Source organism: Aedes albopictus, chromosome 3, assembly GCF_035046485.1.
Source record: "Aedes albopictus strain Foshan chromosome 3, AalbF5, whole genome shotgun sequence".
NCBI lineage: Eukaryota > Metazoa > Arthropoda > Insecta > Diptera > Culicidae > Aedes > Aedes albopictus.
The window spans coordinates 437,701,988-437,819,248 of NC_085138.1; the positions used below are offsets into that span (position 1 = coordinate 437,701,988).

The 117,261-nt window shown below is 40.8% G+C and overlaps 6 protein-coding genes and 2 long non-coding RNA genes across 9 annotated transcripts; 5 read left to right on the plus strand and 3 right to left on the minus strand.

Moving 5' to 3' along the window:
* The first annotated feature begins 7,582 nt into the window (after positions 1 to 7,582).
* Positions 7,583 to 39,313, plus strand: LOC109425999 (glutamate receptor ionotropic, kainate 2). The gene is made up of 6 exons (XM_029875945.2): positions 7,583 to 8,251; positions 18,005 to 18,527; positions 30,112 to 30,305; positions 37,854 to 38,155; positions 38,217 to 38,400; positions 38,462 to 39,313. The coding sequence occupies exons 1-6, from the start codon at positions 7,952 to 7,954 to the stop codon at positions 38,792 to 38,794; spliced, it is 1,836 nt and encodes a 611-aa protein (XP_029731805.1). The 5' UTR covers positions 7,583 to 7,951; the 3' UTR covers positions 38,795 to 39,313.
* A 7,781-nt stretch (positions 39,314 to 47,094) lies between these two features.
* Positions 47,095 to 69,774, minus strand: LOC109425998 (transcription termination factor 2). 2 transcript variants are annotated; one of them, XM_019701424.3, is made up of 6 exons: positions 69,554 to 69,774; positions 69,422 to 69,478; positions 68,336 to 69,353; positions 66,322 to 68,131; positions 47,591 to 47,748; positions 47,095 to 47,517 (listed from the first exon to the last, which is right to left on the minus strand). In XM_019701424.3, the coding sequence occupies exons 1-6, from the start codon at positions 69,600 to 69,602 to the stop codon at positions 47,373 to 47,375; spliced, it is 3,237 nt and encodes a 1,078-aa protein (XP_019556969.2). In that variant the 5' UTR covers positions 69,603 to 69,774; the 3' UTR covers positions 47,095 to 47,372. The 2 variants fall into 2 exon arrangements, with proteins under 2 accessions (XP_019556969.2, XP_029731806.1); XM_029875946.2 differs by lacking the exons at positions 66,322 to 68,131; positions 68,336 to 69,353; positions 69,422 to 69,478; positions 69,554 to 69,774 and adding exons at positions 48,583 to 48,709; positions 52,483 to 54,815.
* Positions 69,775 to 73,802: 4,028 nt separating this feature from the next.
* On the plus strand, positions 73,803 to 77,726 carry LOC115260556 (uncharacterized protein K02A2.6-like). The gene has a single exon (XM_029861473.2). It carries the CDS (start codon positions 73,803 to 73,805, stop codon positions 77,724 to 77,726), a length of 3,924 nt encoding a protein of 1,307 aa, XP_029717333.2.
* Positions 77,727 to 78,430: 704 nt separating this feature from the next.
* On the plus strand, positions 78,431 to 82,024 carry LOC109425997 (T-cell immunomodulatory protein). The gene is made up of 2 exons (XM_019701423.3): positions 78,431 to 79,993; positions 81,368 to 82,024. The coding sequence occupies exons 1-2, from the start codon at positions 78,607 to 78,609 to the stop codon at positions 81,802 to 81,804; spliced, it is 1,824 nt and encodes a 607-aa protein (XP_019556968.3). The 5' UTR covers positions 78,431 to 78,606; the 3' UTR covers positions 81,805 to 82,024.
* A 2,371-nt stretch (positions 82,025 to 84,395) lies between these two features.
* On the minus strand, positions 84,396 to 90,444 carry LOC115268038 (neuralized-like protein 4). Its single transcript, XM_029875947.2, has 5 exons — positions 89,946 to 90,444; positions 86,312 to 89,886; positions 85,816 to 85,920; positions 84,932 to 85,755; positions 84,396 to 84,877 (listed from the first exon to the last, which is right to left on the minus strand). The coding sequence occupies exons 1-5, from the start codon at positions 90,096 to 90,098 to the stop codon at positions 84,537 to 84,539; spliced, it is 4,998 nt and encodes a 1,665-aa protein (XP_029731807.1). The 5' UTR covers positions 90,099 to 90,444; the 3' UTR covers positions 84,396 to 84,536.
* Positions 90,445 to 90,854: 410 nt separating this feature from the next.
* On the plus strand, positions 90,855 to 92,215 carry LOC109425892 (uncharacterized). The gene is made up of 2 exons (XM_019701271.3): positions 90,855 to 91,705; positions 91,763 to 92,215. Exons 1-2 carry the CDS (start codon positions 91,158 to 91,160, stop codon positions 92,202 to 92,204), a joined length of 990 nt encoding a protein of 329 aa, XP_019556816.2. The 5' UTR covers positions 90,855 to 91,157; the 3' UTR covers positions 92,205 to 92,215.
* Positions 92,216 to 103,595: 11,380 nt separating this feature from the next.
* LOC115268039 (uncharacterized) lies at positions 103,596 to 104,534 on the minus strand. The gene is made up of 3 exons (XR_003898122.2): positions 104,086 to 104,534; positions 103,687 to 104,024; positions 103,596 to 103,619 (listed from the first exon to the last, which is right to left on the minus strand). It is a non-coding gene; the product is annotated as an uncharacterized LOC115268039 (long non-coding RNA).
* A 517-nt stretch (positions 104,535 to 105,051) lies between these two features.
* Positions 105,052 to 107,898, plus strand: LOC134289880 (uncharacterized). Its single transcript, XR_009998729.1, has 2 exons — positions 105,052 to 105,689; positions 105,765 to 107,898. It is a non-coding gene; the product is annotated as an uncharacterized LOC134289880 (long non-coding RNA).
* The last annotated feature ends 9,363 nt before the right edge of the window (positions 107,899 to 117,261 follow it).

Sequence of the window (117,261 nt, forward strand, 5' to 3'; positions counted from 1 at the left end):
GCATTTCAAGGGAGTTTCCCGGGTTCACAGAGGAGTTTCAGAGGTTCCCAGAAGGTGTCATGGGTGCCTCAGGGGGTCTCAGGAGCGTTTCAGGGAGTCTCAGGCAGTGATGATAAAAACTCAAATTCTCAAATCTCATGGTTGAGATGTTTCACGCGCGATTCTTGACTTGCCAAACTCATTGCATGTGGGGCGCTTCAGAGGGTATCAGAGGCTTCAGAGCGGTTTCAGGGGGTCTGGGGTGCTTCAGACCATTTAAATGCTCCTGAAATCCTCGTAATCCATTTAAAATAACCCTGAATGCCCTTTAAAGGCTCTTGAGACCCCCTGAAAGCCTATGAATTGCCTTGAAACTTCCCTAAAATCCCTTCAAACGACCCCCACAGCCCTTGCGATCCCTCTAGATAAAGACCGCCCCAGAAAGTATGGACGCAACAAGAAAATACTGTCATTTTAAAACTATTGATGTCTAGTTATTTTTGAAGGCCACATCCCGTTGGTCAACCTATTACCTAAGCAATTGTATATCGGTTTATGCAATTCCAGCAGTTTGTTTCAAAATACATGAACTTTCAGCGGAACATCATCGAAAAAATGTGCACAAATGATGTACATAGCTTGAAAGGTCACTTAGGAAATGAGCAAAATACGGAGGGAGTAAATGAGATAACCTTGCAAGCAGCCATCAGTAAACATGATAGGAATAACACGATTGAGCATATGCAAAAAATGGGTAAAGAATAAATATCCTTCTAATCTCGTTTGGATAAACGTATAATGGAGATATTTGAGCACAAGAAAAAACCTTCTAACTTACACAGAGCGGCATATGATCGAAAAAGTTACCATTTCGAATTCCAGTGATAATCGTGACAAAGAACGTTTGAATACTCGATCCTATAGTAAGCAGAAACAGTCAAAATAAAGCCCAAAATAAGAACCATCGATCAAGCCCAGACAACTGAAGACTAGGTGCATCCATACTTTCTGGGGCAGTCTTTAAACCTTAAACCGCTTGAAAACCCCGTAATCGATTAAAGACCGGTCCAGAAAGTATGGACGCAGTAAGAAAATACTGGCATTTCAAAACTATTGATGACTAGTTATTTTTGAAAGCTACATTCTGTTGGTCAACCTATTTTCTCAGCATTTGTATAGCGGTTTTTGCGATTCCATCAATTTGTTTCAAAAAACATGAGCTTTCAGCGAAACATCATCGAAAAAATGTGCACAAACGATGTACAGAGTTTGAAAGGTCACTTAGAAAATGAGCAAAATATGTTGAGAGTAAGTGAGAAAGTCGTGCAAGCAGCAATCAGCAACCATGGTGGGGATAACACGTTTGAGCATAGGCAAAAATTGGAAGAAAAATGAAGATCCTGCCAACCCTCGTTTGGATAAACAAATAATGAAGGTGTTTGAGCACAAGAAAAAACCTTCTAACTTACACAGAGCGGGGTATGACCAAAAAAGTTATCATTTCGAATTCCGATGTTCATCGTGGCAAAGAACGCTTGAATTATCGATCTTATAGTGAGCAGAAACAGTCAAAACGAAATCCGAAACAAGAACCATCAATCAGGCCCAGACAACTGAAGACTAGGTGCGTCCATACTTTTTGGGGCAGTCTTTAGTATGCCCCTGAAACCCCTTGGAACGCCTTTAAAAGTCACTAGAAACCCCAGAATCCCCATTAAAAGCGCCCCTGACGCTTTTAAACCATCCGGAACGCTCTTAAAACCTTAATGAAACCCTTGAAATTCTCAGAAATGCCTTGGAACGGCCCTGAAAGCCCTTGTAACGCTCTTTAAAGGCTCCTCAGATTCCCTTTGTCCCTCTGAATCCTTAAAATCACCAGTCCTCCTGACCTGACTTAGTCTTATTACAAAATCCCCTCCTTTAAGAGGAAACAAACCATCATTGCTTAGCAAAAACTCGTTTTCTCGCTGAAACCTCAACCAATGTTAATAAAAAAATTATCATTGCACTCCGGCCACCATCTGGATAACAGTGAAATAATTTTCAATTACGGTTTTGTGACTTAGAGGAAGAAAACTGCTTTTGAAAAATTGATGATTACTTATACTGAATGATGGTTATTTGAGCCTTAAGACTAACAATGGATCCAGTGCACTGATCGATTTCTCTACTTCGATTTTCTCTTCGGATTGTCTTGTAAATGTCTTCGGTTACTTTTCACAATTTGCTATGCATACATGTTTTTCCATTTCTATCGTGCACAATTTTATTTCAAAACGATTACGCTAATACACTCACATAATCTCATATGCACAATCTACAAATCATACCCGGGCAATATCTCTCCATCCCCCATCATATGTTGATATTTGCAGGACAAAATGGCTTTGTGTCATCATTTCATTATTCAATGGCGATTCACTCGTATGCCATCCACAGGGACACCTTGCGTTAGGTACCTACCCCGATGATCCTGTGTCACCACTGTTGGGCTGGTGGTATGCAACTTCATTATCTGCACGCAAAGTTACCGGTATGGGCGGCGGCACGATGAGCACCGGATGACCTGACCGTTGATCACACTACTGTCTGCTCTATTAGGTCAGGGGTAATATCGGATATTATTTTTCTCTATTTTAAAAGTCAATGATAGCAGTATGTGCATTACAAAAAGGCTCATATGTAGGGTGGTTGGATGTATTTTTTGTACATTGGCTTGCATTTTGAGCTTTCCGCATTATATGATTTGTTTTGTCTTATTAATTCGTAGAGAAGCAGAACAACAAAGCTTATATGACCTCTTTTCGAGAATGGAAATTTTTTCAACAAGGTTTTGAAACAGTTTTATTGCTACTCTTAATGTGGTTTGCAAAACCTCTCCGAGAGAGGTCCACTTAGCCGGAAGATGCTCTTAAAGAGGTTATCAAGAGGTTTTGAGTTTTATTAAATTGGTCATGAAGATCTCTTATAGAGCCGAACAAAACCTAAAATGTTACTTGGGATGCGACAAAAAAAATCAAATTATGCAGAAACCTCAAAATACAAGCCAATAGAAAACAAATAATAAAAGTTTCTAAATTTAAGTAGAATTAAGTAAAACAGTGGGTAAGTAAGTAAGAAAATCAAGTAAGTAAACAAGTAATTGAATAAATAAGTTACTGAACAAGCAAATGATTTTCTCAAAATTAAAAACAATCAATTTTAAGAATCCGTAATTTATGAGAAAATGTATAAAAACATCTATTATTAAAACAAAGTTTTTTATAACACATTTTCAATGGCTGGTAACACATTTTCAGTCAGACAAAACAATTCCACGCAAATTTGAAAAAAAAAGCTTTCGAAATTGATGACAACAATTGATTCGAACAATTACGAGTACATGTTACGACCATTTCATTCACATAGAACGATTGATTCTATACAGATAGATTGTATACCGAATACACGCAGATAAGATCAATCATTGTCATCAGTGCTGTCTCGAGCTTTGATACTTCGGTACGCCTAGCCAATGATTGCATTCCACGTATGAGTCAATGATTTATTGATTATTGTATAGTGAAACCATTAATTTTTCACTACTTTTATGACGCAGTCTAGATGCACTGAAAGTAATAGCTAAATTCTTGAAAACTACAATTGTTAGAAGATTTGAATAAATTTCTCCAGTAATTCAATGGAGAACCTATCAGCACTTCGTCAAAACCTCCTTCAAGGGCTTCACAAGAAGTTCTCCAGACCCCAAAACAGGAATTTCGTAGTAAGACGGACGTAGCAAGAAGGTGGAGGACGTTTCCCACAAATAACTAGACTACTGGGTTTCGTCGAAATGTAATGCAAAGCACAGAGTTTCTAGAATTCTAGCAGTTTTTATTTTAGATTCAGAGAATAAACTTTTTCAAGATTTCTTCATCATATTTCCCAAGTAACATTTTGATTACCAATTAGTCTTGTAGAGGTTTTGAGAACCGTATTTTTACGTATGGGATTTACACCATAAACTTATAAACTATTTTCAAACTTTTGAATCAGTAGGGTAAATTGCCAATTGTTGCACACCTTAAAAACTCGCCAAATGTTGCACACTCCATGCTTTTCTTATGAGGTGTGCAACATTTGTCGAGTTTTTGAAGTGTGCAACAAATGGTGATTTACCCAAGACCGATTTGCAATTTTTCTCAAGAATGAAAAGATTATTAATTATAGATTTTAGAAAAAATATTGTAAAAAAAGTAATGTATACTTATAATGTAATGTGCATATGCAAAAATGGTCAACATATTAGTTTTTTTATGATTTTCAAAATATTGGACCATAACTATATGTGTATTTTTTTTATTTTCTTTCACGAAAGTTCAACTAGTTTTACATAACATATCAAATGTTCTTCTTGCCGTTTTTTGAGCTGCATTTTTTTGAAAATTTCAAGTTTTGTTCTCATATACAGATAATATGACCTTGCGTCTCCATCACTTTAAAATATCCGTGAATCCACCATGAATTCTTTCAGACATTCCTTCGGAAGTTCCTTCCGAATTCCACCATAAATTCCTTCTGATTTTCTTTCGGAAGTTTCTTCTCAGATTCCTCCTAGAGTACGCCGAGAGCAAGCAATGGCGCTTGAGCCTAGGCTTTGAAGCCAGGACACGTGGAGAAATGCCTGTGCTCCATCCCAGAAGAAGAGACGCCAACTTCAAAACAGAGTGTGCATTAACCTTCTTAGCAGCACCACTCCCAACGGTTTTATGTCCAAACACCATTCCCCTAAAACGAAACGGTTGGTACGGTTGTCCCCGTTTCTTCCTTCATTTAATAATTATTCAAAAAGGTTTGTCAATCATGTTATTCATAAGTGGATAACCTGATTGCCTTAAATGTTTGAATCATCTCCCAACTCATTAGTCTGCACAGTGGGCCTGACCGTTTTCATATTTGTGTCACGTCTCTGCCATGCTGCAAATATCAATGCTGACAAGAAAATATCGAAATAAATTTTGATATTTCCAGGATGTTTTTCAATACTGGTTGTGCAAGCACTAGAATAGAATAGATTCCTCCTAGAGTTTTTTTTAGGTTCATTCAGGAGCTTTTTCTAGAGTTTCTGCAGGAGTGCCTTTAGAGATTGATCTAAGAGTTCTTTTTAAGATTTCTGCAGAGGTTCTTTCATGGCAGGGATGCCATATATACATATTTATCTGTATTATAAAGATTTTTGGCATCCGATTTTGATCTAAAGAACCATTTTATTTTGTATGGGATACAGATTTTTCTCCCAAATTTTGTATGGGATACAAATATTTGAAAACAGTACAGATTTTTCAAAAAAAAATCATCTGGCATCCCAGCTTTGAGGGACCTCCAGGAACTCCTACTGAAATTTCTCCTACAGTTTATTTTTCTGGTGTTTCTTCAGCAATTAAATCTGGGTTTTCTCAAGAAGTTCCTTGGATTCGTCCAGAAGGTCCTTTTAGGATTTTCTTTTTTGAAAATTCCTCTAGTTATTCCTTCTGAAAATTCTTCAAAAGTTTCTTTTGTGATTTTTCAAGAAGTTCTTGGAAAATTGCTTGGATTTCTCTAGAAGCTCCTTCGAGGATTCCCTCAGAATTTCTTTACGGATATCTTCTGGAGATACTTCTGGGATTTTTTCTAGATTTTCCTTCCGGAATTCATTTCTTCTTTTGAGGATTTTCAATTAATTTCTTCTGAGATTCCTCATTTTGAAAATTTCGAGATTTTTCCAGTAATTCCTTCCGGGAATCGTTAAGGAAAGTCTCTCATACTTTTTTCTAAGATTCCTTCAGAATTTTCTCCGAAGACTACACCAGAAGTATCTTGTGGGATCCCATCAGGAATTTCACCCTGGATTTTTTTCGGGGTTTCTCCAAAAGTTCTTACCATATTTGCTTCCAGGTATTCCTTCAGCAATTTCAAGAACTCTTTCTTGGTTTCATCCAGGAAAAAACTTCTAGGAGGAAAATAATCCCTCCTAGAACTTATTCCGGAATGCTTTCAGGATCCCCTCCCGGGACTACTTAGGGATCACTTTCCGGCGTTTCTACTTCATTCCTCAACATTTTATCACCATCCAGCAGTTTTGTATAAATTCCTCCAGATGTTCGTTCTGGGTTCACTTCAAAAGATCGTTCTGTGACTACATATCTCCAGGAATTCCTTCTGGGAATCCCGGAAAACGTAGTTCTGATGACATTCCAAATGAAACCTCATTCCCTTAAGGTGCCTTCATATAAATCTCAAAAAGAATTACTGAAGGAATCACAAAAAATAATTGATGGAGGATTCCTGGTACTCCTACGGAAGTCTTCAAGAAACTCCTGGGAGAATCTCAGAAAGAACTCCTTGAAAAAGCACAGAGGAAACTTTCGAAGTGTAGAATTAGCATTAGTTAAAATACTCGTAAATTTAAAAAAAAATAAAGAGCCTTTTGAAGAATTTCCACAAGCAACTGCTGGAAGAATTCTCAAAAAAAGAAATCCTAAAAGAAAATTCTTTACACATCCAAGAAGAAACTTCTTGAGGATTCCCAGAATTAATTCCTGGAGGACATCGAAAGAACCAGTTGGAGTGATTTCAGGTGGAACTCCTGGAGTTTCTCGAAGGAATAGACATATCTTAGACTTTCAGTGTCGCTGCAAAACTTGTGACTAACATCTTGTAGGTGCGTGTCTTGGATAAGGTACCCAAAGTGTCAAGTTTTCTTGATTTTCATCGCAGCCACACCTGCACTGCACGACTGGTAACCTAGCTGGCAACCAAAACATAACTATTCTTGTTAGTGACATTGTGCCTGCTGTGTCTGTTCTAATAATTCTGACTGTGACCCATCTGTTTTTAGTAATGTTGCAGGTATTTGAAGTAATCGCTTTACTATGGTAATTATTTGTGCTCTTTTACAGGATTTTTAAACGATTTTTTAGATACTTTTTTGGAATAATCGAAGGAATTATGAAACATTGAAAAATTCAATATAATCCAAGGTAAATAAAATCTTACGAGGACATCGTGATGTACCTGCCAGATTGGAGGCATCTCTGAAATAACTTAGATTTCAAAGGAACTGATTAGTCCATCAGTTATTACGTAACAGAAAGTTGGGGTCCCCTCCGGTTAGCCTACTGATGAAGGCTATAGATCGCCAATCTGGAGACGACGGGTTCGATTCTCGTCCCGCGCGCGAAAATCTTCTTGACTTCCCTTATCCTATTATTGTCCTTGCCTTACAATATACGAATTCATTTGATGAAGCCAAAGAAAGCCCTTCAATCAATAACTGTGCATATGCTATTAGATTTGCCTATAGGGCAAATTTGCCGTATAAGGGTAGTTCATCCTAGATTTCATTTCACATTATCCTGATCAGATTATGAAACTCAAAAAATAAATTCAAGAATCTATACGTTCAGACATGACGTGTAGTATCAATATATTAGTCTAATGATTCAAAGGTATGCACATGCAACAAATCAAAATCGTCCCACCTACAGTAAGCAAGCGGTAGCAAGGTCCATCGAAAGGCAAAAATATATTAATTCCGATATCTGCCATTATACACAATCACATACGACACCCATAAAAATGTGATGATTCATAATTCCTACCCATTCGACTTCCGTTCAATATGTGACCCCTTACGTCCATCAGTTCCTTGTGGACCTTTGATTGAATCGGACGCGAATCGGAAAGCAAAGAAGAGCACATCACGCAAACAGGACACGAACCCTGCTTTTTGTTGCGCGCGGTGCCTCGTATCAAATTTAGTTCCCGGAAGATTCATTTTTCTTTCTATTTCGTTTCCGCTGAACCGCCAAACTTGTTCCCCGTTTATTTGACAATATTGTTTCGAACGCGAATCTGGAGCTTTACATACCCGTTCATAGGAATTCTACTAGCAGTACAAATATTCAGAAGATCAAAAAAAAAATGTTCCACCCAAGTGCCATTGTTCTCAACCATGAGTGCCAGTGAATCGCAATTACAGGTGAATGTGAATAGTGCAAAGAAATCTGTCTGTTTTCTGTGGCCATCTCGGTTGCTTCTTGCCCTACTATGTTTCAATCTACTGCCAACCATTGTGGAAGCGGACGTCCCGGTCGTACAGCCGGAACGGTTCAGCCGACCAGCATCGAAAGATCCCATAGCTGCCGGATTCTATCAGAGCAAAGAAAAGAACAGCCAGGATGTCAAGGATGCCTACATGGAACAGCTGGCTAACGAGCTGAAAGGACGGATGCTCAAAGTGACCACGCTGGAGGTGAGGATTCGAATACATATTTGAATTCAACATTTCAAGAATACGATCCTAAGTGAAGGTTGATCAAATGATTCTAACTTTTTTTTCAAGCAAATCAAACAAATTTTGAGACTTTTTAAATTGATTCTTCGCACAGGTTCCAATGAAAAACTATGCATATATTTTTTTCCTGCATCTAACCATAAATCGCAGAAAATCGTAGTCACGGAAAGCCTCTTTAAAGCAATTAGTTAGTACTATTTTTTCATGTTCTCAAGCTGATTTTATACATTGAACATGTAAGACGTAGAAAGAGAATTTTAAAAATTATGTCTACATACTTTAACAAAAATTCAAACTCTTCAATTTCACGCACCTTTACATATATAACCCCTTAAGTTACAGCGTTTATTTAAGCGACACTACGTGTTGGATTTATCAAAACGTGTGAAGCGCCTATGCTATGTTATCTAACCATACTTAAGTTACAGCAGATTTAAAAAAATCAAAAATATTAAGAAACACGTATGGATTCGAGGGAAGCATCCATTGCGCTACAATTGATAATTTTCAAGACCCGTCGTAGGGGTATTTTCCTATACCTAATATATTGCTTGTCACACTTTGACATATCCATCTCCCCTTAGGACTTACGTATGTTTTACAGTTTTTATCAAAACAAGGATCAATTGAAACCACAAAGATCCGCTATGAATATTACTCTCAGTTTTTTTTAACCCTTCAAATATCCTCAAATATCTTCGAAAACATCATTTCAATTCAAAAAACCATTTTCGAATTATAAATTTTGAAAAAAAAAACATACACCCTTTTCAAACGATGGGTGAAGAATATTCCGAAACAAATAAAATGAAAAACATTTTCAGACAGAATCTCATAGGGTAAAAAATATAATTTGGACAGGCACGGTGATGTTTGGCTTGTTCCTGAGAGCTAATTAAAGTAGATACCGTAAAACGGGGTATCTTTGATAATGCGGGTAACTTTGATAGTGCGGCAGGCATTGTGTAATTTATCTTATAACTATGATTCCTTCAACCAGTTAAGAAAAAGGTAAACGTAAATCAATTCTATACATATGAAAGTTCATCTTAGACGTATTTTCATTAAAATCTAGTTTATATACAACTTTTTGGACAAAAATAAAAATTGTTGATATTTTTGTCATTTATCAACCCCTTCAAACAAACTGCTATACGACTTCGTTACAACTATTTTTTCAATGAATGGACGCTTATTCTCGATAGATTCATCATAGTAGATTCCAAATCTGGCCTCGAATCTCTTAACGAAGTGTGTTTTAACGAAATGGAAGCAATTTTGTAAATTGGGATATTAATCTCCATACATTGATAAACGCCTAAAAGTATGCAATGCCCTTGTAATTTCATGTAGATAAATATGTGTTGTTAAAAATTTGTTAATAAAACATTAAAAAACTACCGAAAAAAAGAAAACTTACCATGAATAACGTGTACTCATATGTTGATGTACCGTTAAGGATTTATTATTACAAAGATAATGATGTTTGATAGCTAAATGCATTGTGTTTTGCACTCAATACTCCACAAACTCATTTTTATATGTAGATTTTGGTAAAAAATCAATGTTTTGATATAAAAATTCTATCTAATGTATTCCACAAGCCTTCTCTCATCATGTTCATACTCCTAAGATTTCAATGTGTGAATATTTTTTTAGATTTGATGTGTTTTTAGGGAATTATCAAAGTTACCCCAAAATGAAAATCTGATTTTCGGTTATATGAAAAACTAAAAGTTATCCAAAATATTTCAGATTATCGAATCTTTTAATCGCAATTGATAACTGATACCCCAGTACTTGTTTTAAAAATATAAAACTTGGGGAAATAATATTACATGTAAAAATATTGAGAAATCTTGCTGAAAAACTATCAAAGTTACCCCATTTTACGGTACTTCTCAATATGGATTATTGAATCAAACAGATCCTATTCTGATGACTTACGTTGAGAATACGCTTAGCAATTACGAATTTACTTCAAAATTATCGAAAATGTAAATTATTTCCCTAAAACCCTTCAAATGCACAGGTATGCAAGACGACATACACTTCACAGTCACATACAATATTCACCCCAAAATCGTTGAAATAGTAATTGTAAGAAATTTAAATGCCTTATTAAAATAAAAAATGTTCAATAAAGAAGCATTAGGCAGCCAATCTCTTAACATTCACCTGGAACGCTTATAACAGGTGGTGTACAAAATATATTACAGGTTTTCTACTGTTGATATATTTTGGTCATGTGATAAAGTACATGGGGATGCCGTGTGATTGCATACTTGAGGCGTTTTCTGTGGGTCTGGCGGTGTTTTTATGAATTTAGCAAAAACTGCTCTAATTCCCAAAACAGATGCCTGTTAAGGGAAGAAATTAGATTATTTGCAAGAAAATCTTTGTTAATCAATACTACTTCCATGATTTAACAGTATTCGTGGCTAAATTTTAAGATAATGGCCCTGTCCAAATTATATATACCTGAGGGTGTCCAAAACATATTTTCGGTGTCCAAAATTCAATTCTACCAGGCGATTGGAAATTGTGATTTTCTCAGCTTAAAATGCTTTCGTTAAGATTTTAGTCACCAGGAATGCAAAGTACAGTCATATTATAAGCGTATAAGTATTTTTGCAAAATATTCAATTGGTTTCTAAGGCCTTTAAGCGACAATGTTTCCAACGTTGTCCTCAGCCTGTCCAAAATACATGAATTACCCTACATGAGCAAAATTTCGTTTGAATTGAAAAAGGTCCTGTCTACGCGATTTGTGCTGGAGATGCTCTGTACTTTTGCGGCATGGGCTGGATAAATAAATAGAATGCCGTGTAAAATATAAAATATTCAAATAGTCTTATTGTTGTGTGAGTATGTAATATGCAAAAGGTAGCAGTTAATCTATGTAACTAGGGAAACTAACGTATTTTCGGCCGTTGGTCTCTTCGTGTCGGCGTGTTTTTTTAAACCTATTGAACTCAAAATTGGCCTCAAATCTTTCCCTACCAAGTACTATCAAGTTTCAGGAAATTTGGCTGACAAAAACCCCCATAACGAAGAGAACAAACCTGCCGATAATACCCTTTGTCACGCTATTTCAACCCACTTTTTCGCAAATGCAGAAAATGCGTGAAAGTAAGCTATGAAAAGTGGTACAAAGTAGTTGCTCCAACAACACTCCAAAAAGTTGTTGTACAAGTTATGTACTACGTTCAAAGTACTTAAGGCTCAAATAACTATCATTCAGTCATCAGCAATTATCAAAAGCGGTTTTCTTCCTAAGAAATCCAAAAACCGTCAATGAAAATTATTTCACAGTTATCCTGATGCTGAGTAGAGTACAGTGATAAATTTTTATTGAAATTGGTAGTGATTTCAGCGAAAAAACTGCTTTTGATTTTCTGGTAAAGGATGATGGTTTGTTTCCTCTTAAGTTTTATATTTGGCATGAAAGAACAATAACGATAGGTAGATTCAGGTTGCCATTTTGAGAGTATGATCTCTTCAAAAAAATCCGAAATTGTAGTGGCCACCCGTTAAGGGGCCTTTAGACTGTTTGTCATAATGACAAATATTTGCCATTGTAGTCCGACATTCATCCGAGGTTGCCATGATTTACGTTGTGTTGGCCATTTGTTAGGCTTGTTTGGCCAAATATTTGTTATGTCTAATGGGACCTTTATGTGTACTTCTGATATTTTTTTGTGTTCTCTGTGAATAATATATTATTGAACTGTTTTGATATCAGAATAGATATTTAGTTGGAGTTTCAAAATACAGAGGATAGACAAAATGACCGGAACAGGCAAAATTCATACTTTTCTCAAAATGATCAAATAGCGGCAACTTTCTAAAAAGTGCATAAAAAAGTGTGTAAAATGTTCTCAAACTTTTACTGTAAGTTGATCCACTAGTTGTGTAGGGTCAGGTGTCCAAATTTGGAAAAGATCTTTACTTCTACACGAAGTAAAGAAGATTTAAGAAAAATGTGTAGGGTAAAGTGGGGCAAAAGTTCGAGTGTGGCAAGAGATTCTTTTGAAGTTTTTGAGCTCAATTCAAATTATGTCTGGTGTCAAGATTGGTCGAAGCCAAGAATGTTTTCGATAACCTGGCAATCGTTTGACTCATTTATTTATAACTCAGTCCGGAAGCCCAATATAAAAAAGTGATGTTCAACAAACGTGTAGATTATTATTTTTCCTACAATTATCACCAAGGACGCCATATTCTAAATCTAATATTTACGGCGTGATAGCGCTAATACTACATACCGTAAAATGGGGTGTTAAGGGACGGAAAAATTTTTCGTCCCCATTATTTCATGGGTTCTACTTCTTAAAACTTTTATGAAAAGCAGTCCGATCATTGTCTTGCTGCCTGCTGCGCATATAGATTACAAAATTTGACGACTTTTTGAAGAAATTGAAGATATTTAACAAAATGTGCCAATTTTCTAGAAAATATGAAAATGGGATGTTAAGGAACTTAAGGGGATAAGTGTAAAAGTTCTTAAATTTCAAAGAAAGATAAAAATTTATTAATTGTAAACAGCGACTGTGATATTTCTTGAACATCGCCGAAAAAGATTATCATAGTCCTGAGGGTGCAGGGACAGTTTCATTGTCATCTACCTTTGTATACCTATGAGTTTTTTTTTTGTTAAAGCCTCGAAATCTGAAAAAAATACCGTCAATTGGGATATGTATTGACTGTTTTTTGATCAATTAAAAACTAATTTATTTTGAAATGTTGTATGTGCAAGTATCATTAGATGGCCCAGGGTGTAAACTGTGTATTCAATGCTGTGGAGCGGACCTGGTGTGATGGTTAGAACACTTGATTATCACGCCGAGGACCTGGGATCGAATCCCACTCCCGATAAACTCGCAAAACGTGAGTTCTTCCTTCGGAAGGGAAGTAAAGCGTGGGTCCCGAGATGAACTAGCCTAGGGCTAAAAATAATACAGATAAAAAAAAAAGTATTCAATGCTGATATTTCTACTCTGGAGCATCGCTTATAGGACGTATTTTAGATGTTCAGATATTTTACTAGCCATGCGTCTTCTTCATAAATACTTGCTTTTGCAAAAGTTAGTGGCAGTCTGGTTTACTACAGTCAACTTTCGCTCGTTGCACTAAGCTCTTAGCCCAGTTAGTGAAAGACTTTCACTAGGTGGGCTGAGTTTTGAGCTGTCAAATAATCTTTAACAATAGAGATTCAGGGCTACCAACCTTGACAAATCGTGCTTCTCGTCAAAAAGTGACGTTTGACTTCGTTTTAACTGTGCTATAGCCCACCTAACGGGCGCCCAGTTAAAACGTAGCCCACCTAGACGTAGCCCAACGACCGAAAGTTGACTGTACTTATATCGAACAAGTGAGTATATTCCATATTTTCAAAAAGCTATCACGTTTTAGCGCCAATCATTGATAATATTTAAATAAGAAAACAGATGGGAAATCTATTTTGAAGAAAATATTACATTTTATAGCGTCGTATCAAGTATCAATATATTGTTGATAAACTTTCAGAAGTTTATTAAATTCGGTTCACTGGTTTTCGAGATATGACAGTTCAAAAATAAATTGCCTAAAAATATGTGTTTTCCGAGAACGATTCTAGCTTCGCGAAAGATCAACCAATCAAGCTCAAAATTGTACCAATAATGCACATATAGTAGGTTAAGAAACAGTCAAAATTTTAGAATTTTTGATGTACTCTATGAAAAGTTACAGCGTTTTGAACTTTTTTGTGAGAGGAAAAAAAATGCCTATCCCAAACATTTTGGCCACCTTCTGTAGTACTTTTGCAATTCTATTAAAAAAATCTTTCATTTCCTCGATACAATACCATTGGTTTTTGGATTTGAATTCTTTTGTGTACAGGGGATAGACAAAATGATCGGGATGTGTAAAATGTTCGTTTATGTGTTCAACTTGGTGTAAGTTTTCCCATTGTGCATAAAAAAATTAAAAAATTTCATTGTTGCTTGATAAACTAGTAGGTAATAAAATATAGCCATTTTGAAACTGTTATATTTCCAAGCTTAATGATAGAAATGGAAAGAAATTTCGTTTTTTTGGAAAACGCTAGACATCACTTAAAATCAGTGCTGAAAAATTCATTTCGTCATATCTGTATTCAATCACATATAGCTCATTTTAGAAGCTGAACCTGAGAATAAGGTATATGAAAAACTTGTGCAGCTAGACCAGTTCTGCAAGAAAGTCACGGAAAAAACGATATTTTCCGAATATTTAAGGTAAATGTCACGGACTACCTTCGAAAAATGCCAATGATATTCACGGTGAATATCATTTGGCATTTTGCAAAGGCAGTCCGTGACATTTACCTTAAATATTAGAAAAAAAGCAGGTTTTCCGTGACTTTCTTGCAGAACTGGTCTAGCCGCACAAGTTTTTCATATACCATATTCTCAGTTCAGCTTCTAAAATGTGCTGTAGGTGATTGAATTTAGATATGCCGAAATGAAATTTTCAGCACTGCTTAAAATTGATTACAAGAATAAATATTATAACGATTAGTCTATGTCTATTAGTCTATTGCTTGCCAGGACGCGAAAAAACATCGAATAAACCAAAATCAATATATATAACGTATCAGAACATTTGCTTTGCATGTATTGTTTCTACAGTTCATGAATTTCAAAGAGTTGCTCAATTCATTCAAGATGTATCAACGTAGCATATACAATCGAATATTTGTATCGTTATACATTATAAATAACCATTTCACCTAAATAAAGGATTGATGGTACCTTTTCTAGGGCTGTCTATATCACAATATCACGCTGCTCATAATACCAAAGATAGCACAGAGCCATCTAAAAACGCATATATTTATTGAAATAATGCTTGATATAGTATGCAACAGTATTGGTACAATGTAGTTTTCTTAATAATCCTAGAATTTTAAACGCAGTTTTGTTAAAATTAAAAATGTCCAAAGTAGCCCCATCCAGTTCTATATGAGATGTGTTAGATTGGTGTATGAACAACTTTTTTGTTTATTGATGGATTTAGCATCCTTACCAACATACATACTCACGATTATTGTGAGTAAAAATTCTGGAAATCCATTGACTACTCTGGGAGTTATAATGTCATAAAGTTGAAAAACCATGAAAAAGTGTATAAAGAAGTCCCGCACGACGACGGTAGTAAGTTAAACAAAAAGTGGACAAAAATCGTAAAACACGAAAAAATTTTATTTGTCGAATATTTTTATTTCCGATTCATCCAGATAGCCAAAGCTAGAAATCAAAAGTTAAATAGTAGTTCTTCTAAACAAGGGACACCAATTGTTGTTTTGTTGGGAAATCTAAGAGTTCTGGAGAGTCAAATTTGAGCAATTAGTATACAGATTTAACTTTTTTGCGCTCGGTCCCGAAAGGGTTAAAATTATTTAAATTTTTTTTTATTCTATTCTATTTTCTTATTGCCTCCAAAAAATAAAGTTTTTCTTATTCGATTTTAGAATTTTCGACTATACAGCCTGGATTCGCTGGTTGGGTCACGATTGCGCCCCGATTAGCGAACCGTGTTCATTCGTTGGGTCAACTGACAATTGATCAGAATGCTCAAGACATACGCAAGTGACAGGAAATACGTCACGAAACACTCACATTCTTGCACAAACGTTCTGTATATAGGAGCTGCGATGCGACGGCGGTCAGACGTCAAACTCGTTTTGACATCGATTTTGACATTGACAGTGCTTTTTAGTTGGGTTTTGCCCCAACCAGTGAACATTCAACCATCGAGACAGTCCATCTAGCGAGCCCCCAACGAACGAATCGGCACTGTATTGTTATCTTTGTCATGAGGAATTTCTGTCAACCAATTTTTTTTTCAATATCCTTAGCTGTGTAATTTAGTTTGGTAGTGTAAATCAGTGTAAGTACAGTTAATAGCATTATAAACTTTTCAATTAGTACGAAAATGAAGAAAAAAGAAAAAAATTAACGACCCTTTCGACAACGATACATATATTATTTGAAAGACGGTGTACTTCAACCAGGTCTCAGGTATCAGTTGGTCGACTCCAGAGGCATGTTCTCCTCCATTTGGGAAATTTGTGCCAGTGGTCTAGTGGAGAATTTTACGTTTGATGAAAAGTTTTCCCCGACTGAAGTGGAAATCGAACCTACACTACAAGGTTTACAAAACGCCCACACGACTGGCGCCGCTAATCGGAGACAAACCGGACATAAAAAGCTTTGCGCACAATTATGAGTATTAGATTTTATGGCCCATATAGCCACAGCTGTACAAGCGTTAGTATTCAAAATGGTCATGCTGAAGGTGAAGGGTTCGATTCCTGATCAGTTCAGAAACTTTGACTTTCTTGAGCATAGAATATCTTCGGGCCTGCCACACGATTTACGCATACACAATGGTCATTGGCAGAAGAAACTCTCAGTTAATAACTGTTGAAGTTCTCATAAAACATTAAACTGAGAAACGTGCTTTGTCCTAGAGGGGATGTTACGCCAAAAAGAAGACGAATGTTTTAGAAAACACCCCATCATGATGAAGAGAACGAAGCTGCTGACAATAACACTAAATAATTTAATAAAATAAAATTGTAAATTTTTAAACAAGGCCATAAACCTGGATAATTATTATCCATTAGACATGACAAATATTTGGCCAAACAATGACCAACACAACGTGAATCATAGCAACCTTGGATGAATGTCGAACTTCGATGACAAATATTTGGCATAATGACAAACAGTCTAATGGCAACTTAATGTATTTTTCTTTATGCTTCTCGCCGAAATGTTCGTCAAGGTACTGCTTCCACCGTTTACATTCATTAATCTTAGCAAAATAACATCCGAGCATTGCCACTCCAAAACACGGTAAAATAGGCCATGTTTGACTATAGATATTTTTCAATTTGAATGAGATTTTGTTCATCCGTTGATTTTGTGATTTTTTGTCGACTTGCTTTATCCCGTTGTTGAGGCTGCGGTGCCATGAGCCTCTGGACTTCTGCTGTGATTCCCTGCTGGGTTCCAATCTAAAGCTGTTGGTACACAGCGTCAAATATGTGTCCAAAAAGAAACCAATGCTCAAACATCTTGGTTGACTCGATCGAATTTTCATTAGTGTCAAACTGATGTTGTTTCTAGAGTTCTTTCCTTGTCAAATATTTGACCTTGTGTACTGTAGGCCTAACGCTTGTTTGCAGATTTTGTTTCCGCTCCTGCGTAGTGTGGCCGACCCACCTCCACTTTCGCTTCACAATTTTTGTCGCAATCGGCTTTTGATGACATCGACGATAGAGCTTCACGTTGGAGATCCAATTGTGAGGCGACCATATACGAATTATATATCGCAGGCATCTATTGATGGAGACCTATAGCCGTGGAGTGTTCTCCACTGATACACACCAAGTTTCACTGACGTACAGCAGCACAGTTTTCACGTTCTAGTTGAAAATTGGGATTCTGGTTGTCGACTATAGTTTCTTCAATTTCATCTGAATCAATTTCTCTAGGCTCTCACCTTTTACATTTACGATCGTCAGTTTGAACATTTTTAAATTATGATAATATTTTCGAGATTCGGCTCTACGCCAGCTGCCTATTGAAGATTAAAAAAAAAAAATAAAAAACGATATAAAATTTTTGTAATCTATCAAACATTTAGGTAACAGATTTACTTTTTATCCACATTCCGCAGGACTGGCCCCTGAGTTACACCGAGCGACAGAATGGAACCCTGGTCGGGCGCGGTGTGGCCTTCGAACTGCTCGAGTTCCTCATGGAAAAGTTCAAATTCAACTACACGCTGGTAATGCCCGAGCACAACATTGTGGGCTCGAGCAACGACATGCAGGGAAGTATCATCGAACTGTTGGCCACCGAGAAAGCGGACATTGCCGTAGCGTTTCTACCCATCCTGGCCGACGCCCGCCAGTACATTCTCTACTCGGCCGGGCTGGACGAGGGCGAATGGATGATGATTATGGTCCGTCCGATGGAGTCGGCCAGCGGATCTGGCTTGTTGGCTCCCTTCAATAGGGACGTTTGGATTTTGATTCTGGTATCGTTGCTGGCCGTCGGTCCGATCATCTACGGAATGCTAATTGTGCGGTACAAAATGACCAAAGACAAGGAGCAGGTTTTGTACACATTGCCCCACTGCGTTTGGTTTGTGTACGGTGCACTGATGAAACAGGGCAGCACCCTGTCACCAACGGGAGGTGAGTACACTAAAATCGATTATTTTATTCAAGTATCTCAAGGCTAAGTAGTCTCCCACAGGACCTAAACTTAAAAAAAATGTATGGGGACACAAAAACATTTTTTTTTAATAAAATATGCTATATAGTACGGACCCGATTTTGTCAGCCCCATCTGGCGACGAACTTTTTGCTGGAATTAAAAGGTACGAAACTGATTACACTCATTCGAAGTATAAAATTGTTGAAAGTGTATCGATTTTTTAAAGATTCCCGATGCAAAAATGTATACTGACTGGATTGTGTTCAAAATTTCAGCCATTTAGTTGCCAATATGCTTCTCAAAGCTTCTACAGAGATTCCTGTAATAGTTTCTCAATATACTTTCCTATTAATTTAGCGAATCCAGTAATGAATTCTTTCAGAGATTTCGTCAGGAATGGTTTCTGTTAGGAATTCCCTCAGATTCGCCAAAATACGATTCGGGGATATCTCAACTGATTCATCCAAGATTCTATCCACAGATTCCACAAAAATGTTCAATGATTTTTTTTTTCGGGGTTTATCCAAGTTTTTAAGGATGTTCAAACTTTTAAGAAACTCATTTTTTTAATTCTGCATTCGTTGTAGTCATTATTTGTGCAATAAAATGTTACGTTACCTAGTCTAACCCATCCATATCCGTGAACGTCTGTGAATCTCAGAGCCATTCCAAAATACCTTTGAGATATTTCAGTATTACTAAACTTCTACATCTCGAATTTTCAAGAGCACAAATCTGAAGAGCCAAATAACGGGTCGTGCTGAAAAGTTGATCGATTGATCACCAGAGATAACACTTTGGCAATAATTCTAGGAAAAACACTATCCTACAAATTTTCTGAACATAACATTGTAGTAATAAGCTTCTGAACTGAGTTATAGTCAAATGAGTCGAACAATTGTCAGGTAAGTGGAAACATTCTTGGTTGTGTGACTCAAAACAGTAAAAAAGATATTATTACAGCTGTAGACTCCATGTAATACATTGAGGACAGTGTGTCGATTCTGAATATCCCGAAACTATGTCATAATCTCTGATTGTATTCTGTTAGCTTCAGTAAGTGTAATAGATTATGCAACATAGCTGTATATTGCCAAAACAGAAACATCAATTGTTGTAGATGCTAGATTCTAAACATCATAATAGATTAGGAGACCCCAGCTGATCTGATGATGTCCATTGATTGATAGATTACATATCGTAGCTTTGTTTAGGGGAGACTAGGTAAACTTGATCCTTTTTTTCTTAATTTGCCTGTAACTTAAAAAAACACAAAACTTAACCCAATTTTCGCACAGAATGGTAGGTAAACATCTATTGTTAGATCATAATAGCAGAAGGACTTTAAATTATTGTTAAAGTTTTCAAAACAGGAACTTTATGGAGGCATGTCATATGATGTATTTCACAAAAATGGGTCATACTTAATCCCCTTTTCAGCACATGATTCATTTAACCCTTTGGAGCCGGAAGGGTCAATATGACCCCGGCGATGAAACCGAGCATAACAAACGTGTTCGACACCAGCGAGGTTGGAACAACAATTGAAAAAATCGGCTTCAAAGGGTTATAGAGAAAATAACTTCAGAGGCTTTCTATTCATTTTCTTTTCAAGTTTTATTTCAAATTGTAAGTTTTCTTTAAATTTTTAAGAATATGTCGTATTTTGGAAATGGGAGACTTGATCCCTCTTTTCATGATGTGTACTAAAATAAAAATTATCCGAAACATTTTATTATTGAATCTACTAGAATTTCAAGTAAATAGAGACTTTCGAATAGAATTTTATAGTTTGGATGACCTAGAATATCCAGAAAAATATTCTGCCTCATATTTTGCCCTTTTTATGCCGTTGATCATAAAAACTACAGAAATACGTAGAAAAAACTCTATAATGATACTTGGAAAAATTCCGGCTTCAAATGGTTAAATGGGATTCTTGAAAGAAAACAATTTCTCAAGAAACCTTGGATCAATATTTAGCAAAAACCATTCCAGTAATCCAGGGCCTCGTCGACAATTTACCAGGCACGAATATCATCAGAAATAAGGTTCAGACTTAGTTGAGAATTCGAATTCTCAAAGAGCATTGTCCAAAAATTTCCAAGAATTACAATTTAAAAGCGAATCAGCTTGCGAGAAATATCAAAACTTGCGTCAGTTGATGTATATGTATATTTGCTTTATATGTCATGGCAAACGTATTCGTTATTGGATTACAGATAATAAAGCTGCAAACGAACAGTTTGTGTTGAATATTTGGATATTTATAGTGGAAATGCAGGGTTCTAATTATGCCCCGCAAACCCCTATTACATGGCGACCGTGAGAAGACCAAATACCTCCATTAGACCTGTTCACTTTTTTTGACCTACCCGTGTCACATCAAATTATCAATCCACATGCAAAAACAAGGCTTCAGTCCAAAATTGAGCCAAATTGTTAAAGGTTTAGAGGTGTATCAAATCGATTTTGTGTTTTTAGCCGTTTTCACAGAAATTCATAAAATTGCTGCGAAAAGGTGCCGGAGATACCGTTAGGATATAGTTAGAACAATACTCTACAACTTTGCCGAAGACACTTACTTACCTTACCGGTCAGGCTAAGGCCGGGGTGGCCTCTGCTGTACATAGTAGCCGCCTCCATTCCACTCGGTCCATGGCTGTATGTCTCCAGTTCCGCACTCTGCGTAGGGTCCGCAGATCGTCCTCCACTTGGTCGACCCACCTAGCTCGCTGCGCTCCACGTCTTATTGTACCGGTCGGATGACTCTCGAGAACCATTTTAGTCGGGTTGCTATCCGACATCCTGATGACGTGACCCGCCCACCGTAGCCTCCCGATTTTCGCGGTATGGACGATGGTTGGTTCTCCCAGCAGCTGATGCAGCTCGTGGTTCATTCGCCTTCTCCAAGTCCCGAAGACACTACGGTGTTTAAATTGCGTATTTCAAAGTTATTCAAAAATTTTCGTTAAAAAACACGAAAAAATACAACATTTTTACGATGTTTCATGTAAAAGTCATGTAAGTTTACATTGTTTTACGTGACTAATTTAATGAGCTATTGCTCCTATGTGTTACGAACATTTCGTTTATACATCATTTTAGTGTAGGAAATCGTTTTCATTGACTAATTATCAAAAGTTTGCCACGTTGATACTAAAAATTGTACAGAGTTGCCAGCACAAAATTGTTGCGATATTAAAGAAATGGTGTGTGTACGCGCGCGATTCACAAACAGATTAAAATAAACTTTATTGACTAAAAGTACAATTAATAAAACGTGTGAATCACTTGCTATCGCAAACAAACTAAACTGATGACGTTGCTCCTTCTTCGACCTCCACTCACATTCAGGTGACGTCTCTTAAGCTGACAACTGTCAGCCTTGCAGAGCCCTTGTGGCGAAGTCGTGGAGGGGCTCCCAACACCTCCCCCCTTTTAGAAAAGTTGGTAAGGTTCATACCTCACGGGCGGTCTACGAACCCTCGTAGACTGGCGTGTGGGAATCGGTTGATGATTTCGGTTGCTTGTGGGACGGCGTTGGGTTTCACGTTGATTAGGTTGCTGAAGTTCTCCAGGCGGGGCAGGTCGTTGCCCGGTCTCCGGCGGTGAGGCCGAACTCAGGCCGCAATCGTCCAGCAAGATGCTCAGAGGGACTTCAGGTTCCGCTGACGACTGTTGATGCTGCAGGTTCTCGGACTGGTAGCGTGTTCTAAGCTGGTTGCAATGCGATCTTATCAGTGTTTGCCTGGACAACAGCCAAACGTTGTACATAACTTTGCCTATGCGTTCCATGACCTGTCCTGCTTCCCAACTCCATTTGTTGTTTCTGAACACCTTAGCCCAAACAAGATCTTTCGAGCTATATGTTCTTTCCTTCGCACCGTGCTTCAAATTGAATTGTTCTTCCTGCTTGGTGTTTTCGTTTTTGTGGTACTGTGTAGGTGGACGCAATAGGGCCAGAGAAGTTCGTACTGGTCTACCAACCAAGAGTTCTGCCGGCGATTTCCCACCAGGTGCGCTGCGACATGGTGTTGACCGATAGCATTGTAGGAAGGTGTCGATAGCTTCATCCAGCGTTTCCCCTCCGGCGGTGATTTTCTTTAGCGATCGTTTAAAGGTGTCTACGAACCTCTCAGCGAGGCCATTCGACTGCGGGTGGAAGGGTGCAGTCTTGAGGTGGAGAATGGCATTTTTCTCGCAATACGATTCGAAATTGTCGCTAGTAAATTGTGTGCCGTTATCCGTTACCAGCAATTCAGGAGTTCCGAATCTGGCGAAAATACCCCGAAGCATGCGGACGGTTGCTGTGGTTGTGATTTCCTTGGTTCTTGTCCGAAGGCGCCTGACGCTTCGGTTTCGCTCGCCTGGTATGAGCAATCGCATTCACCGACGATGTACAGCCTTCCACTAACACCGTGTCCTGTTTCAGGTTGACTAAGCTGTTGCATTGCTCAACAACCTGCTGCAGGGTCAAATCTGCCGATTCGTTGAATTTGTTGATAAGGCGCATCCGAATTTCCGCCTCCTGCTTGGATTTAAGGCCACAAACGTAGATGAGGCACTTAAATTGTTCTTCCGTCAACTCCGAAAGCTTGAAGTCGACGCAGGCTTTATTCACCTTACAGGAGTAGGCAAGGTAGTCATTTTAGTAGAGTAGTAGAGGTTTTGAAGATTTCGTGCGAAAACATTGCGCGTTCATCCCAAAATAAGGCGTTTTTGTGGATTGGAAGACCGTGGATAAAGTGCAATGGCGGAGAACAACGGAGGTTCAGCGTCAGGAGGACAGCCGCAGCCGACAAACATGTCCGAAGCTGTGGTGCAAATCCTGATTAACTAGCAAATCCTGATGAGACAGCTGGCCCAGCAGCTGACCGCCACGCAGATTGCCGTCAACAACTTGTCCCGCGACGAATCGGTGCTGGATTCCCTGTCAAGCAACATGGCGGAATTCGTCTACGATAAAGACAATGGGCACACATTCGACGCTTGGTTTTCCCGCTACATCGACCTATTCGACAAAGATGCCGGAAAGCTTGATGACGCTGCAAAAGTGCGACTTCTTCTACGAAAGCTGAGCCCACCCGATCATGAGCGATACAACAGCTTCATCCTACCGAAGCTCGCTCGGGAGTTCACCTTTGAGGAAACGGTAGCTAAGCTGAAATCGCTGTTCGGTGCGACAGTCTCCACCTTCCGACGCCGGTATAACTGCCTGCAGACTACGAAGGAGGACGGGGATGACTACCTTGCCTACTCCTGTAAGGTGAATAAAGCCTGCGTCGACTTCAAGCTTTCGGAGTTGACGGAAGAACAATTTAAGTGCCTCATCTACGTTTGTGGCCTTAAATCCAAGCAGGAGGCGGAAATTCGGATGCGCCTTATCAACAAATTCAACGAATCGGCAGATTTGACCCTGCAGCAGGTTGTTGAGCAATGCAACAGCTTAGTCAACCTGAAACAGGACACGGTGTTAGTGGAAGGCTGTACATCGTCGGTGAATGCGATATTAAAGAAATGGTGTGTGTACGCGCGCGATTCACAAACAGATTAAAATAAACTTTATTGACTAAAAGTACAATTAATAAAACGTGTGAATCACTTGCTATCGCAAACAAACTAAACTGATGACGTTGCTCCTTCTTCGACCTCCACTCACATTCAGGTGACGTCTCTTAAGCTGACAACTGTCAGCCTTGCAGAGCCCTTGTGGCGAAGTCGTGGAGGGGCTCCCAACATGTGTGTGTTGATCTGCGGTTCACAAGAGTTTCCTATAGTAAACAGAGTAACCAAAGGCGGTAAGTGCAAGAAAGTGTTTATTGTTTGAGATGAATGTGTAGTGTGATCACGTCATGGCCATGGCAGTTGAAGAGAATGCTCTAGACGTCTCCATTAAGCACATCCTTTGAAGATGGCTTAATTTTGAATTGATTCTTACTTCGCCCTTTTGCCGTTAGCCGAAAGATCGATGTTTGCTCTATCTGATAACGGTCTTAGTTTTTGTGAATAAGCTGATGGGGGCTCAGGAGCGACGTGTGAAATCATTGTTTACCAAAGCTTGTATGTCCTTTTCAAATGTTGCTCCAGAATTGAGGGTTTACTGGGATTTACCGAGAGGCCATTATGGCAACACCAACTCTCAACTACCTGACTAGCGCTTTGCATTAGGTCGAGAAGAATGCAGATAGATACACATATCAACTAACGGTGTTAGGTAGTCGTCGGCAAAACCAGTAGGAATTCCGCTATGTATTCTGCTAATGTACTGCTATGCGGTTCTACAAAAGTGGGAACACGTCCCCCCCTTGGGGGCATCCACTTCTTAATCGCTGCATGGCGCAATGTCAAGAAGAGATGTCAGTTTTTCTAATTCAGTAAATTTTAGTCGGTAAATCCAATTAGAAATCATCAAAGGTTGTTAAAAACACCCTCGATATCTAAGAAAACACCCAAGCAAGATTGTTTTTGAGTGAATAATTTTTCGATATCATTATCATCCTTGTTTAAAAGAGTCACAGTGGACTTTCAGTGGACATGAAGACATTGACCAAATAAACATGGGGTCGAATATAAATGACGCTGAATGACGAACTGACGAACTGACGAATATAAATGAAAAATGCTCAGCAATTCAAAAGGGGAGAAAGTTGACTGTCAACCAGAGATGCCAGATGATTTTCTGTATCACTCGTTCAAAAATCTGTATCCCATACAAATGTAAAATCTGTATTTCATATAAACGTTGTCTGTACAGATGCTCAAAAATCTGTATAATACAGATAAATCTGTATATATGGTATCTCTGCTGTCAACTGAGAACAAATTGCGTCTACACCCAAACGTGCCCAAACCATCATTTGGGTTATGAGTCCGGAATGCCTAAAAAGAAGTTTTACCCTCATGGATTTCTTACCTATATGGATTTAATTTATTACCTAAATGGATTTGAAGATTGCAAAGAAGTTTAAGAAGTGCGAGTGGCTTGGAGATTTAAAGGGGGTCATGCGGGGTTTCAGAGGGCTTTCAAGGGAGTTTCAGGAAGGGGGCTTCTGGGGCGTTTTCGGGAGGTTTCGAAGGGTCTCAGTTGCGTTACATGAAATCCGATGGGGGTTTAGGGGTAGTTCAAATGCAATACGACCATTGCACGGAAGAGAAAATTGATGATTTATATTTGATTACTTTTGAAGTAATCTCTAGTACATTACCATGAGATTATCCGAAAACGGATTGTATTTTCGAAAATAATACTAGGGTAGGTAATCAAAATTTGAACCAAATTGCGGCTTTCTGAAGCAGTGCAAATTTTAAGTGATTTTTTCTCCCACATGGAAATAATTTACTACGGCAAAATCGTATGTACATGAAAGCCAAGGTATAAGCTTTCTGTTAAATGGTAAAAAGTTTGTATTTGCACCGAATTTCATTTTAATATTTGATTTTTTATCAACAATGATTTTAATCTTAATTTGAACCATCGTAATCATAATTTGAACCTATTTTAATCTTAATTTGAACTACTGCCGGCAGCAGCTCGAGCAACTCACAAAACAGCCAATTCCATGCTAAACAATGAAAAATCACATGAATTTGCTAATTCTCATACCTATTTTTCATTAGGCAGTGGAATCTCAACTCAGAATGTTCGAAATTCTTTAGGAATTTACAAACTAAATTTGGATTTTTTCATCCCCCAAGAGTAAACAAAGCAACCACTAGCGCAATCTACAGGCCAACACTAGAAGCTCACCCACGTTTACTAGTTCAAATATAGATTACAAATGGTTCAACTTAAGATAACATTCTCCAAGCAAAAATCACTTAAATTTGATAATTTTATGACAAATAATGCGGAATATTATTCAATTGGTCGATTGTACGATAAATAAGCTTTCATTTGACGTGTTCACATATTGCGTGTGATACAATGCATGAGCTGAACGAGTGCACCGAAAATGTGCTTTCTCGTGGGGCGAATGGGTGAAATCACAGTGATTTTTCAATTGCCTGTTTTCCATGACAAAAACGCTTTTTTCAATGCTTTTAAAGTCCATGTTATCAGGTTATATTACGGAAAGCTGTTTAACATCTTATTCGGGACAATATTTGCCTGAAAAGTACGTCGTTTAAATGAATTTTGAAATGGTTCAAATTAAGATTACAATTTGACTAGTTCAAAGTTTGATTTCTTACCCTATCAAGAGAATATCAATAAAAAAAAATCAATCAATAAAGTTATGGCCTTATATTAAAATTAAAAACAATTTGAAGTCTGATCATTGGATCTTGAGTCTGTCTATAAAATTAATATTTTTTGCCTACAACAATGTGCAGCAGACTCTTATTAAAAACATCTAAAAAATTTCAAATAAAATTGCATAGTGTTCATTCCAATACGAAACTGTGAACATTTTTTTCTCATTTTTCATTAAATTTCAGTAATTATTCATTATTCACATTTCTCCAAAAGTTTCTACAGATTCTTCAAGAAGGATTTAGTGATGCCTCCAGGAGTTTCATCATTGATTTTTAGAAGACCTCTCAGGAATGTTTTGACAGTAGTACTCTTAGGCATAACTCCAGAAGTTCCTTTAGAAGTTCTTTCAGGGAGTGTAGAATTAGCAACTAGTTTATACATTTATACGTTTATACATCATTTTAGTGTAGGAAATCGTTTTCATTGACTAATTATCAAAAGTTTGCCACGTTGATACTAAAAATTGTACAGAGTTGCCAGCACAAAATAAAACAAAGTTACCAATGATTAAAACGTCATTACACTTCTTTGTCTAATCTGCATTAGTTTCAAATTGGTGCAGATAATAGAAATACACTAGAACTCCAATGGCGCTGTAGTCACTTTTCTAAATTAATTATTTTAATAACTTTAATTGCAATAATTTACAATTTTTAAGTGTCCTTCATGTAGAGTACCTTTTGTTTTGGTAAACAAAATTAACTTGACACTTATAGTACCGCTGCTGACGCTGTAAGGGCGTGGCAAACTAGATGTTAGTCACACGAACAGTCGCGGCATTGAACTTCTGTGGCTAGTTATTCTACTGTGCAGATGGTTGGGCATGAGATTGTCGATTCCAAGATTCAAGGTTTGAGTCCTGGAATAGGATTTTTTCCAGCTATAAGTTAATGAAACTACGCCCTGCATCTTATTGGAATTTGGCATCATAGCCTTTTTTCGAAACCGTAGAGTGCATAGTAAGAATGAAGTTTCCTTTCATCGTGTAGTTGTGTTGATTTGTGGGTAGAAAGATACAAGTAAGCTCCACCCACAGTTGTCTGAAAAATGTTGCATCCAGAAGCAGTTCCATCATCGTATTGAATTGTTTTAGCTAAATTGATCGTTATCAAACAGATGCTCAATATTTCGCCCAGCTGATCTCGTCGACACGATGTATTGTCAAAAAGTGAACTAAATATCTAGTTAGTCCTGGAATGGGCTTAATTGGCAGGTCCCGATCATTATTATTTGGGAGATTACGTGTAAGTCATGGCAGAACCTGGGACTTTCTGATCCGCAGGCTCGAGCCTTATCATCTGCACCATTTCTGATACTTAAATCGGAAGACATTAGAATACAATGGCATGACGTCTTAATCATGGGTAACTTTGTTTTAATTCGTGCTGGTAACTCTGTGTGATTTTTAGTATCAACGGGACATACTTTTGATAATTAGTCAATGAAAACGAATTCCTACACAAAAACGATGTGTGGACGAAATGTTCGTTACACAAAGGAGTAATAGCTAGTTAAGTTAGTCACGTAAAATAATGTAAAATTACTTGACTTTTATATGTAAAATCGTAAAAATATCGTGTTTTTTCGTGATTTTTTAACTAAAATTGTTGAATAACTTCGAAATACGCAATTTAAACACCGTAGTGTATTCGGCAAAGTTGTAGAGTATTGGTCTAACTATATCCTAACGGTATCTTCGGCACCTTTTCGCAGCAATTTTGTGAATTTCTGAGTAAATTTCTGTGAAAACGGCTAAAAAAACACAAAATCGATTTGATACACCTTTAAATCTTTATCAATTTGGCTCAATTTTGGACTGAAGACTTGTTCTTGTATGTGGATTGATAGTTTGATGTGTCACGGAGAATCGGAGAAAAAAAGTTTCAAAGTGAACAGGTCTAACCTCCATGAATTTTATAAAAAGTTTGTTTAAATGACTTTATCAAAAAATCAGGAACTACTTGAGATTTTCTACCAAGATTTCCATTCGACTTAAACTGTTTTAGGGATTTTCGTGAAAAATCTTCTAAGAATTCGATAAGAAATTCAACAAAAACCTTATTTTGGATCGTTCCAGAATCTCTTTAAGGATTTTACCATAAATTTACGAGCCATTTAACTAGTATTTCAATCAGGTTCTTTCGAAGATGCAAGAAATCTTGGCTTGATTTCAAAATCTATTGAGAAAGTTTATTCAAACATTTCTGTAGGATTGTTTGTCCCTAAAATTTACGATCAACATTGTGGAAGTATAATGAAACCCTTTTTCATCTGCAAAATTGATCAGCAGGTCCTGAACCTTCAGACCCTTGTTCTTTTTTTTTTGCCTTACGCCCTAATGAACATTATTTCAGTATAGTTTGAATTGGATGAGCTTTTTAAATGTTATTTCATTCAATTAGTTAGTGGGTGGGGGTAGCCCGTGCATTCGTTTATACGAAACACCAATCTAGATACCAACAGGACAATTATGTTGGTAAATTACTATCCTGGGGTCTAGTTATTGAGAGCTCAAGTTTTCCCAGCCTACGGAAAAACGAAACCGCGCGCGCGCTTCTGTCGTAGTTTATTTTTAAATTCACTCCGAGAATACGCTAACGGGAAATATCAGGCTCTTTTATTTGCCCCGGAGGAAAATGAAAAACCATGATAATTACAAAGCACACAAATGGGATTAACGGGGAGTAGCTTTGCAACTGTAAACTGATGGCACACCCATTCAAAGATGTAGACCCCACGATAGTGTGTTGTTGCGTAAACATTCCCTTTTCTGGTGCATATGGGGACGCTGCTGTTGTTCGATGGCGGAATGCACATGTTTTATAATGATTGCTTTCCATCAGAGATATGTACCTACCAGTAAACTTCAGCAAATTGTTTGAATCGATAAAATTGCTTTAATGAAGTCATACATTATTTGTCATTTAGCAAAGAGGACACCACAGACTGGCGACATAGATATGGAAAATAATATGGACAACGTGGAAAGATCACCATCGATGACCACGTGGTTGCTTCTTATTGCACTTAGTAGTATAAATTTCTAATGGAGTCATCCATAGGGTTCAAGGTTGTACTGGATCAAATTACTTTATTAAGAATTTAAGTATTTGAGGTTTAGCATATTCTGGAGAATGCATATTACATATTAAGTTATTATTAGTGCATATAAATTCAAGCATATGCGACGTACACTTTTGACGTTCTGAATGTATACCCAGAAAGGACTTCTTATATAACCACAAGAACATGACAAATATATCCTTTTCTTATTTGATAGAAAAAATAATTCAATCTCATTCCAGATTCCACACGCATCCTGTTCGCCAGCTGGTGGATATTCATAACCATACTCACCTCTTTCTACACGGCCAACCTGACTGCTTTCCTGACGCTGTCCAAGTTCACGCTGCCCATCAACAATGCTGAAGACGTTCGTAAAAAGGAGAAACAATTTGTCACCATCCGCGGCAATGCCATCGAGTATGCCATCAAGAACGTAAGTACCGTACCATAAATTTCACGAAAAAAGAGATCCCGAATTCACTGGAATAAGTGGGCTCGACAAATCACAAAATAAAAACGAACATGGACAAATTGATCAGGTTGTTGTAGTAGCACCTGCTCACGACGTGCAACGTGATTAATTATTAATCGGTCCAAGTTGGGGCGAGCTTTCGACGCCGCCGCTTGATGAGCCCCCATAAATTATACCGTCGTTTTAGATACCGTGTGAACATGGTAAATATTTAATCAGGTAAACTACGGTACACCCAAGTGCCGCATTTCTGAGGTACGAGATTTCTACTCTACTGTCTGCCCTTCTTTATTGAAATCAAAAATCAACAAGCCCCACCGTCTACCTACCTACACGGACGATAGGAAATAATGGTACACGTGGTTGGCGTTAGTGTAGACCAAAAATAAATAGAATTTTTTATCAGATCTACCGCACCTTTCCATCCTTACCATCAATAGCCGATGAACAAGACAACATTGGTTAATGTATAAATCAATGTTCACCGAAAACGAGAAAATTTCGGTGTTACAAACTGGGAGAAAATAATAACATTTGCAGATAGGGGTAGGCGGGGCATAATGAGCAGGTGGGGCATAATGAGCACCTCGTATTTTCACTGTAAATCTGCAAATTAACAAAACAAATTGCTTGATTGTAGCCTTATTATCTAAAATCCAATGAGTTGATGACAAAACATTAGTCAAAAAATCCGTTTACCTTGAAAAATTAATCAAAATGCGTAAAGTGGTCATGTACTGGGAAAATATTATAAGAATCAGGTGACCTAAAATAAGGTTTTGGGTATCGAAATAACAACTTAGTGGGCATCTATCGATTTTCTTGATATTCCCTAGGCCAATGAAATGTATTTGTAACACTTTTCAACTATTTGTATAATTATTTTGTTGTAAAAATATGCTTCAAAGAGTTGGTAGTAGGGTGGGGCAGAATGAGCAACTAGTGAAAAAATAATGAAAATGGTAAACATCGTCAACAAACAAATTTTATTTTTGGTTTTCTCTGTTTTGATGCATATAGTAAGGTTTTGTCTGTAACTTTCAATTTATTAGCTTGAAAATTTCAGTATCTGTATATTATTACCGTTTAAAAATTCCTCAATGAAAGACTCATTGGAACCCCACAGTTCCCTACAAATTTAACCCCGTAATCCCTTCAAATTCTCATTGATTGTTGCCGGTATGCTTTATCATTGACAAGAATAGTAAATTAGCATTTGATCGTGTACAAAACTGATATTGATCATCCTGCCCCACCTAGGATGCTCATTATGCCCCACCACCAAAACGCAACTCGCTATTTTATACGTTTTTAAAAACATAAAATTCTACAACATTTATAAATTTATTCGGAATTTCAACGATTAGCCTTTGTCAGTTAAGGTTCAAATGAGGATTGAACGTTAAAATTACACATTGGTTGCACTTAATTTACTGGATTTGGTGGCAAAATGCTTAAGCTGCTCATTATGCCCCGCCTACCCCTACATTTCCCCATAAGATTATAATCATTTACTTTGTTCTATCGAGTTATGTTTGAAATTTTGTAGGAAAACATGCAGTCAATGCCGGGTTCTTTTATTAGACTATTTTTGACATAAGAGGAAGTAAACGGATTCAGGAGTTCATCGTAGTGCTGCTTCCACCTTTCAATCACCTTATCGGCCTAAAAAGCGACAGAGCAAATTTCGCTTTCGATTGCAAGATACGAGTCCTAAGCCGATCACAAAGTCCATATAGGCCTCCTTCGCAGCTGCAATATGTACTTTTTTTTGTTTCACTTGAAACGTTTTTGTCACATGCCACAAGTATTTCAAGTGTAAACTAATTCTCGGATACTTTTTCAAAACGACGTATAATACACGCAAATCCTATGCTGATACGTCGTTTTGAAAAAGTATCCGAGAATTCTTCATTAATTTCAAACACATCCCCATCCATCCCTACCTTAACACTAACAATATTTAGGCACACGTCTGTCTCTACCCGCAATCATATACTCATATACTAGTTGAATTTATTGTCACGCCTCCGCATGTCATCGTTGTCTCTCTCTTCAGTATAGCAAAATTTTCTTCTATTGCTCTTCGGTCGATGTCGATGAGATCAACATCATCCGAAAAGCGAGACCTCCTCATCGCTCCTTCTAGTTCAATTTTGAATATTTCTATAATTAACACACCCTAGTATATGCACCTTCTTGTAGATTGGACATATAAGGCCATTCAACCAACTGCAATTCTTCGTACTCTCATATCTTGATAAGAATGTTGTGTATTGATTGATGTTGCTGCTCTCTTCTGCACTTGAAAAGTTAGACCGGGATCTCGCCTTTCCCTGCAGTATTGCAGTTTTTCAGCTCCTTATGGGCCTTACTCACCTTACCGATCAAGCTAAGGCCGGGGTGGCCTCTGCTGTACATAGTAGCCGCCTCCATTCCACTCGGTCCATGGCTGTTTGTCTCCAGTTCCGAACTCTGCGTAGGGTCCGCAGATCGTCCTCCTTATGGTCGACCCACCTAGCTCGCTGCGCTCCACGTCTTCTTGTACCGGCCGAATGACCCTCGAGAACCATTTTAGTCGGGTTGCTATCCGACATCCTGATGACGTGACCCGCCCACCATAGCCTTCCGATTTTCACGGTATGGACGATGGTTGGTTCTCTCAGCAGCTGATGCAGCTCGTGGCTCATTCGCCTTCTCCAAGTCCCGTCTTCCATCTGCACTCCGCCGTAGATGGTACGCAACACCTTCCGTTCAAAAACTCCAGGTAGGGTCCATGTTTCGTGCCCATAGAGGACGACCGGTCTAATCAGCGTTTTGTAGATAGTTAACTTCGTGTTACGGAGAATTTTATTCGATCGTAGAATTCTGCGGAGTCCAAAGTAAGAACGATTTCCTGCCACAATGCGCCTCTGAATTTCTCTGTTGGTATCGTTTTCGGCGGTCACCAGTGAGCCCAAGTACACGAATTCTTCAACCGCCTCGATTTCATCACCGTCGATATAAATTCGGGGTGGCGGGCGCGGTGATTCCTCCCTGGAGCCCTTTGCCATCATATACTTTGTCTTCGACACATTAATGACTAATCCGATTCACCTGGCTTCACTCTTTAGTCGGATGTATGTTTCCGCCATCGTCTCAAATTTCAATAATATCAATATCATCAGCGAAACCAAGCAGCTGAATGGACTTCGTGAAAATCGTTCCACTCGTGTTTATCCCCGCTCTCCTAATTACACCCTCTAAAGCAATGTTGAACAGCAAGCACGAAAGACCATCACCTTGCCGTAACCCTCTGCGAGATTCGAAGGGACTCGAGAGTGTCCCTGATACTCGAACTACGCACATCACTCGATCCATCGTCGCCTTGATCAATCGTATCAGTTTATTCGGCAATCCGTATTCGTGCATAATCTGCCATAGCTGTTCTCGATCGATTGTATCATACGCCGATTTGAAATCGATGAACAAGTGATGTGTGGGCACGTTGTATTCGCGGCATTTTTGCAACCCCTGGCGGATGGCGAACATCTGGTCCGTTGTAGCGCGTTCACCCATAAATCCAGCCTGATTTTGCCCCACGAACTCTCTTGCAATCGGTGATAGACGGCGCCATAAAATTTGAGAGAGTATCTTGTAGGCAGCGCTCAGTAGTGTGATCGCGCGGTAGTTCCCGCAATCCAACTTGTCGCCCTTTTTGTAGATGGAACACACGATACCTTCCATCCATTCCTCCGGTAGTACTTCCTCCTCCCAAATCTTGGTAATGACCCAGTGTAGTGCTCTCACCAGTGCTTCTCCACCGTATTTTAGAAGCTCGCTTGGTAGTTGATCTGCTCCAGCGGCTTTGTTGTTTTTCAACCGGCCAACCTCCTCCTCAATCTCTTGAAGGTCAGGGGCCGGAAGTCTTTCGTCCTGTGCACATACTCCTAGATCTGTTACCACGCCACCTTCGGTACAGCTTCCGCTCGATAACTGGGCTTTGTTGACAGTCCAGTAAACGAGCGCCGCTCGATAACTGGACTGAGCTTCCGGAGCCGGAGGCTATTGTTATATTTTGTTTTGTTTACCGATTTGTAAAATGTGAGGTTATATTTCGCATATTTTTGACAGATAACTGCTTTTTAACTCGACTTTGCCCCAGTTATCGAGCGCCCAGTTAAAAAGCAGTCCAGTTAAAGAGCAGTCAGTTATCGAGCGGATGCTGTACTTGCAACGTCGCCATTGAGGTGCTCATCGTAATGCTGCCGCCACCTCTCGACCACCTCAAGCTCGCTCGTGAGAATATTCCCGTGATTATCTCGGCACATGTCGGCTTACGGCACAAAGCCTCTGCGCGAGCAGTTCAGCTTCTCGTAGAACTTTCGTGTGTCCTTAGCGCGGTACAGCTCTTCCATCGCTTCGCGATCTCGTTCTTCCTGCTGGCGCTTTTGCATCCGGAAGACTGAGTTCTGCCTGCTCCGCGCCTGTCTGTAATGTGCCTCATTCGCTCTCGTACGGTGTTTCAGCACTCTCGCCCATACTGCATTTTTCTCGTTTTTTAACTGTTCACATCAACCCCTCCGTAACTTGACAGATGAGCTCAGTTTCGCGTACCTACTTGCAAATCGCAGATGTCGCTACTGTTCGTACACTGAGGCAAAAGCACTTAGGATTTGCATAAGTTGTAACTTATGAATGGACGATTTTTCTGTTTCATTTCTCGCTTATTTATTTTATAGTTGTTGTGCTTGCGTTTCATATTTACCACTTACGATTGCCATAAGCGGCATGGTTGTGAAAAAACGTGTCCTCAAATGACAAACTTTACGCTCGGATCCAGTGACGTTTCCTTCGGGCTGCTGCATATAAATTGTTTCCTTCGCTTTCCCGGTGAGATACACCGTTTCATATCCACATGCCTCACGTCGTGAGGCTCACGAACATCTTCATCTGGCTAGCAATCGCCAACAATGAACGGAAGGTCCCATGCTTGGCAACCGGCGCGAATATTTCATCATAATTTGGGGTCTCCAGTTAGCCTAGTGTTGAGGCAAGGCTATGGATCGCCAATCCGGAGACGGCGGGTTCGATTCCCGTTCCGGTCGGGAAAATTTTCTCAACTCTCTGGGCATCATGTATCTATGTATTTGCCTCACAATATACAAATTCATGCAATGGCTATCAAAGAAAGCCCTTCAATTAATAACTGTGGAAGTGCTCAAAGAACACAATAAGTTGAAACGAGGCAGGCCAAGTCCCAGTGGAGACGTAGAGCCATAAAGAAGAAAAAGTACTAACATCGTAATCCACGCCGTACTTCTGTGTAAAACCTTGTGCCTCGATCCTTACTTTGTATCGGATGAGGTTCCCTTATGCCTGGTTTACATTGTTCAACTAAAACGAGCATTTCGCTTGCAAATTTCTCAAAAATATTCATTCGAAATTAATTATGTGTTTAGACTCAGCAAACGACTCGAACGGCCACTTGAATGCTCTTGAATGCATCTCAGTTGAAGCAAGTGTTAACATTGTTCAATTCGTGCGGTTCGTAAGTAAACAGAATTGAATTCAGCTCAATTGACAGATTACTTGAATTCAAGTCACATGAATTGCGGGTTCAGACGGGACAAGTGAGATGACTTCGTTTGACTTGAACCAAAAAGTTCAACATGTTCAACTTTCGTTCAAGTCAAGTCAGTTGCTCAAGTGAGATGAATGGTGGTGTTTACATGTTCAATTCACATTCAATTGGGCACTTTCCACTAACTTGAATCAAGTCACTTGCACCATGTAAACCAGGCATTTTCGTCTACCTTGGTCTTGAATAACCACTTGTATCTAATCGATTTCTTTCTGGCTGGTTGGTCAACTAGGTCCCACAGTTACTAGGCAGTTTATCAGTAGTGCTTCGTATTCCTCATTCATGGCAGCTTTCCAAAGCAGCGCATCGTTGCCAGTCCATACTTCTGTTGGAGTTCGGGGATCTCTGATGCCCTGTCCGGCTTTCACACCACGATTCGGATAGGGTTCCTTGTTGATCTAGATTCGAATGAAAATTACGTCACGACTCTTGAATATGGTCTTCCTAACGGTTATACAGCCGATACGCTTTTGCATTTTCTTCAAATCCTACGAAAATTGATTCACTTGATATGGCATCCCATTTCTTTCGCCAATGTTTTAAAACGTGGGCCATGACCTATTCAGGAGTTGGTTTCATTTCGTTGAGAGATCGCTTAACCAAATATGTAGCAGTTGCGACCGCCTCTTCTCAGAAGGATTTCGGTAACTTCGTCTCGAATAATATACAACGTGCTCTCTTTACAATCGAGCGGTTGACACGCTCATACCGTTCTTTCCGGGTTGTAGTCAGCCGACGTTTGGTGTCTGATGCCATGGTTCTGAAAAACATTATTAGCGAACTCCTCACCATTGACAGTTCTCAGAGTCTTCAATTTACGTCTAGTTTGGTTTTCGACCAAATTTTAGAATTTACTAAAAGCATGAATAACTTCGTTTTCAGATTTTCGTTCCAAAAAGTAAGTATATGAAAAATTCCTTTCTTCGGTAACGGCAAACGAGTTTGCTTCTCCATACTGCCCCACTCGCATAACAGTCCCATATGAATAGGAAACCCAGCAAAGATGGGACTGTTTATGCGAGTGGGGGCAGCATAGCACATACGTAATTTTCAAATTCTTCTTTATCGAACGTAACGCCAGACGCTACACCAGACTTCAGATGTTTCAAACTGGATATATTGAGATAACCCATCCTACGATGCCACAGTTGCAGACTTGATGATACAAATGCCAGCGCCATTGTCTTCGTCGTACTTAAATAGACCTTTACGAATATCCTGAACGCCGGTTGCAATTACTGCACCGCTTGGATTGATTACCTTTACACCGTCTTTATTGTAATATTCATGGCCTCTATGAACAATCTAGCTTACTGATAATAGATTATTCGACATCTCCGGAATATACTTCACATTATTGACTTCGATTGGAGATTAATCCTAACTACACTTTGCTGCTAGCTTGACGACCCCAGATGCTTCGATCTTCATCGGTGCCTTGTCTGCTACTAGTACAGTTCCAGTTGTTGGTCGTTGATTCGTCTATAAGTTCTTGTCCTTGGTAAAGTGGTCTGAATCTCCTGAGCCGAAATACCAAGCATTGCTCTTTTCATCATTGTTGGTGGACAGTACCGTGCAGAATGCAGATTGCAGATCCTTTCTTCATTCTGCAATACCTCGCTATATGGACGAATTTGTGGCAGTGCTTGCATTTTGGTCCTGAGCTCACGCTCAGCTGACCTCAGATTGGTTACGCCTTGTTTGCTTTGCATGTACGGGTAGCCGCATAAATCTCATAAAACTATAAACCAGTGCATATGATCTTCTAATTCTAAGCTTAGCTACAGCCAAGTAAACATGAACAAAATAAAATTAACACTTATGTTTTAGGATCGTGTGCTTTTGAAGTTCTTATGATTCGTCCTAATCCCTACTGTATCCCCCAGAGCGACGAGACCCTCAACTCGCTGAGTTTTCTGGTGGACAAACACTTGGTCGAGTTCACCACTAACCTGAACGATAGTGACATCCTCATGACAACGGTATCCAAGAAGAACTACGTCTACGTACGGGACCGTCCGGCCATCGAACATCTGGTGTACAAGGACTATCTCGTCCGCCGCAAGGTGAACCCCATCAACGAACGCAGCCACTGTCCGTTCGCTACGGCTACGACGCCTTTCCTGAAACGGGTTCGCGCCTTTGCCTATCCCAATACCACACGGTGGAACACGCTGTTCGATCCACAGTAAGTTTCGGCTAATGTAATTGGAAAGACTTTATTTAATGCCGTTCTTGGTACCCCACAGACTGCTCAACATGGTCGAAGGAGGCTTGGTGAAATTCAAACTTTTGGAAAATCTACCGAAGGCTGAGATTTGTCCGCAGAATTTGGGCGGCACTGAGCGTCAGCTGAAGAACCGCGACTTGGTCATGACATACTTGGTGATGTTGACGGGCTTTGCCACTGCGATTGCTGTGTTTGTTTCAGAGGTAAAGCAATGCGATGCTAGCCCAGTTTACCGATACTAACTGGTTTCTGCTCTACTCCTAGATGTTCTTCCGCATCCTGAACGAGCGCAAGCTGAGCAAGGAGCTCTCGGAGGCCAATCGGAACCGTTCGACCGAAGGGGTTACCTACGTGAACGCAAAGACGATGGGTTATGGTGATTCACCGCCGCCACCGTACGCGGAAATATTCAGCCGCCATGCCAGCGGTGGTGGAAGCATGTTCGGAAGCAGCATCGACAGCGGTAGTGGTGCCTCGCGGAGGATGATCAACGGCCGGGACTACATGGTGGTGAAGGAACGGAACGGGATCGGTTCGCAGCTCATACCGATTCGGGCACCGTCGGCTGCTATATTTCAGTATACTTATACGAACTAGGCGAGGCGTTGGGATTGGGACTCTTGTGTGGTTAGGCATTTAAGATTTTGAATCTAAGAGTCTGGAATCGGAAGGGATGGAATCTATATATACAAGCAGAATTTCAAAGCCTAAAAAGTGCGATTGGACTGGAGACGTCTTCAAAATTCTTCACAGGTTTAAGACAGCGAAACTCGAGACGAGGCTAAATAATTATGCTTTACTACGACATGATGTCGCTTAAACTTTTTATCAGAGATTTTGATCAACCATAGGTTGTTGATTATAGTTTTGTCAAAGAAATTGTCAATGGCATTTATTGGGTTGGACATTACGGCCGCATATGAATACATTTAACGCAGGAATCGATACATTTCAAGATAACAAGCTTCTTGGCATTGTGATAATCTAGCTTTGAGGATATTGAGTCATTGTAAAAAAAAACAACAACAAAAACATTCAGACCAAAAGTGGTGATTTCATCTTGTAAACCGTAGTTTATTTACGATTTTTTTTTATATCTTTTTTTTCGCGAGGAATGATCATACTTAATAACCATGTATTAATTATAGTGCACTACTATTTAGACAGGAATTTATGAGAATTAAATAGAAGCACGATTTTGTATACCTATGTTATATTGTAATAGTAGATCTAGCATTGCATAACACGCTCGAGTCAAGTAAAGCTTTTCAAGTTCATTTCAGTAATATTAATGGTAGTCTAAATATAAAGTGCCCATCAAGCATTTCTACCAACACTGCATTAGTATGCCAAGAGCAGAGCACACATTTTTTGATTGAGATGTGAGGTTTTGAGAAAACGTTATTTCTATGTTCTATGAGTCGAGTTGCAAATCTCAGGTTCTGCTTGCTAAAAGAAATTAGAAATTTGATCATATGTATACTATGAACAGTTAACTAAATTTTCGAGGGGAAGGATTATGAAAGAGAATACTTATAGACAGCAAAAATATCATCTCCCGTATCACCCCAATGAAATAAAAGCGTATACGATGCTAAATGATAAATGGTTCACCATTCATAATAATCCTATTAAAACAAGATATTTTATTGCACTTTATAGAACGATAGGAAAAAATGCTCGTCAACCAAGCAGAAAGCTACCATATTTAATAGCGCAATTAGATTTGGAACCATTCTGCAAAAGGTCCTCTATACAATAAGTGCAACATTTAGCTGCTAATCTGTTAATGTACAGTGTACCGAGCCGCCATAAGAATCCCTGTTAGCCTTTACTAGTGTGCTCACTCTACGAATAGAGTGCGATGACTTGTATATTGAGGTGAGAAATCTCGACTCGAATGGGATGAATTGCCGTGTAAATCAAATGAATAGTCACTTCATTCAAGTCGAGATTTCTCTGCTCGATATATGAGTCAAGCTGTGTCACGTCACTCCATTCGTAGAATGAGCACATATGATTTAGCACACTTTCACTCAGTGGCGATTCTCTAACCCCGAAACTACCTGTTCAACAAGCGCAAATTCTTGAATTTTCGCATTAAACTAACTTGTAATTGACAGAAAATGGCAAGATAATCTGTTTTGGCTCATTTCTAATTTGATTCCGATCCTGAACTATCCGCAATTGCAAGTTTTTAGATCGTTGAACAGGTAAAAAGTGAGGTTGAAAGACAACCGTCTTGGAATCCCAGTTCAACATTGCACCAGAACCTCAACTGCACAAATCAGGTGCGCTGGTTAGGTTTTTATGAGATTTGTGCGTCTGAAATCGTGAGTAGCTACAAGAATCGGTGATTATGGCGACCATCTTGGGATTCCAACAAGCTTGTCCTAGCTACTCTTTTGTCTCCCAATAACACTTTGGAACTTTTAGTAGAACTTTTTCACTGGAATCTCTAGTTAAAATTTAAAAACACTTCACTATTCACTATTTGCAAAAGTGAAGTAATACTGAAGTATTTTTAAATTTTAACTAGTGATTCAAGTCCTAGGCAAGCAATTGCAGGCAAAACAACATAGAAAAACCGAGAGTTTTGAAAATCGTTTTTTATTTTCATACATTTCAATCAGGAACTTGGGCTTAGCTAGGGACATGAAACGTCAAAGAACGCAGTAGACAGGTTTACAAAGTTTACAGCTAGTTACTGTATAAATGACCTTGCAGGTAGACGATGTATACCAAAAATCTAAATGAACCCCAAGCATCGTTAACAGTTCGCTTTAGCGCTGTTGAATACGCTTTACGGGGTCTAATAGATATACAAATAAGTTGATAAAATGATTCAAACAACACGTTACTACTCGAAAAACTACGAGATATGTTATAAAAATAGAACAAATAATGTAGGGTATTAGATAAGAAAAGTTATACAAACATAAGTGTGCAACATATCATAAAATTTCAAAAAGCAAACGTATTAAAAAATACCAAAAATCTAAAAAAAATAAAGGGATCCAAAGGATCCAAAGAGACAAGTCAGTACTTTATTCTTGAGCAGGTGTTAGTCAGCTGAAATAAGTAGTTTGCTACTCTGGAACGTAAAACTATGTAAATATCACTGAAAAAATATAATCAATTATTGTAAAACTGATCATTTAAAGACGATGAATGATGTACCATTTATCTGAGCATGCTTTGGAGAAATTAAAGAGATGTTACATTCAGAACGATGGATGGTTTGAGAACAGTACTTACGTGGATACATGGTGTACTACAATTCGCTTCGTTGAATCTACGCCGAATACTTCTTCTCCACTGTCACGGAGTCGCTGGCCTCTCTCTAGTTCTCTACTGAATATTATCTACGCATGTCGTTCTTCCGGCATCCACATCGGTCACCTGTATATCCCAACTCAGCATGCCGTGCGAATTTTGTCTTCGTATGCAAACTACGGGACTTCAGCTGGTTACGGAGGCCGTAGAAAGTCCTATTTGCAGCTACAATACGCCTCAACACCATTATCGCACGTAGTTCCATGGTACGCTACTAACATCACCATTAGACCCACGCTGTCTACCAGCGATCATGTACTTTGTCTTGCTGGTGTTCATTGTGAGGGTAAATTATGCTGTCTCTTTAAAAGGCACGAATGTCTCTTCTACTATTTATTAGTCAATTCAGATGGTATCGATATCGTCCGCAAAACCTAGAAGCGACCATGTACGACCCTGTGACGATGGTACCATTTCTTTGAACACTAGCTCTCCTTACGGCTCAGTCAAGAATAACATTGAACAGTTAGTTCAACAGTGCACCGCCCTGCTTCTAACCACGTAAAGTTACAAAGGTCGTGGAAATCTTATTCGCGCGCGTACACTTAATTTCTTTGTCACTCAGCGAAGTAAACTACCGAAATTCATCAAAATACCTTATGAAATTTAGCCATAACTGTATAGTATGGATGCCATAAGAATACCTTATGAACATTAAACATGCTTATTATGACCTAATTACATAAGATAAACTTATGAAAAGAGCAGAAAAATCGTAAAATGATGCAGACTGGAATCGATCCATGAACGTCGAGATCACTGAGCTCGTGCCCAACCCACGCGGCTATCGACGCTTGAGAATATCGTGGTGCTGAATGTGTATAAAAGCCAAACTGTGAGTCGATTTTGCGTCATGAACCGACCTTATGAAATTCAATCTACCCGTTATGAATTGTTCAAAGACCATTTCATAACTTAGACCTTATGATATCTTAGGTTTATTTGTCTGAGTGTACGAATCAACCCAATCAGCTGCTTCGCCACTGGATTGGTCATTGCTTCAAGAATTGTGTCCCACGATTGCTCAGACTAAACTTTCGGCAGGAAAATCAGATGGTTCGGCACACTTGAAAAACAGTAAAAAATACTTCCGTTCGATTCAAAGTTTGGTTTATTTCTGATTTTTAGTTTGGTACAGTGTTGCTAGTTTTAATTTCAAAAGTTTATATGCACTGTAACACTCTAAATAAAAAAAGGTCAAATCTCATAAAAACAAATTACATTTTACTCATTTTTACCATTCAAATTGCCTGACCAACTTACTTCAATGCTGCTATACCTTGCTCTCTACGCTTCTTGTTGTCCGTTTTTCCGTTTCTTCACCAGCTGCAGCCGGAGCCTGGACCAGATCCGTGGTATCCGTCGGTTTGTCAAAACTTTCCTCCAGGACTTCGATGATGTCGTCCTCGAAAACATCAAGCAATTCCTGTTCTAGTACAAAAGCGTCTTCTCCTGTTTCTTTAATGTCTTATTCCGATCTTTCCTTTGAGGACACGAATCTTTCCGGTGTCCTATGGCTTGACATAAGAAGCAAGAATCCTTAAGACCGTCATAGCATACATTTCCCGTCTATCCAGAAACATGAACAGATGCGGTGATATTTTTCTTTACTTCCATATAGACACCTCGGGGTCTCCAGTTAGCCTAGTGATTAAGACTTTGGATCGCCAATCCGGAGACGGCGGGTTCGATTCCCGTTCCGGTCGGGAACATTTTTTCGACTCCCTGGGCATAGTGTAGCATTGTACTTGCCACACAAAGTACAAATTCATGCAATGGCAGGCAAAGGAAGCCCTTCAAATAAAAACTGTGAAAGTGCTCTAAGAACACATAAGTTGAAGAGAGGCAAAGCCTAGTGTTGATGACGGGGCACTTACACTCCGTGTGGTGTTTCTGTCAGCTGCCGCGACGATCACTTGGCGATGACGACGACGACGATGATGGTAATCACACCACATCAGATGCACGGTACCGTTGCGAAGGGAGACGGTATTCGATTCCGCGTGTGCCGATCAACAGGCAAGAGAAACGCACTGAATAAACTGTCGACGACCGAAACTACTTACTGATACTCGGAGGATTGAGTGGTAGATAATTAAAATCGATTGGTCCAAATCGAATATGGGAGCAATCAACTGGCCTTCCTAGATCCGGTCAAATTCTTTCGCATTCGAAGACGTGACTTAGTCGGATGAGGAAAAGTTGATCGCAATGCATTTATATTTTTTCTAGACTCATGCCAAAGTTACTCGCATTCGGAACCGTGGCGTACCAGAGTGAGAAAATAAATGCTTGCCCACACTTGAATCGGTGTCAAACTGGCCTTTTCAGACTCTTGCCAAAGTTACTCGCATTCGGAACCGTAGCGTGCCAGAGTGGAAAAAGTTTGATCGATTCAGTATGATTTAGACTCCTCGATTCTAAATACTAAGTAACTCTTTTCAAAGACTTAAATTTTCCAATCAAGCTCCAGCCAACTCCTTTCGTATTCGAAGGCTTGGGTAATATGAGGGATTAGAAAAGATTAAGCTTCTCAAAGTGCTTGGTAAGAAGGATTTCGAGTAGCAAGTGAATGAGCGTTCTGTAGCTTGTGACGTACAAGGCAAAACTGCTACTGTCTTTATTGTTCGATCGCCTTTTATACTCTCGTCCAGACATTATTCTCACCCTCTTTTAACATGTTTCTTCCTGATTCCTACGTAAAGCATATTAATTATATGTGTATTGTCCAGAAACTATGCTCACCCTCTTTACATCATTAATTAACTCATGATTCATCAAAATTCTAACTTGTATACATATAATCCTGCAATGAATCTTTCTAACAAGTTTTGCTAACAAATAATTAATCCCTGATCAAAACCTTTTCTGGTACTTTGACCATTACAATACATTGGGGTTGTGTTCTTGGCTTTAAGTTAGTTGTGAGCATAGATAATTGATTACAATTTTATATCCTATCGGTGCATGTCTGGAACTAACAATTACAAATGGCGTAGCTTGTATTCTAGTTTAATAAATTTCACAATATTGCGTAATTATAAATCATGCTTATGTGTAAGTGCTATCCGATTGCGCAACATTAAATCCGATACATACTTGAATATGATATCAGTTTCTAATATGAATTAGAATGATTCATCCCCATGTATGCTATGAGTATGCGTTCCGGGCTAATCGATTACTACGCACGCGCAGTTTGTTCCGTTCTTGATCAGTCATCCTCGATGCTGCGCTATCGTAGCATATCGTATACAACGTTGTGTGAAAGGTCGCTCGTTTTCAATTCGATCTAATTGATTTTGCATATTGCAATTTACACTGGGTATCACGAATATGTGACCAACACGATTCACAAAACGTTACCTCTACGATTATTATACAAGCTTTTGCGTTAGATTATTACAAGCGATTTGCTTAATGCTAGATGTAGGAAATGATTGGAACATGGATTGGAATTAGTGTGCTCTAGTTGTTAGAAATTGATGTACTTCACGCGTCGCGTTCGTAACACCTAGTTCCAATGCGAACGTCGAGCCATAAAGAAGAAGACACCTCGCACGCCCGTGAGTAGGTATCCAAGACCAGATTCCACTGGAAACTTCTTTCTGACTACGCATTCAACTTTCCCGAAATCATGCAGCGCCGCCGACAAGTTTCCATAATCTATTTCTGGTGACAGATCAAACACGCGGACATACCCCATATCGGTGCCCGCGGTTAACATGCGAACTTCAACAGATTTTCAGCTGGAGTACACAAATGCTCTTGGTTTCACATTCTTTGCTAGCAGCGGCTCTTTCTTAGCGTCCAGGAAAACAAACTTAATAAGAAGCGACTGATTATATGCCGTTTTATAAGCAGCTTCCATTTGCATTGTATCCATGTCCAGCTCCATCAAAAACTTGGTGATTTCCACCCAAGAGGGTCTTGAGCTACCAGGCGCGAACCGAAACTGCACGGTTATTCATCACCACACTCATTTCAATAATTTGTTGCTGATTTTGATGGTTGTACCACAGACAAACAGACGTAACAGCTTGAACGATTTTCATGAAAATCCATCGCCCAGTTCACACTACCATCTTCTTCTTCTTATTTCTGGCGAGCCGACACCGTTTGGAATCAGCTCTAGTTTAACGTCCGCCTATTTCTGGTACTAAGCCTAAACACGGACGGCACCATCACCTGGTGGAAAAGTTGCACGAATCACTGTGTTGTGCCATATCGTCAACAGAAGCCGCTAGTGTGAAACGTCAAACGGATAGAAAAACGATGCGCGCGCCTCTGGTTGTGATAGCCACGACTATGAAAATTTAAAATGATCGTTAAAAGCGTGGTCGATGGATATTTCACAAGTGTTACGTCTGTTTGTCTGTGGTTGTACGTTTTGCCATTTGGGTGCTTACGAATGTCTTTTCATGCAAAGTAGGTGCTGCTGATGACCATCTTCCTAGCTGCAGCGAAAGAGTAAAGGCTGTCCATACCAATTATATATCGGGCGGAAAAAGTCCTGTTTACCGATTTTAGCATTAGCGTACCCGATAACAATTTTCACGCCATGCTTTGTTCGCTCTCCGTAGGTTTTACCGAGATATTCGTAGAACGCGTCCTATATGCCTTTGAATGTATCGTTTGTCTGCGACTAGACGTTGATCAAGTTGTTGTTGAAGAATTTGCCTCGTATCCCGAATACACAGATTCATTCGCCAACCGCATCTGCTTCTCGATCACTATGAAACCAACTCCAAGTTCTGCCTTAACGCCGACGCTTTGATAAATGCCGTAATTGAAGGAAATCCTGGCAGAAAATTTAGTAGCGAGACTACTTTGTAAGACACTCAGCAACTGTATGACTGTAACTTTGGCAACGTTAAAATATTTATTTTATGTAGAGACATTACTATTAGGTTTAACAAAGACTACTTTACAGAGTATATCTAAGTGTTAGCTATTTTTAAGTTTCAAGGAAAATACATTTAACCTAAGTCATACAAACAGATTCGAAAGAGAGTGTATCGCAATGCAATGAGTTCTTTCGGCATTTGCCCTTGTCATCATTTGAGGGAGATGAAATATTGAACAATATGTGACGACCCATAGGAAAATTTCGAAAATATCGTACAAAAAGTGTGACATAGGGGATGGCAGGGGGTGGTTGAAATTCTGAATATTGTGATTCTTACTTTCACAACTCAACAAAACAAAGATTGTGAAACAACCAAGCTCGGCACGCACTGCAACTTGCTATCAGTTTGATATTGTATGAATTTAAAATCATTAGACGGTCATTACAAACAACACCAACAGGAACAAAACAAATCACATGCACCGACAATCGTTGATTTTTAAACAGCTAAACATGGAAATGATGCAACATAGTTAGTTACGTGTTAAAACCATGCAAGTAATATGTTATTTTTGAAGTCATGAATTGTATGAACAAAGTTATTGAAACACACAGCATCCCAAAACCACATAGAGTAGTAGTCTGCAACAAAATCATCAAAGGAATCAAAGGAAAATGTTGTTCTTTCTAATGCAAATACAAAAAAAAATGGTTCGCCGTTTCAACTGGAATGCGCAGCAAAAATCTCTTCTATTTGTTTTATTTACCTACACATAAAGACACCGATTCACAAATAAAACGACCGAACGCGAACAATCATCCATGGACAACAACAACATCAGCGTAGAAAGGAACACGTTACTCAACCACAAGAATTCGACCACTAATATAAAACGCCTCGCCGATAGTCGATATCACAGATGGCCCGACGACCCCAGTTTTCTCGGTAGACCAGCTTACCGTAAATGTAAACGCCCTCCGCGCAGCTCGTTACATCCCGAACAGCGCCTTGAGATCGTCGATGCTGAGTTTGCTTCCCTTCTGCTTGGTACCGGTCAGCACCTCGTTGGCAATTCCGATTTTCTTCTCCTGGAGACCTCGGATCGCTTGCTCCACCGTTTCGACGCACATGAATCTGTGGAATTGTCGGAAATTTAAATTGTTGGTGAAAATTGTCTCCTGTGTGTTGAACGTTTGGTGATACTTACTTCCACACAAAGACCGTCTTCTTCTGCCCAACTCGATATACACGATCCTGAGCTTGCGCCTCCAGCTGAGGATTCCAGTGCAAATCCAAAAGCAGCAAATGATTGGCACCAACGAGATTCAACCCAACTCCGCCAGCAGTCAGCGAAAGTAACATCACCTGAAATTGTGGAAGAAAATCATTTGAAAATATGTACTCGCACGTCAATGCAGTTATTCGTTTGATTTCAAATACTGTTACAGATTGTCAATTTCAATTCTCTGACAATGACACTTTATTATGCTGAAATCCAGTACTGAAAAAAAACTTCACAAACATAGAGATAAAACACAACATACCGTAAAACGGGGCGAATAGAAACACCTTCCAGCATACTTAGGCAAGTATCTCTGGAACCGTGCGTAATAAAGTCAGTTGCAAGGGTCTTAACTTTGGGTCCCTCCTCCCTCTTTAATTGCTGTAATTAGGATTCAAAACTAATTTTGATTTCGTTAACTTATTTGAAAAAAGGTTGCTTGTTTCTATTCGCCCCGCAATGGGGCGAATAGAAACAGCTTTAAACAATTTTCGATATTTTTTCTAATTTCAAGACAGAAATAACTTTTAATTCAATTAAAACTCTAACACTAGATTATAATAATTCACCTAGTGAAGAAAAAAATGTTGAATGTCGAAAAATACTTTAGTCTGTTAATACATACCAAATCGATAAAACGCAATTTAAATGGCGGAAGTTTTTTTGCCTCCAAATCGATACTTTGATTTTAAAAATTTTCACAAAAAAATTAACGGAATTATCATCTCAAAAAAGGTTTATTGAAACACTAGTAGCATCCAACTAGCTAATAAAATTAAGTTTTGATGAATTTTAAAACATAATTGCCATCTTTTTTACAATAAGTTATTTGTTTCTATTCGCCCCATTGTTTCTATTCACCCCGTTTTACGGTATCAATCTAGCTTAGCTTAAAACTATTTCTTCTTTTTCCCGACGTTCTCCATCTCCATCCGGGCCTCGTGTTCCATTTCCATCTGTTTGGACCGGCGCCGCCCGAGGGGAGTCTTACACCACCAGTACATGAACGCTTCCTCTTCTTCCTTGTAAACGGGTTCCAGTGCGCTTCAAATAGGGATGAAGATGTCCAGATTAGAAATCTGATCCATAGAAGGTTTGTTTAATATGCACCGCACAAAAATAAAGCAAGTTTCCGTTAGTATTTGTTCCCCATAAGTTAGAACAGATACCTACTTATTAATTAATTAATTTAGATTAACAATTATCTTTAACTTAACATAAGGTTACCCAAGTATCCCACTTTACTGTACATCACATAAAAGTTATGTTTAGCTAAACTATGCTCATTTTTTAACTTATGGATGCAAATTGAAATACTAACGGAAATGGCGAATGCATAGGGTGGCCCATCATGACGTTTAATCAAATTTAACAATTCCAAAGTTACCGAAATGTGTTACTTGCACTTCTACAACACTTCTAGATAAGACTAATTTAATCAAAGAAGCCGCTCAACGACAGTGAAATGTGTTTAAGAAAGCTTGCCTAAATTTATAAAGAACAACTTGATTTCGTGGAGCCGTGATCTAAGGAATGTACTGCCCCCACTCGCATAACAGTCCCATATGAATAGGAAACCCAGCAAAGATGGGACTGTTATGCGAGTGGGGGCAGTGTAGTATGCCTATTTATGTTCAAATAACTTTATTCACATTCAATTCATATAGTAAAACTTCGACGGAGACTTTAAAATCTTTCCAAAATGAATAACTTGATCTTCGAACATATGTTGAAATTAAAGAGACTATAGAACACTGTTCTGAGAAGCTGGCTCTATCTTATCTACGTGGGGACTTTTAGAATGCAAAAATAGTACCTAATAATAATTCTAAGCTTACGGTACCACACACTTCAAAATCGGTCATCTCTGTGTAGTGTGTACATCTAGTCGATTCTATAACATTCCCCAGAAAACCATTCCCCAGAATACCAATCCCCAGAATTCCATTCCCCAGAAAACCATTTCCCAGAATGTACCATTCCCCAGAATGTACCATTTCCCAGAAATCCATTCCCCAGAAATCCATTCCCCAGAAATCCATTCCCCAGAATGCACCATTCCCCAGAAATCCATTCCCCAGAAAAGCTTAATATACTCTGCTAAAAAGTTTTATTCGATACACAAACAGTAAAATGTTGATCATAATGATATGTTTACCCCGGACAGACATGTGATACGAGTATGATTCCTGTACAACGGTACGCAGTGTCAAGAAAATTCTAACAAGACTGACTTGAACTGAGAGAATTTTCAGTATGGCACTCATTTCAAGCGCAATTGTACAGTGATTCTTGTATCACATGTGTGTCATAAGTATTATAGGCAAGGATTTTAACATTATAGTGTTATTACGAGCAAATATCTATTTCTTGTACGGTATATGTAACAAATTAAGGTAAAAATGTATACATACATACATATCCATAAAAGTATTCTACAATGGTTCAAACGTTTAATTACCATTGTACACAGTTGCATGTTGATCTTTAAACCTATCTTGAAAGTTCACAAACTGTTAGTTGCGTTGCTATAAAATGTTTTGTTTTTGACAGATTTGTGAAAATTGTGCAGCACTTGTTTTACGATGAATAACGTTTTAAAAGTGATGTGCAAAATTTACAGAGAAAACGCATATTCTTCTGATGTTGTTCAGTGTACAAGATACTGAAGACTCAACTGACCACGTTTTTCTTTGCAAACGGTTGGAGGGATCTATCCCAATGGCTGTTCCTAATTATTCGCTTCAAAGGCTCTTCATTCATGCGGTATGAGAAGGGCTTTCATCATTATTCCAATACTATGGAATGGAATAGAAAAAGTGAACATATAAGCCGTTTTAATGCCAACAATTCTAAATATGTTTAACCCTTATGTGGCCGGCAGGGTACCCGGGTACCCAGCACCCATTTAAAATACACGGTGTAGAAAAAAGCAAAAAGTTTGCCGGCCACATAACGGTTAATGAAGAAGGGAAAAAGTATCATTGTTTTCCTTTTGGCATTCAAAAACCCAACAATGTTCCTTCTTTTTAAACAATATTCTTCTTAAATTTAAGGCAATTAGTAAATTTTTTAAAGTTATAACTGCTTACATTTTCAACATAGATTCTCCCTTCTTTTCTACATATGCTGTTCTTTCGAATTGCACTTTTCAGGAATTTATGGGCATTATTACAACCACCGGTGTTAAATTGCTGTTATATTTATTATATATTTTTTTTCAAATTTCTAAACATCTGTGCTTGTGGTGCCGATTGTAACTAGCCTAAACATTGTAACTCGAAAGAACAGCCTATGTAGAAAAGAAAGGAAAATCTATGTTGAAAAAGTAAGCAGTTGTGATGCCGATAATTTCCTGAAAAGTGCAATTCGAAAGAACAGCCTATGCAGCAAAGAAGGAAAAGTCTATGTTGAAAATGAAAGCAGTTATAATTCCAATAATTTTACCAATTGCCTAAATTCTAAAAAAAGCTTGTTTAAAAAAAGGAACAGTGTTGGGCTTTTGAATGCCGCAAGGAAAACAATGTCACCACAGACAAACAGACGTAACACTTCGAACATTTTTCGATTTAAATTTTAGTCTCGGAAATAGGTTCGCTTAATTCTAAAAGGAATGAATTTGGCCAATCATCAACTAGATGGCAGTAGTGAGCAAACGTCAAACTCAAACAAAAACTATGCGAGCACCGCGAATTGGCAGTTGGTCAACTCTCAAATTTTCAAATAAACCGTTAAATCGATGTACGATGGCAATTATCAGAGTGTTACGTTTCCTTCTTCGTTAAAAAAATGTTTGAGTCGTTATAAGAATTGTTGGCATTACAACTGCTTATATGTTTATCAAAAATTTTCCCTTCTTTTGCATAGGCTGTTCTTTCCAGTTGCACTTTTCAAGAAATTATCGGCATTGCAACTGCTTACTTTTTTAACATAGATTCTCCCTTCTTTTTTGCATAGGCTGTTCTTTCGAATTGCACTTTTCGGGAAATTATGGGCATTACAGCCTCCACCGGTGTTAAAATTGCTGTTATATTTATTTCATATTTTTTCTAAATTTCTAAACACCTGTGCTTGTGGTGCCGATAATTACCTGAATAGTGTAACTTGAAACAATAGCCTATGCAGAAAAGAAGGAAAAAACTACGTAGAAAATGTAAGAAGTTTTGATGCCGATAATTTACTGAAAAGTACAATTCGAAAGAACAGCCTATGCAGAAAAGAAGGAAAAATGTATGTTGAAAAAGTAAGCAGTTGCGATGCCAATAATCATACCAATAGCCTAAATTGTAAAGGCAAATCATGCTTATATCCGAAGTTTTTCTTGTCAAATAAGAATTTTTGGCAGGATGTTTCTTCCGGTGATTTTTTACGAACAAATATTTGATTTTTAGCTATTAATATAAACCATTCAGAATTAAAGCAATAGTTTTATTTTTTTCTGGGGAATAGTACATTCTGGGGAATGGAATTCTGGGGAATGGAATTCTGGGGAATGGTACATTCTGGGGAATGGATTTCTGGGGAATGGTACATTCTGGGGAATGGGTTTCTGGGAAATGGTTTTCTGGGGAATGGTACATTCTGGGGAATGGAATTCTGGGGATTGGTTTTCTGGGGAATGGTTTTCTGGGGAATGTTATAGAATCCATCTAGTCAAGTCTCTCATAACAATATTCAAGCTCTTTGAGTACCCCCTTGAATTTTACAACTTCTAGACATAATTCTACAAATTTTCTAGATTCGAATCTTCACACGTCCGAATGAGCCACCCCATTGAACACTTTTCAATTATCCCTACAGAAAAACTCCGTCCCCACCTCAAAGCGTTGATCAACTCCAGATGCGTCAGCGGTTGCGTCCTCAGCTGCAGCATCCGCTTGCAGGTAATCACCTCGCGAATGCACTTGGCCACCGAACCGATCGTGTAGCCGTCGGAAATCTTTGCCATCGCGCCCGTATCGAACTGCCGTGGAACTCCGCTATAGTGGCTCAACATTTCCTTCCAGGCGTACGATAGCGCACCGTAATCCGGCCGCGGAATGTAAACAAACCGTTGGTACGTCTGTACCATTAGCTTCATATCTGCCTCCCAAGGGCAGTTGGATGTGCCAATCAGCATGATCCGGTCTTCCGGTTGGATATTCTTGACCAGTTTGGGTAGATCCTTCTTCAAACGTTTCGGATCAGTGCGATCAGTTTTGGGAACCTTCTTCATGAACGGTTTCTCGGCATCCCCAAAGTAAATCACCGATGGTTGAAGCAGCCGAGAAACCTTCGATACTAAATGCATCAGCATGATCAGCCCCGATTTGCCTGGATACTTGCCTGCTATATTAGCTGGTGAAATATCAAACAGAACAGAGCCCGTTTCGGTGCAGATTGCGTGAACTAGAGATGTCTTTCCCGAACCCTTTGGACCGGCTACGAGCAGTGACTTGATGCACGGTCCAAAATTACGGATGGTTTCAGAACCCAGTGGAAGGATGCAGTACTGTTTGATAAGGTGACGAACATCTCCTGGTGAGGGATTTAAGGCACTTCGAGCCGCGTAGCTCAAATCCCCCACATAGGCCTCGATCGGTGTTTCGGGAAACTTCTTGATAATGCCATTCGTGAGCAACTCCTCAAACAGAGACTCCGTCGTGCGATCCGGGGTCAAATCTTTCTCTCGCTTCTTTTTACCCTTCTTACCGCTGCGACGGGCCTTCTTACTGCCCTTCTTGGTTTTCTTTCCTTTCTGGGCTCGATCTCTATCCAGCGCAATCTGCAAAAGATCCAACTCTTGCCGCATTATGTCGTCTACGATGCGCCTGAGCTCAGTCTCCACGTCCGCATACTTTTCCTCGTAGATCATATCATCGTAATAGGTCTGTCGAAGGTTATGCGATTCGTCTTTGCCCTTCCAAATCTCGATGTATTCGTCAATGCCATTCTTAATTTCCGGAAGAAACGAGGATTGCATCGGTTTGAACGCTTTATCCAATCCTTCCTCGAGCGAAACCTCCCCAGGTCTCTTCTGTTGCAACTTTGGATCCTTGGAAGACTTCAATTTACTCTCCCGAGAGGACATTACGGATGACCGGCTCATCTCACTTTCTGTTGCCTGACGGCTAAGCAGATGGCGGGAGCCACCGGCCTCCTCCGAGGGAAAATCCGGCAAACGTCCTGTTCGCTTTTGATACTCTTTGAACCAAGTGCGGATTTCATCGGCAATGTCCTCTTTCATGGCAGCTCCCTGCTTGGAGTAAATTTCCTCCTTTACGCGAACCAGCGAGTTTTCGTATTCCTCTTGGAAGTCCTTTTGTTGTTGGTATCGCGCTACTTTCGCTTCCTCCAACTCGTCAACTGCTGTTCGCGCTGTAGTGACCTGAGGTGGTATCATTCCGATCAGGATCATTTCTTCCATCTTTCGTCGTCTAGTCTGGCGTCTCGTAGCGTAACCTCGCCAGACCTTTTGAATCTTCATTGCGGCATTCAGACCCGTGGTTGACTTGTCTCGACTTTCCGGCTTGCCCTTTTCCTTGAGCAGTTTCAACTCCTTCATGAACTGAGCTCGTAAACGTCCCTGTCGGGCTCGTTCGTGAGTTTGAATAATCTTTATTGCATCCAGTTCCGACAATTCTTCCTCGACTATCTCTTCATCTAACGCGCCAATTCGCCTCAATATATCATCCATAAACTTCCTGCGTTCGTTCAGCATTTCCTCTTTTTCTCGCCGAAAGTACTTGGGCACATGGAGCTCCATACTGAGCGGAGTCAGGCCAAGCTTCTCCACCACGGCGTCATTATAACTGAACTCCATCATATCGATCACCACCAAGTCGTGCTTCAACTCGAGCACCCGGCCCAAGCAGTTGTCCAGCAGTTTCCGGATCAGAATTCGCTTCTGGGGTTGCACAATCTGGTCATAAATTTCCTCCAGCTTATTGGCAATCACAATATACCGTAGGTACAGTTCGTACACCTGGCCCTGGATTTCGCTGCGATCGTGCTGCGCTTCAATAGCCTGGTATTCGAAATCGTTGACCGCTAGCTTTTCCAGATCCTTTTGGGAACTGGTCCACAGGCGGTTGAACGTGCGGTTGGACATTTTACTGAACTTAAAGCAAGGAACCACCAGAACGGTGGCAGCTGTGAACAAAAGTGAAAATTTTACCGTTGGAACTGGGCCGCGTTATTTGCTCCGGGTAAACGAGTTCCGTCGACCACGCCATGGCAACGGTTGTTCGGGTAATGTCAAGGAACGTATCGAAGGGTGATTCGATCGATTCGGTACTTGACCGGAGCGAAAGCTGGCGTGTACCGATAACAAATAGCAACAGGTGGTTGTCGCCCAGGTGAAGACCCAACGTTTGCGTAACAAATTTACCTACATTTTGTCGGTTATATCATTGCGTTTCGCTTTCTATATTTTATTGGTTTCAGCCTGTTTCATAAAATTGGCGGAAAAAACACAAGTATGGGGGTCGCGCAACTGCCACTGTTTTAGTGAATTTGTAGGGTGATTTTATATACTGACTTTGCGCGTTTTTACCAATTCGCTCACGATTTTCGCAAATTACCTATAACGTTTACTGAGAGATTTAGTTTTGACGTTTGAACTGTAATTGTGAAGTCGATGTTGATCAAACATGTCAGAACCTATGGCCTAACAATGGTAGTTTTCGGAAGAGATTACATATACAGGTATGTTCCGTTTTTATCAACACGGTCCGCGATTTTCAGTTGACAAAAACGGAATAGTGATAAAAACGGAATAATTTTCTTTAACAAAATATTTTGCAACATTTTAATATGAATTGGAAGTTTTACTGTAGAACACATTCCAAAAGTAAAAATATGCTGTTTACTATTAAATTTAATTGTTAAATACATTAATTTAAGCACATCTGCAACCAGCTCAAATTACAGTTTTCTGACTGTGACGCCGACAAGAGGGTTTCACCACATTTGTGACATTTTTGGAAATTTATTTTCGTTGAACACAAGAATGACACATATTATAGTTCCAGTACATTTTCGACTTTCTTCGCTCTGCTGGTATAAAAGTTTAATTCGCTTGTGTTTTCTTCTCCAGTTTGTTTTCTCTGTTTTGTCCTCTTTGTGTTACCAAGCTACTCCTGGCCATCCGGAAGACCAAGTCCCACAACAAGTTGGTACCAATACCACAAGGCACCGAATTCGCTAGCAAGATGCGATTCACCCCCGGATGAGCAGCAGTGAAACATTTGGCCCAATCCTTACCCTGTCCATCCCTCAAAATGTGACCTTCTAACCTCGAGCTGCCACGAGTACCCTGGCTTCCACCCATTACTAACAGATATCATTAAAAAGTTATTACTCTGTATAATGTATACTATTAAGTACAAAGAAAGATCCTCGGCTCCGTAAAGCGTTATACGCGATTGAGCCCCAAATAAATGAACTAGATAAAAAAAAAATAGTTCCAGTACCCAGATCGACGTTTTGAAATATGACATACTTCCAGGAACTATTAATCTCCAGGAACATAATTTCAATATCCTTACAAAAAAGGATATGTTTACTTCCTTCCGGAAGGCATTTCTCCACGAGTATCATTTTCACAGATTCCTATAAAAGTTTCTTCTATGATACTTTTAGGAAATCTCCAGGAATTTTGCTAAGCAAGCACTCCAGAATATTGGATTCCCCAAGAAGTTCCTCCAGAATTCTTCTAGGTTATCTTGTACCATGCCGCTTGTTTATCTTTTGGAATTTGATAAAAAAAATAGAGAAAAAAGGTTTTGCCCCTTATGATTTCTTCAGAAATTCCTTCTCGGATCAACCTAGATGTCTTTTTTTTTAATTTCTCCTGGAGTTTCTTCGAATATTCCACCAGGAAATGGAATTATTAACCTTCTTTATGCATTATGATGGGAACAGCTCGCTGACGTTGTGTACAATTTGGGTCTATAATGGCCCTAATGCACAAGGTAAGCTAAGAAAATCATTTTGGGATTTAATCTAGGCATCCTGTTGAAATTAATCCAACTCGAGTTGCTTTGGAGATTCACCAAGATTTTACTTTTTAAATATATTTAGGAGTATCTCCGTTTCTTCAGAATTTCCTGCGGGAATTCTTTCAAGATCACTTTTCGAAATCCCTCCAGAACATTTTTCTAATATTTCTCCAGGGGTTCATTCTGAGGTTCCTCCAAATTTTATTTCTGGGATTCCTTCAACATTTTTTCTAGAATTTCATCAGAAGTTCTTAATTGGAGTTTTTATGATATTTTTCCCGGGAATGTCCTCCATCCAAAAATTTATAAGGATTCCCTAGCAGAGTAAAATATCTCAATAATTGCATATTTTGATACGGAGATCAAAAAGTGATATTTGTTTGTTTGAGATAAGAGGTAAAAGTACTGAAAATATCTCAATTTTACTCCTGGGACATCATCATCATAGCACATTTAACTCTTGGTAAGATCTAACCAATAGCAGTGAGCTATTTGATTGATCTTCAAATATCAAATTTTGCTATTGGTTAGATCCCAAGTAACAAAATTAATTTTATAATGCTTTTGAAGTATTCTTCAACACCTGTTCTTTAAAACCATGCATAAACCAAATTGCTCTGCAACACGATATCAACTCAACCATAAACCCGCCATAAGACCAAAGAGGCCCATCCTAAGATGCTCTTGGAGAGTTGTTTTTAAATTTCTCTTAAAACTTGTTGTACTTCCCAAGTTGTCCTCAAGGCGAATTGCTCTCTCCTTGTAGAATTCTTCAAGTGCACGATAAAACGATAATAAATTTGTCAGTGTTGTTGCTGATGCAGCTTTTATGTCGACAGAAAAGTTTGGTGAATTAAATTGCAATTAAAAACACAATGAAAATGACACATTATTGTAATCGGGATTAATTTATTACACAAATGGGAAATATTTCCGTGGTGTAACAAGGATGCCAAATGCCAAGCGAAATTCATCGTATATATGTTGCAAGATACTTCCAAAAATTGCAACGCGCTTCCATTATAACGCACTAATAAAATATTTAAAAATATTATTCCTGGTCATGCGAACATTGTTCATGAGTTTTCTCAACATGGCTTCCATTGAAATCTAGGCCGGTGGTCGGTCCATCATCAATGGTTTTAATCAACATCACCATAAGATCGTCTTAAATTTCTTTCAACTCATGCCAGAGCTAAAAGCATAACTCAAGAATACTAGGATTTATAACGTTCTCAATGCAGCCTGGTTGGCCTCCATCCAGAACGCCTTAAATTTATTTCATCTTATGCTAGGGTAAGAAGTATTACTCAAGAGTACGCAGGTTTATAACGTTCTTGATATAGGTTTATGCAAACTCCGCCAAGAACGTCATAAAACATGTACGCCAAATTGTAAACAAACAATAAATTATCGCACCGCGGTGGATTTTGTGAATCTCGTCCGATGAATTTATTTATCAGCCCGGTACCGTTGCCAACCAGGCAGACCTTTTTCGATAACCGGCCTTGATGCGGTGCAGTGCCTCATTCCTCCGGTCAGCACTTCCAACAGGTAAGTAGTTGTTGATTTTGAAGATCGATGATTGGAACCCCGATTGCACGGGAAACGACGTCCTAGATGACCATACCCACCTCATTTCGAATGCTGCAACCGGAGGAACTTGGCACTGCACCGCGTTGCGGTTGGGTTTCCGGGTAGGTGTTCTTGATTGGCAGCAATAATGGAACGATGAGAATCAAAATCTGATGCTTGAGTTTTTTCTTGTATTTTTCATGAACCAAACTGTTCTTATGCGAGAACAGTTACTCTTGATCAAGAACGGATGATTGAAGATAACTACAAGAACCTTATAAAACTGAAAATAAGTTCAACAGTTCTTGTTGTGTTTATGGTTTTATGAACTGAACCTCAAGTATTCTTGGAGGTGTTTTTAAAACCACATATTGACGAAGAATAGTTGTGCTCAGCTGAGACTCCGATAAGATCAACTAGAATATGCAATGTTCCGATAAAACTATCATAAAAACAAATAAAACCAAATAGAATTAAGATTGTTACTTGGGATGGTTCAAGAACAAATTTTTGCTATTATTTTCAGTACTTTTACCTCTTATCTCAAACAATACAATATCACATTTTGATCGTCAGTACTTGACCTCTGCTCGGGTTCCTACAGGATTTTGTTTTGGTATTTATGCGCAGTCAAAACACCTACACCTACCAGTGATGGAAAACAGTGAGGAATGCAGCTGAGCAGACACAAACGCAAAGCTATCCTACTCGTGACAACAGAAGCCAGAATATATTCGCACTTCCTTCACTCGTGAGCTAACGAAGCTGGTCGCACTCGTGATTGATTCGCGAAGCAGCTCTGAACATTTTTCAATTTTATGAAAAAACGAATTTACACGGCCGGCAGATTTACTTTTCAGGAACAATAAAGCACAAAACACTACTATCTGCTGGATAATTACTTGTTTTGCTATTAAAATCGCACTAAAATGCAATTCCCGCATCTCCACTTGTTCTTCGCGAATAAAAATTCATGAGTGTTTTTGTTTTTGTTTTGCTTCATACTCGTGAAGCAAGCGGGTGCGAATAAACTCACACACGGCTTACTCTCGGCACCGTGGTTTACTGGTTTAACTGGTTTGTTGGTTTAACACTCGCGAGTTGATTTACGATGAGAGTGTTTCCATCTCTGACACCTACTGGAACTTTTATTATGAATACTTCCAAGAGGATTCTATCTTTCATCTTTGTTATTTCCCCATGATTAGTAGATGACCAGCCTTGGGTTGACAATCTCGTTAAAAAAGATAATATAATAATAATTCTCCCCGACCTCTTACTGCATTTCCTGGGAATATCCCAGTAGTTTAGTCTAGTAATCTTCCAGGAATTCTTTCCTCAAACCCTCCAGAAATTTCTTCAGGGAGTCCTCCTGATGTTCTGTGTAGAAATTTCCGGGGAGTTATTCCTGAAAATCCTCCAGAATTTCCTGGTGGGAAACATGAGAAATTCCTTCTAGTTCTGGATATCCTGTATAAGTTCAGAATGGATGCGATTTCTGTAGGTTTTTTTTTTTGGGAATGCTTAGATTCTTCTGGGCATCCTTCAATAGTTACTGGAGATATCCCCAGATCGTTTGTCAAGTTCCTAGACTACTCTTTCGTAGAGAAACTTATTTCTGGAAAACTTAACTCCTAATTCACCTAAAGAAACTTCTGAATTATTTCCTAACGATATCTCAGAAGAAATCCATTAAATAATCTGGAGAAACACAAGGTAGAATCACTAGTAGAAATTACTGAAGGAAACCAAGATTGCATTTTAAGAGCAATCGAAATATGAAATCCCGGATAAAATTCTATAGCAATCTCCAGTTAACCAAGTGAATATAGCAATTTCGGACGGGGAAACTTTGTCAGGGTATCAAGGATGACAAGAGAGATCTCTGGTTGAAATTTGAGCCCCGTCGAAAAGAAATAGCGACTAGAAGAGAAGAATTCAGCACATCGCGTAATTTCAAGAAAATCGTGTAAAAACCGCGTGGAATTTATTGCACTTGTGGTGGGACGGAACGAGAACGAGACTAGAAGAATACGATTACAGTTTAATATTCTCGTTTATTGTCTCTTAATAAAATACACATTTGTTTACATCGAACGCGTAACAAGTACTACTCTTTTCTCTCTCTCTGCACATGACATTTCTACTTATGGGTGTGCCATGAATTACACCCCATAGGCGCCCCCCCAGTTACACCAAGAACCGGACACGCAGGCCGGATCGAGTAACTAAAGTCTGGTTATCTTCTGCTGGATGCTGGGTAACGGTTTCGTCGCATGTAAACGCTGGTTTTAATCGATCAATGGAAATGTTCTGTTTCTTTCCGGATACCAACACTTCGAAATGCTTCTCACTTCGATTAATCACCTTGTACGGCCCTTCATAGAACTGCTGCAGAGATCGCTTAACAGTGTCTACGCGCACGAAAACGTGACTGCATGTTCTTAACGCTTTGTGCACGAATACAGCAGGTTTCGAATGGTGATTGACACCTGGAGGACGTAATCTGCTGAAAGATTGATGCAGGTGCTGCGCGAAATCTGTTTTGTCGACGACATGTGACGGGGCATCAAAAAATTCTCCCGGCAGACGCAACGGCTGGCCATACACAAGATCTGCTGCAGAGCATTTTAGGTCTTCACGATATGCACTTCTTAGACCCAACAGCACCAACGGCAACTCCATACTCCAACGTTGAATACTTTTACACATAAGCGCCGCTTTCAGAGTGCGGTGGAATCGTTCGACCATTCCGTTAGCTTGAGGATGGTATGCTGTGGTGTGAATGTGATGAGCTCCCAGGATATACACCAATTCCCGGAACAGATCAGACTCGAATTGCCGACCTTGATCAGAAGTGACCGTTTCCGGTGTCCCAAATCTTGCAATCCATTCCGAGGTTAATGCTTTCGCTACCGTAGATGCCGTCATGTCCGGTAAAGCAATTGCTTCTGGCCACCGAGTAAACCGATCGATGATTGTTAAAACATAACGGTTTCCATGGGACGGAGGTAATGGGCCGACGAGATCGATATGTATATGCCGGAATCTTGATTTCGGTACATCGAATGGCACATACGGCGATACAGTATGACGGTTTACTTTGGATAGCTGGCAACTCATGCACGTTCTGACAAACTGGTTAATGTGTTTGTTCATTTCAGGCCACACGAATCTATCCGATATGAGCTTCCTCGTAGCTAGTGCTCCAACATGCGCCAAACCATGGAAGTGCTTCATGATGGTTTCTCGATGTTTCACTGGAACGAAAGGGCGGATTCGATCATTCAAAGATACATCACAGAACACAGGCAGCGAAACATGAGGGAATCGCATTGGTTCTATTCTCAATGATGAGCTTGACATCAGACGTTTAAGTTCTGCGTCTCCAACTTGATCAGCTGCAAGGGCATTGTAATCAATTACAGCAACAGAGTCCACTCTAGAAAGAGCATCCGCAACCGTATTTTGTACACCGCTGATGTGCCTTATGTCAGTAGTGAACTGAGAAATATAACGCAAATATCTGTCCTCGTGTGGAAGTCGACTGGACGAATTAGTACCCATAGCATGAGTCAGTGGTTTGTGGTCGGTAAGGATACAAAATTGGCGACCTTCTAGAAAATACCGGAAGTGCTTTACCGCCATTTTCATAGCGGTGAGTTCCCGACCAAACGTAGAGTAATTCTTCTGTGAATTGGCGAATTTCTCAGAATAAAAACCAATCGGTTGCCATGAACCCTTTGAGTACTGTTGTAGTACAGCGCCAGCAGCAGTGTTAGACGCGTCGATCAATATTTGCCAGGGATTGCTTACACTGTTCGAAGGCAGCTCGAGACGAATCATTCCATTCGAGTGAACGTTTGTCGTTCTTCCTATTGTCGGGTATCATTTTACGCAATTCTAATTGCATATCCACAGCTTTTGGAATAAATCTCTTATAAACGTTGATCAGGGCGAGAAATCTACGTAGATCCTCAACAGTCGCTGGAAGCGAATATTCCAAGACGGCCTGAACCCGAGACGGCAGTGGGCGTATTCCCTCACTATTCACCGAATACCCCAGGAAATCAACTTCTGACTTTGCGAAATGGCTTTTTGAAACGTTGATTACGAGGCCATATTGTTTCAAACGTTCAAATACAATTCGGACATGCATTAGGTGCTCCTCGAGCGTCCTCGAGGCAATTCCAATGTCATCGATAAAAACAACAACAAAATCCAGATCACCGAAGATTTTGTGCATGAACCGTTGGAATGATTGGCTTGCGTTGCACAAGCCAAACTGCATGCGGGTGAATTCATACAGGCCAAACGGAGTAATTACAGCTGTTTTAGGAATATCAGCCACCTCGACGGTGATCTGATGATAGGCACGCACCAAGTCAAGTGTCGTAAAAATCTTCTTACCTTCAAACGAGTTGAGCAAATCATGCACGTGTGCCACCGGATAACGATCCGGAATAGTGACCTGGTTAAGCTGTCGATAATCCCCAACAAATCTCCATTGGCCGTCCTTTTTGGGTACACAGTGAAGTGGGCTAGTCCAGCTGCTACACGACGGTCTACAGATACCCAGCTCCGACATCAGTGCGAATTCTTCCTTAGCTGCCTTCAGCTTATCTGGATGCATTCTTCTCACTTTGGATGCTACCGGTGGACCCTTGGTAACAATGTGGTGTGTAACATCGTGTTGGATGTCGGCCTGCAACGTAGCTGGAAGCGTTATTTCACGGAACTCCTCCAGTAGGTCTCGAAACGGATGATTCTGTTCCAGGTTAACAGTGGTGATGCTATGGATGTCGGTAGTCATCACTTTACCAACGGTTTGCAATTTTGTTTTGGCATCTAATAGGCTCCTATTTTGCAAATCTATCAGTAGTCCGAAATGTGCCAAAAAATCAGCGCCAATTATCGCATGGCTGACGTCTGACACCAAGAAGCTCCACGTGAATTTGCGTCGTAAGCCCAAATCTGTCGTGATGAACCTAGTTGAATAGGTTTTAATTTCTGAACCGTTCGCTGCATGAAGCACGAAAGGCATTGGGCCGGACATTTTTTCTTTCCAACTTGCTGGTACTATGGAGACATCCGAGCCCGTGTCGATGAGAAAACGCATACCGCTGGACCTGTCGTGTATCTTGAGACGCCGGCTGGAAAACATTCCACCCACCTTCGCCGACTCAGGTGAGTAGAGCTTTAGTTTTTTGGATCCTGATATCGGCACGGCTGCTTGCAACGCTGCGCTTGTTGACCATATTTCCGATGATACCAGCATACGTCGTTCGCGATTCGAGAAGCTGATGCTGATCGGCTGCGGCGGCGGTCGTTACTGCTGGCTCGGAAACGACGAAATTCAGCACTGAGTGTCTCCAGCTGATCCTTCATGTACTCCATTTGATCGTTAGCACCGGACGAGGATCCGATAGCAGCAGGGGAAACGGCTGCAACGTTGGGCGATTCCATCATTTTATCGGCCATCTCCGCCAACTTCGAAAGGGTGCCATCACTGATGGTCAGGATAGGGCGTACGTTTGCCGGCATGCGCTGCAGGAACAACATTTTGAGGAGATTGTCATTAACGTTCAGTCCAGTAGCCAGCTCTTGCATTGTTGCCAACAGATGTGTCGGCCGCAGGTCTCCAAGATCAGTCGAGCCAAGAAGCCGTTCCAACCGCGCCTCCGGGGAGAGGGCGAATCGTGATATCAACCGATCTTTAAGCGCCTTGTACTTGTTATCAGCTGGAGGAGTCGACACCAGGGGCCTGTAGCATAATGAAAATTTTACTAATAATATTAGTCTTGTAGCTTGTAACTTATAATTTTCTGTTGCATAAAAATACTACAAGTACAAGTTACAAGTCCAATACTACAAGTCGGATGGACTAATATTATTAGTAGAATTTACAAGTGTATGTTGCATAAACAAACTACAAGTATAAAATATTAGCTATGACTTGTACTTTTGATTACAAGTCTCAAAGGTCTTGTAAAATAATTTACAAGTTAGATTTAAAGTATTGCAGAAGTCATATTTAGTTTTGAATAAATCCATTTATCATTTTGATGAACTCAAAAGATATTATTTATCTAACATGTCAACCTTAATTCCAGTTTTCGACGATTAAATTTGGCAGTATGTATTCGAAACTCATTGAAGAGAAAAATGCGTTGATGTACACTTTGTATCCAAAATATAATTTCTGCTGAGTCTCTCAAGTTCTCCAAAGTTTCTACAATACCCATCTTTGATTGGAGGTTCTTGGTAAAGTTATGGTTATTATGGTCACTGCATAAGCACAGGTAAAGTTGCAGATGCGAAATAAATTTGAATCAATTGCTTGTATTGCGCAACATTAAGCTAATCAAGAGCTACAATACATACACTAACTCGAATCAAGTTGCGACATATAAAAGTAGGCAAAAGCTTAATTTTTGCATCCCAGATCACTTGGGATTTTGACAAGAAGCATAATACATATTGCTAAATCTTTATACATTGTTTTTCAACCTGTACTATTGAATCTTTGGGACATTTTACTAAAAATCTAGGTACTTGCTGTGCCATACTTTGTAGAAAAGTATTTCGTCAGAGCGGCCGAAAATTATCCAAACAGCACATGCTTTTCTTCCTCTGTTGTATAGAGAATGCAAAACTTCGGAATAAATGAAGTTATTTCCGGATGTTACGCGGAAAATGCAGAATATAAACAAACATCAACTGCCATTTCAAATTAATAGTGAACTGTCGGATGAATTTTGACAGGTAAATGAACCAAAACAACTTGTATTTTCATGGTCACTAATATTACAAGTGCTAATAATATTAGTGGAAAATTGAGCCTTTATGCAACACAAATTATTAGCACTTGTAATATTAGTACTTGTAACTTGTAACTTGTAGCTAATATTATTAGCCCGATTATGCTACAGGGCCCAGGTCAGCAATGTGGCAAATTACTGACTGGTCTACTTTGGCCACGATATGATAAAACTTAGTTTCATCCTTCGTTACATTGGCGAGGATGAATTGCGCTTCCGCCTGCGCAAACCACATTTCCGGGTCTGTCTTCCAGAAGTCGGGTAGCTTTACGGAAACCGCTGCAGCAACGCGAGCGTCTTGCTGGTCCTGTTGTTGATTCATATTCCAATTGAGGTTAGAATCACGAATACCGACGCGGAAGAGAATAACAAAATTTTCACAAACGTCGTGCGCGAGGACTCGAGTCGCGGTCACGGATCACGTCGGGGTCACCAATGTGGTGGGACGGAACGAGAACGAGACCAGAAGAACACGATTACAGTTTAATATTCTCGTTTATTGTCTCTTAATAAAATACACATTTGTTTACATCGAACGCGTAACAAGTACTACTCTTTTCTCTCTCTCTGCACATGACATTTCTACTTATGGGTGTGCCATGAATTACACCCCATACACTTAAAAAAATCTTGTAAAAAAGAGTGTAGCGTAAAAATTCAGGTCAAGTTCCAGTTGATAGAGCTAGAGTAATTTTTCTATCAGACTATTGGTTAAATTTTTCTCATGTTCAAATAAGAAGTAAAATTATGCGTGAGAGAAAGCATGAATTACCATTATCTACAGCCGAATTTGAAATGTGTTCAAAGCTATTGTAGCGTATACGTCTTCTATGTCATCATTGGTGGTTGCTTCAAATTCACTCATGAATGAATTCCCTCAAGATTAATGTTAAACTATAAATAACTCGTGTTCGAGGGAACAAATTTGACAAAAACTTTAGTATTGACAAAAACGGAATGAAATGTTGACGAAATCGGATAGTGACAAAAACGGATAGTGATAATAACGGATAGTGACAAAAACGGAACATACCTGTAATTAACTGCTTACCTAATTAGCGATGGTCTGAATATTCGGTCAGCCGAATAATTATATGGTATTATTAGGTAATCAGTATAAGAGTTTAAAACAACGGTAAGAATTTCATAGACAGATGGAGATTTAAGGAAGGGTCTGGATTCCAGCAGTAAACTTATCATTTGAGAAGATAATTGACAATCTTGAAGATTTCGATGGAAAAATGACAATTTCAATGCCAATTTAATCAAAAGTACTCACCTTCGGACCGCTTCCTTGCTTGTTGAAATCCGTGACGATATCGTTCCGAAATTTGACCGGCACCTTGCCAGTCAACGATACGTACCGCACCCGCTTGGAGCTTAAATGATGCGCCACAATATCCAGCACGCTGCTCCATTGCGACACTATCACCGCCTTGTCATCGCTGTTTAGGATTTTCTCGTCCAGCAGCTGCAGTAACCGTGCGATTTTCGAGCTCATTCTCGTGAGGTCGAACACCGGATTGGACCGGAGCATCACTTTCGAGGACGCCTTCGTAATGGCGGCCGCGTCCTGTGACGAATTTCCACTGATATCAAGTTCAACGCGCGCCTCACTCTCAACCGCGTCCGATGGATTGTCCGTGAGTTTGAGCTTGTTCAACTGAGCCAGCAAATCGAGCTCTTGAGCATTTTCATCTTCAACCGTGCTAAGATCGAAGTTTCCGTCATCGTCCTCAAGCATCTGGTGGATCAATCCCGGATGGCAGCAGATCTGGCGAAGTCGTAGCAGCAAAACCAAGATTTGAAACTGCTTTACTTCATCGTTGGCATGCATCTGCTTCAGTTTCTGGTGAACCCGATCGAATGCCATGTTCGGGAGACGGTTTTGTTCAAAAGTCGGAATGTTACGCCGTTGTGTACCCATGAACCCATCGTGATCTTTTTCCGCCCGTTGGTGCAGGAATTGACCGAAGAGCGTCCGGGAGTACAGCAACACCTTTTGGTAAACGTTCATTTCATCTTTCTCTAACGTCACTTCAACGAGTTCGACATTCTTCTCCGGAAGGCATTGCAGAGATCCCTTTTCCTGTAACTGTTTCTTAGTTCTACGCAGCATTAGAGATTTCATAATCGTCTGCAGTCGGGCCATTCCGCCGGCAGTCTTGTTGTCGATCCATTTTTTCCAATGATTCAAATCATCGAACGGAGTACAACGAAGGAACTTCAACAGTGCGTACATGTCCATTTCTTTGTTTTGTATGGGAGTTCCAGTGAGAACCCATCGGAACCGACCCCTCAGACGACAACAAGCCTCCGACATGGCACTCTTATGGTTTCGGATCATATGTGCTTCATCCAATATTATCCTTTCCCAGTTAACGCCAAAGATGCCACTTCGCTCGGATTTGGCTTCGCGGGAAGCGATATTGTAGGTCGTGATCAGCACATCATACTTCGCCAGATGCCGCGGCTTCACGTCTCTGTTTGTTCCATGATAAACATTGACGGCCAAGCTGTTCCTGGCTACTCTATTTTTGATTTCTCCTTCCCACTGTCTCATCAATGAAGCCGGACATATAATCAACGTCCCACCAGCAAAGTAATCGCGTCTTCCCTTCACTGTCCAACCATTGTCCTCCTGCTCTTCGTCATCGCTGGATTCTTCCTCTTCTTGATCCGGATCTTCCAGTTCTGCCTTTTTCAATATTAACGAAATCATGCTCAGTGTTTTTCCCAGCCCCATATCGTCCGCCAGAATACCTCCCCTCGGTTTGAGGCTCTCACGCCAAAGCATCCAAGCCAGAGCGTGCCTCTGGTGGTCCATCAGTTCGATTCGCAACAGCTTCGGAGGATCGGCCAAGGTGTCCTCGCTGGGACATCCCTCGATGGATTTATGCAACGTTGCCAACCGGTCAATGGTGATCGTTTTCTGCGTTTCAAAAGTCGCTATGCCCTGCTTCCCGGTATGCTTCGGTTGAATCTTGTCAACCTCCTTCTGAATGTCGTCCCACGAAATGTTGACCACCTGGTTGTTATTGTTGTTCGATTTCCGATCGTTGCCTGCCGATTGCATGCTGCCGTTGTTGCTGGAATGATTACAGAACAAGGTTGGCAAATTTCTTCAAAATTCTGGATAAAATAAAATAATGCAATGACAGAATTTCTTAGTGAAAGAAATTTCAACCATAACTTTAAATGATTTTTTTTTGTCAAAACAACTGAAGTAATTCTGTGAAAACTGCTACGAGTTTACCAGCAATTTTTCCGGAGAATAAACTTGAAAATCTCACCTGGCAACGGAACTGTTGGCACTATCCAGCACTATCCTACCACTGGCATCGACGGAACTTTCGAAACTTTTCTGAATCTCATCGCGGATTCCTCGTGAGTCGTGCACTTCCATGCTGGCAAGCTCACCCTTCATATTGGCTATTTCTTTCTCCAGATTCTGCTTTGCCTTCTGCAATCCGACTCCCTTGTCCGGCAGATTGATGTTCAGCTTGGACAGGTTTCCCATTTTTTCGTGCTTCTTCTGCAGATCTGCCAGTTCTCTGACTTTGCTGTCGTAGAACTTCTGCGATACTCGTTGTTTTGCGAGAGCTGCCTTGATGGTCGGCTGCACTAGGGGTTTAATTTTGACCGGCTGCTCATCATCACTGGACAGGGACAATACTTCCTCCGACGACTTCTCCATGATCACAAGCGACGATGGATCGCTATCGCTTCGATTGGCGCCCTCCTCGGTTCTGGGCTCCAAACCCGTGGAGGACAATTTAGTTTCGATCGACATTCTCACATCACGAGACAATCGACCTTTCGAAACGGATTCCTCGTGACCATCATGCGAGTAACCAGTTGACGACAGTTTGGGGCTAGCGGAACTACCTTCTGCGTTAAAACTTCGCAACGGAAGACTATCGTCGAAGGAATCACCCTTCTCCTGTACGACTTCATCTTCATCGTCGGATATCAGTACGTTCCGTTTATTTTTCCGTCCCACCACAACCTCATCATCATCATCATCGCCGTCATCGTCATCTTCGTTGAGATCCGGTGGCCGAATTCCGGACAAACTCAACCGGGTGGCTGGCGACAATGCTCGACTTTCATTCAACCTTTCCTCCTCACTAGTGTCTCCATCGCTAGCTATGGTCACTTCTCCTTCCTCGTTGTCCTCGTTCTCATCGGAGCTGACATCCGAACTTGTCTGCCGCGGATGAAAGGACATTCGTCGGCTTTGACGCTTCTTTATCCGTTCTCGGATGACTTTCTCCTCCTCGTCCTCTTCATCGTCCACTTCGGTGTCCGCTGAAATCCGCAAATGATATCACTCATTTACATAAATCCGTTTGTTAGGCTCCGAAATAAGTACTTACTCTCTTCGATCATAATCGATTCCTGCGGATCCTGGCGGCTGCTGGAGGACATATAATCTGAAAATCCGAGAACCACGCATTGAAAACCCCTTCACGATTGTTCCCCATTCAGAAGTCACCCCCGAAATTTACCGGTTCCCTCGGATGAGTTGTCCGCAAAAATATCATCACACTCGGACATCACGACGGTAGCAGTGGACTATTCACACAAAATTCACTAAAGAAACACTAGAAAAACACCGTAAAATGCACAAAATTGTTGCGAAAAACACTCACAACGTCCTTGGCAACGGGAACGGACACGAAAACTAGCGCAAAACTTTTGAATTCTGTTTATGCCGACAAAACAACGTCGACTCCGCGTCGAGATTTTATGCCGACAAGTCAAACTTTTGACACTTCTGTGTAGTGGGCGATCTGTTCACGTTTTTCCGAATTTTTAGAGCATTTTGTGTGAACGGCGTAACTAACAAGTTAAAAAATATTGCCCGTTGTGAAGATTTATAGATTCCGACGCAAATAAATGATTAGGCTTATTTTCAGCGTAGGTGCGTTATAAATGTTTGTTTACAATGCAAAACTATCACCAAATGTGTACCTAACAACACAGCGTAAAATATTCACCAGGACGCGGTCTGGTTTTATATCTGTGGGCCCACGCAAGAAAAATCCACGAAACTAATCTTCGCGCAGGAGTCTACAGGTGGAATCTCCGCAATACATACACATACATTTGTTCAACATCACATTTTAAACAAGGCATAATCAACTATAGTACGCCACAATAGGCCTAATCAGAAGACGTTGAAAATCAGCTGATTTTGGGGGCCTTTAACAGTTCTGAAATGACAGCTCAGCGTTTGCGCCTTTGTTCGGCAGTTGTAAACAGTGGCATACACGGACCTGTCAACTGAAAAGGCCTATACTCTGTTTGTGGCTGCCGCTCTCATTCTTGCAACATGCCCTGCCCACCGTATCCTTCCGGCTTTGGCCACCTTCTGGATGCAAGGTTCGCCGTAAAGTACAGCGAGCTCGTGGTTCATCCTTCTCCACCACACACCGTTCACCTGCACACCGCCGAAGATCATCCTTAGCACGCATTGCTCGAAAACTCCGAGTGCTTGCAGGTCCTCCTCGAGCATGGTCCATGTTTCGTGTCCGTAGAAGACCACCGGTCTTATTAGCGTTTTGTACATGGTGCACTTGGTGCGTGGGTGAATTTTTTTCGACCACAGTTTTTTCTGGAGCCCGTAGTAAGCCCGACTTCCGCTGATGATGCGTCTTCAAATTTCACGGCTCACGTTGTTGTCAGCCGAAATCAAAGATTGCCTTGGTGATTGCGACGTTTAATCTGTTTAATCGGTTTACGCTGTTTAGTGAAACCTCTAATTGTGAAAACTTTCAAAGGAAAAACAATTGAATCTGGTTGTATAGTGAATAAAATATTTTGTAATTTCCCTAGCATAATCAACAGTTCATTATTCTAAATTATGATTCTATTGCGTTGAATTCCCGTGGATGAAATTACAGTTCAATCGATAGAATGACAGTTCTCCACGAAGAAAATAAATGATTCCAACACTAACTTTAAATGAATTTTAAAAATAGTCCCCACCCTTGGGGCAAGACACTGTGCTGTGTTATAAACGGGTAAAAAAGGAGTAAATGGAAATATGTAATGGAGTTTCTTCTAAAGCCATTCTTTAGAGACAGAAATAACAAGACCGTTCGGGTCCATGGTCAACAACAAACTCACTTTATTTATCGTTCTAATAATCAGATCTCATATGCTATGAACTCAGTTTTACATTTGAGTACCCTCGCTGAGGGTTTAGCTAAATTACCGAATGCAGTTACTACAAGTTCTTCCCCCTTAAGTTAATGTTACAACATTATGAGTTTTCACTATCTCAACTACAAAATCAAAATTTCGAAACAGTTTTACACAGATAACAAACTTAAGCTTGTTTTAAACTCGATTGAACTAGTGTTATGCTTTTTCGCATATTTATAGTCAAATTCCAACTTAAAATATGTTTTTATATTTTTATTACGTTACTCCTCTTTAGTTCCAAATCAAAATATCAGTATGCGCATTTCATATACAAATATCCTCCTTTCCGAAAGAAAAAAAAATATTTTTCCAAAACTAAAATGACTAGAAAATTACAAAACAAAACTAATATAATTTCGACCTTAACATAAACTTTCCAATAACAAATGCCCAAACTGACGCACAAAAAATCTAACGTACACAAACTAAAAATGTGACCCAACAACATAAAAAAGCAAATAAAAGTGCATTTGTCACATGTTAAGATAAAATGCAAGGTCACTGAAAAAAAAAAACTTAACCAGCCCTGGCACACTGTCACATACGCGTTTCTACAAATCCAATACACAGCACTACATACAGCTAACAGCAACAGCATCAGCATATCCACTATGCTTCAAGGCACGGTGTTCAACATCTTCAAAACCTGTTCTCGTATGTCGGCGGTGTCATCAAAATAGGCGAAGGTCGATGGAAATCCCAATGAAGCACAAGTGATGGCCGTATCAGCAAACAATAATGCACTTTCATCCAAAAGCAACCGGAGAAACTTAGGATGGCCCGCACATAACACGAACGGACACACAATCAGGGTAATATTACGGATGAAAGGGCGCGTAGATCTCAGGTACAGATGGGTTCTTCTCGGTCCGTCCTCAAGCTCTGCGTTGCCGAATTAAATCCGTGGCAGCCACATCTGACTGATGTAATTTATTATGGACTCAGGTATGGACTCGATGCCTATCCTCCATCCGTTGTTTTGCCATGTATACAGTTTTGGTAGCCGTGCACAGTTAGCTTCTCTTTCTCACAATGAAAGTCCCGAGTAAATACCAAGAAGCTTCCGCGCCGATGGTCAAAAGTGCACTGCTCACCATTGGACTAGTCACGTGATGTTGTTGGTACTAAGAAAAAAAACTATGGTCACAGACAAACAGACGTCTCACTCTACCCACATTCCATCGTTTTCCTTTTTAACGGACTATTCAAATATTTTGTAGTTCGCAAATCTCTCGGTCATGGCGCATGCATCGTTTTCGCTCCTGTTTGACGTTTGCTCACTACCGCCATCTACTCAGTGGGTTTTCGAAACACAGCTTAATTAGCATTGGGCGATTATGATTTTTGGACGATCATTTTAATCGTACTTTGTTGCAAGTGATACGTCTGTTTGTCTGTGCTATGGTTCTCATGCTCACCGTGAGCAAACGGGAGAAACAAATATGGAACACAGGCAAAATCCAGTCAAAAGAATATAACTGAACAAAAGGAATCTTAGAAGACTCAAAATGGCCTTATCCATGTTCCATGCGAAATATAATTTGTTCATTCAATAACACAAAAAAAACATACTAGCTCATCAAAACGTGTTTCACGTATTTTAAAAATGTCGTCAGGGAAAAATAATTTGCTGATTTTAATCAACCTCTGACCGTAAAAAAGGTGCAAAAAAAACACATAAAAAATGCCATGCACCAAAGCACGTATAATATTTAGCAGCACACAAAAATTACGTGTAAAAAAATCGTGCAAAACCACACAAAAAGCATTCAAATAAGTTTACGCGCATTTCACGAAAACTTTACAAAAATAGGCAATTGCAATTGTGTAAAAAAAACGAAAAATACCACAACAGAATGGTTTAAAAAAATATCACAAACTCGTATCACACAAGCTAAAATAACACAAATTTTTCACATAAAACATTGCTTGCACGCTTATCGCCAAAAGGAGTTTGCACACAAAAAAATCACACCAAATAAAAAACATAGTGCAAACTCCAACAAAATTTCACCTCGTCGACACTGTTATAAACGGGATTTTAAGTCTTTAAATATAAGACGTTCTTCAGGGACGGGAATAATAAGACCGCTCGAGTCCATAGTCTATAACATACTCACTTTATTTATCGTTCTAATAATCAGATCTCATATGCTGTTGTGATTGACTAACATTAAATGTATTTGGCAACACTGTAACCGATATAGATTATTATTAAAGTGACGTTCTCCTGTACACGCGTGTTTGATTTGCAATCGTAACATTTGGCGACGAAGTTGGGTTTTCGATTAAATTCGTGGAGAACAGGATTAAATTCGATCAAAAACGAGCGTTTCGATTCCGGTGCTGTGATGTTCCGATCAAGATTCCGATAGGAAAAGTGAATTTCGAGGGATCCGGAAAAGTCGATGTGAGGAGCACCGGTCAAATAGTGAATAACCTCTAAATTTCGGCCGAGCTGCAGCCGCTGTTGAGTGTATGTGTGCAGGGCGAAGAAAGACGTTAAAGTGAACACGCAAAAGTTGCGAAAAAGAAACAAAACAGAAAATGGAAAACAAACCGTCGTTACCACAGTTCGATGTTTCGGATACGTCATCGATCGGTACTCGCTGGACAAAGTGGAAGCGGTCATTGGAGCTATTCCTGGATGTAAACTGCATCGCTCTTGCATCTCGGAAAAAGTCCTATTTGTTGCATTTCGCGGGATCTGATGTCCAGGACATTTTCTACGAGATTGAAGGCCACAACGCAGCACCTCCTGCCGGTTCTGATGTGTACAAAGAAACCATCCGACTGTTGGATGCCTACTTCGCACCTATGGCGAGTATTCCGTATGACAGGTACGTGTTCAGAAGCATGAAGCAAGAAGACGAGTCGGTGGAAAAATTTGTCGGACGATTACGAGAGCAGGGACGACTTTGTGATTACGGAGGAGCTCTCGACATGAGAATCACGGAGCAAGTGTTCGATAATTGCCGGTCTGACGAACTACGTGAAATAATCTTGAAGAAGAAGCTGTTGACGGTACCTGCAATTGTGGAAGAAGCTCGTATCCTGGAAACCGTGAAGCGTAATAAGGAAGAAATGAAGAAGCTGTCCACCCCCTTGGATGAACCGCAAGCATATCAGGTGAAGCGTGAAAGAAAAAAAGAGGTGTGTTTCCGGTGTGGCAATTCCGGACATTTTGCCAATGATAGGGGATGTCCGGCCAAGAACAGGATTTGCGACAAGTGTAACCTTATTGGACATTTCCGAAAAATGTGTAAAACAAAACTCGATGGCAAACAGATTGCTGCAAAGAAGAAGAAGAACCGAGTGCTGCAAGTTCGTGAATCCGACGACGATGATGACCTTACGAACGGCAGCGCCGACGAGCCGGTGGAAAGCGACAGCGATAGCGACGTGCAGCAGATATGTGCCACAGGCACGGAACACGACAAGGTGACTTGTTACATTGGTGGCGTTAAGCAGAACTGGATAGTTGATTCTGGGGCCCATGTGAATGTCGTCAGTCGTGGAACATGGCGTATCCTAAAGCACCAAGGGTGTAAAATCAGTTGCAGTTCAGAAAGCCGGAAGTTTCTTCGTGTCTACGGTAACGGCAAACTCAAAATACACAAGGTCATCAGAGCAGACATCAGTACGCGTTCAAAAACTGTTCACCATGACGTTTATGTTGTCGACAACGAGAAAGGGGCAAACCTTCTCTGCAAGCAAACTTCGATGGACCTGGGCATCCTGAAAATTGAAGGAGAGGTTTTCAACGTTGCGAAGAAGGAAGAACCTCCCATCGGTAAAGTGAAGGGTTTGCAAGTAGACGTGAAAATTGACGAAAAAGTGGTTCCAGTTCAACAACCAGCTCGACGCCTGCCAATACCATTGGAGGAGCTTGTGGAGAGCAAATTGCAGGACCTACTCAAGCAGGATATCATCGAGCCAGCACCGTTGAGAATCACCTGGGCTTCCCCTCTGGTGGTGACTCCGAAAGATGGCGGCAGGAGTGTCCGTTTATGCGTGGACATGAGGCGAGCGAACGAGGCCATTATTCCGGAACGTCACCCATTGCCCACTTTCGATGAGATAATGCCGCACTTGGATGGTTGCAAGTACTTTAGCAAAATAGATCTGGTAAAGGCTTTCCACCAGATCGAACTCGCGCCGTCCTCCAGGGAAATTACTACGTTCGTCACGCCAAATGCTTATTACCGCTACAAACGACTCATGTTCGGCATGAACTGTGCGGCGGAAATCTTTCAACGGGAAATCGAGCGGATTTTGAAAGGATTGAAAGGCATCAAGGTGTTTGTCGATGACATCTTGGTGTTTGCGAAAACACAAGAGGAGCATGATCGGAGGGTGCAGGCAGTACTGCGTCGACTCAAGGAATATGAAATTACGGTCAACATGGACAAAAGTGAGATAGGGAAGAAGGCAGTTGATTTCATGGGCCACACGCTGTCTGCCAAGGGAATTTCACCGATGAACAATAAAGTCAGTGCGATCCAGACGTTCCGCAGACCATCAAATGTAGCCGAAATGCGTAGCTTTCTTGGGTTGGTGAACTATGTCGGTAAGTTCATTCCCAATCTTTCAAGCCTATCTGCACCGTTGCGACAGATGACAGTAAAAGGTGCACCGTTCTGCTGGACCAGAGAGGAAAAACGCTCGTTTGAGGCAATCAAATCTGCTTTAGTCGAACCTGAACATCTGGGCTACTTCAGTCCAAAGAACCCGACTACTTTGATCACCAATGCAAGCGACAACGGACTTGGGGCTGTATTGCTTCAGCACCAGCAAGGCAAAACGAAGGTCATCAGCTATGCCAGCAAAAGTTTGACAAAAGCAGAAAAGAAGTATTCAACGCTGGACAAGGAGGCTCTAGCGATCGCCTGGGCTACCGAAAGATTTAGGATGTACCTGACAGGACTGCATTTCACCATAATGACTGACCACAAGCCACTGGTTAGCATCTTTAGCCTAACATCCATACCGAACCAACGACAAGAACGATGGGTTCTAAAGATGCAAGCGTATCGTTACAAGATAGAGTACGTTCCCGGCAGGATAAATATAGCCGATCCTCTATCACGGCTTTCCGAAGTCCTCGATAAGAAATCCTTTGACAGGAGCTCTGAAGCGGATCTTTGCGCAGTTGTAGAAGTTAACAAGCCAGCTGCCATTACGATGAGTGAAATAATCCAACGTTCGCAAGAAGATGAAGAGCTGCAAGGTGTTAAAACTGCATTACACAACGGAGAATGGGAAGGAGTGCTCAAGAAGTACGCACCGTTCAAAAGTGAGTTGTGCTTCGCCAACGAAATCCTTCTGCGAAAGAACAGAATCGTTGTCCCACAAGATCTTCGCGAAGTTATCCTAACCCTGGCCCACATCGGTCACCCCGGGCGTGAAAAAATGAAAAGAAGATTGAGGGTGGCAGTCTGGTGGCCAGGTATCGACGCCGCTGTGGAGAAAGTCTGCAAGGAATGTTTCAGCTGTCAACTCGTAGCTCCATTCGAAAAACCAGAGCCGTTACGTATCAGGGATCTACCGAGTGCACCGTGGATCCATCTTGCGGGTGACTTTCTCGGTCCGCTGCCAGATGGTACGTATCTCTTCATGCTGATCGATTTGTACAGTCGATATGTACTTGCGGAGCCGATGAAGTATACGACATCGAAGGAAGTCATCAGGTTTCTGAACGAATCGTTCACTCGAATGGGTTTGCCGTATATCTTGACTTTTGACAATGCGAGAAATTTCTCTAGTCAAGAACTGAAGGACTACTGTGTGGATAGAGGGATAAAGCTAACTCACACTACACCGTACTACCCGAGCGCAAACGGAGAAATCGAGCGCCAAAACCGCTCCGTTCTGAAAGTATTGAAGATCAGCAAACAACAAGGAACTATCTGGAAGGAAGCCTTACAGGATTACCTGTATATGTACTCCGTAACTCCACACTCGGTAACGGGTGTTTCCCCGGCACAACTGATGTTCGGACGTCGATTCCGAGATCTGATCCCACATATGCAAATGGAGTTGTGTGACGACGAAGAATTGCGCGATCGTGACAGAATTGTGAAACACAATGCCAAGGAATGCCGAGATAGGAGGGTTGGAGCAAAGGAATCGCAAATCGAAGTTGGAGATGAAGTTTTGCTCAAGAACATGACTCCGCAGAACAAGCTATCGTCGAACTTCCTATCAACGGCAGCTAAAGTGATTCACCGAAACGGAAACAGTCTTACACTGGAAACAGAAAACGGACAAGTCTATAAACGGAATACATCTCACGTCAAACCACTTGTGAGACCAGCGGAAGGAAAGCAACAACGGTTGGCGGAAAAGAGTGATGACAATGAGGTTGTAGAACCTGTCGAAGATCCGGTTTCATCCCAGGTATCGGACACCCTGCAGCGACCTCGAAGAGAAGTGAGACGCCCAAAACATCTGGATGATTTCCGTCTGTAGTTGATTGATTCCATCTTTTAAAATGTTTCTAACTTCGTTATAGAAAGAGAGATATGTTGTGATTGACTAACATTAAATGTATTTGGCAACACTGTAACCGATATAGATTATTATTAAAGTGACGTTCTCCTGTACACGCGTGTTTGATTTGCAATCGTAACATATGCTATGAACTCAGTTTTACATTTGAGTACCCTCGCTGAGGGTTTAGCTAAATTCGAGGCTAAATTACCGAATGCAGTTACTACATGCAGGAAAGTGCATTTTTTTCTCTCAAAGTTGCGCACTACTTTCGAAGTTAGGTATTGTTCGTGTAGTTGAAATCGGAATTTTTGACACGCGAAAATCGATGTTTCTCCTAAACCGTGTGTCGGACGTACGTCGGGCACAGTGCGTTGGATAGAAGGCCAGGTCCGCTGTCCAGCGCACTACGTCCGACGTTAGGTTTCACCTATAGATTTTGAGAAAAATCGATTGTCGGGTGTGAGGAAACTTCGGGTTTCAACCGCGACGACAATACGACCCACGGAAAAATTCATATTTGCTGGTCGAAAACTCCCTGGTGCAGTCTCGAATTACCCTAACTTGATAAAAATCGATTATTCAATTTTTTTCGGTATCGACCAATGCTGCTTGAATTTAAATATTTCGCCTGAAACTGGCAGCCCTCCTGATTGAAATATTTCACTCGTTTTTGACAACTTCGTGCGAACAGCGATCAAAACACACCGAAAAAGTCGTGAATCATAACAAAAAAGACGTAAAATTTGATCAATCGTGCACAAAATTGCAATTTTTCCCTGTTTAATTGTCTGATATCATGCCCGTACAGTTCTGATTAATAGTGCGATCATACCGGTTGCAGCGCTGCACCGTGAGAATGAAGTTTCAATTCCTAACAATGTCGCGATTCGCGTCGTGGTTCCTGCTCTTCATCGCCACTTGGACCAACCATCTTCATCGGGTGGATGCAGGGGACATAGTGGACATTACGGATACCGTGTTCGGTTCAATGACCGACACGATCCCCGTCGCATATGGTGATTTCAATTCGGATGAGTTGTTCGATATGTTCGTTCTGCGAAACAATTTCCGCACGATTCAGATCCTGTTCGGAAGCGACGATAAGCCGCTGCTCCAGGCGGGGCCAAAGTGCGAGTACAAAAACTTTCACATCACTAGCGTCGTTCCGGGGGATTTCGATGGGGACGCTTACATGGATGTGATGTTCACCGTTCAGCGGGAAGGGGAGGACCAAGGGGTGTACATCAACTGGGGCGGGTCGGAATACATGAACTGCACCAAGGAGGATGAGGAACCGCTGATCGTGATGCGAGGTCAACCTTTGGCCCTGGATTACGATAAGGACTTTATCATTGATTTGTTTGGGATGGATACGAAAGGCGAGCGAAAATTTTGGATATTCAAGAAGCCAAAAGAAGGAAAGCGGAAACCTCCGGATACGTTCCCGATGGATGGTAAGCATGGTGCCTTGCTTAAGGTTCCTCATTCGCATGCCATCATTGATCTGGACAAGGACTTTACTGCGGATTTGCTACTCACCACTGAGAACAACTACGAAGTGTGGAAGGGAACGGAAACGGAGAAAGAGTTCTTCTATTCTCATAAAATCGACTTCCCTGTTGGCAATTACGATGCTCATATTGGCCAGTCGATCTTCCTGGACGCGGAATTGGACGGGAATCTACTGCAAATCGTGCCGATTTGCTTCAACAAGAACTGTATGAACTCCAGCATATTGGTCTACCACGGGAACCATTTCCATGATCTGCAGATTGATTTCAAGGATGACCACAATGATGTCTGGGGCTTCGTCGTTCCGGATCGGTCTAATTGGGCCACCCAGGTGATAACCCTCCGCGGTGGCGACTTCAATTTGGATGGATATCCAGATCTTCTGGCCACGCTTTCCAAGTCGTCCGGTCAGATGCAAACGTTTTTGCTGGAGAACGTGCCTTGCGAAAAGCTGGCCTGCAACCACATGAAGAGGACCTTTGTCGTGCGATGGAAGGCCCTCGCCCCGTTCACCAACGGAACCATCATGGGTTCGTTCTACGATTTCTACAACAACGGAATCTTGGACGTTATCTTCGTGGAAAAAGTGGGTAACACTACCCGTCCGGTGGCGTTCCGGAACTCGCTGGACTACGATGCCAACTTTGTGAAGGTCATCGTCTTGACGGGACTGACCAACCAACGGGGACCTAAGAAACTGACTCCCCTGGGGCGGAAGAAGAGAACATTCGGTAAGTTGTTAGAGACGGGTTCCCGAAAATTACTGGTAAAAGGAATTCTGGAGAATGCTACAGAATCATCGGCAATACGAAAATTGAAGAAATTGATGTAATATTTTCTTTCTTTATGAAATAGGGTAAAAAATATAATTTGGACATGTATGTAATTTGGACATGCACGGCGATGTATATCTTGTTCCGTAGAGCTAATAAAAGTAGATACTTCTGAATATCGATTATTGGATCAAGTAGACCCTATTCTGATGAGTAACGTTGAAAATACGCTTAACAATTGAGAATTTACTTCAAAATTATCGAAAATGTAAATTATTTCATTAAAACCCCTCAAATGCACAGGTATGCAAGACGACATACACTTCATAGTCACATACAATATTCACCTCAAAATCGTTGAATTAATAATTATTGTAAGAAATTTAAAAGCCTCATTGCATTGAAAAAAGCTCAATAAAGAAGCATTAAGCAGCCAATCTCTTAACATTCATCTGGAACGCTTAAAATAGGTGGTGTCCAAAATACATTACAAGTTTTCTACTGTAAATATATTTTGGTCATCTGACGCACTACGTGGGGATGCTGTGCGATTGCATACATGGAGGCGTATTCTGTGGGTCTGGCGATATTTCCTCGATTTTAACAAAAACTGTAATATTTATCAAAATAAATGCCTGTTAAGCGAAAAAAATTGATTATTTGTAAGAAAATATTTATTAATGTATGCTACTTTCATGATTTAGCAGTATTCATGGCTAAACATAGAGATAATTGCCCTGTCCAAATTATATATACCTAAGGGTGTCCATAACACATATTCGGTGTCCAAAATGCAATTCTTGCAGGCGTTTGGAAATTGTGATTTTCTCAGCTTAAAATGATTTCGTTAAGGTTATTGTCACCAGGAACGCAAAGTACAATCATATTATAAGCGTATAAGTTACTTTGCAAAATAATCAATTGCTTTCTAATGAAACTAGAGGACGATATTTCCAAAGTTGTCCTCAGCCTGTCCAAAATACATGAATTACCCTACTTCCAAGAATGATTGAATGAATTTCTTATTGTAATCTGATAAACTTATAAGTTGCCTGAGGATATTCATGTGAGGATTTCCATCAGAATCCGTGGCAGAGTACGTACAAGAATTTGCTATTTCTATATGGATTTCCTAATTCATTCTTTGTGTGATTTAATTGTACTTTGCATGTATAGGTTTTATTGAAATAGTTTATGCTGAACCCTAGATAAAGTTTCCGTAGAATGTCCGAAGAAACTTCTGTAGAAATTCCTCAAAGAATGTCCATGTTAAAATTGCGAAATTATGTTTTACTCCTCCACGAATCAATTGCACCATTATCCCACTTCCAGGAACAAATCTTCCCGGACCACGCATCGAGTACAACACAACCACCCAGGATGGTGACCCACAGCACGGTGCTTCGGCGCAGCTACCACAATCCGCTTACTTTGCCCTGCACCTACCGTACACAACTTTCGGCCTGGGTCGAACACCGAACTTTGTCGATTCGCTTACCGTGGGACTGTCCAATCATTCTCGCACCTGGACACAACTGATTCCCAACTCGCAGATGATTGTCGTCCCCTGGCCTATCGACGAAACCGACAAGTGGAAGGCTCAGCTATTCGTCACCCCTAGCAAGCTGATCCTGATGAGTGTGGTGGCGTTGGGAGGCATTTGTTTGGTCATTCTACTGCTGATTCTGATACTGTACGCCAAGGAGAAACGTGAGGATCGGATCCAGCGGTCCCTCGAGGCGCATCGGTTCCATTTTGATGCGATGTAAGACGATGGGAAAGGCGAAAAGAGAGGTACTTGTTCTGCGATATTTAATTCTACGTTTTATCTAGACTTGTGGTTTTTTTTTATTATTAATGTGTGTTTAGCCCCCTTTTCGAATAATTTATTACAAGGACTGCACTAAGTAATATATGAGATAACGGAGACAGTTTTGTTCGCGATACTACTACATTAATAATCTAATAGTAATAAATTTTTCGGTCAAAGTTGTTACGAAGTCAATGATGAGAAAGCCATTTTATCATTCACATACATGCTTTGTTTAACCGTGGGAGATGATAGTGTGGAAATGAAGATTCAGGACTTGCCCGAAACAGTGTCCGAGGAGAAGATTATAGAGTTTCTGTACCGTTTTGGCGAAATGATGTGATTTATTATATAATGTGGGAATAGGGCTACGAGCAGAGATGGCATTTCACCGTAGCGATTCACTGCGGCGTCAGTTTATCGATCACACTGGGGATAGGAACATTTTTCACCACACCAAGAAGCCAGTTTCTCTTGTTTTGGGTGGTGGGTAGACCAAGCGCTAGTGCCTGCTCTTGCTCGTTCGCCTTGGATCGAGTGTGGCTCACTCTTTCGCGCGCATCGCTCTCCGGCGCTCTCCCGTGTTTTCACCCAGCAGTCACCGAATCATCACCATGGTGTCGCCGGGGCGAGAACTCTCCGGTGTTTCACCGCAGCGCGCACTCTGGCGCAAAAACCTCACTGGAGCGCGCGCCCGGGTGATTTTTTACACTTTCACCGGAGGGAATTTTAAATCGCTCTCGCCGCACTGTTGTGTGGCCTAGTGCTCAGGGAGCTAAGAGATTTATTTCTACCCACCAAGCTTGCGCGCATCCGAATCGCAGTGGTGGATCCACATATAAGAGACGAGCTCCTGTTGAGATACACAGCGTGAGTGGTGTATTTTCTATTTCTCTTTCCTACACTGAGGATATGGACATCTCTGGCTACGAGTTCGCCGGTATACCACTCGGTATATGGTGAACCCGTATAAGCTGATGTAAACATTGGCTTGTGGTTAATATCGATGAACATCATACTTTCATCTTCTACAAAGGGCAACTGCAGTCTTGTAAACACTGCAAAGAGCTGATGCCCAGTGGCATATCTTGTGTGCAAAACAAGAAGTTGCTGGTGCAGACGAGCTACGCAAACGTAACGAAGCAAACGAGAGCATGACCACCACTGACAAAATGAACTAATGCGAAGCCACCGAACAGCTCGTAACAAGCGTTTCCTGCGCTACAGAATCCTTTATATTTCACCAAACCGCCTGCCTCGGCAGCACGATCCGAAAGTCAACCATCAAGCGTTCATCTAACGACATCTCCCCGCCCTTCACCCAGTTCTTCGTTAACTTTCCGAACACACTTATTGACTGCTTTCAAAAAGCGAACTCATGTGATATGATCACATAGCGATGATTCTTGCACATCAACGAGCAGCAGGCAAACCACACGAGGTCCTTCCGATAAAAAGCCCCGCCGAGTAGATGTGAACGACAAAGAAGGTGAGGATAATCGGTCGTAGAAGGCTCTCTCGTCGTACAATATCGGCACGATTACTAACCACATGAAAATGAACGCTCTACGAAAGCTTTATGACCAGTCAATGCCTCGATATTGTGTGTCTGCAAGAAGTGGAAAACGACCGGATCTCCTTGCCTGAATTCATCGTATATGTACATCAAACTCAAGGGCCCATATAGCCGAGGCGGTAAACGCACGGGTATTCAGCATGACCATGCTGAGGGTGACGGGTTCGATTCCCGGTCGGTCCAGGATCTTTTCGTAAAGGAAATTTCCTTGACTTCCTTGGGCATAGAGTATCTTCGTGCCTGCCACACGATATACACATGCAAAATGGTCATTGGCAGAGGAAGCTCTCAGTTAATAACTGTGGAAGTGCTCATAGAACACCAAGCTGAGAAGCAGGCTTTGTCCCAGGAGGACGTTACGCCAAGAAGAGAGAGAGAGAGTACATCAAACTATGCCACACGAGAAAGCGTGTGAGCGGTGAAAGAACGCATCCAAATCGCACGTCGAGAAGAGTCAGGATAGCCGACGTCTGGATGAGTGTGAAAGACACAACTATTTGCAACATCTACGCTAAAAAGCCGAAAAAAGTCGAAAAACCCCGGTAAAACCCGCAAAACATTTGCTTGTGTTCGCATGTCGCAAAAGCGTACTTCAGCTCAAACATATGCTTTGCTCTCAGAACAGCTGTTCAAAGGGTACAGTTGAATGTTGTGTCGGAGAAGTTGTGCCCGCGAGACGCTGGCTTTACGTATGTTTACCACAACGCCTAGTCACGACGTGATCAAATCTACATAGGCAATGGCTTGCCATAGAACATCCCGCTTCCCGAACGGCCCACAAACACGTATGTTGTTTCACAGATCAACAGGAAACTTCGAGCCATCCTTGAATTATTCCACGTTCAGCGTGCTATCGATACTATCAGCATCCCAAAATGCTGTCCACGATCAACCGTCTTCTCCTTCTAAACTGAGTATAAATCGTTAAAATAGAGAATATAAGAAAGTGTCATCCAGAAAATTATCAATGATGGTTTGAAGCAAATCTTTTAGTACGAGTAGAATTGCACACAACATTAGGATTACATGATTATATCAGATCTAAAGCGATATTTTACCCATTAAACAAGCAGTCTAATACGTCTCGTAAGTCTGTGAAGCTTCCACCAGTCGCTCTAAACCGGAGTAAGTAATACCATCAGTGCCGTTAGGACGCAAGCATCGGCCTCTTTGGTGGTCCAGTACCGCAACCCATTTACATTGGTGGATGATTCACTACTAGATACTGCTCCAGTCACGGTTGCTTCACCAAAGTCTATAGCCGAAAGGGATTGTGACCGAACACGTACCTCAAAGGTAGCGCAAATGCGATAGCAAACGCTGTTGGCCATGTAACGATGGAACGATGACCGTTGCGAACGTTCACTCGAATCCGGTGATGATTGCAGCAGAATGTGTGTTCCGGGCACGAAGTGATCACCAACCGTAGAGCCATCCGGCAGGAACTGGCAAGATTCTGAAAGCGACCAAAATCAGTATGAGGGAGAGTCATGAAACGCAACAAACTTACCAATAGGTAATGGTTGACCATGATCCAACACCGAACGGATCTTTTCCACTCTCGCATTGTAATAGGCCGTGGTCCAAACGGAATCGTCTGCCGTATTGACCGCGCAAGCACTGCTCAGCGTTTGATTAAGCTTGAACCGAACCCATCCCTTAACCATTGAATTCTGCAGTGCCGGAGCACATCCTTCGCAGAAACAACTGAAACTGTCTCCTGCGAAGAATACTTCCGGAAGCATCAAGGTGCGCTTGAATCCCATCACCAGTTTTAGATAGTCGCAATCCTTATTTTCGACCACACTCAGCATGGACGACGAGGAAACGGAATTCGTGCGAGATGAACGCATATGATCGTCCGCAAATTCCACGATCGTAGCGCGACGACTTGCCAAAGTGCTGGTTCCCGTGGAGGACTGCATTGGCGGCGGTTGATGCTCCGGAGCCGTCGAACAGGATGCCTGCAATGGGAGTCCTAACTTGGCGCGATTGTTCGCAATAGTGTTGCTATCTTCCTCTACCTCGGACTCATTGAGCTGAATACTGAAATCTATGATGCTATCGACATCTTCCAGATAGTTCGGATCAGTGTTGTTGTCTGGAGCTGTCTGGCTAGCTGCCGCCGAATTGGCATTTGTGTTTACCTGTCCGTTACTGTTGGTGCTGGAACGATAGTCTTCGAAGCCTTCGTCACAGTTGGCGGATTGTGAGAGTTCGCCTCCGCGATTGCTATCGAAGCTACCTTGTAGGGCATTGAACCGGTGCGTGCTTTGGCTACGCTGAATGTTGAGATTCGTGGAATGTTGCAATTGAAGGGAGTCCCGCAGGCAACTGAAATTGAAAGGGTTAAGGGTTATTACAAAGAATGACGGAATCTTATCACTTCCTTACCAAGAATTGGATAGATCTTGATTTCGCGCCTCGTTCGCCGTACGATTCTTGATTGAAATGTTCATCAACAAGTTTTCCGAAACACTGTCCATCACAGATCGACTCCTGGAATAATGAACCGAAAAAACGTATGTTATATCCGAACATACAGTTATGAAAAGTTTTAAGGTTTTCCAGGCTCTCCAGCTTTTAGCTTTATAAATTGTAAAAGGAGTATATTGCTCTAACCAGAGCGGGGAATATAAAACAACAGAATATTTTTAAAATAATTCAGGTTTCCGAAGTCAATTTCACCTTATTAGGTTTACCAAATGATCATTAAAAATCAAAAATTTTAAGCAGTAAGTTTCTTAGACCAAATTGTCAATCTTTAACGATTGTAGTAAATTTTGTCCGTTCCTCGAATGATGCAAACTGCAATTCACTCTAAGAATTAGGTTCACTTCCTTCTGAAAACCTTTTGACATACCTAGTTAAAAAATTGAATCCTACTCACATTGCCGATGGTCCAGGATTGGACGCGCAAGCCGCTGCCGCATCCGTCTCCTTCTCGTGCACCTCCAAGTCAGCTTTTTCACACTGGGGTACGTTTTCCACTTCGCTAGCCAAAGCGCCGGAAATACCGGTGCCAACAGCACCCGCTGGCATTGCCGCTAATTCCTCATTGATCGGACTTCCGCCCTTAGCATCGCCATTCACGATTGAGATCTTTTCGCATTTTCCGTACACGTCGAACACCGGATAAATGTGATGGGGCAGCCCGGCAGCCAAATCATCCAGCTGAGTCTGGCCGAAGGCGATGCTCAAATTTCCGGCGTGGGTCAGCGTCATGGTGATGATCGTTCCCACCTGAATTTGTTCGAAGATTTCCGCGTATTTGGATTGAGTCTTGTTGCCATTGATGTTTATGTAGTCATGAGTGGCAATCCAGCATGGTCTCCGGAACAGAATAGCCGATGTTGGGAAAGGGAATTGATGAGTTCCAGGACATACACCCAAAGCACCTACGGCTATTGTTCCCTTCCATTTGGGATTCACTTGGGTTATTTTTATACTGATGCTGTGACCTTTGCATAAGGGTTTGGAGAGACAGACGACTCCCTGATGGTAAGATTGAACCCTGGAAGCCGACTTCTTGTCGTCGAAGAGTTGAATGTTTTTACCATGACATTCGGAAAATTCAAACGACAAACTGTCAGAATCGATCGATTCCAGCATTGAATCTTGCTTGTTCAGAGGATCCAGCCCAAGCTCGAGTGAATCCTGGAGTCGAAGGCTGCATGGTCGAAGTGGGGATGAGGGTCCTTGTGAAGAAATCACCTGGACGGCCATTGTCGAACCCATGAGCTCGACTACGGCAAATATATCTTCCGAGACGTTTTGAAAACTGATGTTCATGTCCTCGGAATTTAGTAGAATCTTCAAGGTACGCGACGCGGTTAATTCAATAGCAATGCGATCACCAACTCTCAGCCAGTCCAACGAAGCAAGAGATTTCTGCAGCAGGCTGGAATTGTAACGCACCTCGTTTCCGCTGGCGTACCAGACGTTGGCCGGAATGCGCTTCATACTGATGGGAATGTTTTTGCGGACATGTTCATCCGAAAGATTCAAGTCTGTCACTCCGATTTTTAAGCTTCCGGCATACAGAGGGTTCACCTCGGTAATCTTTATTTCGAAGGTTTCTCCAACGACAAGTGGTCGTTCGGAGAATACCAAGCAATGAGAAAGAGCTGCGTTCGTACAACGTGACGCCAAAGTCCAATTTTGCATTAAGGTGACATTTCCGGAAATGCATGACCAACGATGCTTCGCTTCGAGAGCCGGTTGAATAACGGAAGTCGCTTGCAGGCTCTGGGAATTTTCGCTGATAGCGTACGGTGCCCGAATGTCCGGGTGTGGCGTGGTAATGCTGACCTGAGCACACTGGCCGTACAAATCAATGACCGCGTACAAGTTCGGTGCCTTGCATTCGTAGTACGGCCCTTGATCGACCCCGTTGATGAAGAAATGAATGTTATCTGCATTGCGCATAACGCCAACTCGTGAGCCGGTAGTTAAAGTATCCAAATCGAATGGAAGGTCATTCCGAATTGTAACTCCATTTCGCATCAGAGTAGTTCCAGAGATCATAATAGTATCGTGCTCCAAATCGGTGGCCGTGCTCGGTAGACTCAGCTCATCCGGACGGATTCCGGTCACCCCGATTTCTATGCTGCCGTTCCATTGGTCCACGACAGTTTCCAGTACAATTTCAAACAATTCTCGCTGACGGAGCGGCCGATTGCTAAAAACGATCGAGTCGTTGAACTCCGCCAAAGCTTTTGGTCGGCAAGCCGTCAATCCACCGTTTGAGATCCGAGCGTTTTTCCCGTGAACAGAATGAAACTTCAGCTTAGGTTCGCTACTGAAAAGCGTAGTATTTGAAATTGTCGAATTGCCGGTATCTGGAGTTCCGCACTCTGAAGTGTCAACGATGCTTGCTTGAGCTGCCTGACCGTACAGATCAATAACACCGTAGACCTTCTCCGGAACATTTGAAGCTGCTGGGCCCTGGTCTACACCGTTGACCCAAAAGTGTAATGTTCCATCATCTTTTCGGACGACTCCAACGCGATCACCAACTTGCAAACGATCGAGATTTTGTCCATATTGTTCGATGACGGTCATGCCATTGTGCATCACTCCGTTACCCGTCATCATCCATGTTCCGGAGCGCACATTAGTCATGGTGAATGGAAAGTCCAGTTCCGTTGGGCTGTGGGTTGTTACACCCATCTCAACAGATCCGGCCCACTTAGTGACGACTCGTTCTAATCTAACCTGGAACATCTCGTTGGGTCTCAGGGGACGTCTGGTTAGCACAACTCCATTGTTGAAATCATCCGAAGCATTCGGGCGTAGCGCAGTTCTTCCACTGTGTGTTACACTAGCATGAGATCCACACATGGGATGGAAAAGCAAGCGATCCGATTGGCTGAAGTCCACTTCCGGACTTGCTGGAATCAGTTCTTGTTCCGTAACAGGCAAACTCATAAGATTGTTCCGCCTTGTAACTAGGTTCTGCTGTTCGCGTTCATCGCGATCAACGATAGTCACCTTGATGGTCATGCCATACAGGTCGATCACACCCCAAAGCGTTTGGGCTACCCGGGTTGCTGCCACTCCCTGATCTCGACCGTTGATGTAATAGTGAAGATTTCCGTTTGACTTGCGCATCATCCCAACGCGATCGCCCTCACGCAGCTCATCCAAGTTGAACTCTCCATATTCTCGGCGAGTTCCTTTGCCATTGGTAAGGATGCCACATCCGGACATCATGATGGTTCCGCTTCGGAGGTTTGTCATAGTAGCAGGGAACTGTAAAGCCGATGGGCAATGTGTTGTCACTCCGACCTCTATCGAGCCGGACCATTTGTCTACCAGCCTATCGATCCTTATTTCAAACAGCTCGTTATCCCGCAACGGACGATGGGTCATCACAACTCCATTGTTGAACTCATCCAGTGGTCGTCGCCTTTCCGCCGTTCGACAATTTGCACTCAATTTGACCAGCGATCCACAACGCGTATGAAAGCGTAACTTGTCGTTTGGATCCATCGAGTCTGATCCTGCGCCAGATCCGGAGGGGCCTCCCCCATTGGCATTGGCACTGACGGACATTTCCACCGACATGGCAATGTCAATGTTCTGTGAAATCTGTGTATTTTCATTGCTGTATTCCAAACTGTCCGATGGGCAGATTGAAACCTGCACGCATTTACCGTACAAATTGACCAGTGCGTAAACGTTTTTCGGAATGTCGACTGCTGCCACACCTTGAGATTCTCCATTGACGTAGAAAATCAGCTCCCCTTGGGCCGTTCGAACCACTCCCACTCGATCTCCCTCGCCTAATTTGTCCAAGTCTGATCCGTAGTATTCCATGAGCGAAAGTCCATCCTTCAGAACAGAAATGCCGGACATCACCCAGGTTCCACTGCGTAGTTTCGTAGCACATGGTGGCAACTCCGTCGCTTCCGGATTGACGGTAGTCACGCCGATTTCTATGCTACCGCTCCAAGCGTGAATCTAAATTGAACAATTTTCATCAAACGAAGATCCAAAGTGAAAAATCGATAATTACTAACCTTCTCGTCAATCCGCACTTCGAACAGCACATCGTCCTGCAAGGGCTCGGCGCTCAGCACCAGCCCGTGGTTGAACTCGCTGATGTTTCGCATGGCCGTCCGGTTGTTATTGGCCAGCGTAATTCGCTTTCCACAACGCCGATGGAACGACATTGCGACGACGACGACGACGTGAAGACTTTCCCCAGCAAAACCGCACGAAGAATGCAATCTCTGACTGTGTGACTCGACTGCGCGTCTCGCACCAAAACACAAACAAAATCCGCTCTTTTCGATTGGACGAATCGAATGCGAATGAAAATTTATGACAGCTCCACCAACGAAACGAACCGATCGATCAAAACAAAAAGGATAATGAACCGCTATGTTTACAGTTATGCGCTGGTCGCCCTGACCGTGGCGTAAGTGTGTGTGAGTGTGCTTCTCGTCGGCGTCGAGACGTCCTATCAGCTGATTAGTGCTTTGATTGGTTTTTATGAATGGAAATGCATTTCGTACGCACGTTGATTCACAGGTTGATTGTTTGCAAACGTTCGAATGGTCCTATTCCTCGGCCAAGGTCTTGGTATAGCATAGTAATTTTCCAAAATATTTGGCCCTCAACAGTCGATGAAAAAAAAGGATCGTGGACGTTAAAATTGCTTTGTTTAAAGCTGAATAAATTCAAACTGAATAATCTATACACTATTCTATTTCTATTATACTCTAAGCATTCGCGCAGAAAAAAGTAAAAAACCAACAGTTTTTCTTCTAGAATTTGCTTGTCAGCATTTTTATTTACATCACAACGGTAATACGGTAATACCGTAATACGACTACATATTATTTATTAATAAAAAACATTGACCTATGTTTACAAATTTGATGAAGTGAGAAACACAAACCTTTCATATAAAGTTCTAATCAAAATTAACCACACAATGAACAACAAACTAAAAAATATGAAACAAAATATAAATTATCTAGTTTAAACATGAGGTCACGGTTAACAATTTGGTGACCACTGGCCTAGCAGAACCCAATGAATGAACAACATATGTAACCTGCCCTCAGTCAGGGTCTTTACAAGTGTAGACAAACACATCAGTAATTGGAACTGCGCAGCTCAGCAATGTTTTGTCTTTCGTAGAAAGATGCATCCAAAGTTTGTCGCTACACTTTAGTCACCCGGTGCACCCCAATGGCGACACTGTATTCTACCGTAGTAGTGTCATGATTCCATTGAATGCATTAATTTGTATCCTATTTCACTCAGTCAGTTTCGGTTCCGGTTGGGACCTCTCGCCCTTAGGCATCCACGAGTTTACCATCATACACGTGTCACTCTACAAATCGCGCGCCTTCCTAACAATCGATGGCCCCAACGCTAGTCTGGTTGAGGCATCGTGGCCTGAGAACAAAATCGGTACCCGACCTCGCGTTTTATGTGACCATGAACCCAATGTACTCCGCGAGTGTTGCGATCAGTTGATCCATGTGATCTCCACGGATATCGATTCCGGTGCACGGTTGTGGATTTTGGATCGCGGTGACGACGAAGGACTGTGCAGCCCAAAACTGGTGATTCGAAGTTTAATTTTAGTGGGCAGTAAGGAGATTCAATATGAGTTCAGCACATCGAGTAACACATTCCACTCGGTAGTGGTCGACCCAATTAAAGCATCTGACGGAGATACTCGGGCGTTTGTGACCATGCTTGATACCGATTATCTACTGCTGTTTTCGCTGTCAAAGCAGACCTTTGGGAAGCTGAAGTTTGAGTACATTGTTTGTGATTCTAGAAAAAATCCTTCTTTAATTTTAACATTTACCCCCAGGAGAAAAGACCTATCTCCAATCAGCCCAATTTCGCTGTCAGAGATTGCCATCAACCAGAACCATCTGTACATCTCGGACAGTCTAACTGGCCGTTTGTTTCAGCTGCCAGTGAAAACCATTCGCCAGCTTTCGTTCCCCGAGGAAGGAGTGCAAAAGATGATTTTGAAAACTAGTGTAACCTATCTCGGCCGATTGCTGGGTCGTGGTAAAGGACTGAAGTTGGACCTGTGGGACAATCTGTACTACATCATTCCCAGAGACGGAGCAATCGTTAAGTGGAAACCTTGTCATACGTTGAAGGCGGAAAACCATTTGGTGATTTATCAGCGAGAAATAAATGTAAGTCAGATTATTTTTGGCGTGGGCAGCAAGGCATGGGTCATCGCGAGTGAATTCGCTTCGGAGGAAACAAAGCGGCACTGTTTGAGAATCAATAAATGATTATTTGTTTTCGTTGTGCGTTAATTTCTTTTAAGTTTTCAGAATAGTTGTAGTAAATATTGCCACATTTAACGGGGTCCTACTTTGGACACCTACTGCTCGCAAAATGATGAAACGGGATATATTTTCACGTGGAAAAGTGACATTGACGAAAGAAATTATTTCAATTCGGTTGGATTCGAAAGGATTTCGATGATCGTTATAAAACCTAATAAAAGAACTAAAGGTTTTGTGAGGGATCTTTAAACTTGTGGGTGGCAACCGTCTTTATTGACAACACAATTAATTATGTACCTATTTTAATAAATGATTGGCTACTCAACTAGCACATCTCCTTTTCATTATGATAAAATATGATTTGAAACGGTCACCCTTAATCATATTTTTTCAAATGTTTCTATAATGTTTTTATAATTCTATAATTGTCAATCAATCTATAATTGTTATAGATATATAATAATAATACAATCTATAATTGTTTCTACAAATGTTTCAATTAACATGACTGAATCTATTTCTAGCATATTCAACCTCTTATTTTTCTAATTGCTGAACATCGTCACTGAAAAGCGTCACACTGATAGCGTTGGTGTTCCTAATCTATTACCCAGATATAATCGCACCCTTCGAACTGGAATTCCTACATCTCGATGGCAACATTACAAAACGTACTGTATGAAAGTAGCTATCCCCCCCCCCTAGCCGGGGGCCCGGGGCACTTGCACACATTGCGCCCCCCTTAAATCCGGGCCTGGGAACAGGTAAAATTTTCACTTTGCGAAAAATGTTCTACTAGCTGTAACTTTTCGAAAAGGGCATCAAATATTCTCAAATTTTTACTGTAAGGGTACGCCCAGAGTGGACGCGTCACGCGACTCGGCGCGGATTTCCCATCCGATTTGACAGCTGCTTATTATTGATTGTTATTCCTTTGCATGCAAATTTCCGTGCCGCGTCGCGTCGCGCATCCACTCTGGCCGGTATTATGCGTAGCGCGAAAATTTTTGAGCGCAAGTGCTCGTATACCTCCGCCAGTACGGTAAATCGTGTTGGTGTTTTCGGCGTTGGTGTTCTCAAGCGTCGATAGCCGCGTGGGTTGGGCACAAGCTCAGTGATCTCGACGTTCATGGATCGATTCCAGTCTGCATCATTTTGTGATTTTTCTGCTCTTTTCATAAGTTCATCTTATGTAATTAGGTCATAATAAGAATGTTCAATATTCATAAAGTATTCTTATGGCATCCATACTTTACAGTTATGGCTAAATTTCATAAGGTATTTTGATGAATTTCGGTAGTTTACTTCGCTGAGTGCAGAAAAACCATTCCAGCATAGGTATCTGCTGCTCATTTAATTGCTGGTGCCGCGCGCTGCCTAAAACTGTTTTCAGTGAGATTTTCGCATGGGTTTTCGTCATACCTATATTATAACAGCGATTGAAAATGCTCGTTCTGACGAAGTTTCCGCATCGCATCGGAAGCAGCATAACATTATGAGCTCCCTGGCATGTCTACTCGCTGCTGCTCAGAAACGTTTGCGCCCGGTTTTCACCATACCTACCAATTCAATCATTCTTCTAATGATGCTCCACACCGAGTTCCACGCATAAATCGAAAATATCAGGAGAAATCTCCCAAATAAACGACCGACATTCTTTTTCGGTTGCAACAGTTCCAATCCTTGGAAGTTTTCGTCGAAAATCAAAACATTGGGCTGTCATATGCGATGGGCCTTTTCATTTGACGTCTTAAATCAGCTGATTGTTCGGGCGTTTGACAGTTCTTCTATGAAGATGACACGTTCTTGTTAGCAGCTGATGTAATTGTTCAAGCTTTGTAAACAAATGCATGCACGGATCTGTCACATGAAAAGGCCTATATCGTGAAACCTTTGCTCATCACGCTAGTTTGAAAATACCCATTAAATGGGTTCCTCGTACCCATTTTTTGATTCAGTACTGAGTTGTCAAAAGATGGGTATTTTTATGAAAACAAATAATGGGTATTTTAGCCCCATTATGAAGTTTCGCCTCCGACTATAATAATGGATAAATAATACGCATGTCAGTTATGAAAATTTAAGTCCGCCATTGTTTAACTTTTCGTTTTTGGTTTCGTCGATTGAAAACAAATATATAAAAGTGAATAATATGCTGGATAATACGTACCAAAAAGGAGCAGGAAACATTTTAATAATTACTTTTCAAACCGTAAGTAGCATCCGCGATTTTTTTTTTGTGAAAAGTTTCCAACAAAATACGTTTTCAATTGCAGATGGCTAAGTTCCTCGCGAGAAGTTTGGATTTGCTGGAATCAATGAGTGGTTCTTGGAAGATACCTTTCGATCCGGAAAAAATAATATGATAATGCAATAGACGGAAATACATTATTATTTTACTGAAAATCATTGAATTCATCGTTATTTTTCTAATTTTATTACAATAAACCATTGAATAAATTGAGGAATAAACCTAACCTCAAACTGCAAAACCGTTCTTGAAATAATGGGGCATTTTTACCCATTTCTTGTACAAAAATCAAGAGTAAGAAATACCCATTATATGAAGTTCGGTGCGAATACCCAATAATGGGTAAACGGCATTTACCCATTAAATGGGTTAAGCCACTTTAGTTCGAAATGGGTACTAAAATACCCATTAATGGGTATTTTCAAACTAGCGTGCAGCTTTACCCATCGATACCGAACAGAACGATAAACCCGCATAGAAAAATACTATTAATGGCATCGTTCATATTATACGATTTCCATTGGTGCAATAATAACTATACAAGAAGTAATCGTTTTATGATAATATGATACGGGTTGAAAAATTTCAACAATTCAGAATTCAAGAGCAAATTTTCAATTCGTCCTAAGTAACAAAATAAACAAAAATGAGGTTTTTGCGTATTTCAATACCTTATACACTGCTTTATGCTGTGTAGCCAAATCACAATTCAACAATAGTTAAAAACTTTTGAAATAGAAAAAATCAAACTGACTTAAGTAACATAGTGAGCACTTTTCATATGTGTCGCTTTGTCGGTACAATGACTTATGTAACGCACGTAACACACAACTGACGTAAGTGCGCTGTCAAAACGACCTAAGTAACAAAATCATGTAAACACAATTCGAAAGTGTTTACGACGAAAGTAAAATACTCAGAATAATTTAGAATTATTGATCAATTTTTGATTATTCTCATAATCTCTAAATTCTAATCAAACAGTTGGAAGCACCAGCGTTGTCGTCAATGCCGGAACTGCCAAAAATAGGTAAGTGCTGACGATCATGACCACAATTTAAGACCGAATTTCAATGAACGTTTTCCTCGCTTACCGCAGATTCTACGTCCAACCGGTGATGTGGGTCAAGGCTTTGGACATGGTGCAAGATCGGTTGGTGGTGCAGGGAGGTGACCTGAGCGGTGGTGACCGTCAGTGGACCGACATAGCATTCCGTTTCCCTGTACTGGTCGCGGAGAGCAGTGCGAAGAGATGGAGGAAGCAGACGGTAGCTGGGAGAAAACGGTACGCATTATGGTGTGAAACGATCCCTTCGGTGGAACAAGTTCTGCAATCTGATCGAGACGGAGCTGGCCAAGGAAGTGCTAAAGTTCAGATCTCCACAAGCGATGAGATTTGGGCGCTGGTCAAGAGCCAGATGCTGACCCGAAAGGCATTCGCCGCCGAAGTGGCTTTTAGCTTCAGTGAGAACACTCGTATTATGGCCAACGGTGGAGCATCGGCCAACAAATCTATTCTGCGTGTCTGACGTATTCAACGCCCCGGTGTACACCTAGTAAACGAAGCAGCCCTGGTAAGAGCTGCCTATCGAGCCAAGCACGTCCTGGAGGTGGACTGTGCCAAGGGAGGCGGCAAGGAGACACTTGAATCGTACTTTGAGTACATCCGGAGCACCATCAGATGGCACATATACAGTTCATAAGGCTGCATCAGGAATAGGGTCAGAATTAGGAATGAAGTAATTTTGACCATTAGGGGGATTCACTTAACAGCGTAAACTGATTAAACTGATTAAACGTCGCGATCACCAAGGCAATCTTCGATTATTTCATTCGCAAAATCATGAAACATTTCAAATAAGCAGAAAATCATGGCTTACGCAGCAATTTAATCTGTTTGGTGAATACCCCTATTATATAAATTAGGCTGAAGGATATTGTGACATATATTATATAAACGATAAGAGTGCTGAACATGTACCCCGGTCAGAATCACGGTATTTGACGGCAATAAAGTGCAAGTGTTTCATTTTAATTTTTGAAATGTGATGTTCTTTAGTAAAACATATCACCTTTATAACACCTTAGTGCACATCCAAGAAGGGGTTTTAACATACTGTGGTCACAGAGAAACAGACGTAACGTTAGAAAGGTGATCGATGGGAAGCGATGAGATTGTGACGTCTGTTTCTCTGTGCTGTGGTGTTAGCATCCCAAGTATTATTGGGGTTCTGGAGGAGGTTGCGGGTGGTGATAGTTTCAAGGCTATGAGATTTTTTTGCGAATACCTTATCTTGACCCTGAAGGAATTGGATAAACATTTATCATAGGTATATAAAAATGAATTTCTGTCTGTCTGTCTGACCCGTATGGAACCGATCAGCGTGAAACTTTGTACACAGACAAACAGACGTCTCACTCTACTTACTTCCCATCGTTTCCCTTTTTAACGGATTATTCAAATATTCTGTAGTTCGCAAATCGCCCGCTCCTGTCGCTTTTGCTACTGTTTGACGTTTGCTCACTATCGCCATCTACTCAGTATGTTTGCGTTCCGCAGCATAATTAGCATTGGGCGATTATGATTGCGTGACGATGATTTTTATCGCATTTGTGCTTGAAGGTAGCATAAGAATTGCTATTAAGTTTATATGATTTCATACATTTGTCGTACCCACGCAACTGGACGTGGTCGCGCATCTACTTCATCCTGTTTTCTATCAGTTTCTAGTAAAACAGGAATAAGTATAAGTTTATGTATAGCTCACCGAACTTCAAGTTAATTGAACCTAAGGATTGATGTTAACCAGACCACCCTGTGTACTCAGGAATCTTGTTGAAGAACTTTCTCATCCTATCACAATATGTATACAAAGCAATGACTGTTTTTTCCTTATCGACTAAGGCTTAGTCGATTCGCCATACAATCACTTCCATAGGAATTTGCTTTCATAATTCAATATTTATCTCTCTTACGATGAAAAAAATATGAAGCCAAAACACGAAATTTTTAAGAGCACATATCTGGAGAGCCACGGCTTGCACTTAAAAGCGGATCGATTGTTCACCACTAGTGGGTAAGTAATCGATCAACTTCTCAGCTCTTACCGTCTTTTGGATTTTCAAATTAAATTTTGTGGTCTTTGGGTCGATTTCTTCACCTCGACTTAACCGGTAAGCCAGGCTTATCCATACAGTTAAACCTGGTTTAACGCTTAAATCTGGGTGAAGAAATCGCCACTTAATAATTCAATATTTGGCTTCGTTATATCTTTACTTTACAGAAAGGAAGAATTACAGCTATATGGCTATTTTTCTCCATTAGAACACGTTAATTCTAAAACAAACCATTAATAAGCATGATGGTTTAGCGAGAGTTCTACAATAGCGCCAGCAGTTGAACAAAATGTAGGGGAATTTATGTATTTTGGTCAGTTTTTTCTCTTCGTCATGGCGGGATTTCTAAAATTTAGTTTCTAACAGTTAAAAACTCATATTTTTTCAGTTTGAAATGATATTTTATTCAATTTTTCGCCGACCTCCTCCCCGTTATCATATTCGTAATTCTTCATCCACTGATTCGGGTTGCCAGGTTGGAATTCCCTCGCAGCACGGCCGACCACGAGTCCACATCCCGCGGTGACTGGCCGGTTCTTATACCGGGCCGTGAGGGGGCGCCTTGTGTTGATGCGAGTGTTGATGTGGATCACCTGCTGGCCATCGGTTTTTAGACTGACGACCACCTTCTTCAGGGTGTTGTTGCCACAGTTCGGGTAGAACCGTTTCGTACAAACGGAGGTAGGTTTCAAGTAGGCGTAATACCGGAGAATGCACGTGCGGGCGTGTTTGATAACACGGCCATCTAGGGCGGCTATGTGGAGCTCAATCCTGATGCACGTTCTGCATGGCGAAATCCGTCGTAATACAAACTGTGGGGGAGGGCGTTTTCTCCAGTAGATCTGTGATGTAATCGCATTTTATCTCCTAATTGTACGGCGTAGTAATCCGCCTTCATCGTCATGATCATTATCTTCCTCTCCCTTCTCTTGCTCTGCTCAGCATCCTCAGACATTTCTTTTTCGCATTCTATAACAGAATTCTCATCTTCTGCCTCCTGTTGTTTGATTTTAAATCCACCTTGACCAGTACATCCAAAACCGGTTCCCGCACCTGAAGATTGTTGATCGTTTTTTATCCACCGCCCTACACGGTATTGTTTTCTAAAGAACGTGGTTTGGTGTTGACAGTCTGAAGCATACTGATTTATTGTTCTTGTTAGGGTGGTCCATTACATTGAGTAGCAGGGTGGTTCAAATACAACATCCCCCCTTTTCTTAAAGCTAATATTAAAGGTATTACATTTTATAAGAAATATAAAAAGTTACATTTTGTAATCTGCAAACTTTGATGGTTTTCTGACCTCCCTCCTAGGTCGAGTTTCAGGAATCGCTGTTAGTTCTCGTTGTTCGTCGATACCCTGTTGTTTCTCGAAATCTGCCGTTTGTGACTGGCCCTCTGGAACGGATGCACCGCTAGGCCTGCCGCTAACGGTCTTGTAATCACGTCTCTCGAATACCATCTTCCTTCGATCCTCAACTGGGACTTCCTGGGACCGATGATCATCACTCTGGCGATCCGTTACACTTGGTTGCTTTACTGGATCCTCGTTAAGTGTAGTATTAGGCTTGTTGCTGCATCCCGGTTTAACGTGAACTGCACTTCTTCTGTAAACTCCGCCATCCTTCGTTTGTACTTCGCAAGATTGGTCTGGGAATTTTCTCACTAGCGTTGCTTGTTCCCACTGCTTAGTAGCGTCAGGTCTTCGCTGAATGATAACATTTTCACCGACCCGCAAATCTGGAAGCTCCTTAACCCTTTTGTCGTAGCTTGCCTTGACTACCTTTCTCTTGTGTGCAATCCGTTCCTCAACGCGTGAAGCTTGCTGCGGTTGTAGCTTGTTCGTGATCATTGGTACTGCCCCACGTGTGCTTCTCGAGAAAATTCGTTGATTAGGACTGGCCCCGATCGCATTCGGTGTGTTGCGATGCTGCTGCAGTGCTTGCCAAAAATCCGCCCCGCTTTTGCCACACTTCTTGAACAATTGCTTCATGGATTTGACCGCTGATTCAGCCTTGCCATTTCCTTGAGCGTGATATGGGGATGATGTCACATGCGCAAAACTCCAATCCTTCGCAAACCTGCTCCACTCTTCGTTGTCGAACTGCGGCCCATTGTCAGTAACTACCACTTGCGGCGTACCATGTCTTGCAAAATTGCGCTTGCAAGCCGCGACGATGGTTTTCGTTTTGGTGTCGTTGATGAAATCTACTTCGATGAAGTCCGAAAAGCTATCTGCCGTAACCATCATAACAACTTTCTCACCACCTTGTTTGATCTCGCCCAAGTCAATGTTCACTCGCTGAAATGGGTACTCCGGTATCTGGTGTGTCATCATTGGGGGCCGGCACTGGCTGGAACTGAATTCCATACAAATCTCGCAGTTGCGCACGTAATTGCAGATTTGATCCGCCATGCCTGGCCAGAACAAAGACTCTCGAGCAGCCCGCAACGTGTAGTCAATTCCCAGGTGCGCAACATGCAGCTTTTCAATGTACTTCTTCCGGAGGCTTTTTGGTACCAAAATGCGGTCTCCTTTGAAGATCACTCCTCGAAACGTTGTGAGGTCGTTCTGGAACGTTCTATAGGGTAGTAATTCGTCACGCAACTCTTCTTTTCTTTCTGGCCAGCCTTCGATTAAGACTCTCATCAGGTTGCACAGGGTTTGGTCCTTTCTGGTTTCGGTAGCTATTTCCTCGAATCTGTCGTCAGAAACGTTGATTAGTTCGACTACATTCACGCTGGCTATTTCGCTTAAAGCAGCATCCACTTTTTCCACGTGTATAACATCCGCATCGGAACCACTTGCTTCACGGCGTGCAAATGGTGAAGGTTTATCACAAAAAATTAGGCATCGCCAAATCCGCCGTTTTTCGAAAATATGGACTTCTAGCTTTCATTTAACGTGTTCCCCAAAAAAATCCACCGAGGGATCCCGAACAACTTTTTCAGAATACTGTTTTTTCCCCATACAAAATGCACGGTTCCAAATTAATCCCTATTTCTACTTAACAAACATACCCAATTTTTGTATGAAAAAGTTCCCCCGATGGAATATTTCGATGTTGGGCTTGAATGAAAGCTGGTAGCGTCAACTTTCACGTAGCGTAAAAATTAGCGATGCCCATTTTTTTGTAATAAATTTGTTCTACCAGACACACCGTGGCTTGCCTCTCTGTGGCGGTCCTGGACATCAGGTCAGCAATATACATCTCTTTTCCTTTCCTGTAGCGTACGTCGATGTCGTACCTCTGCAAAGTCATCCTCATTTTTTGCAGTCTCAAAGGTGCTTCGGTAATCGGCTTCCTGAAGATGTCCTCTAACGGTTTGTGGTCCGTCTCGATCAAAAGTTTTCGTCCTGCAACATACTGGTCATGCCGTTTGCACGCAAATACGATGGCCAGACATTCACGTTCGATTGACGCATAGTTCTTTTCCGTTTTAGTCAGTGTCCTTGACGCATATGCAATCGGCCTACCGCCTTGCAGCAGGACACATCCAACACCGAGTTGACTTGCATCACACTGAATCGTCAGGGGCTCGGATGGATCGTAATACCGAAGTATGGGCGTTTGCGTGACCAAACGCTTGATTTGCGCAAAGGCATCCGCTGCTTCTTTGTCCCATTCAAAATCGACGTCTTCTCGTGTCAATCTTCTCAACGGAGCACTCACATCTGCTAGCATGGGCATGAAGCGCCCCAGGTATGTTATCAATCCTAGGAATGTCATCAACTGCTTCTTGTCTGACGGTTCTGGAATATTCAAAACAGCGGAAATCTTGCTCGGATCCGGTTTCACTCCTTTGTCTGTCAAAATGTGACCAAAGAACGGCACCGACGATAGCGCCACTCTTGCCTTCGATCGGTTTAGCTTCAATCGTCGCTCCCGGAACCTCTGCATTGCTGCCTCCAAATTCCGGTTGTGGTCCAACATCGCCTCTTCTATGGTGTCACCGCATCCGAACACAATGACATCGTCAGCAATACAACGTACTCCACGGAGACCCGCGATGACCTGCTGCTGAGCTTTCTGATATACTTCGGGTGCCGACGATATTCCAAACGGCATCCGCTTCCAGCGATACACGCCCATCGGTGTCCAAAATGCCGTCAAATCCGCGCTTGGTTCGTCCAACTCCAGATGCCAGAACCCGTTTTTGGCGTCCAATACTGTGAAGATCTTAGCCTTCGCAAAATCCGGTAGCATCTCTTCTATAGTCGGTATTTGATGGTTGGCCCTTTTGACCGCTCGATTTAGCTCCGTTGGATCCAAACAAAGACGTAGTTTGCTTCCTTTTTTAACCAGCACCAAGTTGCACAGCCAGTCCATGTGTCTGTTAACCGGTTCTACTATTTCCTTCTTCTCTAGTTCCTCAATTTTGGCCTTGAGCTCTGGAAGGTATGCCAGAGGAATACGCCGGGGCTTTTGCTGTACCGCTGTAATAGAATTATCAATTTCGATTTTGAATTTTCCATCGAATTTACCATCACCCTCAAACACGTCTTTGTACTTACTCAAGATCTTATCGCATTCTTGCTGAAGCGTGCTGAGGCTGTACATGTCATGTACCTGGATGATGCCTAGATCCATTGCTGACTGTGACGACAACAGTGGTGGTCGATCTTTCTTCACCACAATGAACGTCAATTGCTTCGTGCCGTTCTTCAGCTTGATCAGCAAGTCAATCTGCCCCATTGGCGTAATGATTTTACCGGAATAGCATCTCAGTTTGATTTTCGTGTGGCTCAAACTGTGACCTGGCATCAGTCGTTCCAAGTCTCTCTGGCACACTACGTTAACCCTTGCACCGGTGTCAACTTGTATTTCGAATGGTGTGGTTTTCTTCTGCCCCACGACGACTTTCAGTTGGACCATTATCTTGCCAGCATCTTTGCAGTCATCGATTTTAGCGATGTCCACGAATTCGCATTCTTCGGTGTCGGAATTCTCGGATTCCCCCGAACTGTCCTCGACTCGGCGAACATATCGTTTGGCCTGCTTCTTTTTGTTCTTCCTCCAGCAAACAATCTTGAAATGATTCTTCCTCCCACATTCGAGGCACTTCTTTCCGAAGGCCGGACATTTCATCTTCTCCGGCACATGGTCTCCACCGCAATACCGACATTGCTTTTCCATCTTCTTCGTAGCAGTCACCTTGAACGTATTTCTCGATTCCTCCCTGTTCGGTGCCATTCTTTCGTATTTCTTGGCCAGCTCTTCGATCTCCTGATGATCCTTCACCCTCTTCACCATGTCCGCTACCGATATATTCCCGGCTTTCAAGAGCTCTTTCCGCATCTGATGGCTCTCGATGCCAGCGATCATCCGATCCTTCAAAACTTCTTCCTGCTGAGCGTCACTATAGCCACACTTCTTCACTTTTCTTTTCATCCTCTTCACAAAATCTTCAATTTTTTCGCCTTCTTGTTGACAAATCGTGTTGAACTCTGCTCGTTCCACTCGAACATCTCTCTGCGGCACCAGATGCTTTCGCACCTCTTCCAAGATTGCATCCGGTGATGCCTTTTGGGCCGTAGTCAGTGGAAGCTCGTCAATCATCATCACCGCATCCGCTCCAATGACGGCCATCAGCGTTGCCACTTGTTGTGCTGCCGGTTTCGTGGCCAGCTCCGTGGCCAAGGCATAGTACTTCCATTGGAGTTTGAAGATGCCAATGGCTTCTTCGTTGTCACCGTCCAATCTCAGAGGTGCCGGAATCGGAATATTTGACATTTCGAGGTTATGTCAACACCGCGAAAACAAAAAATGTCTTTTGGCCGGAACTTCGAACCGACCAACGTTACCCGTTCGCGACGACCTATCGAACTAGCTAAATCGTACTAAATTACGGGGCATTTACGCAGAAAGACCGAATTTCACGCGATTTTCCGACAAAAAATCTCACTTCTGACACCATGTTTTCTAAAGAACGTGGTTTGGTGTTGACAGTCTGAAGCATACTGATTTATTGTTCTTGTTAGGGTGGTCCATTACATTGAGTAGCAGGGTGGTTCAAATACAACAGGTATAACAATGCTCGACGACGTCCTAGAATCAAGATCAAAACAAACCGTAAGATCCCCTGAATCACTATCAAAATCAACCCAAATCTTACCTGCAGCTGAGCATTCTTAATAAACGCCGATGCATCGATCATTTAGGTACAATTTCGCAACGAAGGCTTCCGTCTGTTCGTGTCCGTCGTTCTTTGGTGCTTGTTGTCGAAACCGCTGCTGTTTGTGAGGGTCGCCAAAAATACGTGGGGTTTCTAAGAAAATCGGTTCCCGTATGAAAAAAGATAGCGCTGCTCCTGCTGCTGGGCACGGGTATGGAGCAATCGAATCAAACTTGGGCTTTGCTCGGGCCCCCATCGATATGGGCAATCTCCGCTCCTAATCCAGGTCCTGGCTGCTACTAAATTTGCCTGTGGCGCTATACTTGCATGGGAAACAGCTGTTAAAAAAGAAAATAATCATTATTTATTGTAATCGTCCTTTAAAACCTGAGAAAATACCTGTTTTTGCAAGACGAATTCGTTTGACTTAAGTGCCAACATCAATCACCACAACGACGTAAGTAACATGACTTAACCAACATGACAGCTGGCAACATGACGTAAACACACCGACGAAAGCAACATAAATTCGCGTAACGCGACGTAACGCACCCGACGAAAGTAACCGAGATGTTTCAGAAGGACTTAACCAAATGTCCTATTTATGTTTTCCGACACTAAACGACGTAGAATTGTTTTAATGCAAAAAACTAATGTTTCTTTGAACTTTATCCATATTTCGCATTGAGAAGCAATAAATGCTTTTATCTAATGTCGTTTGCGAGTATTTATTATATTGATTTCGTCTTGGTTGTTAAATAGGAATTGAAAATAAAAACCAAAACTTTGATATCGATTTTCTCGATAAAATCAAAATGTTACTTAGGACGAATTGAAAATTTGCTCTTGAATTGTTCGAGTATCATTGAACATATAATAATGATACGTTTAATAATATTTGAATAATATTTAATAATAGGATTTACCAAAATTTCAGCGACAAAAATAATGTTTTTAACTTTTTTTTCACTATATTTAGTATTTAACGGTTGAAATAAGTGGCCATCACGTTAGTCTGCATTGTTGTCTGATTTTCAATGCCGTTGTTTGGCATTTTTGGTACAAAAAATGGATTTACCACTTTGCATCTACCACCACCGACCACGAGCGGAACCTCAAAACAAAAGCCCCTGCGGTTGCATGATCCAGTTACTTTCGAATTAAATGCCACTTGCAAAGTATTTTGAAGTTTTGGGCGAGACATTGGGGAACGAAATCCGGCATTTATAAGCACAAAAAACTCAACTGTAGTGTAGACCTTCTCCCGGCTCTTGTTACGACGGTTGGTGACTGCTGCACTGCTGCCTTAACGTTTCCAGCGAGCAGTTGCATCCAGCTAATCACTGCAGGTCACTTGAAAACTTCCCGTATAAAAACGAACCATTGAGTCTATTGGAAAAACTGTAGAAAACCATTAGATTCTTATGTTAACAATGAATTCTATTGTGTATGCACTGTGGAATACTTGTTTAAATTTGATTCGTTACAATAGATTAACATTAGATTCCATTGTTACAGTATTTTCTATTGGCAAACAATAGATTAACATCAGATTCTATTGTTTTATATCATTTCACCATTGTTTTTAGCGGTTTTAGCAATTTTGGATTTTCTCCTTTACTGTGCCGTCCACAAATTACGCAACGCTTTTAGGGTAGAGGGAAGTACGGCCATAGACTAACTACGGTATGGCCAAGCGTTACGGCTCATATTAAAAAAAAAAATAGAATTTTCATACGAAAATCGTTACAAAGGGGAGATGGGGGGTCTTAAACTGTAGATTTTAGCGTTACGTAATAAATGGATACTGCCTAAAAGGACAGCTGAAAAAAATCAGTTTTGGGATATTTTTATTTTAACTGGAAATGAGTAAATTGTACACATTTTTGTGCAATATTTTTTTGGTGTGTACATATAATCAACACAAAAACAAAGTGCCGAACGGTGATGTTTTTTTTGCAGCTCGATTTTTGCAATTAGTTACCAAAATCCGACCAAAATCAGTAAGTAAAGCGAAATTTATTTTTAAATAAACTACAACATAAAATTATATCACGGACATCATTGTATCTCCTCAGTTCTGGGAGACATCCGGCCGTCATGTCGAGGCTTTCCAACACCCCACTCCCGCCATCGTTACAACCAGCAGCAGCAGCAGGGCGTTTTCGTGTTCAACAAGCAAAACCGGTGCCGCTTCAGCCAGAAAGGTGAGGTTGAGCTCGCTTAGCGGATTTTGCGGATTTTCACCTTGACACGGAGGCATCGAGGCGCATATGGTTCTGGAGGAAGAGAAGCAGGTCTTGTGGAAGGACGTCGCGTCGCTTCGGACGCACAGATATTAACGGAGGAGTGTACCGAAATATGCCTCGAAATCGAGAAAGGCATTAGGTTAACTTGATAGGGACGGGGTTACGACGATTATTGGAATCCTATAGTAGAAATCCTAGGATTAAAGTTGAGGAGTTTCTAGCTGCCTCTATTCAGCATCTTAAGGATGAATTTCGACGAGGGAAGGCTGGCTTGACTGTAAGTATGTATAGTTAATTGTTAATAGGACCCTCTCCAAAAACTACGTCGACTCTTGAGAGGGATCTGAGATGGCCACTGAGAGTAATTAGGACAGCGTCATAGCCAAATTATTTACGTCGGCGGGAAATAATTCATTTTATTCGGAATATTTTCGGAAACATATTTTTCTTGAGTATTGCGCTTGAGGAACTTTCTTTAGATTAGATTGTTTTAGACACTATTCGTCATCGCCATACAACATTTTTACAATTTACTTTTATCAACTTTTCGCACATAGAAGGTCGATGCGGTGAGTAGGATATCAGCCGAAGCATTACATTCATTGTATCAAACGTTTCAATTAAGCTCTTTAAATTTAAATTACAATTTCATCGGACTCGTTTGGTGAAACCAAGTATGATACTTGTTACTGAATTAGAAACGGGATTAGAACCATCTTTTGCATTTGGTCGCTTTGCAACGTCTTCTAATATAGGATCGCTCTTTAAGCGTGGAACACATACGTGCGCTTGAGTCAAATTTTATAGTTATCCCATGGATTAACTATCAAATTCGATGCAATTGCATGCTGTATTCCGCAAACTGTTCATCAACTATAAATGCTGCAATAATGGTTAAGCACGCTGTAATGTTACTTTTGTACCTCATCACCCACTGAATGCAACTACATTAGTGGTCTAATAACACTTAGCGCGCTTCGGCACGGTTCCATCATGCCGCTTATAGTGTTGCCACATATAATGCTTAGTTTGCTAAACCCAGTTATCTGGCTGGTGGGACATGGGAGCCCAAGCTTCAACCAATAATGCAGTTAGACGTTTATTGAACAATAAAATGAGCAATTCGAATATTTGAAGAACTATTCAAATTACATTGAAGCTTGTGTATAAAGTCAACATTGAACGAACTTAATCTATGCAATATCTTGCATTTTAACGCTTCGAACGATCTTCAAGTATAGGTTCAAGTTGTAGTATATCGAGTATTTTAAGTGCTACAACAATGGTTAAGCACGCTGTAATGTTACTTTTGTACCTCATCACCCACTTCATGCAACTACATTAGTGGTCTAATAACACTTAGCGCGCTTCGGCACGGCTCCATCATGCCGCTTATAGTGTTGCCACATATAATGCTTAGTCTGCTTAACCCAGTTATCTGGCTGTGGGGTATGGGAGCTCAAGCTTCAACCATCAATGCAGTTAAACATTACTCGATTTACAACATGAGTGATCCAAATATTTGATAATTAATCGATCGATCTGTGTTTTTGAAATGTAGCTTAAAATATACAAGCTTCTAGTCCAAATGCATAATGGTAGTTCAGTTCCGTTTCAATCAGGATTTGTTCAAGCAGTTTATATTTTTTTCTAAAGTAAAACTTAGAAGTTAAAGTTAGAATTTTCAGTTTCACAATAGAAAACAATTTCCAAACCATTGGATTCGACGTAAAAATAGTTGAACACAGTATGTGCTGTATCTCAATAGAAAACATTTCCAAAACAATAAAATCTAACGTGGAGCCAATAATAAAGTCACAGCTCAAACCAATATGCTTACCGTACATTTCACTGTTGAGAACAATTTAAAAACATAAGAATCTTCTGTATTACAGTAGAAAACAATTCTCAAACCATTGAATCAAATGTGGAACCAGCAATAAAATCACTACTCAAAACAATACGTTTACCGTGCATTTCACTGTTTGAAACAATTCGAAAACATAAGAATCTTCTGTATCACAATAGAAAACAATACTCAAACCATTGGATTCAATGTAAAAACAGTACAAACAGTATGTTTTGCTTCACATTAGAAAACAGTTCCAAAACAATTGAATCAAATGTGGAACCAGTAAAAAAATCACTGGTCAAAACAATACGTTTACCGTACATTACACTGTTTGCAACAATTCGAAAACATAAGAATCTTCTGTATCACAATAGAACACCATTCCTAAACCATTGAATTCAATGTAAAATCCAGAGAAAATAGGTAGAGAAGCGAAGAGTGTGAAGCCAAAAATACCTTATCGAACCGTCAAACTGGTATCCTATCGGACAAAATCAACAAACCTTAACGATTGCCACATAATTCAAGATAAGTATTGCGATCATTTGAAACATTTTTTTAACAATATTTTCAAATATCAATGATTTTATTGTAAATAACAATGATTCCTTAAATTGATGAACATTGATCCTTTTTGGAATACAATTTAGATGATTTCTTGTTAATAAATCAACTGCATAAATAATTTTCTATTGCAGTACACGAGAAAGACGCTACTCTCGATAGGTGGATTAATCTGTTTTTCGGCAGTTGCCAGCATCCTAGTAATGAAATCAAAACAGAAAAAGTGTTGCCATTCAGACGGCTGTTCACTCTTCGCTTCTCTACCTATTTTCTCTGGTAAAATCATAGTTCAAACCACAATGTTCTTGGCATATTTAACTGTTCAAAACAATACAAATACATAAAAATCTACCGTATATTCCATTCCATGTATCGGCATTAACAACATTTCATTAACATTAGAATTTTCTGTTTTGCGAAAAAAGTTGTATGGAAAAAAGTCTTTTTTTGTATTGTTACGATACTTAACAACCTATACAATTCAATGTGAAATGCTCATTCACATTTGATTCTATTGTTGGAAACATTTGATTCAATTGTTTTTCTATTGTTATTTTAACATTGAATTCTATTGTGAGAGTATTGTGCGTTTAGCACTAAATTGATTTCCGAAAAAACTTCATTGACTTCCGCTGCCTTTCCTATGCGTTAAACATATCGTCGGAAGTAGTGCGCTGTATAGAAAATCAGATTTACTGTACAGCGCACTACTTCCGACGTTATGTTAAACGCATAGGAAAGGCAGCGGAAGTCAATGAAGTTTTTTCGGAAATCAATTTAGTGCTAAACGCACAATATTGTTTTCAATGGTTCTGTAACATTAGAATCCTATGTTTTTCTATTGTATTTTTTATCCGGGTATGCCTAGCGCGCTAAGTGTTATTAGACAACTAATGTAGTTGCATGAAGTGGGTGACGAGGTACATAAGTATCATTACAGCGTGCTTAACCGTTATTGCAATATTGAGGCTCCAGTTTGACTGAACTACGAAATATGTACATAACAACTCATGAGAAAACTGTCAAGTTCGATTCAACTATAAGTTAGGTTAAAAAGCGAAGACGAACTTATATCAGCAGTCTTTTCAGTGTCCAGTCCTTATGTTAAAAATGTCAAAGATAAATCGCATTTAATTCGGTTGTTGTACAAGGCAATTTCACATGAGAGAAGAAGAGAAAGAATACTGTTGAACTCATCCACTGATTTACGGTAATCTGGACTGCGTCTTTCCGGGTTGACCTACATTCGTATTCCTCTCATCGCACTCTACATACCTAGCCCACCATATCTCTTGGATATGCAGTCCTTAGAACACCTGGTTTACCACTTTATTTAAACATTTTATTGACTTTAAATAGATGTTTCAACTTATTCACTTTTTTCTCTTTCATTTCCTTTGCAACAAAAATGTCACGAACATCAACAAAACAATGCACGGAAAAAATCATAAACTGAATTAATAATTAAAAATGCACGGAAAAAGATTGTTTCGGAATAGTGAATGGTTCAAACGTAAGAAAAACAGTATAATATATTGTTACATAAAGATCGGATGTAAATGTATAGTAGCTACCAATGTGCAAAGCTTTTAGCGAACCATTCCATTACAATACACTATATTGTAGCTGGTACACTGTATGGTACAGGAATGGTTTTCACCAAATACCCTATGGTTAGTTTTTATCCGGGTAGTTCCATCATGCCTCTCAAAGTGTTGCCACAAATAATGCTTAGTTTGCAAAACCCAGTTATCTGGCTGGTGGGACATGGGAGCCTAAGCTTCAACTGTTAATGCAATCAGAGGCTACTCAGACTTAGACGAGTTTAGGTTAGTTTGGCTAGAACTGCCATTATCGAAGGAACATGACGAAATAATATAACATTATATGGTTTATCTAATGTAAAACAATACAACATAACAAAAGAGAACCATTCCCAAAACCATAATTAAATTTATAACCTGTAGTGAAATTACAATTAAAAACAATATATTTACGGTACATTTTATTGTTTGAAACCATACGTGTACCATACTATGTACGGTATATTAAAGCCCACGTATCAGTATTTCAAACAATTCATTTACAATAAAATGTATGGTTTTGTAAAAAAATATATATGGAGAAAAATATTTTTTTATATTGTTACGATACTTAACAACCCGTATAGTATATTGTAAAAATCTTATTTACAATTCACCATACAGTTGTCTACATTACATCTTATTGTTTTTGTATTTTTTATTTTTACAGTGGTGTTTATTGTAACAATATGGTTCTAAATAGTACTGTTACAATACCACATTTGGTTTTTCTACTGTATTTTTTATTCGGGCAATTCAGCATCTGATCTATATTTACACTCCTACTAAAGACACTGTATGCTAAAGACACGAAATCTGATGATTGTTGCTATTGATGATGATTGTCGCGTGATGACGATGATGCTGTCGAGCAATGCTTTTAAAGCGCGTTTGACAGGTCTCCTGCTCGATTGGAATGACATTGACAGCAAATTTGGAATTCCAATTGGAACATTTCAGTAACAAATTTTGAAAACGACGTATAATCAATGGTGTAGCATTGATTATACGTCGTTTTCAAAATTTGTTACTGATTTCGTGTCTTTGCATATAGTGTCTTTAACTCCTACATTATCGACATCGAATTCATGTGTACTTATTCTAGGCCTATGGACTTATCCACCGATGAACCGAATTCATCGCGGTCCGAGAATTTTGACACTAGAGCGGGGTCTGTTCCAATCAGAATCGTCCAATTCTGATTGGAACGGCCCCGCTCTAGTGTCAAAATTCTCGAACCACGATGAATTCGGTTCATCGGTGGATAAGTCCATTCTACTTCATTTCCCTCTCACTCACTAGCTCAAGTTCATTTGTGCGGTACTCAAAAAATGTGCGGTGCGGTGTTCATTTGCCAAGGGGCAAGTCAAATTTTATGCTGCAGCCTACTGCCGGGCGCTTACGCGTATGGCTAACGGTAGAGGCTAATTTGCAGCGGCCACGCTAGCTAGATTGGCTAAGGCTAGGGGCAAGATCTCACCATGCGCATGGGAAAAAGAGAGCATGCATGCTACTTACGGTTTGGACGCTGTCTATCTACGTGGGGGCATTTGCGGCTACGGTGCAATTCTGCGCGCGTGCAAAACGCGCTCTCCCGTTGACTCCTGGTGGGAATCTCCTACTCGACTTCGCTGGTGTGGCCGTTCTCAAACGGCGCCTCCCACGGGGATCTGTGGTCTTCTCGACGGGGTACGGCCGTCGCACCGACGATCGTCACCGCCGGTGGTGTAGTGGACTCGGTCGTGCTTGCCACGCTGGTCGTCGCCGGATCGAATCCGATAGAAAAACTTTTTGATCGCTGGTTTCCACTCGGGACACTTTCGGAATTGACGCTGGCCGGCTCAAAGCCGGACCCGTTGCTACTGCCCTGCCTAGGGCGCGGGAAAAACGTACGCTGCCCTCTCCGGCCACGTGTACCGCCGGGTACACGTCTTCGTAGCAGGAAGGCGGGACGAAAACGGTCGTTCTTAAAACGGGGGGTGGTGGTGTGCCGGGCTTCCGCAACTTGCCACAAATCTAACAAAAAGACACCAATGCCGGGTATTGAACACCGCACGTGATACTACTATGCACATATGCCTTACCGCTTTATCCGCAAGTCTACACTCGCACCAGAAAACCGCCAAAATAGCACTATGCACTATCTGCCTAGCTAAAACTAACTATGTAGAGGGAAATTAAATGGGATAATCTAAATTAGCAAATCTTGAAGCACTTTCACACTTTACTAAGTTCACATTCTTGAACACACCACGGCGCGAATTACTGCTCGGACCGTTCTCGACTCTTCCGCGGACCTGAACGAAGTGATCGAGTAAAGTCTCAAGGTCCTCAGATAAAGCGCGAGTTCTAAAAATATTCGTCCCCGGATATTACGTGAAATTAACGAAGTTAATTTCGCGAAGAACTAAAATTCGCCTTCACGCACACCAAAATCCTGAATTGTCGGGGGAAAGCATCCCCTTTCCCCAAAGTTGATCCGAGCTTCCAATTCATTGCCCACCCGAAGATATTCAAAGGCAGGTCGGGTCAACGATACTTGAAAAGAACTTGGACAGGTCGATGCCCGTAGATCATCACATGGTCGCTTGGCTAAAGGTTTCTAATTTGGCGCCAGAGATCTCTCAGGAACTCATTTAGTTTGTGGTCTGCGGTGTGTGGCAAGGGAGCTCAGTGAGTTCTACGCTACTCAGTTACTCAAATTCAAACACTGATTTTAAGGGGTAATTCAATCACCGACGAACCGACGTGACACTGGTGTTTCAAAACTGTCCCCCCTAAATTTAACGGTCGGCCAGCGAAGCACGCGAACGCTTCTGTCAAAACAACACAGACGCGAACCAGTTCCTATATGAACACACGGGGGTTTGTGGTGAAGCTATCAAATCATCGCGAATCGTTATAGAGGTGGCGACAGTGTTCGGCTATTTTTCATCATGGCGTCGGGGACAACAAATTTGAATTTATTTGTTCTAGCTGTCACGTCGGTTCGTCGGAGATTCAATAGCAATTCATTTATCTCTGGTGGTCTGTACAACTTTTATTTCAATTAATTCATGGTACTGTTACAAAGTTACAAGTACTAATATTACAAGTGCTAATAATTTGTGTTGCATAAAGGCTCAATTTTCCACTAATATTATTGAGCTTTGCAAGGATTTCGCGACGATCGTGCAAATGTTCAATCTTTGACAGCACAATGTTCACACATCCAACAACAAAGGAAACAGTGCATAAACAAACCGATTAGTCGAAACACCACCCCAAAATAACGCTCCGTTACTGGAAAACTGTAGCGGCGACATCAACCAATGTATGCTGAAACCGGTGTGCATATTTTGTGGTGGGACAATTATGTTTGCCTGTGCGTCGCATTTGGCGCAAGATCGTCAATATTAGTCAATTAGCACTTGTAATATTAGTGACCATGAAAATACAAGTTGTTTTGGTTCATTTACCTGTCAAAATTCATCCGACAGTTCACTATTAATTTGAAATGGCAGTTGATGTTTGTTTATATTCTGCATTTTCCGCGTAACATCCGGAAATAGCTTCATTTATTCCGAAGTTTTGCATTCTTTATACGATAGATGAAGAAAAGCATATGCTGTTTGGATAATTTTCGGCCGCTCTGACGAAATATTTTTTTAGAAAGTATGGCACTGCAAGTACCTAGATTTTTAGTAAAATGTCCCAAAGATTTAATAGTAATGGTTGAAAAACAATGCATAAAGATTTAGCAACATGTATTATGCTCCTGATTATGCTTCTTGTTAAAATCCCAAGTGATCTGCAAAAATTGAGCTTTTACCTACTTTTATATGTCGCAACTCGATTCGAGTTAGTGTATGTATATTGTAGCTCTTGATTAGCTTAATGATGCGCAATACAAGCAATTGATTCAAATTTATTTCGCATCTGCAACTTTACCTGTGCTTATGCAGTGACCATAATAACCATAACTTTACCAAGAACCTCCAATCAAAGATGGGTATTGTAGAAACTTTGGAGAACTTGAGAGACTCAGCAGAAATTATATTTTGGATACAAAGTGTACATCAACGCAATTTTCTCTTCAATGAGTTTCGAATACATACTGCCAAATTTAATCGTCGAAAACTGGAATTAAGGTTGACATGTTAGATAAATAATATCTTTTGAGTTCATCAAAACGGTAAATCGATATATTCAAAACTAAATATGACTTCTGCAATACTTTAAATCTAACTTGTAAATTATTTTACAAGACCTTTGAGACTTGTAATCAAAAGTACAAGTCATAGCTAATATTTTATACTTGTAGTTTGTTTATGCTTGTTTATACTTGTAAATTCTACTAATAATATTAGTCCATCCGACTTGTAGTATTGGACTTGTAACTTGTACTTGTAGTATTTTTATGCAACAGAAAATTATAAGTTACAAGCTACAAGACTAATATTATTAGTAAAATTTTCATTATGCTACAGGCCCCAGAACGATTAAACGTACGAGCGGAGGTCTATTAGCGATTTTGTATCATTTTCGCTCTCTATTTTCTTGCAACGAATAATACCTAAGTTCATCAACTAGTTGTGTATCACAGTGGTCCAAATTTGGAAAACATCAAGCTATTCAACACGAAGTAAGAGAGATTCCAGAAAAAAGTACAATTATTATCCGATAGCCAACTTTGAGTTGTTATACCTATCTCCGGATTCAATAACTTATATAATTTATGATTATAATTTATGACTAATATAATGAACTTTGAAAAACGTTTGACTTAGTTTGAAATTATTATTTTCATTTATTGCGATTTCATTTATTCTACACTGAACGGTGGCTTGCGGTGAAAATTACTATTCTGAGGGTCAATTTAAATGCACAACGCCACTAAATTTGTGCAGACTGTGTTTCGTTTTAATTCAACAGAATTATGTTTTCAATTTTACCATGGGCTCGATTTTCAATTAAAAAAAGTTTCTGTTGGCAGCCGGATTCGAACCAAGAACCTTGACATCACCAGGCTCGCACGCTACCACTCAGCTATCGAACCGGTTGATGTGAGAAGAAACAAAACGCACACAAAAAGCGTTGGTGGGTCGATGATCATGTTTTGCCATGGTAAATTTAAAAACATTTTTATGCTTGTCATTACTGCAAGGCTCCTTTCAGTGTATGGTTTGTTAGTGAATTTATCTATTTTTCATACATATCTCATCACTTTTTCACTTTAATGCCAGCCATTTGATAACTTTCCTTCAAAATTCAAGTCAACTAGAGCGAATTTAAATGAACTATATTTACCATCTCGAATTTTGAAACGATGATGAAGGGTCCAAGGTTTAGTCAAAAGTTTTTAATAGCTCATTATATTAGTCATAAATGTTCAAAATTTCATCGCATTCAGTTTGTTGAAGCCAGCTCAAAATGAACTATATGAATCAGAAGACGTTTAAAATCAGCTGATTTTGGTGGCCTTTAACAGTTCTCCTATGAAAATGACAGTTTAGCGTTTGCACCTTTGTTCGACAATTGTAAACAGTAGCATACACAGACCTGTCAACTGAAAAGGCCTATTATATCATAGAGCTTGCTGACGTTTATTCACCTCTCTCTTTCAAGCATGCAGGCGGGATAGGATTTGTTTTCATCGGGAAACCCGGATAAAAACTAACCATAGAATGTATAGTGAAAACCATTCCTGCACCATACAGTGTACCAGCTACAATAAAGTGTATTGTAATGATATGGCTCGCTATACTATACATTTACATTGGATTTTTATGTAACAATATATTATATTGTTTTTCTTACGTTTGAACCATTCGCTTTTCCGAAACATTATTTTTCCGTGAATTTGTAATTATTTCTGGTGTTCGATTTGAATAGGTCGTATGTTTGCTGTGATTCCTATTGTGCGTTAAGCACTAAATTGATTTCCGAAAAAACTTCATTGACTTCCGCTGCCTTTCCTATGCGTTAAACATAACTTCGGAAGTAGTGCGCTGTATAGAAAACCGGATTTACTGTACAGCGCACTACTTCCGACGTTATGTTTAACGCATAGGAAAGGCAGCGGAAGTCAATGAAGTTTTTTCGGAAATCAATTTAGTGCTAAACGCACAATATATGCAGATTCGACCTATAGGAAGCAATCAGTGAAGTACTAGATTGAAAGTAGTGAGCTGGATTTTTGTATGGTGAGATGCTCAGTTCTCCATTTCTGCAATAAAATGGTGCAAACAGCGTGGGTTATATGATTTCTTGCCTAATTTGATGCTGTTTGAGCAAAAGTTTGGGTAACCGTGTTGTTGTATTATTTATTTCTTGCAACTTCAACAACACAGTTCCCCAAACTTTTGCTCAAACAGCATCAAATTAGGCAAGAAACCATATAACCCACGCTGTTTGCACCATTTCATTGCAGAAATGGAGAACTGGTCATCTCACCATACAAAAATTCAGCTCACTACTTTCAATCTAGTACTTCACTGATTGCGTCCTATTCAAATCAAACACCAGATTTATTCAGTTTAAGATTTTTTCCGTGCTTTGTTTTGTTGATGTTTGTGACTTTTTTGATGCAAAGGAAAGCAAAGAGAAAAAAAGTGAATAAGTTGAATCATCAATTTGAAGTCAATAACATGTTTAAATCAGTGGTAAACCAGATGTCCTAAGAACTGCAGGTCCAAGCAGGGGTCCAAGAGATATGGCAGGCTAGGTGTGTAGAGTGCGACGAGAGAAATACGAATGTAGGCCAACCCGGAAAGATGCAGGTCAGATTACCGTAAATCAGTGGATGAATTCAACACTATTCTTGCTGTATTTGCATTTAGGGGAGTTTTCTCCTCTTCTCTCATGTGAACTTGCCTTCGACCACAATCGAATCAAATGCGATTGACAAACTTTATCTTTGACGTAGAGCCATCTTTAACATATGGACTGGACTGAACACTGAAATGACTTTTAATATAGGTTCGTCTGCGGGTTCGCTTTTCAACCTAACTTATATTTGAATCGAACTTGACAGTTATCTCATGAGTTGTTATGTATTTCAAACTTTAGTCAAACTGGTGCCTCAATATTGCAATAACAGTTAAGCACGCTGTAATGATACTTATGTACCTCGTCACCCACTTCATGCAACTACATTAGTGGTCTAATAACACTTAGCGCGCTCGGCATAGTTCCATCATGCCGCTCAAAGTGTTGCCACAAATAATGCTAAGTTTGCAAAACCCGGTTATCTGGCTGGTGGGGCATGGGAGCCTAAGCTTCAACTGTTAATGCAATCAGAGACTACTCAGACTTAGACGTGGGCGATCCTATATATGAAAGGTTA

Excerpts from the sequence above, each read along its gene's own strand:
- LOC109425999 (XM_029875945.2), top strand. The coding sequence starts at position 7,952 with ATGAGTGCCAGTGAATCGCAATTACAGGTGAATGTGAATAGTGCAAAG. Across the intron at positions 8,252-18,004 it reads TCAAAGTGACCACGCTGGAG|GACTGGCCCCTGAGTTACAC; the intron begins GTGAGGATTCGA and ends CACATTCCGCAG. Across the intron at positions 38,156-38,216 it reads AACACGCTGTTCGATCCACA|ACTGCTCAACATGGTCGAAG; the intron begins GTAAGTTTCGGC and ends GGTACCCCACAG.
- LOC109425998 (XM_019701424.3), bottom strand. The coding sequence starts at position 69,602 with ATGTCCGAGTGTGATGATATTTTTGCGGACAACTCATCCGAGGGAACC. Across the intron at positions 69,354-69,421 it reads ATCGATTATGATCGAAGAGA|CGGACACCGAAGTGGACGAT; the intron begins GTAAGTACTTAT and ends TGCGGATTTCAG. Across the intron at positions 68,132-68,335 it reads GCCAACAGTTCCGTTGCCAG|CAACAACGGCAGCATGCAAT; the intron begins GTGAGATTTTCA and ends TAATCATTCCAG.
- LOC115260556 (XM_029861473.2), top strand. The coding sequence starts at position 73,803 with ATGGAAAACAAACCGTCGTTACCACAGTTCGATGTTTCGGATACGTCA.
- LOC109425997 (XM_019701423.3), top strand. The coding sequence starts at position 78,607 with ATGAAGTTTCAATTCCTAACAATGTCGCGATTCGCGTCGTGGTTCCTG. Across the intron at positions 79,994-81,367 it reads GCGGAAGAAGAGAACATTCG|GAACAAATCTTCCCGGACCA; the intron begins GTAAGTTGTTAG and ends TCCCACTTCCAG.
- LOC115268038 (XM_029875947.2), bottom strand. The coding sequence starts at position 90,098 with ATGTCGTTCCATCGGCGTTGTGGAAAGCGAATTACGCTGGCCAATAAC. Across the intron at positions 85,921-86,311 it reads AATCCTGGACCATCGGCAAT|GAGTCGATCTGTGATGGACA; the intron begins GTGAGTAGGATT and ends TCATTATTCCAG. Across the intron at positions 84,878-84,931 it reads TGGTCAACCATTACCTATTG|AATCTTGCCAGTTCCTGCCG; the intron begins GTAAGTTTGTTG and ends GGTCGCTTTCAG.
- LOC109425892 (XM_019701271.3), top strand. The coding sequence starts at position 91,158 with ATGATTCCATTGAATGCATTAATTTGTATCCTATTTCACTCAGTCAGT. Across the intron at positions 91,706-91,762 it reads TTTGGGAAGCTGAAGTTTGA|GAGAAAAGACCTATCTCCAA; the intron begins GTACATTGTTTG and ends ATTTACCCCCAG.